We start from the raw sequence: 144179 nt of genomic DNA, 5'->3' as shown, positions 1-144179 counted from the left end.
AAAAAAAATGTCCATTGTTTTTTCATTTCTGCATCACATTTTTGAACGTGATGCAGAAGTTTACAATTGGTGAAATCATGCCATATTTAGACTAGATAATGTTAAACCAGGTTGGAATGTGAAGCAATGAGATGGGGTATCAGTCTACTCAGTGACATGTACAGAACACAACTCTGAAGAGTTTACGTAAATATTAACATTGTGACTGTGTGAAATCACCTCCCCAGTAAAGCCTATTGTGTGTATTGACATTCATATGGCACTGTACAGCTTTACCTAAGGATTGGGGATCAATGAAATGGGGTATCGGTCTACTCAATTAGTCTACTCAATTACCCAATATATTTATCAGTATAGTTTTTCCTCAGGAATAGTGTTCAATATACATAGGTTGACAATAAATGTGGCTCAATTCACAGTTGTTTCAGAGTCCAGCAATAAGAGCTACGACGCTGTTCTCTGGGTGTCACTAAGTAGACTGATACCCCATGTCATTGATCCACAATCCATAGGTAGGGCTGTACAGTTAAATAAGTATGTCCCCAATGCAATTCAAAAGTATAATCCATCCAGTGTGATTTCAACAGATTTTTGTCAAATTAACAAATTATTGTCTTTTGTTGATTTTATACAACAACATTCCAACCTCGTTCAGCATGATCTGTTAAATTATGGCATAATTCTACTATTTGTATTGATTTGCCTCACAGTCAATGACATACTTTTAATTTTGAAGGCTAACCGCAAAGTCCACTATTGTGGCTAATCCTTATTGTGGCTAGTCAAATAGTGTTATCTACTGGTCATTGTTTTCTTTTTTGACATGCAAAGACCCAAACGGTGTTCATAGAAATCCTAGAGCGAATGAAGCGACTGAACAACAAAACAGCACAGCAAGTAAATGAGAGAAATAGGTTTTGATTATGTTTTACTGGTAATGGGGACATACGTAAACGCCAACAAAATCATTTTTGATCAGTGTGGTGTGTGTAACCTTTATTTAACTAGGCAAGTTAAGAACAAATTCTTATTTACAATGATGGCCTACCCCGGCCAAACCCGGACGACGCTGGGCCACTTGTGCGCCGCCCTATGGGACTCCCAATCACTGCCGGATGTGATACAGCCTGGATTCGAAACAGGGACTGTAGTGACGCCTCTTGCATTGAGATGTCGTGCCTTAGGCCGCTGCGTCCATGTGTGTGTTAACTATTTAACTGTACTAGAATGCTTAAAAGGCCGCTAAAATGATAAATATCGGTATCGTTTTTTTGTTGTCAAGGAAAATAGCAGATATCGATATCGGCTAAAAATGTCACATCAGTGCATCACTCATTACCGTCCCTATATCTGGCACTCCCTTAGGTTCTTTCCCCAGTCAGTATTGTTTATGTGTTTCATGTCTATACGTTACTTGTGCTTGTTATATTGTTCGATGTTCCGTTTATTATTAAACTCACCACCTGCACTTGTTTGACTCCCAGCGTATATGTAACAATTTGATTAGAGTTATAGTCTTTTTAAAAATTTGCCATGGATGTAAAGCACTCCGCACATCATCATTGTTAACGGTTGGAAAAATGGCAGAGAGGGAGACAGGGAATTGAGCTAATGGCAGTACAGTTGCAATGCTTAGCCATCTGAAACAGAGGCACCGTGAGACTCAAACCGTTGCTGGCAGCAGCGCAGGTCCCTGAAAACAGACATCTGACAGGCTCTTCACACAAAAGAAGTGCAATAATGGACGGCGTGAGAAAATGACACAGTGCTGATTATAGAAATGATTGCAGTTGATATGCAGCGGATGGAGAAATTGTGCAATGACTGCTCTGCAAGTACAAAGCGCGTGCTCTCAAACAGCCCATATGCGACCTTAACAATAGGGCTGAGACAGTCATGGAATTTTGGATGGCGGTAATTGGCCAGCCAAATGACTGCAGTCACCATAATAACCATTTAAATGGCAACAGCAAAACTAACGGGGGAGTTACCGCACATTTTCTCCCCTCCTCTGCTCCTGACTGGATGCGCTGGTATAGAAATAGAATGAATAGAACAAACGCCCCATTTCAAGACAGGGATGGCATAATGGGTGGATTGGCGGCCATTGCAAGTGTACCCATAGGAGCAAAGCAAGAAATAAAATATGTGCTATGATTTGTTAATTCAACAAAAAATACATTCCATTGCATGAGCCACATCAGTTAACATGATTTGAATTACCATTCTACATTACCATGGAAATTATTGCACCACAATACCAGGCAGCCATTGCGAGTGTACCCATGAGTTTACCAGTCAAATTGCTATGATTAGAGGTTCCAAGCACGTTCTATTCATTGTATTCCTATGTGCGCTGCTGTTGCATTGTGGGGGGTGTTGCCTAAGCAACCGAATACTTATTTGCTTGTTTCAGCAAGGAGCAACAAAGTTTCATCACGTTGTTAAAGAGTCCATTTTACAGGAGAAATGGACTCAACTGCACAAATGCACAGCAGTCCCATCTTCAGTCAGCTGTTTGTTCCAAAAAATATTTAAAGGGTTATGACAATTATTTTATTTTCATGATGGTCTTCATCCATAACCGTGGGTTACGCGGTTATACAGTAATTGTGCCTGCCCAGGTTAACAACAGATTGTTAATGTCTATGGACACGCTGTCATACATCCACTGCAAAGAGCCATCACATTGATGAGAAGTGGGACATGAAGACCCATGTACTGACCAATGAGAACATGGAGAGGTGCAACACAGAGACAGCAGTAAGGTGAGCGCCGTCTGGTAGTCATGACAGCGGTTGAGTGAACTGCATTGCCCCTAGAGGTTATACGCAGGACCATATCTGCATTGTGAATTCACATGTAACTTTATGATTTTTTCTCTCTCATTGTTTAAAAAATATATAAAGAATCCCATAATGCACAATTTGAAGCAACCACATTTTTTGCCATGGAGCACGTTCTGATTAGCCAGTGAGGGGGTCAAGCCTCGACACAACTACAACTTGTTTAGTCATCAAAACCCAGCCCTTTCAGGCCACCGCCAGCTACTGAGCCCATAATTCCGGTTGTGAAAATAACAAAAACATTTCTGACACATCCCCTAACCTATAGCGCCATCGCCAGCGCTAAGATTTACCATTGCGTTAGGTTTGTTAAAATAGAGCCCTTAGTGAAAATGTGACTTATGTTTTGCCCCTCGGTGCATTAAACTCTGCAAAAAAGAAACAACCCCTTTTCAGGACCCTGTCTTTCAAAGATAATTAGTAAAAATCCAAATAACTTCACAGATCTTCATTGGAAAGGGTTGAAACACTGTTTCCCATGCTTGTTCAATGAAACATAATCAATTAATGAACATGCACCTGTGGAACGGTCGATAAGACACTAACAGCAGATGGTAGGCAATTAAGGTCACAGTTATGAAAACTTAGGACACCAAAGAAGCCTTTCTACTGGTTCTGAAAAACACCAAAAGAAAGATGCCCAGGGTCCCTGCTCATCTGCATGAACGTGCCTTAGACATGCTGCAAGGAGGCATAAGGACTGCAGATGTGGTCAGGGCAATAAATCGCAATGTCCGTACTGTGAGACGCCTAAGACAGCGCTGCAGGGAGACAGGACGGACAGCTGATCGTCCTCGCAATGGCAGACCATGTGTAACAACACCTGCACAGGATCGGTACATCCGAACATCACACCTGCGGGACAGGTACAGGATGGCAACAACAACTGCCCAAGTTACACCAGGAACGCACATCCCTCCATCAGTGCTCAGACTGTCCGCAATAGCCTGAGAGAGGCTGGACTGAGGGCTTGTATGCCTGTTGTAAGGCTGGTCCTCACCAGACATCACCGGCTACAACATCGCCTATGGGCAGAAACCCACCGTTGCTGGACTAGACAGGATTGGCAAAAAGTGCTCTTCACTGACACGTTGCGTTTTTGTCTCACCTGGGGTGAGGGTCGGATTTGCGTTTATCGTCGAAGGAATGAGCATTACACCGAGGCCTGTACTCTGGAGTGGGATTGATTTGGAGGTGGAGGATCCGTCATGGTCTGGGGCGGTGTGTCACAGCATTATCGGACTGAGCTTGTTGTCATTGCAGGCAATGTCAATGCTCTGCGTTACAGGGAAGACATCCTCCTTCCTCATGTGGTACCCTTCCTGCAGGCTCATCCTGAGATGACCCTGGGAACTTGCAGGTGTCTTGGTGGAAGAGTGGGGTAACATCTCACAGCAAGAACAGGCAAATCTGGTGCAGTCCATGAGGAGATGCACTGTAGCACTTAATGCAGCTGGTGGCCACACCAGATACTGACTGTTACTTTTTTTATTTTGACCCCCCTTTGTTCAGGGACACATTATTCCATTTCTGTTGGTCACATGTCTGTGGAACTTGTTCAGTTTATGCTTCAGTTGGTGAATCTTGTTATGTTCATACAAATATTTACACATGTTAAGTTTGCTGAAAATAAACGCAGTTGACAGTGAGAGGACGTTTCTTTTTTTGATGAGTTTATGTAATGTTGTATGAATAACCCACACATCAATACATGCATTCAAATCTATCTCACCTGAACTCGTGCTCGCTGACGACCTCTCCCAGGTACTCGATGATGAACTGGCCTGAGCGGAGGGGCTCCTTGGTGCGGATGCCCCAGCCCTTGCCCTCGGCACGGAAGCGCTCCAGGCACTGCACCCACTCATGCCTCTGGATGTGCTGGTTGTCACATTGCTCCCCGCACGGACAAGTGCCGGGTGAGCACTCGGCAAAGCTCATCCTGAGGGAGTGGGAGAAAATACTTATATTGCAGCCAAGTGGGAGACACCAAGATGATTTATTCATGTTATTAAATTCACATCTTGAGATGCTATTCCAAAGCAGATTTCTGAACATTTATGTAGAATTGAAGACCCAAGCAGGGTCGAAAGCGTTTTCCTTGTAGATAAACATAGCACGCCTGGGATTATATACCAGTGTGTCGGTCTATTTTAGTCTCCAACACCAGAGTTTATACCTGTTGAGGCATTCGTCAAGGCAGCCTCTGTCGATGGCTTCCCCGGAAGGCCTGCAGTTACAGGTGGTGGCTTCATAACCCGAGACAGGCTTCACATCCACATAGACGTCTACAGTTACACAAGGCAAGGACATATACACAATAGCTTGACCAGACCATGGCAGCGTCCCAAATGGCACCCTGTTCCCTATATAGTGTACAACTTTTGACCAGGGGCCAATAGGGCTCTGGTCTAAAGTCGTGCATTATATAGGGAACAGGGTGCCATTTGGGACACAGCATTAAATAGCGTTTGGTTACATTATAATTTAAGCGACTGGATCTTAAGACTGTGTACTCACTTGATCTGATCTTTTTATAAAGGGGGACATCGGGCTTCTCGTAGAGCTAAAACCACCAAGAAATGTAGGTTATTACATCATAAGTAAGTAGCCTAGTAGCTAGAACTGCTCATAGTCCAGATCGCTAGTCTATCGCAGGCCTTACATCATAAAAGAGACAAATCCTTATATAGATTGGACAAATCCCTATTAAAGCTATTATAGCTTGTCGACTATAGGGGGAAAACACTTAGCAGTGATCACCTGGTCATGTTTCCACAGCCACAAGATGTCGTAAGGCAACTGGAAATCAATGCGCTTCTGTCTTAGGTACTTTCCTGAAAGGGGGGAGAGAGAAATGAAGTAACAAGTCATGACAAAGTGTGTGTGTGTGTGTATGTGTGTGTGCTTTCAGGCAAGAACACTCACCGACATGGATAGGGGCAGGAAAAAGCCCATACTCGTGTTCCCCAGGTGTGTACTCCAGTTTCTCTTTCTTCATCTGCAGGAGCTGACTACGAGGACTGAAAGAAAAACAGGAACAAAACGAGAGTGAGATGTCCATATATGCCCTTAAATATTCCTGTTTTGACCTTTGGTAAGCAAACGGGTATATCCAGATTTGACATGTCTGTGTTTCTCTCTTATGGGACTCACTCTGCCGTCTTGTACACATCAGAGTAGAGCCCCGCCTTTTGGAACTTCTTCTTTGGAGGCCTGGCTGCTCTCTTTTCCCGTTGGCTGGTTATAGGCATGGGTGGAGCTTGTTCCATGGAGACGATGCCCGGACATTCCGGGGAGGAGGGGCCATCTGGTTTCCCCTCCAGAGCACTGAAATAGAACAAAGAGTCAGTTTATAGTGATGACTGGCTTGATAGTCTCTCGCTATATATATATATATATATACACACACAGCTGCTAAAATCTAAGATTAGCGCTGCCTATGGAAGTAAACTGCAACATAATCACGGTTCTCCACTCTCATCGTTGAGGCTACAATCACGTGTTGGCCTGTAGTGGTGGTGGTTTTACCTGCGAAAGCGGTGCAGCTCCTCTTGGGTGAGCCAACCACTTCCTCCCTCAGCACTGGCCCTGATCCCCAAGCCACCCAGGTTCTCCTCCCTGTCCAGAGCTCGTTCCTCCACCTCCCCCCCTTCCTCCTCCTCCTCCTCCCTTTCTCTCTCCCAGTGCTTCCTCTTCTGGCCTTTCCTGAACTGGCCCTGGACCACCGACTCGATCGCGTCCGTCACAGTGTCCCCCTTCCACGCTCCTCCTCCACGTTCCCGGTGCCTGGTCTGGGTCACTTCGGCCAGAGGGGGCGGCGACGGGGGCGGGGAAGGCAAGGGATGCTTCCTGGGGCGCCCGGGGCCTCTCTTCTTGACCATGTTGTTACCTGTCCTCGCCTGTCTCTGAAGCTTCTTTGCACGGAGGATCTTGTTGACGTGGTGCAGGCTGTGTTTAGAGGGCTGGGCCCGGTGGGAGTGGTGTGGCGGTGAGGCCTCATCGTCCAGGCAGCAGTCCTGGGACGGCGAGTTGTGGCCACAGTGAGAGAGGCAGGCGGAGGAGGAAGAGTGGAACAGAGGAGGGTGGTGGTGGTGCTGCCTGAGGTGGTCCTCAGGGGTAGAGTGGTCGGCTCGGGTCGGGACACTAGATGTACAGCCTGCAAAGAAACAGACAAATAGAGAGAAGAAAAGGGAATTAGATGATGAACATAGGAATAAGCTGCAGCGTGACACTTATGAACGTATATTTATTATCCATTCCAAGCCCTAGCTTAGTTCCACCGTTAGGCCAACATATTTCCTCTGTCGGTATTGTAATGCTATCTAATAATTATCAAGGCTTAACCTTAAATTGAAAGGAAATTACTACATTTGCCATTGATATCCACTGCCAATTCCCTCACCAAAATGCAGCTCATTATGGATAAACATATAGGCTAAGCCCACCTCAGCAAACTGAAATACTATGTCACGTAATGAACAATGACTTCATACTTTTTCAGCTTTTCCTTTCAAGCCATAAAGTGTTGCATTAAGTCCATCACATTAGTGAACGGTCCTACTATAAGTAAAGACACCAAGCCACTCCAGCATCCCCCCTGCTGCCTCTCGACTCTTCTGGTTCACACTCCTGTGTGTGGTTTATCCCACCCTCTGCCTCCCTGCCTACTAGGCTACCTCCATGGTGGTGGTGACCGCAGAACGACCCTGTGTCCTGAGCTCTAATCCTGGATTACCCTGGCTGGGTTCAAACTACACCATGCCACCTCACTAGGAGCCTTCCACCGAGCGAACCTGGCCTACTCACACATAGAATACATACACACTTATCTCAGTCAATGGCAGCCAGGCAGCTTGATGGAGCTGAATCATTACCCAAATCACCCAGTCTTCCCTGTTCAACTATATTAGCTGAGAGCAGGTGTAGTGTTTACACATTGATCTAAGACAGAGATGCACGCAGCCTTTCAGTTTGATAGCTTTTGATGTGGAAGCCTACCAAATATAGCCTGTAACAAAACGCCCAGCTCAACTATCACGGCGAGTCAACTATTCTTATGGAAATAAAACATCTCGCTGGACATCCTACAAGGATACAATGACAATCACACAAAAGCAGGGCCAGTTTGAGTAATTATGGGGGTTTTGCTGCCAAGCCCTTAATCACTGGTTAGGGCTATCTAATGTCAGGGCCGGTGGAGGGTAGATGTACATACAGGGGATGGCATTGTGTTCCTCCAAGGGATTTCTAAAGGATAAATTTAACCAATGAGGCACGAGGGGGGGTGTGGTATATGGTCAATATACGACGGCTAAGGACTGTTCTTGGGCACGCCGCAACACAGAGTGCCTGGGTACAGCCGTCAGCTGTGGTATATTGGCCATATACAACGAACCCCTGAGGTGCCTAATTGCTATTGTAAACTGGTTGCCAACGTAATTAAAACAGTAAAAAGTCATTTTTGGTCCTACCTGTGGTATACGGTCTAATATACCATGGCTTTCAGCCAAATCAGCATTCAGGGCTCAAACCACCCCATTTATAATGAGTCATTGAACACTGAGATTCAGCAGAGATATCTTGAAATTGACCTGGTATGCATAACCATGAGTGACAGTATTGGTTCCAGGGTTTTGTTTCCATGTAGTGACCACTTTACAAACCACCATATGGCATAGTGAGCACTGAACACGGTGTGCGTCCCAAATGGCACCCTATACCCTTTATAGTGCATTACTTCTGACCAGAGCCCTGGTTAAAAGTAGTGTGCTTTATGGGGAATAGGGTGCCATTTGGGACACACCCCGCGTTCAGTGCTCACTATGCCATATGGTGGTTTGTAAAGTGGTCACTGCATGGAAACAAAACCCTGGAATCAATACTGTCACTCGTGGTTATGCATACCAGGCCAATTTCACTACTTATTGCCAAGAAATGAAGCTAAGCGGACATCATCCAAACAAAATAGAAAGCTGAATTCTTGATCACGGCACTAGCAGCAGAACTTTTTTTTTTAAAGTAAATTTGGTACACAATTCAATAACCTTCACAATGTCAGATTCAATTTGGGTTCAATTCCAAAGAAGTATAAAGAAAGATTTTGGTGCAGAAATCACATTCAGAGCAATATCACAGGGATTTTAATTTGAGGGTATTTTGATCCATATCGGGCGAACCGTTAATAAACGACAGTAGTTTCTGTACATCATCCCCCCCATTTTGGCAAAAATTCACTTATATGTGTATTAAAGTAGTCAAGTGTAGTATTTGGTCCCATATTCCTAGCATGCAATTATTACATTGTGACTACAAACTTGTTGGATGTATTTGCTGTTTGTTTTGGTTGTGTTTCAGATTATTTTGTGCCCAACAGAAATTAATAATGTAGTGTCTTTTTTAATGTATACTGAACAAAAATAAAATGTAACATGCAACAATTTCAAAGTTTTTACTGAGTTCATATAAGGAAATAAGTCAATTGGAATAAATTCATTAGGCCCTAATCTATGGATTTCACATGACTGGGCAGGGGAACTTGGTAGCCAGGTCAACCTGGCTATCAATGTGCCCGCAGGTGAAGAAGATGGATGTGGAGGTCCTCGGCTGGCGTGGTTACACGTGGTCTTCGGTTGAGGCCAGTTGGACATACTGCCAAATTTTCTAAAACGACGTTGGAGGTGACTTAAGGTAGAGAAATTAACATTAAATTCTCTAGCACTAACTCTGGTAGACATTCCTGCAGTCAGCATGCCAATTGCACGCTCTTTCAAAACTTGAGAAATCTGTGGCACTGTGTTGTGTGACAAAAATGCACATTTTACAGTGGTCTTTAATTGTCCCCAGCACAAGCTGCACCTGTGTAATGATCATGCTGATTAATCAGCCTGTCAGGTGGATGGGTTATCTTGGCAATGGAAAAATCCTCACTAACAGGGATGTAAACAAATTTGTGCACAAAATTTAAGAGAAATAAGCTTTTGGTGCATATGGAAAATTACTGGGATTTTCCCATTCAGCTCATGAAACATGGGACCCAACACTTTACATGTTGCGTTTATATTTCTGTAAATATACAAAAATATGCAACACTTTACATGCTGCGTTTATATTTTTGTTCAGTGTAAATAAGAATAGAGTAGGTTTCTAAACACTTTTACATGAATGTGGATGCTACCATTATGATGGATAATCCTGAATGAATCGTGAATAATGATGAGTGAGGAAGTTATAAAAGTGACTCCAAAATGACACAATACATTATTTACCATTAATTTCTATTGGGCACAAAATAATCTAAAACACAACCAAAACAAACAGAAAATGCATCCAACAAGTTTGTAAATGAAAGCTGACAGTCTACACTAACCTTTAGTCATTGTATCATTTAAAATCCAAAGTGCTGGAGTACAGAGTCAAAACAAACTAAACATTTTCACTGTCCTAATACTTTTGGAGCTCACTGTATTTCAGCATCTCGCTCTCTAACAGAAAGCCCTGTCACAATGACTCACCCATCTCTCTCCTCTCTGCTAACGTGGAGTGCTCCTTTCTCAGCATCCGCTCCATCCGGGTGAAGTTAGAACTCTCTGCCGCCCCTCCCTTCCTGACTCGGCCTCCTCTCAGCAAGGTAGGGGTCAGGGCGGTGGTGAACAGGTTGGTGTGGTGCGGAGGGTCCTGGGACTTGGGATCCGCCTCGTCTGTGGGTGTGAGGGGCTCCTCGTCTTCCTCCTCGCTGTCTGAGCAGCCAGCTGGATCTTCTCCCTGACCGTCTGTGAATGGGCCCTGGCCGACAGCTGCGGGGTTCCGGGAGAGCTTAGCGTAGTCTGCCTCGGAGCTGCCCATCCTGAACCAGGACTCAACGTGTTGGTGGCCCCTGGGCCTGGCACTGCCCTGGGCCAGGCGAGAGGGCCCCAGGAAAGACAGGGATGTCTCCTTGCGCTTGTACCTCTCGGCTGAGGAAGAGGAAGACGAGGAAGGAGAGTTGGCCGAGGTGGCCGTGGCTTGTTTGTTGGCACTGGTGGTAGTAGGGGTGGAGTCTCTTCCAAAGCGACAGCGCTGCAGAGATTCGGCCATTCCGGCCCCGCGTTCTCCCCTTCCTGACCCCGGGCTCTCGGAAATTTCGGCTCCGCCTCGGCTCTCTCCTCCTCCCTCTTCCCCGTCGTCCTCTGCGCAGCGCTCTTGATGTTTGTGTCTGTGTTTGTGTTTGTGATGCCAGCCGAACGACAGCTCTGAGGACATTGCCGGGTAGAGCACGGAGACCGGCCCCCACCCAGGAACTCCTGTCTCAGCAGCTTGTGTTTCTTCTTGTGAAATTTGGAGGGGTTGAGCAGGAGGTGTGATGGGTGGTGGTGGTGCACGTAGGACGGGGGAGGTGGTGGGGGGAAGGAGGGGGAGTGATGGGAGTGGTGGGATGGAGCAGAGTGGGAGTTCTGGTGATGGGGGTACAGGGCACTGGCTGGGGGGTATCCTCTGTAGTAGCCCAGACCAAGGGGACCAGAGGAGTATGGAACACTGTAGGATGGGTGGTAGAACCCACCGCTAGATAGCGGGAACCCTAGCCCATGAACGAATGGTACGTCTGACATGGACTCCCGCAGCTTGGGAGGGCGTCCGCGTTTCTTCTTCAGGTCTGGCTTGCGGACGTAGTGCAGAGAGTCACAGGGGTACGAGGGGTGGGGGGAGTAGTAGCCGCTGAAGTTTATCCTGAAGATGGTTGGAAGCAGGTCTCTGTGCAGGTAGTGATGCGGAGGGGGGCCGCCAGCGCCTCCTATGGCCCCAGTGGCCCTGCCTATCGACCCTGGTACTCTGCCCGCCCCCGCAGCTCCCGGGGGCATCCCCAGCCCACTGCCCAGCCTGAGCGCAGGGGTGCGGTGCGCTATCCTGATCTCACTCAGCCCCACCACAATCTCATCCAGCTCTGCCAGGAAGTCGGGGTCCTGGCGCCGGGAGCGCAGCTGCAGGTACTTCTTCTTGCGTTTGCGCTTCTGCCTCTTTAGCTTGTCGTAACCCGGGCAGCCGTGGCTCCGGCGCTTGCATTTGTGCTTGTGTTTCTCTTTGTGGCCCACTAGTGCAGAGGGAGGGGTCGCCAGTAGGGGCCTGCGGGGGTCTGGTGAGGACCTCGCCCCCAGTGGTGATGGAGAGGGCGAGGGGTGCTCCAGCAGCACTGACGACGAGTGTCTTAGTCCACCGCGAGGGTTTATCCCAACCCCTACCCCCACGGCTGAGCCCATCACCCCTGGCATTAGCAGTCCACTGGCCATGCCAGGTGGTATCCCCACGCTACCTAGGCCACTTGCCCCACCGGCCTTCTCAGCCCGGTCAGAAGTGCTGTTGTTGTCTGTTCCTATGCCGCTGTCGCTGGGTACAGTCTCCTCACTGTGAGACTCACTGACAGGAGAGGGGGTGGCTTCCTTCAGCTCACTCAGAGGTGCAGGGGAGGTGGGGTGGAGGGGCCTAGGAGGGGATAGCTTACGGTAGTGGTAGTGCTGCCGGTAATGATGGTGGTGGTGATGGTAGCCACGGCACGACTTCTTCTGGGAGGCCACGGCAGCCGAGGAGCCCAGAGGGCCCAGAGTGCGAGGGGAGGGGGCTGAGAACGTTGGGGGAGGGAAGGGGAATGAGTGGTGGCCGTGGCTGTGGAAGTGCGGGTGCGTCAGGAAGTGCACTGCCCCTGGCGCCACAAAGCAGGAGTCACTGATGGGGCTCTGGCCTCCGCTGGACTGGGAGAGCGAGGGGGAGGGGAACACCTCGGCAGACGGGAGCTGGTGCTGCGGCTGAGACTGATGATGGTGGAGGGGCGACGTGGTGTTTGGGGACAGGAAAGGACCCTCAGTGGGTGATGTTGGAGCTGCCAACGAGGGATTTGTTGGCACTTTAGGTTTGCGCCCTCTCCTTTTCCCCATGTATATCGTCCCCTTTTTGCTAACGTTGATCTGGGGTCCCAGTTTGCCTCCGAAAGAAGCAGCCAAGGAGGATAGAGACTGGGTTGCAGCTGCTACCTGGCCCACCACCCCACTGGCAGTTCCTCTGGGGGGCTCCTGCTCTGGTCCGGACCCTGGTCCTAATAGGATCTGGCTAAGGAACCGTTTGCGTTTGACACTCTTCATCTTATTGATCTTGCCTATGATAGTCTTCATGATGAGCTGCCCGTTGCCCTTGGTCCGGAACTGTTTCCCATCCCCCGCTTCCGGTGCCAGAGTGGGGGGCTGACCCTCCTGCGGCAAGGTCGGGGGCAGGCGTTTGGGTCGCCCCCGCTTCCTGGGCATAGGTTTGGGAGGATTCAGATCTACCTCTGGGTGGAGAACAGGGGGGTCCTGCTCCTCTTTTGACCTGTGCAAAGAAAATACCTTAGAGGGGGCCAGCTTGTGAGGGGGACGTCCCCGAGTGGGGGCATCCAGCCTTGGCATCTTAGACTTGGGCCGTCCCCTTTTCCTGGCTGGCTGAGGAAAGAGTTGAGACATGGCAGGAGGCTTCACCTTATTGGGGTTAGGAGGCCGTCCTACAGGCCTGCGTATGGGCGGGGGAGTATCAAGGCCTGAGGAGGATAAAGGCATGATGGTTTCGCACTGGTCAACGGGGCTGTACTGGCCCGCCCTCTGTGTCCGGTTCACTACTCTGGTCCAGCGGGGCTTTCTGCCTCGCCGCTTCTTCAGGGGTTTGTTCTCATGCTCTGGGGGCGAGCCCGGTGACTCGTCTCCAGGGGACTCGTCTCTGAGAGGAGGGGGTGAATGGTTGCCGGCGGGCTCTGGTGGCGAGGCAGTCCGTCTCACAGACTCCGGGGGACTGGAGGTACCACTGGTGTGACCATCTCTTTCCCTGTTGGGACTGCGTTTATTGGGGTTGGGATTGCATTTAATTGGGTTGGGACTGCGTTTACTGGGGCTCAAGCTCTTGCCTCTCTCCCCTCTGAGTGACGGATTAGCCCCCTTGTCCTTGGCCTCCTGCTTGCCTAATGCTGAAGGAAGGGAGCATTTGGTTAAGTCTCTGGGGCCGACCCGGTCACGCTCCTGCTCCCTCTCACTGCTCTCCCTCTCCTCTGCCTGGGAGGGACTGTCTCGGTCTCGGGAGTGGTGTCCTTGAGAGGCAGGGGAGCCCTGGCGACTTGGCCCGCTCCCCGTCCTCTTCTCTGAAGAAGAGCAGGATGACAAACGAGGTGGTGATGAGGAAGAGGAGGAGACAGAGTGAAGTGGTGGGCAGTGAGTTAGACGTGACTGTAGTGGCTTCGCGCCATGACTGTTGCTGTCGTTGTTGTCCTTTGAAATTGTTGCCAGGCGGTTATTGCCGCCACCGTAAGTTAATGTAGGGCTGCTGCTGCGACTGCTGTTGCTGTTGTTGCTGCTGCCAGACTTGCTGGCCCCATCTGCCTCCTCTTTCCCAGGCGGGGTGGATGACTTCTCCAAAACATTGTCTTTATTGTTCCGGGAGCCATAGGGGCGGCCAGGAGGGCGCGAGACGGGAGGGGGTGGAGCTAGGTGAACCGCTCTAGAATAGGTCGCCCTGTTGGCCATAGCGCGGTCTCGCTGCTTTGGGGTGGGGGCCATAAAGTTAGAAGTGGTGTGGGTGGTGGGAGAGGAAGTCGTTTTGGGGGGTTTCACTTTGGTGGACTTTGAGGGAGGGCAGGTGGCGATGAGTTGCGCTAGTTTCTCAGTGACAGTAGGAGCCCCCCAACTAGAAACACCCCGGTCCTTCTCCCTCAGACCCTCACTGCTGTAAGTGTACCCAGGAGGTTTAGTAGCGGCTTCCACGCTGGGTTCCGGTGATGGGGGCGCAGGAGGGGAGGGTGAGGAGGTAGGAGACTTGGTTTGGGGCGTGGGCGTCTTCTTCCCCGAGGCATGGTGTGTTTTGCCGTCTGCCAAAGGACGATGAAGATTCAGCGGTCTCTCCGTAGAGGCGGCGGATTTCCCGTCCGACTTCGCCTCAGATTTGTCCGACTTGCAGGCCAGTTTTGGAAGACCCTGCGAAAAGAGAATACAAATATTAAAATCTAAAAGGCCATTGATTGCAGATAAGGCCTACCCATTTCACAGAAAGGTAGTTCCCTGAAAGGTATTGTGTTGTGTTTCACTAAAAAAGCTTTTATTTTTTTTAATGTCTGACTATTTTGACATTTGTAATCTTCTGATATGTATCCAAACCCAGGCAATGCTTTCTGGTAATGATCTAAAAGTGAAAACCTAATCGAAACAATTTTGCTCAGAAAGAAGCATTTGAAAACCACATAAAGCATGCTAAAAGCCAACCCTGTCAAAAAGGCAACCTAGACAGTCTATATGAAATCCAATCAGGTTTTGTTTCTCCCTATGTAAACTGTAGTTCACTGATTTGAATTTCCTGTCCTCTACTGCTTCTCAGTTCTGCCCAGAAGGGAAGATCCTCTAGACCAGGGCTCTCCAACCCTGTTTCTAGAGAGCTACCATCCTGTAGGTTTTTGCTCTAATCCTAATCTAGCCCACTTCATTCTAATAATTAGCTGGTTGAATAGTTAAAACAGGTTAGCTATAGCGGAGGTTGGATCAAAAACCTACAGGAGGGTAGCTCTCCAGGAACAGAGTTGGAGAGCACTGCTCTAAACTCAAAACGTATTCGGGACAGACAAGGACAGAGCAGAGCAGAGAAGAGAGAAGAGAAGCAGGGAATGATTGGAAGGGGAGACAAGCCAGAATGGGACACAAAGTGAATACATTCAAAGAAACTGAGATGATTGTGTAAAATATGAAGCAAATCGACTTTACAAGTAACAAATATAATTTGTGAATTCAAACCAGTGAAAAAGTGTTGGAAGAATTGGAAATGTTCTCATATGTGTGAACTGGCTGTTAGTATTGCTTTGCCTATTTTTGGCACAGTCCAAAGCCAGACACGTCTTGTGCAATTTCTAATAGTCTCTTTGGATAGGATTCCTTGTTTGACAGGGATATGTTTTTTTTAATCAACGTCCTAGCATAATTACATGCTTTCCTTGCTTACCCGTTTAGCTGGAGTACTCCCATTCACTGGACTGGGTGAAGTGGTGGAAGGAGCAGGAACAGGTAGAGGAGGAGTAGGGGCAGCAGCAGAGGGAGATGAAGACAATGGGATGGGTCGGTTCATGCCAGGACTCTGCTCTCTCTCCCTGCCGTGTGGAGGACTCTGGGTCTGGTTGCACCCGTCGCCTGTCCCGACTCCTCCGCGGCTCCCCCGGCCACCTCCGCGCCCGCTTGGTCTCACGGTAGCCCTGAAGGCCGGCCGACACACGTAGTTCTCCAGAATCTTGGGCGGCTTCTTCATGCGTTTTGCCTGCAGGCCAATCTTGAGTTTGACATTGCCCTCATGGAGGCTAGTCTCTTTGACAGAGAACTGTGGTGGCTGCTGCTCACCGGAGCCCCCTCCTCCACCTGCAGCAGAACAGGAGTCCCTCTGCGACCCCTCTCTCTCCTCCTTCTTCTCCTCCTCCTCATCTTTCTTCCCACCTCCTCCTTCCTTCTCTCGCTCTCCTGAGGGAGCAGTGGTGAGGAGGGGGGGTGGAGTAGCAGGCCCCCCCTGAGTCCTCTGATCCATCAGAGATTTAGGGGGTGAGGGGTGATTAGGTAGGGATGTTTGGGACGCCAGGTAGTTTCTAGGGAAAAGCCGTGGTGCAGAAGGAGACGGGATAGGGGTGAAGGGGGATATTGGGGAAGCTGAAAAGCAATCCTTGTTTGGTGGCTCCTTTCCTGGCTGCCCAGCCCTCTTTCTCCGTCCTTCAAGCTGTAGAGAGAAAGACGAGTAGAGATGGGAGGGGGTAGGACAGGGTGGGGAATAGTAAAGACAAGAGTTTGATATTAGTCAACAGATAACAGAAGAGATTTTATCAAAAACAAAATAAATTTCTAAGCACTGCAAGGCATCCTTCACCATAGTGAGGAAGACGAGACAAAGGTGAAATATTTGTATCATCTATTTGCTTAGTGGCTGTCCTTCATCTCTAGGTGACTTTTTATGGATGTGTTCGTCCTTACAGCTTCCCTCAATCTGTGACCTATTTAGACAAATGGGCATCTATTCGACAAGAGAGGTGTAGTTCTGGTGCTCAAGAACTAAATAACAGCCATCCTCCTGTGAACTACAACTCCCAACAGCCCTCCAGGTCTGTATGCCACTATCAAGCGTATCAGACTAGGAGTGCTGGTTTAGGATCAGTTTTTACATGGACAGTGGGGACCTGATCCTAGATCAGCACTGACTTCTGCATTCTGTCCCTCAGATATAGTTACAGAGTATTATGGATACTGTAGTAAATCATGCTACAGACCCCACCACCAGTACCCAGGTGATTTGTGATAAGCTGCTAAATGAACCATCCCCCACGGATCTCTTGTTTGATCGAAAATGTGTCTCATAACGCTCACAGTGTAGTGCTGCGGCAAAGTTCCCATTTGGAGGAGGGAAGTGTCCGTATGAAAGAAATGGTCTGCTCTGGCTCCCTACGTCCACTGAGTGATTTAATGCGGGCTCGCCCAAAGCAGGTGCTTTCTCCGAGTGAAGTCATTTGGAGGCGATTCATAACTGTGACCTCAGCACATTGGGCTCTCTGGGGGACAGAGGATGCGGCCGGTGTTCCCAACCACTCTGGAGCAGCCAATGAGAGAGAGCGGGAGAGAGCAGCATGCTGACAGTTTCTGTGTGCCTGCCCTACTGTGGCAGAAAGCACTAACAAATTCACTTAGTGGAGCCAGAGCGTGCGTCGGGTAAGTCATCCGATAAAGCAGTCAGAGAGCTAAAATCGACAATGTTCAGAAGCTTGCGAGACTCCTTGTTCTGGATTGTTTTACTAGTAGCTAGTAGGGCTTGGGGGAGGCAGACGTTTTCTGCAGAATCACAATAACTGTGGTCCAGAACTTGGAGTCTTGCCCCACATCCACTTCTCTATGTTTACTTCAATTACTCAGTCCATTTCGCCTCAAACTTCCACCACATACACTGCTGCTAATCGCTGTTTATTATCTATGCATAGTCACTTTACCCCTACCTACATGTACAAATTACCTCGACTAACCTGTATTTTGTCTTACTTTTTATTTTATTTTTTACTTTAGTTTTAGTAAACATTTTCTTAACTCTATTTCTTGAACTGCATTGTTGGTTAAGGGCTTGTAAGTAAGAATTTGTATCAGCACGTGACAAATACAATTTGATTTGACATACATTACTCAAATCACACCTCCCTCCTGAGGGCTCCCGAGTGGTGCAGCGGTCTAAGGCACTACATCTCAGTGCTAGAGGGAGGTGTATAATTGGCCCAGCATCGTCCGGGTTTGGCTGGTGTAGGCCGTCACTGTAAATAAGAATTTGTTCTTAACTGACTTGCCTAGTTAAATAAAGGCTAAATGTCAAAAATAAAACCTTGCTCCCTTTCACTCTAGGAACAGCAGACAAACTTGAGTTGCTGTTTTCCTACTAATCGAAAACACATATCTCCCCTTTCCCCATGTCCTCCACTCTGTGACAATCATTCCCCTCTTTCTTTGATAGTCGCTGCTTCAAGAAGTGTTAGTGTGTGTTCACATTCATTTTGCAGCTTCTGCTGAGCTGACTGCTGGTATGCCAAAAATAAGCTGCTGTAGTAGCAAGGGATGTAAATGGCTATAGACAAGACTAGAGTAAAGCCTGACAAGTTAGTCAAAACATCTCTCTCACTCTTATACAGTCATACAAGGTGTTTTGTTTGAACAGAACTACACTATGCCCATTACCTAGTTTAATATTTCCAAACAGACTGACCAAAGATCATACTTTTTTTCTCTTTCTGCATATTAGGCCTACATCGCAATATATCAAAATGCTGATGGAGGGCAGCTCTAATGTGTCCTTCTCTGCCCCTACACTAATGGTCATTCTCTGGTCAGTGGGACAGTTATTCTCAGGACAGTGAAATTATGTATTAGCCTCCTACTCTAGAGATACAATTAACATTCAGAAAGATTACGCCTACTGATGTTACAGAAGGAAATGTCACATTCTTTCTATTAGGGTACATTTCAACGTAGAGCTAATGACATATGCACAAAAAGAGATTTAGTAAAGTGATGTGGGGAATATTCCTTTTCCTACAAAAAAAAGTTGGAGACCAAAAAATCATTTCCAAACCAGGAAACAGCAGGTGACAAGAGAGCAAAGGGGAGGAATTACAGAATTCGCAGGAGAAACTCTTCATAGAATGACAACCACCGAGAAATTTGGTGAAATGGGAACATAGTAAACCGTTTGGAAAGCCCCCTCCTCTCTCTCTCTCTCCTTCCCTCCTTTAGCACACGTTAATAACTGCTGATTTCCCAATGGCGTAGTATTGAAAGCAGCCTCGATAGCATTCTCAGGACAGGTCCGATCTCTAAAGGTTTTCAATTTGAAATCATCATTGGCTGTTGACTCAGTCAATTATTATACATCTTTCCAAACTGTTATTAGTTATTGCAATAAATGAGACCAAAGCCTCAACAACAACAGCAGGTGATGTGATCTTTACTTATGTGTTGTTGATAATAGACAGAGTAGCTAGACTGCTTACTTCCTAAATTCACAACAAAACGACTACCGAAGGAAGTGACAAAACCAAAAAGGCCATGGTTTCTGATTTTTCAGAAGATTCATGATAAATCGGGGTCCCATACCACTGTATAATCATTAGCCCAAAACAAGTTCACTCAAATTATTTTGCCCGAGGTCCTTCGGCTTAGGCAGCGTGCCCCCTATGCCAATCATCCTGTTGGATGCATTTGTTGTAAGTAGCCTACAATAGAAGTGCAGTAAACCATGAATAAAATAAGGCTAACTGAGGATGATACTCTGACTGAATATGTCCAGGTTATGTGAAAAAGTGTGCTTGTATAACATTGTGGACAGGAGCAAATAATAAAGTTGGACAATAGTCTGTAAATCTTTCAGATGATGCATTCACTCACCTCCGTAGGAGTCCAAAAAGTGAGCAGCCTACATCCTTATCTCTTTACAGTATATCCACGTTTTGTACTATACTTCAGCACCCCTAATAACAGACTCTTATTTCCCTAACTTAAAGGGAAAGTTCACCACGTTTCAATCTCATTTTCTTTATCTCCAGCACAATACCAGTGTCAACATATGTGCACATTTCAATATTTTGTAGGAAAAAATAATCCACCCTGTGATGTAACTAACATAAGCATATTTTTTAGGGCCTTTTTTAATATTTTTTTTTACCACAGATCCGTGCTGTTTTGACATATGTAGACACTGACTTGATGCTGGAGATGATGAATTGGAGATTGAAAGGTGGCGGAATTACCCTTTAACCTACTAGTAAACTATAGCCTTGCTACACATACTGTAACGGAGTTAAAATTATTAAGATTGTCCATTTTCAACATCGCTTGGCCATATCAACACATCCACATCGCAAATGGTCCTTGCTATCCGGGATCATTGAGACTTCCCTACCCCGTTGAAGTTGAAAATGGTTAGGGTTAGATACGGGTTATGGTTCGGGTAGGAACGTCCCAAGGATTCTGGATAACATTAATTATTCGCAAATAGCCTAACACGGTTTCAAAACATATCCTTGTGACGATTTATGTCAATTTGATTTACAAATACGTGCAATGTAAAAGGGCCGAACACCTCTTTACAATATCAAATCACCTCGTGCAATAACGTTTGATCGTAATGCGCTGTAACGATATGGGTGTGGGGGAATTGTGAGCCCAAGAGCTATCCATCAAAACACATATTGCATAATAAAGATTGACCATATGGATTGACAATATCAACTTCTACAATAGTCGCTAAATCTTTCACATTATGCATCCACTCACCTCCGTAGGAGTACAACAGTGTTCACATTATGTGGATCAAAATCCTCCCTTCGTGCGTATCAACATGGTCGCCACAGTATTTATGTTCCCAACTGCTGATTTGTCAAAAACGCAGATGACAGAAATGTCAAAATTATACCTCCATTCCGATTTTGGGAGATCAATTATGAATTCAGACATGTACCCATTTCAAACTCTTTTGCATCAACTGCGAACGTTTCGACTTGATAATAGCACTGCTATTACTAAATAGCTAACAAGCTAATATTGTAGTTATAGTTTAGCAGTGACCCCAACCGACGTCCTAACGCATAAGAATGTTGCTTACAAGAGAAAAAATAACCAAAAACAGAAAGTTATTAGACAGACGCCAAAAGACGATACATTATTACCAATTCTAGAAAAAATAATAATAATTGGAACGAGGTAACAAAATATTGCCGTGCAGTAGTGACTTGATACAATGTATACATTCAAAGAGAACGATGTAAATGTTGTAACAAGCTATCCGTCGTCCAATAATAACCTATGTTACATTGTATCAATGGTGCTCACTAGCAAGCCATCATCTGGGCTGCCTTGCTAACTTGGATTTCTAGCAACGTGGCCGTACTTGTGGGAAATGTATCCATCTGACAGTGTTACATAATTTGATAGTCTCCGTTTTGTTTCATAAAGTTCACGAATAAGGAAAAACAAACTAAACCAAATAACTGAATAACCTGTCATTTTCGCTTAGCAACTCGTGCTAGCTTTGTAGCTGAAGCTAAACTATGACGGCTAACGATGCAATTACATTTAGCTAACAAGCTAGCAAGTCAGCTAGTTAAGACATGCCTTAGAATAGTCTTCTATCGAAGGAGTAAAGATAAATCCAATAGCAAAAAGGCTAGCAATATTTAAGGAAGCAGATCGATTTAAATAAAATAGATGCAGCGCTGTGTACGTTATAAAAAAAACACGAACTGTCAACAAAATGGCGGCTGCGTTGAATCAAGAGACCCGAAATGGATCTCCCTCTATTTCTTCCCCCTCGACGTTTTTTTTCCTCACACAGCAATTGGTATCTTTGATATCCCCAAACGCGACTGGACTCTTCTCCAACACAACGTTAGCTGAGCCGAGACGGGTCGGAATGGGCCTCGGTCATTAATCGGGCCTCCATGTCTGCTAAGCCCGTATAGTTTATGTCAGTACAACACGGGCATTCTCAGTCACACATGGAGGGAGGGAAGGAGACGGGCAGCGGGGTGAGGGTCGTCACTAGTTAAGACAGACATAAAGTCATGAACCCCGCCAAAAATATTAATTTCTACAATTTATCTTTTTAAAATCGGATTTTAAACCTAAGCCTAACCACACTGCTAGCCTTATGACTAACCCGAAATGAAGACCAAAAAGCACATTTTTGTTTTCAAAGATTTTTACAATATAGCCAATTTAACTTTGTGCCTGTGTTATCTAATGCGAACCTGGGAGGGAGGAGGCAGAGGTCGTATGGTAGGCTACTAGACACTTTCTCCAGGCGGTGTTACACAAAATGCCCCTATTATTATTTTATTTTTGTCTTTTGATTCTGAAAGTGAAATGAAGAACTGCTGCAACAACGGCGTATCAATGCACTACGTGAACTGGAAGAAGAGATTCAACTTTCATGTTGTCTCTGTGGAATATAGCCTAATTGACCTATTATTATGCATAATTGACAACCTTGCACGAGAAAACGAAAGGCAGTGTTTGTGTGCGCTCTTGGATATGTTTATCCAAAATTAAGCGTCTAGACTCCCGTGGGACTCAAATTTAGAGGCGGGATGTAAATCTGGCTATTTAGAATTATAATCCAGTTGCCTTTGTTAAAAATTCAGAAAGCGTTTAATCCAATTTTAATTGATCAATTCAGTTCGATCATGCAAACTCTTGCATATCATTGGTCCTTGTCTTAAAATAAGCGGGACTGGGAGATGGCCTTTATGGACCCTGAGCAAAAGTTGTGCACTGTGTAGAGAATAAGGTGCCATTTGGGACATTATCTGGGACTAGGTGCTCAATGGGTAGAGTGAAGGACATGTAGTATTCAATGACACTGCTTTTCACTCCTGCTTTATGAATTTGACCATTTTTATTATCTTCAATCTTATCACCTCATTGCCAGTCAGATGTATTCGTTAACAAACATATACAGTACCAGTCAAAAGTTTGGACACACCTACTCATTCAAGAGTTTTCTTTATTTTTTACTATTTTCTACATTGTAAAATAATAGTAAAGACATCCAAACTATGAAATAACACATGGAATCATGTAGTAACCAAAAACGTGTTAAACAAAAATATATTTTAGATTCTTCAAAGTTGCCACCCTTTGCCTTGATGACAGCTTTGTACACTCTTGGCATTAGCTCAACCAGCTTCACCTGGAATGATTTTCCAACAGTCTCGAAGGAGTTCCCACATATGCTGAGCACTTGTTGGCTGCTTTACCTTCACTCTGTGGTCCAACTCATCCCAAACCATCTCAATTGGGTTGAGGTCAGGTGATTGTGGAGGCCAGGTCATCTGATGCAGCACTCCATCACTCTTCTTCTTGGTCAAATAGCCCTTACACAACCTGGAGGTGTGTTGGGTCATTGTCCTGTTGAAAAACAAATGATAGTCCAACTAAGTGAAAACAAGATGGGATGGTGTATCGCTGCAGAATGCTGTGGAAGCCATGGTGGTTAAGTGTGCATTAAATTCAAAATAAATCACAGACAGTGTCACCAGCAAAGCAGCCCCACACCATCACACCTCCTCCATGCTTCACGGTGGGAACCACACATGCGGAGATCATCCATTCACCTACTCTGCGTTTCACAAAGACATGGCGGTTGGATCCAATCATTTCAAATTTGAACTCATCAGACCAAGGACAGATTTCCACCAGTTTAATGTCCATTGCTTGTGTTTCTTGGCCCAAGCAAGTCTCTTCTTATTATTGGTGTCCTTTCCATGAAAGGTGGTTTCTTTGCAGCAATTCAACCATGAAGGCCTGATTAACGCAGTTTCCTCTGAACAGTTGATGTTTAGATGTGTCTGTTACTTGAACTCTGTGAAACATTCATTTGAGCGGCAATTTCTGAGGCTGGTAACTCTAATGAACTTATCCTCTGCAGCAGAGGTAACTCTGGGTTTTCCTTTCCTGTGGCGGTCCTCATGAGAGCCAGTTTCATCATAGCGCTTGATGGTTTTTGTGACTACACTTGGAGCTTTTGAAACTTTCAAAGTTGGACTGATGGACTGTCGTTTCTCTTTGTTTATTTGAGCTGTTCTTGCCATAATATGGACTTGGTCTTTTACCAAATAGGGCTATCTTCTGTATACCACCCCTACCTTGTCACAACACAACTGATTGGCTTAAACACCAATTTAGAAGGAAAAAAGGTTCCACAAATTAACAAGGCACGCCTGTTAATTGAAATGCATTCCAGGTGACTACCTCATGAAGCTGGTTGAGAGAATGCCAAGAGTGTGCAAAGCTGTCATTAAGGCAAGGGTGGTTACTTTGAAGAATGTCAAATCTAAAATATATTTGGATTTGTTTAACACTTCTTGGTTACTACATAATTCCATATGTGTTATTTCATAGTTTTGATGTCTTCACTATTATCCTAAAATGTAGAAAATAGTAAAAATAAAGAAAAACCCTTAAATGAGTAGGTGTGTCCAAACTTTTGACTGGTACTCTACATGTATATACACATATATACATATATCATATATACATACCAATACATATATAGGCCCATCTTAATATGTCAAATACTAAAAACATATTTATTATTTTGCTGTGACTTGTACGTATTAAAAACAGAATGATTGAAAGAGGCAAAATACTAATGCATTAGAAAAGTGCATAAAGTTAGAACAAGAAGGATGTGGATAGTGTAAAGGACAAAGTATTAGGGTTTAAATAGGGGGCATAAAGAGAGGTGGACATTATTAACAAATACTGCTATGTGAGATTAAGAGGAAGCGGGAGACGGGAGAATTTGAATTGCGTACTCCTTGCGTCATCTCCTCGCCTCCTCAAAACCCATTGGATGAGAAAGCCAGATGTCCCGCCCCTCTGACCTCCTCCAATGGGTTTTGATAAGGAGGCGAGGAGAGAGGAAGTGAGGAGTATGCAATTATGATTCTCAGTGTTTTCATTCCAATAACCCAGGGTTTCCCAAACTCGGTGCTGGGGACCCCAAGGGGTGCACGTTTTGGTTTTTGCCCTCAAATAATCAACTAATCATCCAGCTTTGATTATTTGAATCTGCAATAACCTCTCCTTCCTACGGAAGTGTGCACTCGTTCACTAGTCCCCACAAATGTGAAAGCATTGGATTGGTGTAGCATGCATGGACTGGAAGGAGTTTCCATATACCAGTAATTTCCTTTCAAATCCATGAAGTGAACAAGTGTACCCTTCAGGAGAAAGGAGAGATTATTGGGATGCAACCAAAGATGTCGGCGAGAACAGTGGGCAAATGATCTAACCCAGAGCTTCAACGCTAGAGAGTGAGTTCAGCTCACCTTTTAGGATTTTCCCCAATTTATCTCATTTCATCACATTTGTCACTTCTCTGTGGCTCAAGGATGTCATTTCATGTGGTTTGAATACAAAATGAGAGCCAATCAGAACACTGGGGGAAATACCACTACGAAGGGACAAATGGAATCCATAACATTTTGTCAGAAAACAGTTGGAACCATTTGCAGGTGAGGTGATACTGCAGGCATATTGGAACTTTCTAAAGTCAAACAAAGTTTCCTAGTAAATGCATTGTGAAGTGAATTTTTGAGCAGAGTTGAATTTTGACAATGAGGCACAGTTGAATTGAAATATGTCTCTTCAATAAACGCATGGTCAAAGACGAGGCATGAGGATAGAGATGAGCCTCGTTCAGGAGTAAAGGGAAGAAGAGATGCCAGACAGGTCGAAGAGAGGGAGGCCTAATCCTCAAATAGCCTGTCTCTCCTCCTGAGGGTCTGTCCTGATGGAGAGGGTCTCTGGGGGTTCTGGTGGGGGCTGGATGCTCTGGTCGATGCCGTCAAGACTTTTACGACACACAGGACAAGTATCGTGCTGTGGGAGAGATACAAAAACGTGAGACGTGACAAAACATGCTTAACATTACAAGTCAAGTCTCAATACTTGTGGGACAGTTTCCCGGACACAGATTAAGCCTTATCCTGGACTAAAAAGTGCTTTCAATGGAGATTTTCCATTGATCTTGCATTTTAGTCCAGGATTAGGCTTAATCTGGGTCCAGGAAACCACCCCTTTGTGTGTGGCACACGGTTACCCCCAGAACAATATAACCAAATACCCTACCTCAAGACAGTATACAGTGCCTTGCGAAAGTATTCAGCCCCCTTGAACTTTGCGACCTTTTGCCACATTTCAGGCTTCAAACATAAAGATATAAAACTGTATTTTTTTGTGAAGAATCAACAACAAGTGGGACACAATCATGAAGTGGAACGACATTTATTGGATATTTCAAACTTTTTTAACAAATCAAAAACTGAAAAATTGGGCGTGCAAAATTATTCAGCCCCTTTACTTTCAGTGCAGCAAACTCTCTCCAGAGTTCAGTGAGGATCTCTGAATGATCCAATGTTGACCTAAATGACTAATGATGATAAATACAATTCTCCTGTGTGTAATCAAGTCTCTGTATAAATGCACCTGCACTGTGATAGTCTCAGAGGTCCGTTAAAAGCGCAGAGAGCATCATGAAGAACAAGGAACACACCAGGCAGGTCCGAGATACTGTTGTGAAGAAGTTTAAAGCCGGATTTGGATACAAAAAGATTTCCCAAGCTTTAAACATCCCAAGGAGCACTGTGCAAGCGATAATATTGAAATGGAAGGAGTATCAGACCACTGCAAATCTACCAAGACCTGGCCGTCCCTCTAAACTTTCAGCTCATACAAGGAGAAGACTGATCAGAGATGCAGCCAAGAGGCCCATGATCACTCTGGATGAACTGCAGAGATCTACAGCTGAGGTGGGAGACTCTGTCCATAGGACAACAATCAGTCGTATATTGCACAAATCTGGCCTTTATGGAAGAGTGGCAAGAAGAAAGCAATTTCTTAAAGATATCCATAAAAAGTGTTGTTTAATGTTTGCCACAAGCCACCTGGGAGACACACCAAACATGTGGAAGAAGGTGCTCTGGTCAGATGAAACCAAAATGGAACTTTTTGGCAACAATGCAAAACGTTATGTTTGGCGTAAAAGCAACACAGCCCATCACCCTGAACACACCATCCCCACTGTCAAACATGGTGGTGGCAGCATCATGGTTTGGGCCTGCTTTTCTTCAGCAGGGACAGGGAAGATGGTTAAAATTGATGGGAAGATGGATGGAGCCAAATACAGGACCATTCTGGAAGAAAACCTGATGGAGTCTGCAAAAGACCTGAGACTGGGACGGAGATTTGTCTTCCAACAAGACAATGATCCAAAACATAAAGCAAAATCTACAATGGAATGGTTCAAAAATAAACATATCCAGGTGTTAGAATGGCCAAGTCAAAGTCCAGACCTGAATCCAATCAAGAATCTGTGGAAAGAACTGAAAACTGCTGTTCACAAATGCTCTCCATCCAACCTCACTGAGCTCGAGCTGTTTTTCAAGGAGGAATGGGAAAAAATTTCAGTCTCTCGATGTGCAAAACTGATAGAGACATACCCCAAGCGACTTACAGCTGTAATCGCAGCAAAAGGTGGCGCTACAAAGTATTAACTTAAGGGGGCTGAATAATTTTGCATGCCCAATTTTTCAGTTTTTGATTTGTTAAAAAAGTTTGAAATATCCAATAAATGTCGTTCCACTTCATGATTGTGTCCCACTTGTTGTTGATTCTTCACAAAACAATAGTTTTATATCTTTATGTTTGAAGCCTGAAATGTGGCAAAAGGTCGCAAAGTTCAAGGGGGCCGAATACTTTCGCAAGGCACTGTATGTGACCCCAGTGACACACTCACTAACCTTCCATGACAAATGAAATACAGTGGTGTTGTAAACCCCACCAGTCAACCATTCCCTTGCTTACCAGTTCAAGCCATGGCACTATGCAGTCACTGTGGAAATAATGGAGGCAGGGCAGCTGTTTGACAGACTCTCCCATGGAGTACTCCTCCCTACATACTGGACACTCCAGTCTGCTATCTGAGAAAGAGGCATGAGGGGGGTTCATTCATTGTGTTCATTTTAGAATAAAGAGAGTGAACATTGACTACTAGTGCCGGCACTACTAAAAGGCTTCTGAATGGGGTGCTTATCTGGGTAAAGACCACCTCACCTTTTATTTTTCAGAATAAAACAAAATATTGTCACAATTTTGAGAATCTATTTTGCAGGTGGTATACTGTACACTACTACTGAGCAAGATCCACACCCTCCATTCCCATAAATGCTGTTAGAGGTAGCCTATGGGTTTGGTGTTGAAGCTTGGTTGGAACACACCTGTCTGTTCTTGAGAGACGTTGACTGTGGGGAGGGATGAGATCATCTCCTTCTCTGCAGGAGGTGGACCTGTGCCCTCAAACTGACCTAACAACTAGAGTGGAGGAAATTGAGAAATGAAGAAACAGACAGATTGTGACTCAGCGTGCTGCCATGATTAAAGCATGGATTTTGCGCCTGGTTAGAGCACTGACCTCTGTGATAACTGCGTCTAGACCTCCCTGACCCCAGGCATAGTCCCCTGGATTTGAATGGAGCATGCCAGACCTGAGAGTGAGTGAGTGAGAGATAGACAGAGAGAGAGAGAGAGATGCTTAACATGCCTTGAAAGAGTCAAAGTAATTAAAATAATAATTATGAGATTTAAAAAATACTTATTTACAGTGCAGCTGGTGCGATGCCAGGATTTCCATTGTTGGCAAACAGACCAGCCAAAAACTGCTGCACAATACTAAAGAAATAGGCAGAGAGATTCAATCTATTTTGCAAAGAAAGTATTAACACCCCAAGACATTTTCCACATTTTGTGTTACAGACTGAATTTAAAATGGATTCAATTGAGATTGTGTCACTGGCCTCCAGACAATACCCCATAATGTCAAAGTGGAATTATGTTTTTATTAAATTATTTAAAAATGAAAAGATGAAATGTCTTGATTCAATAAGTATTCAACCCCTTTGTTATGGCAAGCCTAAATAAGCTCAGGAGTAAAAATGTGCTTAACAAGTCACATAAGTTGCATGGACTCACTCTGTGTGCAATAATAGTTTGACATGATTTTTGAATGACTACCTCATCTCTGTACAAATCTAACACATCACTGAGTACCACTATTCATATTTTCAATATTGGAGGTGCCTGCGTCACGTTATCAAGGACTAGGGAGTTGTTTTTAAATAAAAATAGAGCTAAGCACAAGCAAATTCCTAGATGAAAACCTGGTTCAGACAATGGGAGACAAATTCACCTTTCAGCAGGGCAATAACCTAAAACACAAGGTCAAATATACACGGGAGTTGCTTACCAATACGATATTGAATGTTCCTGAGTGGCCTAGTTGTCGTTTTTATTCAAATCGGCTTGAAAATGTATGGTAAGACTTGAAAATGGCTGTCCAGCAATGATCCACAACCAACTTGACAGAGCTTGAAGAATTTTAAAAAGAATAATGTGCAAATATGTCTTAGAGACTTACACAGAAAGACTCACAGATGTAATCGCTGCCAAAGGTGATTCTAACATGTATTGGCAGGGGTGTGAATACCTATATAAATGAGATACAATATTTCTGTATTTCATTATAATTGCAAACATTTCTAAAAACACGTTTTCACTGATGGGTTTTGTGTTTAGATGGGTGAGAAAAAAATCTATATTTAATCCATTTTGAATTCAGGCTGTAACACAACAAAATGGGGAATAATTAAAGGGGTATGATATTCTTTCTGAAGGCCCTGTAGAAAGAGAATACCTACTTGATTGTAATAACAATGTAATATAATGTAATAGAATTATGTAGTTACAGTGAAATAACATAATAGCTTTTAGGACCAAATAGTTTAATAATGTTTGAAATATATTGTTGTTAATATGTGAAATGATATTCTGTGATAAACTGAAGGGAAATACTTAATTTTGGACCACTTTGATTATATAACACCATTAGTCTAATCATGTTATAGGATGTTATTATACAATAGTACAATGTCTCAATATCAATACAGGCTCTTGAGTCGAGTGAGAATAGCTTCCTAAAAACTGACATGGAGAGCGAGATAACATTGCAAAATCAGTGGTCGTTGCCACTAAGGTGGCTTGACGTCCAAGTGAAATAAAAGCCATCAGCTATACCTGCCTGGACCTTTTGGCATGGGGCAAAACCATGAAAGGTAGCTAATAGAGAGTGAGTGGATAAAGGTAATGACTTTACACTGTAGACAGATCAAGATCAGTGATAAGTAATTGGTCATCTCCACTAACCCCTCCACTGCTGGCGTGTGGGACTGTCGCCTCCCCTGGCTAGGCGGATGAGAGGGGCGTTCCGGTTCAGGCACTAAAGGATCTGTGCCTCCCACAGAGGCCACAGGCACTTCAGAAGGGCCCTCTACGTCTCCCTCCACTGCAGCAGCCTGTAGATGGCTCTGGTCAGACTCAGAGGTGGAGGGGTCCGAGAGAAGAGCAGAGTGTTCCATAAACAGCAGCTGCCACAGCTTGGAGGAAGGAGAGCAGACCAGTACATTCAGATTCAAGTTGAAGACAGGGGAAAAGGATAGAAAAAGACAAAGAGATTTTGGGATGACATTCAGGTACCTCTGAAAAGAGTGTGCCTGCATCATCATTGGCCTCTGCAGTGCTGCTGTTCTCCAAGAGACTGAAATACAAAGATATTTCAATTATTGGAAATTAATACATTAAGAGAAATGCAAATACAATATTTTTTTAAGTAAAACTATTTTCATTTAATAAGTCTAATGTACTGTATATTATTATATCAGATATATCAGAAACTGAAATTGCACATAATACTGTAACTAAAATAGTATGATATTGCAAGTCCAGTATAGGCTCCTATACTATAGGCCCCTATAAGCAGAACAGCACGCAAACAACAGCACAGATTTGAACACTTTACCTGGAGTCTTCTGTCACCTCCTCAATGAAATCGGACTGACACCTGGGGCATGTGAATTCCTTGAGAGAAAAAAATGCCATTTCTATTTGCCCTATATACATAGACTTGGAATCACTGGCCACTTTAATAATGGAACACTGGTCACTTTAATAATGTTCAAATAATGTGTACATACTGCTTTACTCATCTCATGTTTATTTTCTATTTTCTATTCTACTGTATCTTAGTCAATGCCACTTCGACATTGCTCAATCTAATATTTATTTATTAATTAATTACATTATTTGACTTTTAGATTTGTGTGTATTGTTGTGAAGCATTTTTAGATACTACTGCACTGTTAAGATACTACCGCATTGTTGGATCTAGGAACACAAGCATTTCGCTACACCTGCAATAACATCTGCTAAATATGTGTATGTGACCAATAACATTTGATTTGATATTTTATTTATTTCAAATCATGATGACATAACACAGGGGTGCAACTTTGGTTTTAGAAGTGGGGAGGGCATAATAATATTATATATAATAGGGTTAGTATTATACATAATAATAATAATATTAAACATTTTTATCCAGTTGCTCAGGGGCGTCTGCATGGTACTAAAGCACACCATTGTCACGTTTTGTATCACATTCCAATAATAAAACTGGGTGGGACAAAAATGCCATTTCAGAATTTGGGGGGGACATGTCCCCATCCCCAGTGAAAGTTGCGCCCCTTACATAACATGAGAATACAAAAGGAACACACTTGGCGGTATCAAGTGCACTACATCAAGATGCGCTACGTCAAGATGCGCGTTCATGTCAATGTAAAAAAAAACACTGTGTCAGCTGCTGGACAAACGCGCTGGTGCGCCTGGTGGTGTGCCGAAAAGAGACACCCTGCCTGCCACGGCACCATCCCCTTCCATGCAAATGTTGCGTTCACATGCTAGTCGGAACTAGAAAACTTAGAAATATCAGACTTGCTAACTGTTTGTAGTAGCCTACACGAGCTGAGTTCACCCAGTTGGCGACTTGGAAATTTCCGAGTTTCATATTTCCGACTATTACTTGAACGCGGCAATAATGTTTTTCACATGCAGTTGACACTTGCGACTACGAGCTGGTGACACAGTAGTGCTTCTAAATATGGCAACGAAGCAAACCCAAAACTTGGATCACCAGATTTCTTCGCAACAAACAATCTATCTAAAGGCGCGCACTCCATGCAACAACACTTAGAACGTTGTATTTTAGTAATGACAATATTCTATCAATCACATTCAGTTTCAGATACAAAATGTGTATTTTCTTAGAATATATATCGGGAGGCGTTGCTAGCTAATACTGATACAGAAACGTCGGTCCAGAACCGGACGGGAAAGGAAGGAAGAAAATCACTTCTGTCAACTCACCGGGAGTTTAGGGTCGATTTCACCTTTACAACAGTGACAGAAAAAACGGTTTTGTGGTGCCGCCGCAGCCTCCGCCATCTTCACGGTAGCATACAGTCACTGACGTCTGTATGGTAGCTCAAGCCGACGGAAGGCGTAGGGACATTTGTCAGAAGGGTCATGTCAGTCCAGTCCATAGGATAGATTATTTTTTACTATTAGGCTACCATTTTTACTATAGGCTACCATCTGAGGTGATACATATCAAATGTATACTGCTCAAATTTCAACCAAGTGTTGTTATTTGAGATTATTGCAGCTATCTTCTAACCAATGTTGCAATAACCTAGGTTATACATAGGGCTAAGGGTCCCGTCAACATTTACAACCCAAAAATTGTGCCAATAAACGACATGTAAACTGCTCTAATACAGAACCGATTTCACTTGTTGCACCAATGACCACAAGACTGATTCTCGAAAGAAATAGCTGAAGCAAAATCTGCAGTTGTATGCTACATGACAGGCCAACCAATGAGACTATCCAAAACAACAGAATATACTGGTAAAATAAAAACAGTTTTTAACGGTCACAGTTGAAGTTTAGTAGTCGTGGACTAAAAAAAAGATTTCAATGGAGATTGTCCATTGAGCATGCTTTTAGTCCAGGATTTGGTTTCAGGTAAACTGGCCCTTAAAGTACTCTGAACAAAAATAAACGCAACATGCAACCATTTTAAATATTTGACAGAGTTACAGTTAATAAGGAAATCAGTTAATTAAAAATAAATTAGGCCCTAATCTATGGAATTCACATGACCGGGAATACAGATATGTATACCTTTTAAAAAAGGTAGGGGCATGGATCAGAAAACCAGTCAGTATCTGGTGAACACCATTTGCCTCATGCAGCAAGACATCTCCTTCGAATAGAGTTCATCAGGCTGTTTGTGGCCTGTGGAATCTTGTTCCACTCCTCTTCAATGGCTGTTCGAAGTTGCTGGATATTGGCGGGAACTGGAATACATTGTAGTACACGTTGATTCAGAGCATCCCTAACATGCTCAATGGGTGACATGTCTGGGGATTTCTTCATGGAAGAAATGTTACATTTTCAGCTTCCAGGAATTGTGTACAGATTCTTGCTACATGAGGTGATGGTCGGCGGATGAATGGCAGGACAATGGGTCTCGGGATCTCATCACGGTATCTCTGTGCATTCAAATTGCCATTGCTAAAATGCAATTGTGTTCGTTGTCCGTAGCTTATGACTGCCGATACCATGACACCACAGGGCACTGTTCACAGCGTTGACATCAGTAAATCACTCGCCCAAATGATGCCATACACGCTGTCTGCCATCTGTCCGGTACAGTTGAAACCAAGATTAATCCGTGAAGAGCACACTTCTCCAGCATGCCAGTGGCTATCGAAGATCAGCATTTGCCCACTTAAGTTGGTTACTATGCGGAACTGCAGTTAAGTCAAAACCCTGATGAGGAAGACGAGCACACAGATGAGCTTCCATGAGACGGTTTCTGACAGTTTGTGCAGAAATTCTTTGGTTGTGCAAACCCAGTTTCATCAGCTGTCCGGGTGGCTGGTCACAGTCCAAGAAGAAGCCGGATGTGGAGGTCCAGGGCTGACGTGGTTACACGTGGTCTGCTGTTGTGTGGCCAGGTTGGACGTACTGCCAAAATCTCTAAAATGACATTGGAGGCAGTTTATGGTAGAGAAATTAACATTAGATTCTGTGGCAACAGCCCTGGTGGACATTCCTGCAGTCAACATGCCAATTGCACACTCCTTCAAAACTGGGAGACATCCGTGGCATTGTGTTACATGACCAAACTGCACATTTTAGAGTGGCCTTTTTTCCCCAGCACAATGAACACCTATGTAATGATCATGCTGTGTAATCAGCTTCTTGATATGCCACACCTGTCAGGTGGATGGATCGTCTTGGCAAAGGAGAAATGCTCACTAACAGGGATGTAAAACAAATGTGCACATTTTAGAGAAATAAGCCTTTTGTGCGAATGGAACATATCTGGAATCTTTTATTTCAGCTCAAGAAACATGGGACCAACACTTTACATGTTGCGTTTATATTTTTGCTCAGTATATTAAACACAAGTTACAGAAATAACAGAAGTGATGACTAAAAGCAAGAAATGCATCATTGATGTAGTTTCCCAGGAGTTTGTAGGGAAGACTAAAGTACATATTTATCAGTCCATTGAAGAGGTTTTCAGAAACTCTACATTATATATACACAACACTGAAAAACCTGCTCTGCCTTTATTAGTCTTAGACGTAATAGGCCTACACATACACTATTTTAGGTTAGGCTGCTGACATGACTAATGATACTGTAAGTGACCAAAGGGAAGTAGAAAATATTGAGCATATCAACTGATTTTTATTAAAACCAAGAAAGAACAATGGCGACCATGACAACCAAATACAGCATCAACATAACATAATAATAGCAATAATATTACAACCCAAAACATCGTGTTTTTCTCATTTACAGTTGTTGATTTTGGCAAAGATAGTGTGTGTAAATAGGTAGGCATTCTCATTTGGGATATCAAGACAATTGACTTTTTAGAGCTCACGTTAGCAACCATAATAGCATTGGCCACAGATAATTGAACCGTTCGGCTGTTATATATGGAGCATCACTTCTGTCATCCATCACAAACTCAAGTCCCACCCCTTTCACCTACTTTGACAAAACAATTTATCAAAACACCTGAGTCTTGCCTACTTATTTTGTACTATACACCCTCATACATACTGTACCTACCGCTCTCTCGCTCTCTACTAGCTCCCTTGCCCTACTTGCTTGCCTTCCCTCTCTCTACCGAGCCGCACCAGTAAAGGCCCCTTGAGCTGCAGAAGCAGTGGCGTTGGCAGCTGCCTGGCGTACAGCCTGATTGGACATCACTCCAGTGGCAAACTCAGCCTGAGCCTTCACGAAGCTAGCACCGGTCTGCCTGTACAGAGAGTGGACCTGGAGGGGAGAGGAAGACAGGCTTTAATACATGATACATATGGGCAATTCCACAGTAACAGAGTGACACTGAGACTCAGTTTTTCACTTTAATATGTATGTCAAACAAAAGACAATGATTGCAAAGTTAAACAAACCATACTATGAACAAGGACTAGGACTCTCTGTCAGCTCGTCAGAATAACTGGCCTCCCATGCCCACTTTCTGCCCTGTGGGACCCTGCTTCTCCCAAGACATCAACATGGAGATCAGCCAGAGCTTCCAACACACTGTCTCCATCATGTATTACTACTGAATGTGTAAGTTTCCCTGTCTGTGCCTGGCTGTCTGTCGGGTGAAGTCATCTGTAACACTTCCATGAAAGAATGATGATTAGATTAAATGTTTTATGCCAATGTTAAGCACTTTAAGAATGTTACCTAATACTTAATGACACTGTTAAAACGTAGAGATTTCTCAAATTAATTTACACCAATTTGGAAGTGATACATTAATCACAAGGTGTACCTGTGTGCGTTCTATGAACAAGGACTACTTTTAACAATTTCCACTAAACATTTTACAAGAACAGCGCAGATGCAAAGTTTGGTAACAGAATGACGGGACAAACAGCTATATTGTTACCAAACTTTGCATCTACACTGGAAACTGTGTTTTATTCAGTGGAAATTGTTAAAAGTAGTCCTAGTGCATATAGTTCCATGGTTTGTTTAACTTTGCAATCATTGTTTTTTGTTTGACATTCCTTTTTAGAGTGAAGAATCGTAGTCTCAGTATCACTGTTGCCGTGGAATTGCCCATACCTCAACACCCTACTCGCCATCAATCTTAAAACAATACTGTAAATAATACTCTTAAAATTCAAAACAATTACTCTAAGTTCTGTGGACAATTCTAAATGTTTATTGACATACTGGGTCAAGATGAAAAAGATGTGAGAAGCTAGATGTATATGTTGTAGCCTTTTTACCCTCATCCTTTTCCTTGCTCCCCCATGTTGTACCTAATTCCAAGCCATTGTCTACCTACTGTAATTACTCCACACTGTCCTGATTTGCCCTAGCATACAATACCCTTTAGTCTGGTTAAAACTGTCTAAATTCCCCTCCCTCGCCTTCATTTCAGGTTTACCCGCTTGAGCAAGACGACCCCCATGGCAGCCTGGGCAGTGAATAGGATGGCATTGAGCATCATGATCACACCAACAGGCACGCTAGTCTTCAGAGCAGCCAGACTCACAATCCAGCCACTGAGTGGAACAGAGACAGGGAGGGAAGGAGAGAGAGACAGTCACAAAGAAAGAAGACAAATAGAGACAGGGGGAGTGTGAAGGATAGGTGTATGAGGAATGTACTGTATAGGAGATGTAATACAGTAAAGATATAGTAATTGTAATATGGTTGGCTTGTTTGTGGCACATACCTGAAACCCCAACCAGGAATGCCAATGGTCATGATGACGTAGAAGATCACTTGGACGAAAAAAATGAAGAAGAAGGCGAAGAAGTTGAAGGAGCTGTCACTCCTGAAAGAAAAAAAATGCATTCATAGGTTCACTGTAACCTGATATCAAGAGGGAACCTAAATATATCATGTCTGTTTTGTAATGACAAGCCCCTAAATTGGAAATATGCAATAGTACGCACCTGAAGGCTTTGTACACAGGCCTGTACCAGCAGACAAAGGAGCAGGGGGTGAAAAGGATGACCCAGAGGATGGCCAGGCCCAGCCCAACACCACCAGAAGGCTCCACACAGAACAGACTCAGGCAGGAAATTAAGTTAAATGCCAGTGTGCAGGCTGTGACTAGGAGAGGGGGAGAGAAAGAAGACAAAAGGAAGAGGATGGGTGAAGTGAGGGAGTGAGAGAGAGGGGAGTGGATGAGAGCATGAAAAGTGATGGGGAGAAAGAAAGTGAAGGGGGAAAGGATGAGAAAAGGGGGTAAAGAGAAATGAGAGGGTAGGTGACAGAGATGCAGACCAGAGATGAAGGGATGGATAGGTATGGGGGCAAAATAAGAAGAGAAAGATAGGGAGGTCAGAACTGTAGTTTGGATACTAGAGCACTTTAGAGTTGCATTGGAAGGGAAAGGGATAAAGAGATAGTTACATTGGTACACTGAACGCACCCAGGTACACCTTGTGATTAATGTATCACTTCCAAATTGGTGTTAATTAATTTGAGAAATCTCTACGTTTTAACAGAGTCATTAAGTATTAGGTAACATTCTTAAAGTGCTTAACAGTGTCATAAAACATTTAATCTTAAGCATTATTCTAATCATCATTCTTTCATGGAAGTGTTACAGATGCCTTCACCAGATAGACAGCCAGGCACAGACAGGGAAACTTACACATCCAGTAGTAATACATGATGGAGACAGTGTGTTGGAAGCTCTGGCTGATCTCCATGTTGATGTCTTGGTAGAAGCAGGGTCCCACAGGGCAGAAAGTGGGCAGGGGAGGCCAGTTATTCTGACGAGCTGACAGAGAGATGGGGGAAGAGAGTGTTACTTCAAATGATTCAGCAATGGGAGCAATCTTTATTTCCCAATGAGACATGTGCAGTTAGGAACCAGTATACAGTAATCCAATCCTTCCTTTATTAACACCCTCCCCCCACCCATCAATCATTTCATATCAGACTCATGGATCCACTTTTTTTTCTCTCAAACCAATCTCTATCATCATCATCACGACCACCATCTCCCTCTCTTACTGGCTCCAGGGCCGAGGGCGTGTGAGTCCAGCTCCCTCTCCCTCCTCTCCAGCTCGCGGGCTTTCTTCTCAAGCTCTTCCTGCTTCCTCAGGAGCTCTGCTGTGGTGGCGTTGACCGCAGTCTGCTAAAGAGAGAGAGAGAGAAGGAAAACGTCAGGCTTTAATGCAGAGCTGAATATACCTTAGTAGAAATACAGAAGTTTAACTTGATTTCGTAGAAATGAGTCTGATAAGTTCAGGTGCTCCATGTCAAGCTAGTAAATAAACATCAGGAAATGTAATTATCATACAGAAATATGAGTTGCTTGTCTATGAGTATTATTTCTAGCTGTATGAAGTTAATTCTATAACCTGCACAGGTGACTCCTGATAATTGTCTAATACATATGGAACAAGTACCTGGGGGGTGAAGGAGGTGCCATAGTTGCGGGGCTCTGTGGGTGTAGTCCTGCTGGGTGGGGTTGTTGCAGGAACAACAGGTTGGGGGGCAGATGGTGCAGTTGCTGCATAGGCTGGTGGTGGGGGCTAGAGAGTGGATTACAACAAGAAATCAACCTATATCATTACCAATAACGTTTATAATGACCACAAGCAAAGAGTGGCTATAGAGCATATGTCCAAACAACTCTGTATGGGAGTGGAGCATCGTGGCATGTTACCATGTCCAATTGTTTGGAATGTAGTGGCATTCCTGCTACTCTGCCAAAGCACATCTATGCGGAAAGATGCCACACAGCTAGCCTATATACTCCTGTATGCATTATTACCATACTGCATTACTATTACTGCATATACTGAATCTCCAAAGCATTCATATTCTGACACAAACACAAAGCTAACTACACATCTCTTACCCCATTTTTATTGTCAAATGGGTTGTAAAGATCCAGTGTGGCATACTCAGTGTTGCTGCTGTGTTGAGTCACTGCAGGGTCCTGACATACAGACAAGATAAACATCACTAACAGAACATCATAAAATAAATGCCAGAGATCCTATTACTATTCATATATTAATATTTAATTATAATTTCTAATTATATAGGTGACGTCCTAAATGGCCCTATATGGTGCACTACATTGAACCGTATAATCAAAATAGTGCTCTACTAGGGAATAGGGGCCCATTTGGGACGTAGCCTTGACCACGTAAGTATCAATATGTTCTATTTCATTCAATGAGCCCTTTGTACACAAACACCTTTTCAGCTACTAGATGTATCACTAGAATAGCCTGTGTTAGAGCATGGAGAAAGCAGCAACATCACATGTAATGAGTAACAGCACGTCTGTTACAGTGCAACAGGCGAAACATCATGCATTTTTTTTCACCAACATTGTAACGTTAGCTAAAAAATGAATACAATAACAGTAGCTAAGTAAAGTATTTTACGATCCCATATATCATATCACCTGGAAAGGGTTGTGGTCGTCGCCTGGTTCCGGAAAACTTGTGTATTTTGACATTTTTCTTTACAGCAATTCTGTATGTCCTGCTTAGTTCAAATAGAAAACCTTTCTACTGACACAACAGTTTGCCAACAACCGGTTTCCCGTTATTTCGGAGGCTGTCTAGCTAACGTTAGCTATATTCTGCGGACTTGGTTCGCTACTAGTAGCAAGCTACAGTAGCTTCCTAGCAACAAAAAAACCCAAACTGTTATATATTATGTCTGTATCGGGGTTGTCATTGTCTAGCTAGCCAGTTGTTTATATATTTAAGTTATAGATTTATCGCCAAATATAACACACATGCAACCAGCTAGCAAGCAAATAACGACATAGATAACCGTAGCCAGGATATGTATCAGTTATCGACGGAAGACGTTGCCACAATCTGTCAAGATATTGGCGAAAATGTACATCTATTGATTTAATTGACTTGTCTAGCTATATCCTTGTATTTTATTTAACGCCGTTTCTCCTTCAGTCATATTTTGCTGGAAGATTCCGTTTGTTATTGCCTGCAATAACAATAAAACATGTTTTTGGCCGCTGCACAAACAAATGTGATCCAGGAAGTAATGTCATGTGACTGCGGCTACAGAAGAAGCACGTGCGTAGTTGGGCAGAACCCCTCGACCAGTGCAGGACAGGTCTATATTTTTTTATTGACCAATTCATTTGATGATATCCATGCCACTTTAATAATCACGAAACCGTTGATTTCCCCCGCTTTTAATTATGCCCAATGTGGTAGCCACACATGGGGGTAGCGTAGCAATGAACAGGTCCATGCGCTCCTCCTGATACTGCCCCACAGCCATCATTTTCTCCCCTCTGTATTCCACGCAACTACTCTATTTATTATATAGTTTGAATCATGATAGTGGAAAGGGGAAAATATGGCAGAGGTGAAAAAAGATAGGAGGTAGATTTCCATCCAGGAGAAATTAAGAAAAATGTCTACCACGGGGTGTTACTGTCGCTCCTTGAATTAATAAGTCAGTTCTTGCAGTTCTTTCTAGGGAGTTTTTCCTAGCCACCGTGCATTGCTTGCTGTTTGGGGTTTTAGGCTGTGTTTCTGTACAGCACTTGGAGATATCATCTGCTGTAAGAAGGGCTATATAAATAAATTTGATTTGATTTTGATGATTTGCCTTAGCCCTGGGGCAAATGAAAACCACTGTGGGTTCACTCAGAATTGAGCTGGAGCTACCTGGAGCCGGGCTCCTGCACCTTGGGTCAAAGAAAGAGGAGTAGGATAAAATTACTAACCCTAATCCTATAGTTGAAATTAGTGCTTGATTACAAAAAAAAGGTGAAATAGGTGCCTGTACTCATGTTGGGTACCGGTGTGGTGATATTACTTGCGTTCCTAGAACAAGATGTTAGAAGTGCAGATTGCAAAGACGCTCTGTAAAAAAATGAATTTAAAGACAATTTATGCGATCTTGAGGCTCCATATGGTGTTTGACGCTATTGTGGATCCTCTGGAGGCTTGCAGAGGCCAAATCGAGCTCCGCAACGCATCGCCTTGCGCCTCCCAAGTGTTGTAATAATGTGGAGGGCTCCGCATTGACATGATTGGTTGACTGTAGGTGGGTGCGGGAGGTCCTGTATAAACAAAGTCACTTCCCTGACAACAGCTGTGCTCCGCTAAGTGCAAGAAGTATGAATGATCAAACTTCTGTGAAGGCCGCATCACAGTAAATGCTGTATAGCCACTGCAGATGTTGGATTGACCATGCAGAGCCTTTTATGCTTGATCTAGCAATGCGATCCGGAGGGTGTGACTCAATTGCAGAGCCTTGTCTTGCAGATGCCAAATCAAGCTCTGTATGGTGATGCCTTGCGCCTCCCAAATGTTGTAAAAACGCGCTGCATGATCAACCTGAGGTCTGCATTGGCGGTGCAGCATTTATAGTGATACGGCCTCTGCAGAATTCAGGGCATTCATACTTCTCGCGCTTCGTGCAGTAGCACAGGGCTGTTGTCAAGGAAGAAACATTTGTGTTTAAATAGGCTATACAGAGCCCTCCACATTGTTACAACATTTGGGAGACGCACAGCAATGCAGTTGTGCCTCTGTAGGCTCTGCAATTGCGGCAATGCAGTAGTGCCTCAGGAGACTCTGCAATTGCATCACACCCTCCTCCAGATCAAGTATAAATTGGCTTTAACAATGCGGAGAGCTCCGCATAGCTCCGCATTGACATGATTGGTTGACGGTAGGTGTGGGGATGTACATCCTGTATAAACACAAATTCACTTAATTGACAACAAACATGGAGAACGTTGACAAAATCTAATTGTATTTGTCACATACACATGTTTAGCAGATGTTATTGCGGGTGTAGTGAAATGCTTGTGTTTCTAGCTCCAACAGTGCAGTAATATCTAATAATACACACAACCTAAAAGTAAAAGAATGGAATTAAGGAATATATAAATATTAGCATGAGCAATGTTGGAGTGGCATAGACTAAAATACCGTAGAATAGAATACAGTATATGCATATGAGATGAGTAAAGCAAAAATATGTAAACATTATTAAAGTGACTTGTGATTTCAAGTCTATGTATATGGGGCCACATCCTCTAAGGTGCAGGGTTACATAACCGTGTGGAAGCCGCCTAGTGATGGCTATTTAACAGTCTGATGGCCTTCAGATAGAAGCTGTTTTTCAGTCTCTCGGTCCCAGCTTTGATGCACCTGTACTGACCTCGCCTTCTGGATGATAGCGGGGTGAACAGGCAGTGGCTCGGGTGGTTGTTGTCCTTGATGATCTTTTTGGCCTTCCTAAGCTCTGGAGAGCCATGCGGTTGTGGGCGGTGCAGTTTCTGTACCAGGTGGTGATACAGCCCGACAGAGTGCTCTCAATATTGTGCATCTGAAAAAGTTTGTGAGGGTTTTAGGTGCCAAGCAAAATTTCTTCATCCTCCTGAGGTTGAAGAGGCGCTGTTGCACCTTATTCACCACACTGTCTGTGTGGGTGGACCATTTCAGATTGTCAGTGATGTGTACACCGAGGAACTTGAAGTTTTCCTCCTGCTCTACTGCGGCTATCAGAACAAGTATAAACACAAATACAAACATCTTTATGATACCTCGTGTAGGGATTTCGAAGACATGAAAATTAGTTTGAACTCCTGGAAAGAGATCGGGGAGGTAATGGGGATAAATGTGGTAAAGAGGTTAATGGAATGCAGACCGTGGGGGATAGAAGGACGCTGGATTGGCGCACATTCAACAAATCTGATCTAACAAAGTGGATATTTTCCAATATGTCATGGCTGATGTATTGTAACAGGCCCACAATGTGGTTACTAAAATCCCATTTTGATATATTTGGCTGTTTTCGCTGCATAACATTTAGAAGTTGTCCCTTTTCAGGTTTAGAAAAAGAGACAGCTAAATACTAACTCATGTTCGTATGAGATGGTAGCATAGCATAGCATAGCAAAAATCACCGAAGCTGGAGACTCATATCTATAGCCCATCCAACTACCTCATCCCCATACTGTTATTTATTGTATTTATTTTGCTCCTTTGCACCCCAGTATCTTTACTTGCACACTCATCTTCTGCACATCTATCACTCCAGTGTTTAATTGCTATATTGTAATTATTTCACCACTTTGGCCTATTTATTGCCTTACCTCCTTTATCCTACCTCATTTGCACACACTGTATATAGACTTTTTCTATTTTATTATTGACTGTATGTTTGTTTATTCCATGTGTAACTCTGTGTTGTTGTTTGTGTTGCACTGCTTTGCTTTATCTTGGCCAGGTCGCAGTTGTAAATGAGAACTTGTTCTCAACTAGCCTACCTGGTTAAATAAAGGTGAAATAAAATAAATATATATAAAAAATAGCTAGCATACAGAAACCGGTGGTGGTAGTCAAAGTAGTTTTTAACTGTAACTAATGCATTTGATTGATGACATGAACACATATTGGGGTTGACATCCATACAAGCATTATACTCAACATAGTGAGCATACTTTTACCTCAACATAGTGTGAAATACACATATAAACAATATTCTAAATGCAGGCTAATTTTGCTGGGGAGCAATGGGGAGACTCGTGATGGAGATGCAGGTGGGAAAATGGTGCAGGCTTTTTACTTTATTCCATCTTGGCTGAGCTCCTATGTCAAGCATTGGGTAATGGACTTGAGCATCTCAGAAGAGGTTGCTTGTGCAAGCGAGCTGGATGGCTATAGCGATTAGCCCTGAATCACTACGAGTGGTGCGGTGTAGACCAATTTATTGGATGCGTGTGACAGCTTCCTGAAGCGCAAGAAGTATGAATTTTTAATTTTACCTTTATTTTACTAGGCAAGTCAGTTAAGAACAAATTCTTATTTTCAATGACGGCCTAGGAACAGTGGGTTAACTGCCTGTTCAAGGGCAGAACGACAGATTTTGTACCTTGTCAGCTTGGGGATTTGAACTTGCAAACTTTCGGTTACTAATGCTCTAACCACTAGGCTACACTGCCGCCCCACTGAATGCTCTGACTTCTGTGGAGGCCGCATCACAGTAAATGCTGTATGGCCACCGCAGATATCGGATTGACCATGCAGAGCCTTTTAGCCAGGGTGGAGCGGAGGCATGTTGCTTGTGCAACGGGAAACATTTTAATAGGGAGATGGGCCTCTCATTTTCCACTGGTCTGTGGTTCTGTGTAGTTATGCACTGAGCATACAAAATGTTAACAACACCTGCGCTTTCCATGACAGACTGACCAGGTGAAAGCTATGATCTCTTAGCAAAGTCACTTGTTAAATTCACTTTAGTCTGTGTAGATGAAGGGGAGGAGACAGGTAAATACATTATTTTTAAGCCTTGAGACAATTGAGACATGGATTGTGTTTGTGTGCCATTCAGAGCGTGAAAGGGCAAGACAAAATATTTAAATGCCTTTGAATGGGGTATGGTAGTAGGTGACAGGCGCACTGGTTTGTGTCATGAACTGCAACACTGCTGTGTTTTTCACCCTCAACAGTTTCCAATGTGTATCAAAAATGATACACCACCCAAGGGACATCCAGCCAATTTGACACAACTTTGGGAAGCTTTGGAGTCAACATGGGACAGCATCCCCATGGAACGCTTTCGACACCTTGAGGAGTCCATGCAACTTAATATTAGTAAGGTGTTCCTAATGTTTGGTATACTCAGTGTATTTGTAAGTTTATTGCAGGGAATTTGATCTATGACCTAATGAGATATCTTTGAGTAGCAGCCAGCCAGGGACATGAGTCCCACTTGTTAATATAACACATTCTGCCCGATGGGGGCATTGTTTACCTGGTGGCATTCGATTATCTAGTAACCAGAGTCACAGATTATCCGTTATATTGACCAGACACTCAAGTGGCCACTGTAACAATGAAGATAAATGTAATCAAAAATGGAAGGCAGTCGGGAGGAGGCAAGATCAGGTTGGACCATTCTAGCCAATGGGAGGGCAGATACGGGTGTTAACAGGCACAACTCCGATATAATGTGTTTTTTCTCAAGGGAGTGTACGGTATTTATAATCAGGGTTATATGGACAAAATCGGACCTCTGAAATGAAAATGGATGGCCCTCCCTTCAGCAAAATATATTTGACCTGAACCCTCCCTGAAAACTTTTTTAAAAAGTGACTCTCCCCTATACCCAAAATAATAATTAAAACTAAGTGGATAGCAGAGAACATGTCTACATGTCTACATTTACTATCACTTCTTGGACAGACTAGAGCCTTAGATATGCAGGATTAGAAACTGTTCTTCATCTTGTGAGCATTACATGGCAACGCGGTATGGCAACGCCGTAATTTTACTAGCACACATGGCTGCGGGCCAGAAGCTTGTGAATGCACAGACCACCTGGACCAAAGTATGTGAGCGGAGTTTGGAGCAGAGTGAGGAGCTGAGCTTGGCCAATTTGACTGAAGCATGGAGTGAGATTCCCAAAGGCTGGAGCTTCGGCCTTCTCGCCCGCTCCAATAGGAGCTCAGGGCATGCCCTCCCCAGCATGCATTTGTAGTCTACTTGTGTGCTACTAATAGCTCCATGCTTTAGCTACTGTCATGGAGTTTGCTAAATATTTTCATACAGAAACTGATAAAACACACAGGTGCTAAATCAAGGTGACTTACAAAGATGAGGACCAACAGCAAGAGAGGGAGTGCAGTGATGTCGTGTCCACTGTTATGTGTAAGGTTTGGATGCCACCTGCTGGTATGGTACTAAACTGTTAGGTTATAGACCGGATGGCATTGTTCTTACATGCAGGATATGGCAGTTGTTACACACTGGCTACATAAAAAATCCACAACTAAAGAATCAATGTGAAATCTGAAAATACACTTAGCCCAAAAGTATGATGGTGTACTTACTACGTGCACATGCTAAAAGTAAGGAACAAGGTGGGTAGATGACTAAATGTGTCATCATAGCAAAGTGTTTATAAACAACAAATCAGATCTCTTAAACGTTTCGTTCATTTTTGTTCTATTATCTTTAAAATAGGCCATAATTGATTTTGGCCCAATAGGCCTGCCATATTCCCACGTTCAAGGAGCTTTCCGTTTTGATTGGGTTATTTTGCCAGAAAACCTTTAGGCCTACCTATAGAAAAATAAAAAACAACTCTGCATTACTGCCCAGCCTGGCAAGAGTGGCCAAATGCATGTTTAGCATCCCCAGTGGCTCTGCAAGTGTGGAGAGGATATTCTCCACTGCTGGCCTGCTCTTAAGGCCATCCCCAGCTAGCACAGTGCATCTGGCCCGATTCCGGGTAAGAGTCGGGGCACTCGGGTGAGAGTCAGACTCAGCTGACATCATGTGGCCCGAGTCAAGGGTCGCCTTCGGAGGTATTACTTATGGCTAGGATGCGGGGATTGAGCTTGGGGCGATTCTGGTGTGAGTTATCTGGCACAAATGTATTACTTGGGGCTTGGGCAGATTCCGGTGAGAGTTATCTGGCCCAAATGTATATATTACTTGGGGCCCAGGCCGATTTCCGGTGATAGTTATCTAACCCAAATGTATTACTTGGGGCTCGGGTGAATTGGGGCTACTCTCTGGCAGATGATTACCCGGGCTTAACATTTCATAATTAATTTTTACATATTTTCTCATTGTTTCTGTGATCAAAAAATACAATTAACATTTAAATGAAATTCTTTAAGAGTCCTGTGTAGTATTTTAGTATTTTGATACTTTGTGCAAGGCAATTGATAAGCATTAAAAACTTTGTGGATGGAGCCTCCCGAGTGGCACAGCGGTCTAAGACACTGCATCGTAGTGCAAACTGCGTTGCTACAGATGCTGGTTCGAACAGTGCTAGGACGCGACCGGGAGACCCATGAGTTGACGCACAATTGGCCCAGCGTAGTCCTAGTTATGGAAGGGTTTGGCTGTCCTTGTCCCATCGCGCTGTAACGTCTCCTGTGGCAGGCCAGGCACGCTGACACGGTCACCAGGTGTATTGTATTTCCTCCGACACAAAAAGTTTTTTTTGTGGATGGGTATAATTTGTATGTATAAAATGTATAATAGTAATATTTAAAAATACTAAACAGGGTCGTTTTGAATTGTGATTTTAATGAATGTAGCAAATTTGGAGCAGGAGTATTGTTCCTGTGAGCTTGGAGCTTTTTTTTATCAGAGTGGTAGTAAAAACATGGAGCACTGGAGCTAAGCACAGCTCCGTGAGTGATGAGAGGGATTTCCAACCGCTCAACTCTGCTCACATACTCTGCCGGGGACAAGAGCAGGGGAGGAAAGATCTCCTATATAATAAAGGCATTGCATGAAACTATCATCTTTTTAGCTTTTTATAAAAATGTCATGCAATTCTACGTAATTCTACATATTAGCCGAATCTCTTTTTAATACATTACCAAAATTAAAGGCTAACAATGGATGGATAAATAGATATGCCTATGTGTTCATCTTAACATATTTCTCCAATGCCAAATCAGTGTGTCTTGTTTGCATCTAAACTGTCCCTGTTTGCAAATAATTAAAGACGTCATTATGAATCTGAGCATGGTACTTTCATAAGTTAGGCCAACCTTTCCACCCCAGACAGAGTAGGCCTACCAACACAGAAAAAATGTAAGCTTTAACTGCTGGCTACTCTTCTTCAATGGCTTAACCCAATGAGGGTAGGTCACAAGTGTTTCGCTAAAAGCTGTGTCACACCCTGATCAGTTTCACCTGTCGTTGTTATTGTCTCCACCCCCTCCAGGTGTCACTTGTTATCCCTGGTGTATCGCTGTTTCCTGTCTCTCGGTGCCAGTTGGTCTTGTTTGTTCCAAGTCAACCAGCGTGTTTTTCCCCGTGCTCCTGCCTTCTTTCTATTCTCTTTTACTAGTCCTCCTGGTTTTGACCCTTGCCTGTTTTCTGGACTCTGTACCCGCCTGCCTGACCATTCTGCATCTAGGTCTCGCCTTGTGCCCTTATAAGCTGTCTGGGTTTAAACATCTTCTATTGTACAGAAATTGAATAGCTTAATCAATTGATTTCTGCCCAAGCAAAGTCAGCCTCGGAATATCAAAGAAATTAAACAATGATATCCCCATATCCATCCGAGTCACGTCTTTCCTGGGTATTTTACACCGTGTTTCTAGCATAAAGCATTGCTGACCAAAGCATTGTTATAGATCAATTTATATAATCAGATCCATTTTATTTTCTTCAAAATCTTCTAAGCTAACAAGGGGTAGGCATCTGCTTTTTGACATTTTCTTTAATAAAAGGAAGGCCTATGGTATACCCCCTCATTTCGAGTTATATTTAACAGCCCTTCACTGACACGGAGGTAGGCTATTTAAAGATTGCATGGTGGGTGGAGGAATTTACCAACAAATCTATGGATACAGCAACCTATAGCCTAATTTCGTCTGTCAAACAGGTAGGCCTACCTCTTATTTCTTAAATAGGAAGAAATAGGCTCCAACACAAAGCCCTCTTGTTGTTAGTAAAGTCTCATTAAAATGAAGACTGTTTAAATGAATTATGCCTACTCGAATTTGCCCACCTTCAGTAGCCTACCATGAGCTGTCCATTTCCGATTGATTGTGCGCGGCTGCTCCATCAAGTTTCAGCACCACAATGTAAGTTACTCGAATCAGGCTTATTGTTAAGTTAAACTCTGTTAAATACATCGTGGGCAAGAAACATTTTTTTAATCAATTCAATTATAGTAGTAGCAAGCTATCAAAGTTGACCTCTGGTCCTCCTTATCATCTTTACGTTCTCCTTCTCAAACGTAACCTTTTTTGAACCAGGCCTAATCAAAAATTGTTGCCAAGAAAGCTTTGACTCTCCTCCTGAACTGCCACCATACCCCTACACAGCACAGGCATTGATTAAGCAGCATACAAACACGTTTTTGATCAGGAAGAGCAGAGCAGGAAGGAGCCCAGGGTTGGAATATCCATTGAGCGTGTAATGCAGCCTAGTTTTATTTACATCACTCCAGCAGCTATCTTAGAAATATAACTTTGCTCTGTGCTTCTCCGAGCATGCACTTCATAGCTTATAGGCTATGGATCATTTGATTGAGACCACACTAAATAGCCTATAGGCGCCATTGATATTGGGCACCCAGTGGAGAATCAGATGGGCTGCATTGGGAACAAATCTGTATACAGTTGAAGTAGAAAGTTTACATACACCTTAACCAAATACATTTAAACTCAGTTTTTCACAATTCCTGACATTTAATCCTAGTAAAAATTCCCTGTCTTAGGTCAGTTAGGATCACCACTTTATTTTAAGAATGTGAAATGTCAGAATAATAGCAGAGAGAATGATTTATTTCAGATTTTTCTTTCTTTCATCACATTCCCAGTGGGTCAGAAGTTAACATACACTCAATTAGTATTTGGTAGCTGTCACGATCGTTTAGAGATGGATTAGACCAAGGTGCAGAGTGGTAAGCGTAGATGATTTTATTAGATGAACACGAAACAAAAATAACAAACTACAACTAGCCGTGAAGCTACATGCAGTGCAGAAAGTAACTACACACAAACAAGATCCCACAACTAAAGGTGGAAAAAAAGCTGCCTAAGTATGATCCCCAATCAGAGACAACGATAGACAGCTGGGAACCATACCCAGCAAACAAAGAAATAGAAAAACTAGAATGCCCACCCAAATCACACCCTGACCTAACCAAATAGAGAAATAAAAAGGGTCTCTAAGGTCAGGGCGTGACAGTAGCATTGCCTTTACATTGTTAAACTTGGGTCAAACTTTTCAGGTAGCCTTCCACAAGCTTCCCACAATAAGTTGGGTGAATTTTGGCCCATTCCTCCTGACAGAGCTGGTGTAACTGAGTCAGGTTTGTAGGCCTCCTTGCTCGCACACGCTTTTTCAGTTCTGCCCACATATTTTTTACAGGATTGAGGTCAGGGCTTTGTGAAGGCCACTCCAATACCTTTACTTTGTTGTCCTTAAGCCATTTTGTCACAACTTTGGAAGTATGTTTCAGTTCATTGTCCATTTGGAAGACCCATTTGCGATCAAGCTTTAACTTCCTTCTTGAGATGTTGCTTCAATATATCCACATAATTTTCCTTCCTCCATGATGCCATCTATTTTGTGAAGTGCACCAATCCCTCCTGCAGCAAAGCACCCCCACAACATGATGCTGCCACCCTCGTGCTTCACGGTTGGGATGGTGTTCTTCGGCTTGCAAGCCTCCCCCTTTTTCCTCTAAACATAACAATGGTAATTACGGCCAAACAGTTATATTTTTGTTTCATCAGACCAGAGGCAATTTCTCCAAAAAGTACCATCTTTGTCCCCATGTGCAGTTGTAAACCGTAGTCTGGCTTTTTTATGACATTTTTCGAGCAGTGGCTTCTTCCTTGGAATTTGCTCCCAAGGATGAACCAGACTTGTGGAGGTCTACAATTTTTTTCTGAGGTCTTGGCTGATTTCTTTTGATTTCCCCATGATGTCAAGCAAAGAGGCACTGAGTTTGAAGGCAGGCCTTGAAATACATCCACAGGTACACATCCAATTGACTCAAATTATGTCAATTAGCCTATCAGAAGCTTCTAAAGCCATGACATACTTTTCTGGAATTTTCCAAGCTGTTTAAAGGCCCAGTCAATGTATTTATTGTATGTAAACTTCTGAACCACTGGAATTGTGACACAGTGAGTTATAAGTGAAATAATCTGTCTGTTAACAATTGTTGGAAAAATGACTTGTGTCATGCACAAAGTAGATGTCCTAACCGACTTGCCAAAACTATAGTTTGTTAACGAGAAATGTGGAGTGGTTGAAAAACAAGTTTTAATGATTCCAACCTAGTGTATGTAAACGTCCGACTTCAACTGTACATGCAAGGCTTCCACCAAATTATGTAGGGTGGCAGCAGGTCAAGAAATGCTAGCAAAGACATCATAGGCAGTGTCCCAAAAATGTACCCCAAAAAATAGAAAAAAAATCATACATTACTTTATATCTTTCAACACTTTGTGTTTCATAAATTTCCTTCGATTCGCAAGAGGCTGAATGCATTCAGAAAGTATTCAGACCCCTTGACTTTTTCCACATTTTGATACGTTACAGTCTTATTCTAAAATGGATAAAAAAAAAAAAAAATCCTCATCCATCTACACACCATAACTGCAAATGTATAAAAAAAAATACCTTATTTACTTAACTATTCAGACACTTTGCTATGAGACTCGAAATTGAGCTCAGGTGCATCCTGTTTCCATTGATCATCCTTGAGATGTTTCTACAACTTGATTCTAGTCCACCTGTGGTAAATTCAATTGATTGGACATGATTTGGAAAGGCACACACCTGTCTATATAAGGTCCCACTATTGACAGTGCATGAGCAAAAACCAAGCCAGGAGGTCAAAATAAATGTCCGTAGAGCTCCGAGACAGGATTGTGTTGAGGAACAGATCTAGGGAAGAGTACCAAAAAAAATCTGCAGCATTGAAGGTCCCCAAGAGCACAGTGGCCTCCATCATTCTTAAATGGAAGAAGTTTGGAACCACCAAGACTCTTCCTAAACCTGGCCGCCCGGCTAAACTGAGCAATTGGGGAAGAAGGGTCTTGGTTGGGGAGGTGACCAAGAACCCGATGGTCACTCTGACAGAGCTACAGTGTAACTCTTTGGAGATGGGAGAACCTTACAGAAGGACAACCATCTCTGCAGCACTCCACTAATCAGTATTTTATGGTAGAGTGGCCAGACGGAAGCCACTCCTCAGTAAAAGGCACATGACTGTCCGCTTGGAGTTTGCCAAAAGGCACCTGAAGGACTCTCAGACCATGAGAAACAAGATTGAAATCTTTGGCCTGAATGCCAAGCATCAAGTCTGAAGGAAACCTGGCACCATCCTTATGGTCATGGCAGCATCATGCTGTGTGGATGTTTTTCAGCGGCAGGGACTGGGAGACTAGTCAGGATCGAGGGAAAGATAAACAGAGCATAGTCTGCTCCAGAGAGCTCAGGAACTCAGACTGAGGCAAAGGTTCACCTTCCAACAGGACAACGAGCCTAAGCACACAGCCAAGACAGCTCACATTGTAAAGGCTTCGGAACAAGTCTCTGAATGTCCTTGAGTGACCCAGCCATATCCAGGACTTGCACCCAATCGAGCATCTCTGGAGAGACCTGAAAATTAGTGTTGCAGCGATGCTCCCCATCCAGCCTGACAGAGCTTGAAAGGATCTGCAGAGAAGAATGGAAGAAACTCCCCAAAATCAGGTGTACTAAGCTTATCGCATCATACCCAAGAATACTCGAGGCTCTATTCACTGCCCAAGGTGCTTCAACAAAGTACTGAGTAAAGGGTCTGAATACTTATGTAAATGTAATTTTTTTATTTCAGAAAAAAAATACAAAAAAATTATGTTTTTGCTTTGCCGTTATGGGGTATTTTTGCCCTTATGGGGTATTGTGTGTAGATAGATTGATGATATATTTTTTTCTTTAATCCATTTTAGAATAAGGCTGTAAAGTAATAAAATGTGGAAAAAGTCAAGGGGTCTGAATACTTTTCCGAGTGCACTGTATCTCACCAGTGAAAGCATCCAAGCGATCAAAAAAGCTGTCTCTGTATGTGTAGCCCATCCTGCTGGTCAAAAAGAGTATGACATTGTTGCCGCCCGTAACATTGAATGCAAGGGAAGCCAGTGAGCATTTGGCCTCCCTTGATAAAACAAATATATAAAATAATAGCCCATCAGCGTTGAGCTAATCTGAGTGAATTCAGTTGTGAATTGTCCTGGCGCGCCAAATAAAAGTCAAGGGGAGGCAGTTTGGATTTGGCTTCAGACCAATCACATCACATTGTGCCAAACGTCATTGACAGAAAAAACTGAATTGTTGCATCCTATTGTGTCCTTGTCCTCCGGTGGCTAGCTAGCGAGCTAAAATTGTCCCTTTCCTAAATTAGCCATGGATGGAGATAGGGTTTTGGACTTGAAATTTTACTTAATTCTCCGCACTGGCCAATGATTATAACGATGATTTTGATCCAACCATAAATTCATACATTGTGCCCCTGGCTTTAGAGGATGGAAATTCAACATTAGGCTAATGTTAAATAGCTGGCCTGTTCACTAATTTACTAGGGAGCTATCATTTTAGCCAGGTAGCCGAAGACAACAAAAACTAAAAGCGTGTATTAGAGAATCCGAGACCATTTAGACAACATGAAAGAGGATGGCATTGGCATTTTGTGGGGTGAGTCAACATGTTTTTCCACTTGCACACACACACACATACATACATACATACATACATACATACATACATACATACATACATACATACATACATAAAGCATCACCATGGACAGCTACATCATGTTTAGCTTATGCTGATTGAACTAAATAGTTTTTGGTATATTTTAGTTGTCACTGTATTAGACTAAGCATAGGTGATTAGATAATGTTGAAATGGTGCTGGAATAGTTGAGGCACTGCCAGTTTTTTCTTTGTGACTTTCGTTAACTCTCCGTGGTTCTAAATCAATAGTAGTTTTGTAGTCCGAAAATGTCTGAAACATTAACTTGCTTGACCATACTGTAGGTCATGTAACTGTTTGTTACATGCAATATGTTTTGTGGACTTCACCGGACTGATGTTGCTCTCCGGTTTTGTGATGAAACAAAGTTGTGGCTGAATTTGTTCTGCCACTGTGTCTTCTTATGGTCTCGGCCTTAGGCCTATATATCACGGTGTCAAGGCATATGAACTAACAGGTTATAAAGCAAACAACGCAATTATCACAACACATAGGTTGTAATATGGCTTTTTTTTCCCTGGCTTGGCTTCCCCAGTGATTTTACCCACTACTGCCCTATTCCCTATTTAGTGCACTACTTTTGACCAGGGCCCATAAGGCTTCCCACTGGGCACACTGGTTGAATCAAAGTTGTTTCAACATCATTTCATTGAAATGATGTTGGATCAAAATGGAATAGACGTTGAATTTACGTCTGTGCCCAGTGGGTTTAGTTAAAAGTAATGCATTATGTAGGGAATAGGGTGCTACTTTGGACACAGATTTACAGCGTTAGATCTGTAATTGCTTGTTTGAGTCTGCTCCCATGTTAATATCCAGTACCTCTGTGTTTGTCCATAGTGATTCATTTGTAATAGTCTGTATGAGTGGTCCAGATGGCTTGTCTAGAGTTGGGACCTATCCCAAATGGCACCCTACTCCCTATATGGTGCACTACTATTGACCAGAGCCTATGGAGTTAGTCAAAAGTAGTGCGCTACTAGGGAATAGAGTGCTATTTGGGATGCAGCCTTGGAGTCGGGTGCCTCCAGCCTGGTCTTAAAACCACTGCATTCCATGGCGAATCAAGAGATTTGTGGCCCCATGACATCATAGCCTATGGAATGAGCTGACACAATCGTTGTGTGGAAAGTGACCTCGGTAATGAGGAGAGATTGAGTGAACTGGGCAATTTCTGGTTCCAAAATGGTACTCTATTCCCTACATAGTGCACTACTTTTGGGACCCTTAGCACACAGTCTGCTAATCTGGACAGCAAAATCACTTCCTATTGATCGAGTAAGTGCTCTCTCTCCTCGGGAAGTGCATGAACGACCCTGCACTGTATTTCACAGCAAGCTGGATTCTGGAGTCTGTTCAATCCATTCCTCAATCCATTATTTTCTAACAGCATCCGTCCTCCCAAGTATGAGTGCTAATTTAGGTGTGACTGTATTTTGTTTTGGCTGTCCAGTTCAGAGGTGTGTGGGAGAGCAAAGTGTCCTCACACAAATCAGAGGCAGTAATTTTACCCTTTGTAAATGGGTGCTGGCCGAGGACAGGGAAGAGGGGGTGGGGAACCTTTTATTGAGCTCATACTGTAATTAGGTACAGCTGGGGAGGAAAGCTGAGGAAATAGTACCGTTCTCAATATGAAATGGTTTTCTTATAGTCCCTCACTCACTCTTTCCCTACCACTCCCAGTTTTTCCCCTTGTTCTTGCCAAATGTCTTTCAGACACAGTGGTGTTCATAAAATATGGATTCTCTTTGGGAGTTTTAAAATTCTAAATGGACAAATGGTGAGGGATGAGGAAAGAGAGCACATAGAGGACAAGGAGGATTGAGAGGAAAGGGTGTGGAGGAGAGAAGGAGAGGTGGCAAGTTGCCGAGAGGGACGAAAAAAAGGGAGGGATGCATACAAAGATCATAGGCAGGGGGAAAGGAGAAGTAGGAGGTATGGAGAGAGAAAGCCAGAACAGCGGTGAGGGACAAGGTCTTGGTTTAAATCCGTTTCACAAAGCTAATAAAATCAGGTTTTGGAAATACATGGTCAATTTTAACAACACTGTTTGAGGATGGTTTACAGTTGCTTCGGTAAGACATTTTGAAGAAAAATACAGATAGGGTTTTCATGCGGTATACTGAGAATAAATACAGCTTTAGTTGTGGAAGAACAATGATAACGTTACAAAGCCATTACATGCTATTACGAGAACATTATACATGAAAATAAACTGGCACAAGGCTTTCACAACAATCTAACTCTGTCTGACAAAACACATACAACTGACGTCTTGTTAACCACAATCTGAATGACTGGAAGATTAAATAAGCAAAAGGAGCAGGTAGAAGTAAGAAAAATGGAAATGTTTGACAGTCTTAAGTCTTTCATTCTCGTTGATATACTCTGGTGCAAACAACATCCCCAGCGCTCATTGTCTGAAAGAAAATGACAACAAAATGAATACAAAACTCAGATATATCAAACACATACTTTCCCACCAAACACAGTTAAAGGATCACTGTTTGTAGGCAATAAAAATGTATGCTTTACCAAAATGAGTTCACCATCATTGGTCACTTCACGGGTCCAGGCAGTCTTAGGGCCCTCCCCTTTCTGCAAGGTCTGCTCACAGCTGATCTTGCTATCTGTCTCCCAGCGAGGGGTACTCTGGAGGACATAAGAAGAAGGCCATGCAAGGATTTAATAAGTGACACTGCATGTTGTAGTGAAGTGGTTAGATAAACACAGTAGATCTGTGTGTGACTCTGAGGCTTCTCATTTGGTACTAAGTACTGTTGCGGCATGTTACTGCTTCTTCAAGTCTGTTAGGCGTTATGTTTGCTGCCCTCCACAAACCATAAAGAAAATGAGAATACTAAACCATCACATAGAACAAATATCAAGTTACACATTGATTTTTTCCCCCACATGCTTATACAGACCCATGATTCCATACACTGAGTCCTGGCAAAATATGCACATACTGTAATAACCAAAATATTTCATGCAACACATGTAGAGATGAAGAATGTGGAAATGGAGTGTTACGGTGCAAGGGCGTCCGTCCACTGTGTCCTCATTGAAGGGCTGTCCCACGGTGAAGGAGACATGGGTGGTGCGTACGCTGGTGGAGGTCTGGATGGAGAGGCTCTCTCCCTGCTGGGTGATCTCTACTGCAGGTCTGGAGGCTGCAGCCACGGCTATCTTCCTGACAAACACGTTCACGCCTGGTCATAGGGATCAATAAGGTATCATGTAGATTGAGAATGGAGACCTTGGGTGTGTCCTAAATGGCACCCTATTCACTCCATAGTGCACTAATTTTGAACAGGGCCCTATGGGGCTTTTGAAAAGTAGTGCATTATATAGGGAATATGGTTCCATTTGGGATGCATCCATTGTGATGAAAAGCCATATCACACCCATCATTCATAACCATTGATTTATGGTTAGTGGGAACGACATCAGCGGAGAGGGAGGGTTTGATCTCAGACAGAGCTCTCATTCATTCAACTTCAAGGGATGATTAGGGTAGACCTGACATACAAATAACAGTATGTTACATCAGACTGACTTTCATTCCTCTCGCCTATTCAAAGTAAAATTCTTATCCTTAAATAAAAATCAGACAAACCTTCTCATTGGAGCGAAATGTATCTTTGAAGGGAAATATTTCTGTTGCCCACAGAGAAACCCCTGGAGCGAGTTAGTTGAGGAGTCCCAGGGTACTGAGGGAATGTTAGTCTCACTACTGGCTGACTGAGGGGGCCCATTTCAGGGTTTAGTTCCGTTTATACTGGCTTTAACTACAATCTCATGAGGTTTGGGTTTGAAATGAGGGAAAATATAACATTCCTCCACGGGCTATTTGTCTTTACATTTTAATAGATGGCACTGACTGGCCCTCCTCTGGCCTTTCTCTGTGTGTGTGTGTGTGTGTGTTTAGGTGACTGAATGTGTAGGTGGATGGGTGCCTCAAAAAGGGGAACAAAGGACTTTTAAAACAATACATCAAGCAAGAACATTTTTGGAAATAATAATGAATGAATTCCCCATTAAAACCAAACATGTGCACAGAGAAGTAGAAACACTTGAGTGGTGTCTGTGGCCACAGACCAAGTTGGTTTAACATTTCAACCCATAGCCCAGAGTAGGATGCTTCTCAGGACGCTTTGGTCTTTTCGTGCCTTTGCTCCTTTTTGCAACATTTTTGACACATTTTTGACATATCCTTGACAAAGGCTAGGACTCCATAGATTGAAAAAAGGTCAAATGCATTAATAAGTGTAACTGTGATTTGCAGAATGTATGATGATCTGAGTCTACATCAAAGAGTCGATATATTTACAGACATGTCTACTACAAACATATTTCTCGATCGGTTGCATTAATACATTCCAATGTTAGTTGTAATAACCAAAATGCTATGTCCAGGTTCAAATAGTATGAAAATATATAGCCGCGGGAAGTAGTTTGAGGGTGAGGATGCAGAATTTGTATTTTGCCCGCACTGATGACGTCAGGCTACAACATGAAACTCAAATTTTCCCGATACCCATCATGAGGTTGCTACAACCTAGCCTATGAATGAAAGTTTACAACGTAGGTGCACACAGGTCGAGAGACAAATTTGATGTGACAGACAGTGACATTCAATACCGCCTTGCACATTCTTGCCTGCATCTAGCTGATAGTGGGTGTAATCATTACTCCAACAGTTGCAAACAATAGTTTCTATCGGGTATGTTTATCCCTGTTTTGTTCTGTTTAGTTCTGTTTAAGAAACGTTTTTCAACAGAATCAACGGGCCCGTGGCAATAAATTTGTAAAACCAAAGGCTTACCTTGACTTGGAAGAGTTCCGGGGTTGTGTTGGATAGACATAGCCAGCTAGTGTTTCAGTACTAGATTAATTCTCTGATCTTTTGATTGGGTAGACAACATGTCAGTTCATGCTGCAAGAGCTCTGATAGGTTGGAGGACGTCCTCCGAAAGTTGCCACAATTACTGTGTAAGTCTATGGAGGACAGAAGGTAGTTGTCCTCCGGCTACACCATGTTGCTACCCTACAGAGAGCTGTTGAGGAGTGCTGTTGAGGCGTGCTGTAGGAGTGCTGTAGACCTTCTTTGCAACATAGTGTGTTTTAATCAATTATTTGGTGCCGTAATTATATTTAGGACAGTTAAAAAAAATGTAAATGTTTTATTTTTATGAAATTCACTGAGGAGGATGGTCCTCCCCTTCCTTCTCCGAGGAGACGCCACTGCTTGATATACACTACCGTTCAAAAGTTTGGAGTCACTTAGAAATGTCCTTGTTTTTGAAAGAAAAGCTATTTTCTCTGGGATGTGGAAAATTAAGACTTCAGACTAGGTGAATATCTGATGCTCCAGATACTCACCTAGTCTAAAGAAGGCCAGTTTTATTGCTTCTTTAATCAGTTTTCAGCTATGCTAACATAATTGAAAAAGGGTTTTCTAATGATCAATTAGCCTTTTAAATTATAAACTTGGAATAGCTAACACAACGTGTCATTGGAACACAGGAGTGATGGTTGCTGATAATGGGCTTCTGTACGCCCATGTAGATATTCCATACAAAATCTGCCGTTTCCAGCTACAATAGTCATTTACAACATTAACAATGTCTACACTGTATTTCTGATCAATTTGATGTTATTTTAATGGACAAAAAATGTGCTTTTCTCTCAAAAACAAGGGCATTTCTAAGTGACCCCAAACTTTTGAACGGTAGTGTATGTTTTCAATTTTCTTGAAATATGTTGCAAATGAAACTTATTTCTATGTGAAAACTGAAATGGTGGATTAATTCCTTTTCAGTAGACACTCTTATCCAGAGCAATTTACAGTAGTGAGTGCATACATTTTCATACTTTTTCATACTGGTCCCCCATTGGACCCACACTCCTAGCATTGCAAGCACCATGCTCTACCAACTGAGCCACATCATCACAAACCACTTCATGTCTCAATGTACTCAGTTACTGTTTTGTGCAGTGTTTTTCCTCATTGTGATGGAAAGTATACAGGTACAAGGCTAGATGACCTTTGTACAATACAGTAATGTACAGTACAATTCCATTAAGTGGTTTCTAAGGATGGTAAATTAATACTGCACAAAAAGTGGTTGTTTTCCATGTTATTTGGTCAAGAAAAATATTTAATCTGATGTGGATATTTTGTGTCTTTGCACCTTTTGATGTAAATGTTTGAGGACAGGGTTTTGTTCTTTCTGGATTCCATTAAATGATAATCGCAGAGAAAGGGACAGGGAAACAACTCTGACAATTCCAGCTATTGAATCCTGCAAGATACTGTCCTTAATTATACAACTACCTTTTTTGCCAAAGCCAGATGCTAAATGTTTTTTTTATATCGGTCTGCTAATACTACTAAAAGGCCCAGTGCACTACTTTTGTGATTTTTATTTTATTTTTTAATAACACATTTCATTTTTATTTATATTTTTAGGCCTAATTCCGAATTTTCAGGGGGTTCTGCAGCACTCTCAGCACCCCTACTTCCCGTGGCTGTGTGAAAATACTCACCCAGCGCTTTCAGGAGTTCTTCAAAGTTTTCAGAAGTCTTCATTTTCCACAACCCAGAGAAGTTTGCAACTTTACGGTCCATTTCCGGTGTAAATAGTTTGTTATAGTAGTCGATCATTGCAGAAAAAAGATAGTCAACATGATTATTTTGTTCTCTGCAGACCCATAAAATAAACTGTTTGCAGCTCTTCTGATTCTTCTGTGTTTTGTCTCTCAGATTGGGCACTGTTGCTGGGTGCTCTCTGTTTGCTCCCTCTGCCTCCTCTCTCTCTCATTCAGAGGTTGATTCAATCTGGTCGGCACACTCCCTTTTTTGGCTCATGTCTTGTTTGGCGTAAACGCGACGCCAAACAAGCAAGAATAGCAAGAATCCCACCATGGAACCAAAGACCATGGAACCAATGAGCACGCTCCACCCAGGTGCCTGTTCCTTCTTCTCAAGCATTGGTGGAAGAATCTCGAATTTTGACTGTATATTAACGTAAAATAGCCTACTGAAATATGTAGACGCTAGATCTATTACTATTACATTTTACAATATTGCTTTTTGTAAGCTAGGTTACATACATTTTTAGTAGTTGTAACCTTTTATATTGTGCAAGTTCAATAGAGTGGGCTTTTATTGCCAAACAAAATGCTGGTTGTGGACCTCAAATCAAGAATTTGGGCAATGTAATGAGATAAGAAAGGAATATAGTAGCTCCTATTGAAAATGACAAGTTAGTTAAAGAGGATCCCTGTAAAGGGGTGCGTAACTGGTGGCAGGGAGGTCAGATGCAGGAGAGCAGAACTAGGTAGTAGCTGGAGCAGTTTAATCCAAAACCCAACTGCATAAAAATACAACAGAATATGGGTACAAAAACCCGACGCGCACCAGTAAACATAGCGTACAAGCACTTACAACAAACAATTCCACACAAAGACATGGGGGGAACAGAGGGTTAAATACACAACAATTAATGAGGGAATTGGAAACCAGGTGTGTAGGAAAACAAGACAAACAAATGGAAAATGAAAAGTGGACCGACAATGCCTAGAAGACCGGTGACGCCGACTGCCACCCGAACAAGGAGAGGAAACGATTTCGGTGGAAGTCGTGACAATCCCATCCTAAAGAAGATTAAGATTTTGGAATGTGAAATCAGATGGATTGGGTTGGGTTAGCTCCTGGGTTGGGTTAGCTTCTGTAGAAAGAGGAGAGAAGTGTAGAGGGCAATGAGATGACACCAAGATAAGAAATCCGGAGTTGGGTGATGTCAATCAATGACCCATGGTAATCATCCATATGAGGATATTTCCTATCATGTACTGGCTCTTATCAATGAGCACATTAGAATTTTTTTATATTGACAATAGATCAATAAATCAATCAAAAAATAATATTCTCAAAAATGTTTATGCAATATAGAGCCAACGCGGTACAAGTCCTTCACTCCCTTTTACTGATTTAAATATAAATAATAATAAAAACATTTTTTATAAATATTTGTAAACATTACACTCACAAAAAATCCAAAAGAATAAAGACATTTCGAATGTCATTTTATGTCTATATACAGTGTTGTAATGATGTGTGCAAATAGTTAAAGTACAAAAGGGAAAATAAATAAAGATAAATATAGGTTGTATATACAATGGTGTTTTCTTCTCTCTCACCCCCCACCCCATCCCTATCCAAATGTCCAGAGGTAATTATGAGACACCCACTTCTCTCTCTAAATGTCAAGAGATAATTACCAACCAATTCTGTCCCACTGGTTCCTTCTCCTCCACAACCTCTTTACAACCCCTCTCCCTCTCCTCTTCTCTTCCTCTCCCTCCTGCCAAGAACATTTCAACAAGTCTGCATCAAAACTGATACCCCTGGAAACCTAACACTGTATATTCAACCAACCAAAACAATTAAACCCAAAACATGTGGCTATGTTGTTTGCAGAATATTCTAGTGGTAAATATTCTAGTAAACATCCCCCATGCCCATGTAATATACTTCTGATTACCCATTAGAGCAGCTCAATAACATATTATTAGAATTCAAATGAGATGTAAGCACCCCCCTTTTATCTCTACCTGAAGAATACTGTTGAGCCTGAAATCACATAGTGCACTACTTTTAACCACAGCCCTTTGGACACAGTCTATGAAGCTAAGAGGCCCAGCTGAGAAATTAGAGAAAGGAGAAGGTCCTCTGGTAAAAGGGAAATGTGAGGACGTCTAGTCATTGTTGTTATGACGACTGGTATCATTTCAAACTCTTGATTGTTCATGTTTCCCCTGAATGTTGTCTCATTTTACAGGAAATAATCACTGAGGAGCAATTGAGGGAAATAGGCATTCCCAATGTATGATTGTGTGTTTGTGTCCTCATAGGGAATATTCCATTTAATTTCAGATGACGTGATGATTGACATTCAATTCAAGAGTAAATAAATAAAAGGCAATAAAAAAAAATGTTTTTCATAAATTCTAAGGATTTTCATTCGTTCATTAATTTGATTTTAATTCAGATGGCCTTAACTGATGGAATTAAAACGGAGCTGAGTGTAATGAATATTGTTACATTAATGCACTCCATATTGCCATTTTGAGTTGTGTTGGAAACACAGGTAAGAAATGTAATGGAATAAAAACAACATGATCTAGTACCATCCACATTGATATGAGTTTTATAAAAACAGAGCTACCTATTTGTAGTAATTCAATATTTGTTGACATGATTATGAAATATGAATCTTGTTCTGTCCAATAAAATAAAGAACATGTAGGTTGAGTGCATGATAAATGGAAAACTTCACCACAGGATAGGATGTCAATAGCGCCATCTAGTGTTGCATGCGAATCCCACTTTGCCCTTTGAGACCGGGAGAAGCGGCCGAGGCCAGGGAAGGGTGTGTCAGGGGTCCTGCCAGGGCCCGCCTCTCTGGCGCACCAAGCGCAGGCACATCCCTATGGTGGTGACGGCTGACAGGTTGTTGCTCCACCCTCCCCACTGTTGTCCCTCAGCAAGAAGCGATGGGGCAAGAGAGGGACCTCACCGTCGTTCGGGTGCAGGTGGGTGGCGACGTCCGTCTGCTTTTTGCCCAGGGCCTGGGGAGGTGGCATGACCCGTCTCGGGGTCGCCCAGTCCCTACGAACCTTATCGGTCTAATCCAGAATGTCATCAATCCCTAGGCCAAACGTCAGCCCTGGGGTGATGGGGTAATGGCAAATGTGCTCTGGAGAGGAGCTGGCAGATGGGATTGGGCCAGCCAGAGATGGCACCGGGAGGAAACCACCTGCGCCATGGCCCGTCCGTTGTTGCGGGCCACATCCCTCTGGAGCAGGGAAAGCAGGCGAGACAATTCCATCGCTTTCTGAAGGAGTTCCTCTGTGCCCTCTTGCAGCCGGGGCAACAGAGTCTGCAGGTAGGCCTGCAGCAGCATGGTCACATTGGTAAGGCGGCCAAGAGAGCAGAGGGACCCATATGTGGCTTTCAAGTCAGCATCAAAGACTCGGGGGGGGGGGAGGATTCTGCCCTATAATCTCCCGGTCTGGGAGGACCATGGCAGCTGTCATGGTGTCCATGGTCGGGTACTCCCGGAGGCCGAGTGACTCCGCGCCCGCAAAATAACTCCATGGTCCAGTCTCTGCTGGAAGCGCCCACTGGCAGAGGCCCAGCTCTCCTGCAAGGTCTTGCGGAACTCAGTAGAGATGAGGACAGATGGAGAGTCATCACTGTCCACCAGTTTGATGTCCAGTGCAGTGGCTATCCGAGTGAGTAGGCTCCTCATAGCCTCTCGAGCCACTGGGGGGCGATGAAGCCCCGCTGCCAGCTTCTGATGGGCTTTCAGCCTGGTAGCCCCACTCACGGTGGTGAACAGTACCAGCATTGTCCCCCCGGAACAGCCTATCACTGGCCAACGGGGAACAGCTGTCGTCGCCATAGAAGCTATCAACCTCCTGACGCAGGGCATGTGCTCTCCGATCAAGGCGATTCCAGCGGTCCGACTCCTGCCCCCGTCCAGCACTGGCAGCAGATGGGCTCAGCCTGGGGTGGCTCCAGCCATGCTTCCTGGGAAGGGTACTAGGCCCAGTAGAGGGACTAACAGCTCACTGGCACACCCCTCCTAAGGGAGGGAGCTCGTCCCCAGCCTGAGCCCGAGCCTGGTCGACCCAGTTGGGCTTGGCCTCCAAATGCACCAGGTGGCAGGAGTTCTGAGAACACCACAAAAAAACAGGCATCGTGTAGGGTGCTCCAATGCCCTGGCAGGCTTTTCTGATGGTGGCTGACCACCTCCAACATAGAAGTGGCGTAAGTCAGAATCAATGATTTTTGAAAGTGGGCAACATATACACTGAGTGTACAAAACATTAAGGACACATTCATAATATTGAGTTGCATACCCCCATGCCCTCAGAATAGCCATAATTTTGCACTATTGGTGTTAGGTTAACTTGATTCAGATGCCCTGCCCCACCGGGTAGGCAAAGTGTTCCCATCTTAAACAATTTATCTTGTCTGAAAACGTCAAACTCCACATACCCAGCTGACCGGGAGATCTATGGCTAAATCGAGTGCGTCTACTGAGCTGGCCAATTGGAGAGCTCTAATCCCTGTGCCTACCTACAGTTTCCACAACCCCGGCCACAGCAAAGTTTGATACTAGCCTACTTGAGATTTCATAACGTTTAAAACCATGACCAGAGAAAGACTGTCAAAGAATACAGCAAAGAGCTGCTGTTTTTTTTTTGAGTGACTGCATGTCTAATTTTTTATTTAGCACTGTCAAGACTGTTTTTATTCAACACTATTACAAAACATAAAATACGCTTCTCTCTACTTCTACTCGCGCTGCAGCTGCAATGAATGAGTAGCCAAGTGTATCAATAGCCCTGCGTTTTTAAAATTATTAGCAGCTCGTCGTGTCTATTTTAATATCAAGGAGTATTTCACTTTCTCTAGTCATAGGTACAAATTCACGTAGTTCATGAGGCAGATGCGGTGCGACTCAAGTTTCGCCATCAGGTGGAAGACTATGACCCTCTCTCTGGTCAGTCTCACCAGAGGAAATGAACGAGAAAGTAGGGACGGTGAGTGGCGCATCCTCTGCTATTCCCTCTCTCCGCTGAGAATAATGCTGTGTTGAATATCACTGGGAACTCGCGATTCTCTAACTTCCGAGCGTTCAAGGCAACTGGGAACTCTGAAAAAAAAAAAACTAGATCCGACTGGGGGAAATCGTTTTGAGCAGTCATCCAACTCAGTAAACCTGACAACTTTCTAGAACTCCAACTTTTTGACTTCAAGTTCACTGACGTCATGATTTGACCTTATTTTTTTCACAGTACCCAGTTGTCTTGAAAGCACAATGACCATCAGATGCAGGTACACTATATATACAAAAGTATGTGGACACCCCTTAGTGGAATAGGCTATTTCAGCCGCCACCAGTTGCTGACAGGTGTATAAAATAGAGCACACAGCCATGCAATCTTCATAGACAAGCATTAGCAGTAGAATGACCCGTACTGAAGAGCTCAGTGACTTTCAATGTGCCACCTTTCCAAGTGCTGTTATTGTGAAGTGGAAGCGAAGTGGTAGGCCACACAAGCTCACAGAACGGGCCCGCCGAGTGCTGAAGCGCGTAGCGTGTAAAAATAGTCTGTCCTCAGTTGCAACACTAAATAAGAGTTCCAAACTGCCTCTGGAAGCAACGTCAGCCACACTGTATAACCCGTGTGCGATAGTCATCTTGTTCAGTTCCCTTCCCTTTCTTGGGTACAGGAACAATAATTTACATCTTGAAGCATGTGGGGACACCAGACTGGGGATATGGAGAGATTGAATATGTTCCTAAACACTTTGTAAGAACATTGGAGAAGGACCTCCCAATGAAAATGTAATTGCTTGATTAATTAGGCCTGCTAATTTATAGATCAAATTATACATGTTTTAGGAATGGTTGGATCATACAAAAAAATATAAATAAATGGAAATTATAGGGAATAATTTATCTACACTAATAAAAAAAGATGCACAAAATTATACATTTTGGGGAGCAATAAGTGCATGGCAGTTTTGGACAAATGCAGAATATGCATGCCTACCACACTAGAACAACATTGTATTTACTGTCAAGTAGTTGGTCGTCAGCCTAGAACTCTACCATAATCCAGTTATGAATTGTCCCAGTATACATATAGCTTTGGTGCATCAGGCTGGTCCAAGTTGATGACATCAGTTGTTGTCCGGTGTTCTCCACGTGGGGTCGAAACCATTAGCACCTAGACTAGTGACTAGCCAGTCCTACATTACGATAATCAGCCACACTGTATAACCGGTGTCGTTACTGCCTCGTGTTTTTCCTTGTTGACAACTGTAGTATACAGCCACAGCCCTCCGCACGTCTCACACGTGACAGTGAGAGAGGCATGACAAGTAACAGTTACTGGCCAATCAGTATTTATGTAGTCACTGTGTGGTTATATTCTCAAGCAATGAGAGCGCTTTGTACCATCTGCCAACCAACCACGGCCGAGCACACAGTTCAGCACGTGCAGCGCATGGCAGCGATTCACATGTTACCCCTCGCTGTACTGAGGACTTTGAAAGGTAAACGGAATCTAAAACGAGGGAGAGGAGGAAACAGTACTGAGACGTTGAGAACAGAGGACTCTACAACTATAGCGCGCCATCAACATCAGTGTTGGTCATTGGTTTTTGAATAAGATCTTCTTACAATTGCAATTGGAGAAGGAATACCGGTTGTTCAACTAGTTATCCATTTGACTGTTTTATTGAATTGTCTTCGCATCGACTTCATCCGAAAAGGTAATATATATATCATAGGCTATAGACAACTGTAACTTATGTTTTTCTATACATATCTGCTTCCACAGATCTATTTAAACTAGCTTTGAACTTTCAACCTGCACTCTTGGCTACAATATTTAAGCCAAAAGTCTAATCATTATTGGTTGTTCCGTAAGTATGCGCTGGTTCAGGATCAGCTTTCCCTGCTCTAGTCTGAACCTTCCATCATGGCTAACGCCTCAAACCTGGAATCAGTTAATGTCTTTACAGTTGTTTCTGTGTATGTATGTATGTAAAATTGAAAGTAAAAGCATAGCGAGTTTATGAGAAGCATTCAATGAACATACACAACTTTGTAATGCGTGAAACAATGTAGGTTAAGGCAGCCTCCGTCATTTTGTTTTAGGATAATCAGTCAGTTTGATGTTACAGTGGTCAGATCAGATGTTTGAAATGTAACTAATAGCTGACAAAATCCTAGAGCCATACAGTCAAACCCCACATGACCTTGTACGTCACACCCCCACACAGCACATGTTCACATGTATAGCAAAGCAACAGCTGGTGGAGTTTATCCCAAGATCAGTGACTAACAGCATTCCTTCTTGAATATTTATTAGGGGACACACCTACTAGTTTTCTGGAGCATGGTGTGAAAACCACAAATTTACATTGTTATTGTTTTGTATTCATAGTTTAAATTTAAATTGTGATAGATATGACTGTCACTTTGTTAAAGTTTTTTTTTCTACATACAGCACTTGTTATAATGCCTAGGTCAGCATTAACTCTACATCAGTTACTCTGAGGTATTTCTGATATTCCTTGTGACTGATCTCTCTCACTTTCTCTAGGGATGCATTTGTTGAGCATGTCCACCAAATGGCCGACCTATGATTCCCGCTCCTCCACACCCAGCTTCCTCCTCAGCGAGAGCGACGTGACTGAGGATGAGGCAGACATTGATGTCTTCACCTCTGAAAGTGAGGGAGATAGCTCAGGGGGTGGCAAGACCTGCTCAGTACCTAGGTTACACTGGTCCATGGCTGGGAGTGGACAAGCAAAATGCTTTCCTCACACCACCGCCTACCCATCCATGATGGCTTCCCCTGGCAGTGCTGCGTTAAGCACAAAGGGAAGCACAGAGGAGACCATGCAAGGAGACCTGGCCTTCGCTCAGAAAGTGAGTGTTGTTGTTTAAAGACTGCTTTGACTGATTTGAAAATACTGAGTTATTTATTTTTGCATCCAGAGACATTATCAGACAGTGGATATGTATGTTTTCTGTTTCCTTTCTCTCCTAGTGTTCAGAGCTGCAAAAGTTTATCAGACCCCTGTTGGAGCTTCTGAATGGACTCAAGACAGGGAGATTTGAGAGAGGTCTTAGCAGTTTCCAGTCGAGCGTTGCCATCGATAGACTCCAGAGGATCCTGGGTATTCTTCAGAAACCTGAAATGGGGTAAGCAAACCAAACCATCTTGTGTATGTCTAGCAAACAGTAATTTATGGCGTAGTTAAAATGTTATTAATGACAGTACTCTTTCCACAGAGAGAAATTCCTCCGCACCCTTCTGCAGGTAGAGATGATGCTGAAGATGTGGTTCCCCCATGTGACCCCTGTCACTGCCACCCAGAACCCCACACCCAGTCTTCCGCCACGATGGCACCAAAATCAGCTGTGCATGCCAGTCAAGGTGGGTCTCTTACTGCTCTAGTTATCGCTGTTTAATATATCATTGTTATAATGATTCTCACACAATCTATAATATGTAAGACTTGTATCTCATTTGTTTTTCTTCACTCTTGCTCCATCAGAAGCGCAAGCTTAGCTGGTTGGACTCTGACTTCCCCAATGCCGCCCCACCCAGCTGCAAGCGCCTGCAGCGCGAGGACAACTACCAGGAAATGACCTTACAAGACTCTTGCCCATTGAGCACAGACACCTATTACCCGTCATGTCTGACTGTCAGCAAGAGAAGAAAGGGAAATAAGAGGCTTGAAATTTCACCTTGCTCAGCATGTGGTAGCCCAGCCACACAAGACAGCTGTGTCTCCTCCACCCTCCTGGTCTTTCACTCACATCAGCTCTCCCTCCATGGACATCAGCCACAGAGGTACCACAGCAGGCCTGGAACAGTGAAGACAGATATTGCATCAGTGGAAACCCAAAGGAGGGGTCAGTCTATCCCCATATTACTGAGGTCTATGAAACAAGAGCCGGAGTAGAAGATATAAAACTGAACTCGGAAGTCATTGCACCGTTTGACCATCTTTTGTCAGTGTTAGAGAGTTATTTAAAAAAAAAAAAGAAATGTACCTGGGAATATTTTTTTATGTTTGATGTGATAAAGCAGTGGTTTAATTTTTCTATATTTTTTATACTGGTTTGAAACAAGATCATTTTGTATTTCAGAATTATCAACAAAAATACAATCACATGAAATACACTATGTAGAAATATAAAAGAAAGTAACATAGCTCAAGATTTATGGAATACCTTTTAACCTAACATAAACTCAGTTAGTTATGATAAAGTTATCAATAGTAGTGAAGCATAAAACATTGACAATACAATGAAAAACATTACAAGAACCTGTTAATCCTTTAGCGGATCCAGCACAGGGAACAATGAAATGGGCAGCTGATACAACTGGCACTAAACCTCTGCCAACCAGTGGCAACAAAACCATTGCTTTTATTACACACTGCTGAGTCTGTTAGCCACCGTTTAATGTAACTATTGACTAAATCCACCTCAGTGTGAATACTAACAACCCCAGTAGCATGCAACTGGAATGACAGCAACCACGAAGCACTACGAGAGGAGAAATACCAACCGTTAGATTTAAGGTATTACTCATCAAATAGGTCTGCTCGAAAATCCTGGGTGCAGACTAGAGCATATTAATTGGCTTAATGCTTTCTAACTTCATTGATTTATTAGATAGAATACATTTATCATCCTTTATTTTTTTGTCAGTTTTCTATGGTGTGCCAAAACTATTTTGCACATGAGTATTTTACATTTGATAACAAAGGAAATTGTATCTTATAAATGTTACTATTGTGATGATGCAAAACACAAATAATTTTTAATCTTCTAGGAGTGTTTCTATTGTAATGGGAGAAAATACATAAAAACCTTTTCATTGGGTCATTGGGTATTTGAACCACAATGTTTTTGCTTAGCAATTATCATTCATGTTGAATGACTCTATCTCTGGCCACTTTCAGAGAGTCTCTTGAGCTGTACTTACCTAGATGGGGTTAGGGGGAAACCAAGAATAGCTGGATACTGACAACAGTTAAGCCTAATACAAGACAACCGAAACATCATGATCAAAATCAAATCAACATTTTATGAATGTGTGTGGGTTTTGGATGGGAGTGTCAATGTTGTGTATGTGTGAGTCAGTGTTTGTATGTATAGTCTAGTGAGTGTGCGTAGGGTCAGTGCAGATAGTTTGAGTGTCATTAATTGACTATTTAGCAGTCTTATGGCTTGGGGGTGATTTACCATACTGGTAGTATATGTTATTGTTCTTTACCATGCCAAGGAAAGTTCCAGGTAGAGGACAACCGAGAGATCACTGCAGCAGTAAATACAGGTAACTGTTGAGGCAATGCACAACCCTTCCTAAAAACTGTTCAAACAGCCCGTTGGGGAGTTGTTTATTTTTATATTTCCTGTGAGGAAATATTGTAATTTCATGTCATGTTTTTGGTGTATGTAGGGCCTATGTTTTGCACATTTTCTCTGTTTATCAAAAGAGGACAAATGTTTGGGCTGAGAAGGATATTTTGCTGTTTAATGTTGTCTTCCTTGATTCAATCCATTTCCTTTGCCTCCTCAACACCCTCCATCACATTTTTGGGTTGGGCATAATATAATAGTGTTTTGGTTATACACCATGTACTTGTGCTTAATATTTTATATATAATTGTTTCAGAGCTAAATTGTTTTTGATAAATTGTACCCTTTTTTCTAAAATAAAGTAATGTTTTTGTTAATCAGAACTTGAAATCTGCCACATAAATTCAAATGATTGAATTGACTGTTGCCCTGCGACATGAGAATTCATGTAGGCCTCAAGGCTACAGCAAGAAAGAAGGGGTTCTCGACAACCATGACAAAAATCCGACAAAATGGCTTACCAAGAAAAACATTCAAAAGGACTACCGGTAATTCGAGGCAAAAATGAGGTGGCGCACTCAACAAAAAAGGCAGAGATTAATTTCTTATTTGCTCAAGATTTATTCCATTGTTAGGATGAGTACAGGTGACTGATGTCAAGCTGGCAGTCACCTGTACTTGTATTACTTTTTTCAGATGAAGACGTCAGCCACCTCTACTCATCCTAACAATGGATTAAAAGGGCAATATGCAGATGCTACAATTAATTTAGAATTTATAAGTTAATGATGTATTCGATTCTTGAACAATATAACTTTTCAATCACTCATGGACTTAGTTCAATTGTCACACTCCCATCGGAACCTAAAATATAAGCTTGTTTTACTCCAATGTTAGTAAACATTATAAATGTATACAAACACTGTATACGGTATATTGTTTCAACTGTGGATATGTCCGTTAAAGCCTGAGCAAATATATATTATAACCCACTTGGTTGGAGCCCTGAATGCTGATTGGCTGAAAGCTGTGGTATACCACGAATATGACAAAACATTTATTTTTACAGTTCTAATTATGTTGGTAACCAGTTGATAATCGTAATAAGTCACCTTGGGAGTTTGTGGTATATGGCCAATATACAATGGCTAAGGTACTGTATCCAGGCACGTTGCGTCTAGTCTAACCGTCCTTAGCCGTGGTATGGTATATTGGCCATATACCACACCCTCGGGCCTTATTGCTTAAGTATCCAGCTGCAGTCCTATAGCATGGTCTGTCACCAAAAGTGGCCTTTCACAAAAAATGTATACTATTACATATACCATCTCATTTCCTTTCCTCCTTTCCTCCTTTCCCTTCCTAGCTGAATTTCCTCCTTTCCTTTCCTAGCTCCTTTCTGATTTTCAATTCCTCCTTTCCTAACTCAATTTCCTTTCCTCTTTTCCTAGCTTCCTTTCCTAGTCAATTTTCTTCTTTCCTAACTCCCTTTTTTCATTTCCTAGATCCCTTTTCCTATATAAATGTTGTTGTTCCTTTCCTAACTCCCTTTCCTAGCTTCCTTTCCTCTTCTCCTAGCCTCCTTCCCATCTTTCCTTTCCATCTAGCTCATTTTCCTCCTTTCCTAGCTCCCTTTCCTTTCCTAACGTTTTGATTTGATTTTAAACACAATAAAACCACACGTGGATACAGTACAATGCCTTTAAAATCATCGAGGATGACTCTTGAAATGACAGTTGGTCCTCTTGAAAATAAATGAAAACAAAATATACACAAGATTATAGCATAAAAACAAAATACTAGGAAAAGAGGAAAAGAGCTAGGAAAAGAGGAAAGGAAGCTAGGAATGGAAGCTAGGAATGGAACATATGCAGTTAGGAAAGGATAGGTGGGAAGGGAGCTAGGAAAGCAAAGGAGGGGAGGAAAGGAAGAAAAGGGATCAAGCAAAGCATGCTAGAATTTTTTTTAAAGGAAGATAGGAAAGAAGGAAATGGAGCTAGGATAGGAGGAAAGGAAAGGGAGTTAGGAAAGTGATCTTGGAATGTAAAGGAGGGGAAGAAAGAAAGATGCATGATTTTAGTGACAGGCCATGCTGAGCTGCAGCTATTTAGCCACATAGTGGCGCTACATTCACATTAAATCGTCTGTTTTGAATGAGTTTTCTAGTAACGACCAACCAACTCTATAATAATTACATTCCTTTGTTGCACAAGTTGTTGAAATAAAACCAATGACATAATATACCTAATCGTTAGCAAATACATTAATAACTGAATGTACTGTTAAAACAATGGCAATTTACTAATGTGTACAGCCAGCGCGGCACCATACCGCACAAGTGCACTCTTGACTAGGTTGATCACAACGCGCGACAGGCAAGAACCAGCTAGCTTGTCAGTGCAAGGCCTGGAAAATGGCTGCAGGATCTGGCGCGTCAAGCGGTCACGGTCCGCCTGCGGCCCTTGAGTCAACTTTGGACCGACGGTTTCAAGGAGTGTCGAACACAATGGAATCAATTCAAGGACTATCAAATTGGTGTATCGAGAACAAGAAATACCACAGTCTTATCGTGCGTTACTGGATGAAATGGTTGAGGAAATGTGAGTTGCTAATCTTAGCTAGCTAACGTTAGCTGGTTTGCCTGGCTAGCTTAGCCTACTTTAGCTAGATAACTGTTAGCTATTTGTTAGTTAACCCGGGTGCGCGCAAACTAGTACCCTGGAGCTTCTTAGCAAGCTAGGTAAATGCTGCCTTGCTACTAGGACTTGGAGTCCCAGCAAGACAATGCTGTCACTACAAGCTGTTGACATCTAACTAGCAAATGTTTGTTACAACGTATCTGGTCAGTTGTTGACAAACAATGGCTTTAGTGAACGAGTATTTTCCGCATAGATGTAACGTCAGTGCAAAGCTGTTCGCTATAAATCCTACCCTGGAATAGGTTCTCCTGTTCAGACTATCACATTCCTTGAAGCCATTGCCATCCCTGGTTTTTGTCTGGATGGAAGGATAGCTACCTTTCTCTGTTCTTAGTGGTCTTGATGGGATGAAATTAGAATGACAATCATCAGTTTGATTTAGAAGATGTGTCCAAAACAGTAAAATAATCAAGATACATGTTAGCCATTTCTCGAGCTAGTTAACTAGTTAGCCTAGCTACATGTTTATAAAAGTTACTAAGTGGTAACGTAACAAGTCGAACACTAGTTAACGATATTGATGTTATTGTTATTGTAACTCACTGTTTACTACATAGTAGTTATTACACACTAAACATAGGAATGTGTGAGGAGCAGACATGAGTAGGCTAACCTCTCATTTTGGGAGCTTCAGTTGTTGTAGGCCTATGGGGAGTGTATAATGCTTGTGTATAGTACTAGCAATTATTATTGCCAATAATTGAAGATGCCTGGATGTATTGTGTTCTCCCAGAAACTGAAACAAGCTGTGCTGCTGCTATAAAGCCCAAGTGAAGGTATCATAAAACCTAGCGGTCAAACAGGGAAATGTTTCAAATCGTTTTTTCCACCATTCATTTTTCCCATAGGGGATTTTAGAAACACTTAAAATAAGGACTGTGTTTCGTGTAGGGTTATCCTGGCGTAACGTTTTGATAAGCATGTAAATCTCTTGGACAAGGTGACATTTGTCAATATATTCTTCTCTATTTACTCTCTGATTTGAATAGCTAACTAACATTAAAGTAGACATAATGCAAAACTACAAGTCCCTGCAAGCTCATATCTAGCTAAATACATTTACCCAACTTATTCATTAGTAACTACATTTAGCTAGCATAAGATAGTTAATCGAGAGATTCGTAGCTTTGCCTCGATTCGGCAGTCTTGTCCATATCATGGCGTTTGGAGTTCTTTATGATAGCCACATCAGCAGCTAATTAGCGTTGCATTTTAGTGGGGTAAATGCAGGCAAATATATTGATAAAAGTCACCTTGTCCTAGAGAGATTTACACGGTTATCAAAACATCACGCTAGTGTAAGCCTACACGAAACATAGCCTTTATTTGAAGTGATTCTAAAATCCCCTATGGGAAAAATAAATGGTGAAAAAATGATTTGAAACATTTTTCTGTTTAACCGCTAGGTTTTATTGGATATTATGACTCATACTGTGGTATTATATATGTTTTCCTCTGCATTTTTGTTAATGAGCTTTGGTAGTCCGTATTGATAATTTCAATATGTGCTGTGTTTTAGAAACCATATGTGATTATTGTTGTAGTACTGCTAAAGTATGCCTAACTGTAAATTACTGTTTGATGCTGCTCATGTTTTAGTCCTTAAAGTGGCCAACAGCAGTTGCAACAATAACAAAGCGATCTCCATGCCTATGTTTCTGTAAAAAGCTGAGAGATGGGGCTGGAGAAATGTAACCACTATCAAATGCATAGACAAAGCTAAGGATGCAAATACTCACTATCCATGATATCAAAATTGTAGTTTCAACTACAGTACCAGTCAAAAGTTTGTACACACATACTCATTCAAGGGTTTTTCTTTATTTTCTACATTGTAGAATAATAGGGAAGACATCAAAACTATGAAATAACACATATGGCATCATGTAGTAACCAAAAAAGTGTTTAATAAATCAAAATATATAATATATTTGAGATTCTTCAAAGTAGCCACTATGACAGCTTTAAACACTCTTGGCATTCTCTAAACCAGTTTCATGAATAATGCTTTTCCAACAGTCTTGAAGGAGTTCCCACATATGCTGAGCACTTGTTGGCTGCTTTTCCTTCACCCTGCGGTCCAACTCATCCCAAACCATCTCAATTGGGTTGAGGTCTGGTGATTGTGGAGGCCAGGTCATCTGATGCAGCACTCCATCACTCTTCTTCTTGGTCAAATAGCCCTTACATGCTGACCACACCGCTCGCATGTGGGAGCGTTGCAACATAAATGTACACATACATGTTATTCAATCATTGCAACCAAACTGCTCGTGCGCCTCAGCGAGCATCTGCGTGGCCATGAGCTAAAATAGAAATTGGTTCTATTTGTGACGCTCAACACGCTGCAAGTCTGCCTCTCCCATCTCCTCATTGGTTTTTCGAAGCATATACCCACTTGGGAGATTGAAAAATGAACTGACGTCCACACTCCAGTCGGTTGTGGGAAAATAAGTTGGTAACACCGTAAAGTTGGTTGCGAACCGCCATATAAAGTCCAAAGAAGTAAAAAATAAGCCTGAGGAAGGAGGAGAGATGACATAACGGTAAACCAAATTCCTTTCTCATCTGTGGATTAATTGTCAGAGTAAAGGACTTTGTGTATTTCAGGTAAAATAACAACCCAATGTTTATATCCCAGGATAAATTAGCTAGCATCAGCAAGGTAGATAGCTAAATTGCCATGAATGTTTAATGCTTTTCGACCTGGCCCCAAATGAATATAATTGGTTCAGAGTTTGTTTTGATATTTCAAGCTGCGTGTCCTGATCGTGTCTGGTGTGTGATGGCGCACGCGTGCGTCAGGTTTGGTCAGCATGTTCTGTGGCGGACTGCAATAGCATCGAATAGTCCCCTCGATATGCAACTGTTCAGGGAAGTCAGGAACCAATACACGCAGTCAGTCAGGAAAGCTAAGGCCAGCTTCTTCAGGCAGAAGTTTGCATCCTGTAGCTCCAACTCCAAAAAGTTCTGGGACACTGTGAAGTCCATGGAGAACAAGAGCACCTGCTCCCAGCTGCCCACTGCACTGAGGCTAGGTAACACGGTCACCACCGATAAATCCATGATTATCGACAACTTCAACAAGCATTTCTCAACAGCTGGCCATGCCTTCCGCCTGGCTACTCCAACCTCGGCCAACAGCTCCGCCCCCGCCGCAGCTACTCGCCCAAGCCTCTCCAGGTTCTCCTTTACCCAAATCCAGATAGCAGATGTTCTGAAAGAGCTGCAAAACCTGGACCCGTACAAATCAGCTGGGCTTGACAATCTGGACCCTCTATTTCTGAAACTATCCGCTGCCATTGTCGCAACCCCTATTACCAGCCTGTTAAACCTCTCTTTCATATCGTCTGAGATCCCCAAGGATTGGAAAGCTGCCGCAGTCATCCCCCTCTTCAAAGGGGAGACACCCTGGACCCAAACTGTTACAGACCTATATCCATCCTGCCCTGCCTATCTAAGGTCTTCGAAAGCCAAGTCAACAAACAGGTCACTGACCATCTCGAATCCCACCGTACCTTCTCCGCTGTGCAATCTGGTTTCCGAGCCGGTCACGGGTGCACCTCAGCCACGCTCAAGGTACTAAATGATATCATAACCGCCATCGATAAAAGACAGTACTGTGCAGCCGTCTTCATCGACCTTGCCAAGGCTTTAGACTCTGTCAATCACCATATTCTTATCGGCAGACTCAGTAGCCTCGGTTTTTCGGATGACTGCCTTGCCTGGTTCACCAATTACTTTGCAGACAGAGTTCAGTGTGTCAAATCGGAGGGCATGCTGTCCGGTCCTCTGGCAGTCTCTATGGGGGTGCCACAGGGTTCAGTCCTCGGGCTGACTCTTTTCTCTGTATATATCAATGATGTTGCTCTTGCTGCGGGCGATTCCCTGATCCACCTCTACGCAGACGACACCATTCTATATACTTCCGGCCCGTCCTTGGACACTGTGCTATCTAACCTCCAAACGAGCGTCAATGCCATACAGCACTCCTTCCGTGGCCTCCAACTGCTTTTAAACGCTAGTAAAACCAAATGCATGCTTTTCAACTGTTCGCTGCCTGCACCCGCACGCCTGACCAGCATCACCACCCTGGATGGTTCCGACCTTGAATATGTTGACATCTATAAGTACCTAGGTGTCTGGCTAGACTGTAAACTCTCCTTCCAGACTCATATCAAACATCTCCAATCGAAAATCAAATCAAGAGTCGGCTTTCTATTCCACAACAAAGCCTCCTTCACTCACGCCGCCAAACTTACCCTAGTAAAACTGACTATCCTTACCGATCCTCGACTTCGGCGATGTCATCTACAAAATTGCTTCCAACACTCTACTCAGCAAACTGGATGCAGTTTATCGCAGTGCCATCCGTTTTGTCACTAAAGCACCTTATACCACCCACCACTGCGACTTGAATGCTCTAGTCGGCTGGCCCTCACTACATATTCGTCGCCAGACCCACTGGCTCCAGGTCATCTACAAGTCCATGCTAGGTAAAGCTCCGCCTTATCTCAGTTCACTGGTCACGATGGCAACACCCATCCGTAGCATGCGCTCCAGCAGGTGTATCTCACTGATCATCCCTAAAGCCAACACCTCATTTGGCCGCCTTTCGTTCCAGTTCTCTGCTGCCTGTGACTGGAACGAATTGCAAAAATCGCTGAAGTTGGAGACTTTTATCTCCCTCACCAACTTCAAACATCTGCTACCTGAGCAGCTAACCGATCGCTGCAGCTGTACATAGTCTATCGGTAAATAGCCCACCCATTTTTACCTACCTCATCCCCATACTGTTTTTATTTATTTACTTTTCTGCTCTTTTGCATCGATATCTCTACCTGTACATGACCATCTGATCATTTATCACTCCAGTGTTAATCTGCAAAATTGTAATTATTCGCCTACCTCCTCATGCCTTTTGCACACAATGTATATAGACTCCCTTTTTTTTCCTACTGTGTTATTGACTTGTTAATTGTTTACTCCATGTGTAACTCTGTGTTGTCTGTTCACACTGCTATGCTTTATCTTGGCCAGGTCGCAGTTGCAAATGAGAACTTGTTCTCAACTAGCCTACCTGGTTAAATAAAGGTGAAATATATATATATTTTTTTAAATGTTACACAGCCTGGAGGTGTGTTGGGTCATTGTCCTGTTGAAAAACAAATTAAAGTCCCCCTAAGCGCAAACCAGGTGGGATGGCATTCATTGCAGAATGCTGTGGTATCCATGCTCGTTAATTGAAATGCATTCCAGGTGACTACCTCATGAAGCTGTTTGAGGGAATGCCAAGAGTGTGCAAAGCTGTCATCAAGGTAAAGGATGGCTACTTAGAATCTCAAATATAAAATATAATTCAGATTTGTTCAACACTTTTTTTTGATTAATACATGATTCCATATGTGTTATTTCATAGTTGTGCTATCTTCACTATTATTCGACAATGTAGAAAATAGTAAAAATTAAGAAAAACCCTTGAATGAGTAGGCGTGTCCAAACCTTTGACTGGTACTGTATGTTTTGAAGATGTATAGTGTTTGTTTACATATATAAACATTGGAGCTTATATAGGTTATATTCTTCCAGAGTCAATGGATAGGCCTACATATCATGAATTTGTAAGTCCCAAAATGGATGTAACAACTGCAGATTGCCCTTTTTAAGGTAATTTTCTGTGAGTGGAAAATTCAGTGATTGTGGTGAAAGAGAGCGGGGAGTGAGAGTGAAAGGCTGGGGGGGGGGAAACAATGACACCTGATAATATTGAAATATGTTGTTGGTTGTGAAGGATCCAATGGATGGGTTGGGTCATTATGCTTCATATTTGTCCACATTACTGCACCTCTGTCAATGCTTATATGACTTCTATTCATGCACCGAACTGTAATACACATGCACTATGTTCAAGTATCACTGAAATTCAATGATTGAATTTTCAGTCAGGTGGCAGGCCTCGTGTTTGCAGTGTCAGATGTGACTTTCATTGCTGTGTAATAGCCTAATTAGGCTTATTCTGTGTACGTTGTTGTAAAACAAATGCTGATGGAACCTCAATCGACAGTGATGGGCTTTTATTACGCTGAGTGATCATCCATAGGCTACACTGAAGGGCCAAGCAACAGCTGAGATGTACTAAAGGTGTATTGCCATGCAGCTTGGTGAACGGGTCCATTTACATGATGCCTTTACAGAGCTAGTTTAGGAACAAGTAGTTGCTTTGGAGGCAGAGCTCTCTTGGGTTTTTCAGAAAACCATGCCTGTTTGCTGGTGCTCTAGTGTGAGCCCCTGCCTTTCAGCACCAGAAGCTGATGTAGGATATGCTTAAAAATGGTATGATGTAGGCCTTAAGTAGAGGTCAAACTATTATGATTTTTCAACGTCGATACCGATTATTGGAGGACCAAAGAAAGCCGATGCAGATTTTATATATATTTGTAATAATGACAATTACTGAATGAACACTTATTTTAACTTAATACATCAATAAAATCAATTTCGTAACAAATAATAAAACATGTTCAATTTGGTTTAAATAATGCAAAAACAAAGTGTTGGAGAAGAAAGTATAATTGCAATATGTGCCATGTAAAAAAGCTAACGTTTATGTTCCTTGCTCAGAACATATGAAAGCTTGTGGTTCCTGTAAACATGAGTCTTCAATATTCCCAGGTGAGAAGTTTTAGGTTGTAGTTATAGGAATTATAGGACTATATCTCTCTCTACCATTTGTATTTCATATACATTTGGCTATTGGATGTTCTTATAGGCACTATAGTATTGCCAGTGTAACAGTATAGCTTCCGTCCCTCTCCTCGCCCCTACCTGGGCTCGAACCAGGGACACATCGACAACAGCTATCCTCGAAGCATCGTTACCCATCGCTCCACAAAAGCCGCGGCAAGGGGAACAACTACTTCAAGGTCTCAGAGCGAGTGGCGTCACCGATTGAAACGCTATTAGCGCGCACCCCGCTAACTAGCTAGCTATTTCACATTGGTTACACCAGCCTAATCTCGGGAGTTGATAGGCTTAAAAGTCATAAACAGCTCAATGCTTGAAGCACAGCGAAGAGTTGCTGGCAAATGCACGAAAGTGCTGTTTGAATTAATGCTTACGAGCCTGCTGCTGCTTACCACCGCTCAGTCCAACTTCTCTATCAAATATCAAATCATAGACTTAATTATAACATAATAACACAAAGAAATTCGAGCCTTATAGGTCATGAAGGGCAAGTTTGTTTTTCATGGCCCATTTCCCCGGGTGGGTGAAGATTTCACTTAAGGACTGATGATCTAAAATGTACAAATTTCACCCACCTGGGGCACTGGGCCATGCAAAACGAACTTGCCCAATGTAGGCCTGAAACCTTCTTCGAGTTAGTGTCTGCCTTTTATGGTGTGACATCAGAATAACCGTCTTTATTATGTAGGCTAATGGTGGTTAACTGCCTACCTCTTTAGCCTATATGACTTTCGAACAACTGTGTTGGTGATGTTATAGTGCAGGGGTGTCAAACTCATTCCATGCAGGGCCTAGTGTTGGCAGGTTTTTGTTTTTTCCTTTCAATTAAGCCCTAGGCAACCAGCTATGGGGAGTTCTTTATTAATTAGTGACCTTAATTCATCAATCAAGTACAAGGGATGAGTGAAAACCCGCAGACATTATCTAGTTAAGCAAAGGTGTCATTTAGCTTGCTTCATCAGAGATTAGGCTTTTGGAAAGGGCTTGACATCGGCAAGTTTTCGCCCTGGTAAAGTTGTCAGTATGACTACTGTCATCACCACTAAACACTGAGTGTACAAAACATTAAGAACACCTGACAGATTGACCAGGCGAATTGAGTTGAAAGCTATGATCCCTTATTGATGTCACTTGTTAAATCCACTTCAATCAGTGGAGACAAAGGGGAGGAGACAACTTTTACAAAGGATTTTTTAAGCCTTGAGACAATTGAGACATGGATTGCGTATGTGTGCCATTCAATGGGTGAATCAATACTAGGAGGGTGTTTAATGTTTTGTATACTGTTTATCCCCTGAAAGTTAGCTAGTTAACTAGCTAGCCATATTGATGTGATCAGTTATTAGCTAGTTAGCCAATTTGACGTGGTCCATGAATCATATCTGTCAGCAGCAATCGTGATTAAACACTGTTGAAAAGGGGATAATGTTAGCTTACTTTGCTAGGTAGGCCGGCCTATGTTGGTTGGAGAAAAAAGTATGTTAGGTCTACTTACCACTATGTTTAGCCAACTGTACAAAGTTTCTACCGGTAGCTTGCAAATGCACTGTTAGCTGATAATGTTTCATCGGCAAATGCTTCTGCTGCTTGACAGGCAGAGCCCACAAAGGATGGGGAAATGAACCTAAACCACTCATACTTGTCTGGTATAGTTCACTTTTATATCACTCAAATATCCAATTAATTGTGGCCAATATTGAGAGATATTGTAAGGCTACTCTAACGTATCTGAAAGTACATGATCAATTGATGTTTACTGATCATGAAAAGCATGCAGTTACCTGCTGTTTAACTCTGATAGAGATAAATGTGCGCAATTGTTTTGCATGGAATAATCAGAAATGTGTAGTTCTGACTAAGCTCTTCAAGAGGTGATATTACAATAAATAAACAAATGTATTTATAAAGCCCATTTTACATCAGCCGATGTCACAAAGTGCTGTACAGAAACCCAGCCTAAAACCCCAAACATCAAGCAATGCAGGTGTAGAAGCACGGAGGCTCGGAAAAACTCCCTAGAAAGGCCAAAACCTAGGAAGAAACCTAGAGAGGAACCAGGCTATGAGGGGTGGCCAGTCCTCTTCTGGCTCTGCCGAGTGAAGATTATAACATTACATGGCCAAGATGTTCACAGATGACCAGCAGGGTCAGATAATAATAATCACAGTGGTTGTAGAGGGTGCAACAGGTCAGCACCTCAGGAGTAAATGTCAGTTGGCTTTTCATAGTTAACATCTATTTAACAATCCCTTAAATGGCATGCAGTTGTCAATGGTTTTAGCAAAGCTGGGGGTGTCCTTGCCCCCCAGCAGGCAAATCGAACTCTGCACCTTACTGTGACTTTTATTGATAATGACCTAGATGTTTTTTATTTTTATTCTTAAATGATTATTTAATAATTTTTTTAATATATATTTTTTTACCCCCTTTCCCCCCCAATTTGGTGGTATCCAATTGTTAGTAATTACTATCTTGTCTCATCGCTACAACTCCCGTACGGGCTCGGGAGAGACGAAGGTCGAAAGCCATGCATCCAAAACACAACCCAACCAAGCCACACTGCTTCTTAACACAGCGCGCCTCCAACCCGGAAGCCAGCCGCACCAATGTGTCGGAAGAAACACCGTGCACCTGGCTACCTTGGTTAGCGCGCACTGCACCCGGCCCGCCACAGGAGTCGCTGGTGCGTGATGAGACAAGGATATCCCTACCGGCCAAACCCTCCCTAACTCAATTGTGCATCGCACCACGGACCTCCCGGTTGCGGCCGGCTGCGACAGAGCCTGGGCGCGAACCCAGAGTCTCCCAGAGTCTCTGGTGGCACCCAGAGCGCCACCCGGGAGGCCGAGAATAACAATGTTGATGTCATAGTGGCTAATAGGGCTAGGAATTGCCAAGGACCTCATGATATGATATTATCACGATACTTAGGTGCCCATACGATATGTATTACAATTCTATATTTATTGCGATTCAAAACTGTGATTACATTGCGATTTCCATGGTCCAAACATATTGCTCACCATATGCTTGCTGCAGAGGGACAAGAGAGAGCATAAGTAAGCTAGTTTTGATCAGTCAATGGAAATGTGTCCTGAAAACAATTTGGCACCCTATTTCAAAATAAAATGGGGAACAAACTAAACTCAGCAAAAAAAGAAACATCCTCTCACTGTCAACTGCGTTTATTTTCCGCAAACTTAACATGTGTAAGTATTTGTATGAACATAACAAGATTCAACAACTGAGACCTAAACTGAACAAGTTCCACAGACATGTGACTAACAGAAATGGAATAATGTGTCCCTGAACAAAGGAGGGGTCAAAATCAAAAGTAACAGTCAGTATCTGGTGTGGCCACCAGCTGCATTAAGTACTGCAGTGCATCTCCTCCTCATGAACTGCACCAGATTTGCCAGTTCTTGCTGTGAGATGTTACCCCACTCTTTCACCAAGGCGCCTGCAAGTTCCCGGACATTTCTGGGGGGAATGGCCCTAGCCCTCACCCTCCGATACATCAGGTCCCAGACGTGCTCAATGGAATTGAGATCTGGGCTCTTTGCTGGCCATGGCAGAACACTGACATTCCTGTCTTGCAGGAAATCACACACAGAACGAGCAGTATGGCTGGTGGTATTGTCATGTTGGAGAGTCATGTCAGGATGAGCCTGCAGGAAGGGTACCACATGAGGGAGGAGGATGTCTTCCCTGTAACACACGACATTGAGATTGCCTGCAATGACAACAAGCTCAGTCCGATGATGCTGTGACACACCACTCCAGACCATGACGGACCCTCCGCCTCCAAATCGCTCCAGAGTACAGGCCTCGGTGTAATGCTCATTCCTTCTACGATAAATGCAAATCCGGTGAAGAGCACTTTTTGCCGCTTCTGTCTGGTCTGGCGACGGTGGGTTTGTGCCCATAGGCGACATTGTTGCCGTTGATGTCTGGTGAGGACCTGCCTTACAACAGGCCTACAAGCCCTCAGACCAGCATCTCTCAGCCTATTGTGGATAGTCTGAGCACTGATGGAGGGATTGTGCGTTCCTGGTGTAACTCAGGCAGTTGTTGTTGCCATCCTGTACCTGTCCCGCAGGTGTGATGTTCGGGTGTACCGATCCTGTGCAGGTGTTGTTACACATGGTCTGCCACTGCGAGGACGATCAGCTGTCCGTCTTGTCTCCCTGTAGTGCTGTCTTAGGCATCTCACAGTACGGACATTGCAATTTATTGCCCTGGCCACATCTGCAGTTAGGTGCAGGTACAGCTAACTAGTGCAAAATAACATTGTGAAATTGTCAAATATCATCAAAAATGTTTGATATATAACTATCAACCCCCCCCTCCTCCCCCTAAAGCCGGGCTGTATAATGTTACTGGACGGGCTCAAGCATCGTTGATCACCGGCTATTTTGTAAATGACATCGCCGAAGTCGAGGATTGGTAGGATGGTCAGTTTTACAAGGGTATGTTTGGCAGCATGAGTGAAGGATGCTTTGTTGCGAAATAAGAAGCCAATTCTAGATTTAACTTTGGATTGGAGATGTTTGATGTGGGTCTGGAAGGAGAGTTTACAGTCTAGCCAGACACCTAGGTATTTGTAGTTGTCCACGTATTCTAAGTCAGAGCCGTCCAGAGTAGTGATGTTGGACAGGCGGGCAGGTGCAGGCAGCAATCGGTTGAAGAGCATGCATTTAGTTTTACTTGTATTTAAGAGCAATTGGAGGCCATGGAAGGAGAGTTGTATGGCATTGAAGCTTGCCTGGAGGGTTGTTAACACAGTGTCCAAAGGCCAGAAGTATATAGAATGGTGTCGTCTGCGTAGAGGTGGATCAGAGACTCACCAGCAGCAAGAGCGACATCATTGATGTATACAGAGAAGAGAGTCGGTCCAAGAATTGAACCCTGTGTTACCCCCATAGAGACTGCCAGAGGTCCGGACAGCAGACCCTCCGATTTGGCAAACTGAACTCAATCAGAGAAGTAGTTAGTGAACCAGGCGAGGCAATCATTTGAGAAACCAAGGCTGTCGAGTCTGCCGATGAGGATGTGGTGATTGACAGAGTCGAAAGCCTTGGCCAGATCAATGAATACGGCTGCACAGTAATGTTTCTTATCGATGGCGGTTAAGATATCGTTTAGGGCCTTGAGCGTGGCTGAGGTGCACCCATGACCAGCTCTGAAACCAGATTGCATAGCAGAGAAGGTATGGTGAGATTCGAAATGGTCGGTAATCTGTTTGTTGACTTGGCTTTCGAAGACCTTAGAAAGGCAGGGTAGGATAGATATAGGTCTGTAGCAGTTTGGGTCAAGAGTGTCCCCCCCTTTGAAGAGGGGGATGACCGCAGCTGCTTTTCAATCTTTGGGAATCTCAGACGATACGGAAGAGAGGTTGAACAGGCTAGTAATAGGGGTGGTAACAATTTCGGCAGATAATTTTAGAAAGAAAGGGTCCAGATTGTCTAGCCCGGCTGATTTGTAGGGGTCCAGATTTTGCAGCTCTTTCAGAACATCAGCTGACTGGATTTGGGAGAAGGAGAAATGAGGAAGGCTTGGGCGAGTTGCTGTGGGGGGTGCAGTGCTGTTGACCGGGGTAGGGGTAGCCAGGTGGAAAGCATGGCCAGCCGTAGAAAAATGCTTGTTGAAATTCTCAATTATAGTGGATTTATCAGTGGTGACAGTGTTTCCTATCTTCAGTGCAGTGGGCAGCTGGGAGGAGGTGTTCTTATTCTCCATGGACTTTACAGTGTCCCAGAACTTTTTTGAGTTTGTGTTGCAGGAAGCAAATTTCTGCTTGAAAAGCTAGCCTTGGCTTTTCTAACTGCCTGTGTATAATGGTTTCTAGCTTCCCTGAACAGCTGCATATCACCGGGGCTGTTCGATGCTAATGCAGAACGCCATAGGATGTTTTTGTGTTGGTTAAGGGCAGTCAGGTCTGGGGAGAACCAAGGGCTATATCTGTTCCTGGTTCTAAATTTCTTGAATGGGGCATGCTTATTTAAGATGGTTAGGAAGGCATTTAAAAAAAATAACCAGGCATCCTCTACTGACGGGATGAGATCAATATCCTTCCAGGATACCCCGGCCAGGTCGATTAGAAAGGCCTGCTCGCTGAAGTGTTTCAGGGAGCGTTTGACAGTGATGAATGGAGGTCGTTTGACGGCTGACACATTACGGATGCAGGCAATGAGGCAGTGATCGCTGAGATCTTGGTTGAAGACAGCAGAGGTGTATTTAGAGGGCAAGTTGGTTAGGATGATATCTATGAGGGTGCCCGTGTTTAAGGCTTTGGGGAGGTACCTGGTAGGTTCATTGATAATTTGTGTGAGATTGAGTGCATCAATCTTAGGTTGTAGGATGGCTGGGGTGTTAAGCATGTTCCAGTTTAGGTCGCCTAGCAGCACGAGCTCTGAAGATAGATGGGGGGCAATCAGTTCACATATGGTGTCCAGAGCACAGCTGGGGGCAGAGGGTGGTCTATAGCAGGTGGCAACGGTGAGAGACTTGTTTTTAGAGAGGTGGATTTTTAAAAGTAGAAGTTCAAATTGTTTGGGTACAGACCTGGATAGTAGGACAGAACTCTGCAGTCTATCTTTGCAGTAGATTGCAACACCGCCCCCTTTGGCAGTTCTATCTTGTCTGAAAATGTTGTAGTTTGGGATGAAAATTTCAGAATTTTTGGTGGTCTTCCTAAGCCAGGATTCAGACACTGCTAGAACATCCGGGTTGGCAGAGTGTGCTAAAGCAGTGAATAAAACAAACTTAGGGGTGAGGCTTCTAATGTTAACATGCATGAAACCAAGGCTATTACGGTTACAGAAGTCATCAAAAGAGAGCGCCTGGTGAATAGGAGTGGAGCTAAGCACTGCAGGGCCTGGATTCACCTCTACATCGCCAGAGGAACAGAGGAGGAGTAGGATAAGGGTACGGCTAAAAGCAATAAGAATTGGTCGTCTAGAACATCTGGAACAGAGAGTAAATGGAGGTTTCTGGGGGTGATAAAATAGCTTCAAGGTATAATGTACAGACAAAGGTATGGTAGGATGTGAATACAGCGGAGGTAAACCTAGGTATTAAGTGATGATGAGAGAGATATTGTCTGTAGAAACATAATTGAAACCAGGAGATGTCATCGCATGTGTCGGTGGTGGAACTAATAGGTTGGATAAGGTATAGTGAGCAGGACTAGAGGCTCTAGAGTGAAATAAGCCAATAAACACTAACCAGAACAGCAATGGACAAGGCATATTAACATTAAGGAGAGGCATGCTTAGTCGAGTGATCAAAAGTGTCCAGTGAGTAGTGAGGTTGTTTGGGGTCACGTCGATTCAGACAGCTAGCCGGGCCATCGGTAGCAAGCTAGCATAGGATGGAGGTCTGTTTTTAGCCACCTCGTGCGTTTCCGTCGGTAGGATTAGTGGGGTTCCGCGTGGTAGAGGGGATCAATCCAATTCGCAAAAAAAAAAACAATAGATGTAGTTATAGAGGCCCAAGAAAGAAAAAAAAATATGTTTTTTTTCTTCGATAGGTCTATCCTGATAGCAGCCGATAAGACAGCTAACGATTAGCGGACCGTAGATGGGCGTTCGGGTAACGTCACGACGGAGGAGCCAGCCGGATAACTCCCTCGGGCAGATAACGTCGGTAGTCCAGTTGTGAAGGCCCGGTGGGGCTCCGCGTTGGCAGTTAAACGGGTCCGGATAGGTGATTGTAGCCCAGGAGTGACTGATGGAACTCTTCAGCTGTTCTGTTACCTAAATTTGTATGGCAATATGCAATGATTTTATGCAATGAAAATATTATTTCTAAATATTTAACTTTCACACATTAACAAGTCCAATACAGCAAATGAAAGATAAACATCTTGTTAATCTACGCACCATGTCCTATTTTTAAAATGTTTTACAGCGAAAACACAACATATTTATGTTAGACCACCACCAAATCCCCCCAAAAACACAGCCATTTTTCCCAGCCACAGATAGTCACAAAAGCAGAATTAAAGATAAAATGAATCACTGACCTTTGATAATCTTCATCAGATGACCCTCATATGACATCATGTTACACAATACATTTATGTTTAGTTCGATTATATGCATATTTATATCCACAAATCTCGGTTTACATTGACGCCATGTTCAGAAATGCCTCCAAAATATCCGGAGTAATTACAGAGAGCTACACCAGATAACAGAAATACTCATCATAAACTTTGACGAAAGATACATGTTTTACATATAATTAAAGATACACTGGTTCTTAATGCAACTGCTGTGTCAGATTGTTTTTAAACGTTACGAAAAAAGCCTACCATGCAATAATCTGAGATGGCGCTAAGACGTAAATATATTTCTCCGCCATGTTGGAGTCAACAGAAATACGAAATTACATCATAAATATTCCCTTACCTTTGATGATCTTTCATCAGAATGCAGTGCAAGAAGTCCTAGTTCCACAATAAATCGTTGTTTTGTTCCATAATGTCCATTACTAGTGTCCAATTAGCTGCATTTGCTACCACTTTCAGCTCACGTGCCCAAAAGTTGACGCTGGTCGGACAAAAACTTCAAAAAGATATATTCCAGGTCGAATAAACTGGTCAAACTAAGTAGAGAATCAATCTTCAGGATGTTATTTTCATATATATCCAATAACGTTCCAACCGGAGCATACGTTTTCATCTGCAGCCAAATGGAACGATGGTGATATCAACAGACAATTGCGCAACAGGGAAATTGCATTCTGCCAGAACAGTGACTCATTCCCCTCCCACTCGGTCAAAGTTCACACCAGAGGCTCCATTCCACGTTCTACTGAATGAGGACATCTAGTGGAAGGCGTAGGAAGTGCTAACAGATCCATATCTTGTTTGGAAGTGAAGAGGCGATGACTTAAAATTATTCAGAATTTCACTTCCTGTTTGGAAGATTGCCTGCCATATGAGTTCTGTTATACTCGCAGAAATAATTCAAACAGTTTTAGAAACTTCAGAGTGTTTTCTATCCAATAATACTAATAATCCAATAATACTAATCCGTCAAATCGGAGGGCCTGTTGTCCGGACCTCTGGCAGTCTATGGGGGTGCCACAGGGTTCAATTGTCGAGCCGACTCATTTCTCTGTATACATCAATGATGTCGCTTGCTGTTGCTGCTGGTGAGTCTCTGATCCACCTCTACGCAGACGACACCATTCTGTATACATCTGGCCCTTCTTTGGACATTGTGCTAACAAACCTCCAAACGAGCTTCGACGCCATACAACACTCCTTCCGTGGCCTCCAACTGCTTTTAAAGTCTAGTAAAACTAAGTGCATCCTCTTCAACCGATTGCTGCCCGCACCCTCCTGCCGACTAGCATCACTACTCTGGACGGTTCTGACCTAGAATATGTGGACAACTGCAAATACATAGGTGTCTGGGTAGACTGTAAACTCCTTCCAGACTCACAGTAAGCATCTCCAATCCAAAATAAAATCTAGAATCGGCTTCCTATTTCGCAAACAAAGCCTCCTTTACTCATGCTGCCAAACATACCCTCGTAAAACTGACTCTCCTGCCGATCCTGGACTTCCGCGATGTCATTTACAAAATAGCACCCAACACTCTACTCAGCAAACTGGATGTAGTCTATCACATTGCCATCCGTTTTGTCACCAAAGCCCCATATACTACCCACCACTGCGACCTGTATGCTCTCGTTGGCTGGCCATCACTACATATCCGTCGCGAAACTAACTGGCTCCACGTCATCTATAAATCTTTGCAATGTAAATCCCTGCCTTATCTCAGCTCACTGGTCACCATAGCAACACCAACCTGTAGCACACGCTGCAGCAGGTATATTTCACTGGTCATCCCCAAAGCCAACACTTCCTTTTCCCTGCTTTCCTTCCAGTACTCTGCTGCTAATGACTGGAACTAATTGCAAAAATCACTGAAGTTGGAGACTTATCTCCATCTCTAACTTTAAGCATCAGCTGTCAGAGCAGCTTACTGATCACTGTATCTTTAACTTGTCTAGGACTGGTACCCCCCGCAACAGCCAGTGAAAGTGCAGGGCGCCAAATTCAAAACAACAAAAATCTCATAATTAAAATTCCTCAAGCATACAAGTATTTTACACCATTTTAAAGATAAAAGTCTCGTTAATCCAGCCACGGTGTCTGACATCAAAAAGGATTTACAGCAACAGCACCACAAACGATCGTTAGGTCACCACCAAGCCACAGAAAAACACAGCCATTTTTTCCAGCCAAAGAGATCACTAACCTTTGATGATCTTCATCAGATGACACTCATCGGACTTCATGTTACAGAACACATGTATGTTTTAAAGTTCATATTTATATAAAAAAAATCGGAGTTTACATTGGTGCGTTACATTCAGTAGTTCTAAAAAATGTGGTGATATTGCAGAGAGCCACATCAATTTACAGAAATACTCATAATAAACATTGATAAAGATATGACTATTATACATGGAACTTTAGATAAACCTCTCCTTAATGCAACTGATGTGTCAGATTTCCAAAAAACTTTACGGAGAAAGCAAACCATGCAATAATCTGAGTACAGCCTTTAGACAACAAAGCAGCAAAAAAGATACCCGCCATATTGGGTAGTCAACATTACTCAGAAATAGCATTTTAAATATTCACTTACCTTTGAGGATCTTCATCAGAATGCACTCCCAGGAATCCCAGTTCCACCATAAATGTTTTGATTTGTTTGGACATAACTGATGGACATTATCAAATATCTTCTTTTGTTAGGGCGTTTGGTCAACAAATCCAAAAGCACGTTCAGGTCGCGCCGAACGTCGGTCGAAAAGTTCAAAAAGTTCCGTTACAGCCCGTAGAAACATGTCGACCTAAGTATGGAATCAATCTTTAGGATGTTTTTAACATAAAACTTCATTAATGTTCCAACCGGATGATTCCTTTGTCTGTACAAATGAAGTGGAACGTAGCTACCTTTCATGTGAGCGCGCCAGACCACTCACTCAAAGCGCCCTTTTGAGCCCCTCCTTTAGAGTTGAATCCTCAAAACAGGTTCTAAATACTGTTGACGTCTAGTGGAAGCCTTGGGAAGTGAAACATAACTAATATCACCCTGTATCTTCAATGGGGGCTGAGTTGAAAAACTACAAACCTCAGATTTCCCACTTCCTGGTTGGATTTGTCTCAGGTTTTCGCCTGCCATATGAGTTCTGTTATACTCACAGACATCATTCAAACAGTTTTAGAAACTTCCGAGTGTTTTCTATCCAATACTAATAATATGCATATATTAGCATCTGGGACAGAGTAGGAGGCCTTTCACTCTGGGCATGCTATTCATCCAAAAGTGAAAATGCTGCCCCCTATCCCAGAAGGTTAAACAGCACTTTTGTGCGTTTTGCCACCAGCTCTTTGCTGTGCTTCAAGCATTGCGCTGTTTATGACTTCAAGCCCATCAACTCCCAAGATTAGGCTGGTGTAACCAATGTGAAATGGCTAGCTAGTTAGCGGGGTGTGCGCTAATAGCGTTTCAAACGTCACTCGCTCTGAGACTTGGGGTAGTTATTCACTTGCTCTGCATGGGTAACGCTGCTTCGAGGGTGGCTGTTGTTGATGTGTTCCTGGTTCGAGCCCAGTTAGGGGCGAGGAGAGGGACGTAAGCTATACTGTTTCACTGGCAATACTATAGTGCCTATAAGAACATCCAATAGTCAAAGGTATATGAAATACAAATGGTATAGAGAGAAATAGTCCTATAATTCCTCTAATAACTACAACCTAAAACTTCTTACCTGGGAATACTGAAGACTCATGTTAAAAGGATCCACCAGCTTGCATATGTTCTGAGCAAGGAACTAAAAACGTTAGCTTTCTTACATGGCACATATTGCACATTTACTTTCTTTTCCAACACTTTGTTTTTGCATTATTTAAACCAAATTGAACATGTTTCGTTATTTATTTGAGGCTAAATTGATATTATTGATGTATTATATTAAGTTAAAATAAGTGTTCATTTAATCATATAATCACATAATCATCTGCACATCTATCACTCCAGTATTAATGCCAAATTGTAATTACTTTGCACGTATGGCCTATTTATTGCATACCTCCCTACTCTTCTACATTTGCACACACTGTACATAGATTTTTCTATTTTTATTTTCTATGGTGTTATTGACTGTACGTTTGTACCTCTGTGTTGTTGTTTTTGTCGCACTGCTTTGCTTTATCTTGGCCAGGTTATAAATGAGAACTTGTTCTCAACTGGCCTACCTGGTTAAATAAAGGTGAAATAAAAAAACACTTATGGATATTGGATGGCTAATTGCTGTTCCAATTGTGGAAGCAACATTATAGATCTAAATTATGTTCGTGGAGTTTTAGGTTATAGCTAGCTTATGTAGTTAACTAGTTAGCTTGTTTGACTAACATTAGTTAGCCAACGTACCTTACTTGCAGTTTCTCAGGCAGAAGCACTCCGGTGATTCATGTGAATTGTGTTATGCTCTGCAGGGCTTCTGTATTGCCTGCTGGTCCCTGGCGTGCCGTTTCTCATGTAGGTGCATTCTGAAGCGATTCAAATTAATTGTGTTTCACGCCGCAGAGCGTCTGTATCGAGCACTGGTCACTGGCACACTGTGTTTCTTGAGTTGCAGGCTGCCTGCCACAGCTCACAGAGCTAAATAACCTTCAGAACTGTGTTGAACCCAGACAGATTATATATTTACCAATAAAAGCGAATGTGCTAGTTACAGAACTTTATTAAAACTATGTTTGGAAGAAATAGGATGCTTTTTTTTGTGTGGCAGCAATGATTGTCTGCCGTTGCGCATCGCCACACTTAAATGAATGCAGAGGAAACATCGCCTTGACTCATTCCACATTTTGTTGTTACAGCCTGAATTAAACATGTATTAAATATATGTTTTCCTCTCACCCATCTACACACATTACCCCATAATGACAAAGTGAAAACATGTTTTTTTTTCGGGTCTTGCCATAGATTTACATGTAGATTTAAGTCAAAGCTGTAACTAGGCCACTCAAGAACATTAACTGTCTTTTTCATAAGCAACTCCAGTGTAGATTTGGCCTTTTGTTTTAGATTATTGTCCTGCTGAAAGGTGAATTAATCTACCAGTGTCTGGTGGAAAGCAGACTGAACCAGGTTTTGATCTTGCATGTGCTTAGCACCATTGTGTTTCTTTTTTGTCCAGGAAAACTCAACATACCCATAACATGATGCAGCCACCACTATGCTTGAAATTATGGAGCGTGGTACTCAGTAATGTGTTGGATTGGATTTGCCCCAAACATAACACTTTGTATTCAGGAGTTAATTGCTTTACCACATTTTTTGCAATTAGAACTTTAGCGCTTGTTGCAAACAGGATGCATGCTCTGGAATATTTGTATCCTGTACAGTCTTCCTTCTTTTTACTCTGTCGATTAGGCTAGTATTGTGGATTAACTAGAATGTTGTTGATCCATTCTCAGTTTTCTCCTATCACAGCCATTGAACTCTGTTTTAAAGTCACCATTGGCCTCATGGTGAAATCTCTGAGCGGTTTCCTTCTTCTCCGGCAACTCCGTTAGGAAGGACGCCTGTCTCCTTGTGACTGGGTTCATTGATACACCATTCAAATTGTAATTAATAACTTCACTGTGCTCAAAGGGATATTCAATGTCTTTTTTTTACCCATCTGCCAATAGGTGCCCTTCTTTGTGAGGCATTGGAAAACCTCCCTGGTTGGTCTTTGTGGTTGAATCTGTGTTTGAAATGTACTCATCGACTCAGGGAACTTACAGCTAATTGTATGTTTGGGGTACAGAGATAAGGTAGTAATTAAAAAATTATGTTAAACCCTATTGTTGCACACAGAGTGAGGTCATGCAACTTATTATATGACTTGTTAAGCACATTGTTACCCCTGAATTTATTTAGGCTTGCCATAACAAAGGGCGTTGAATACTTATTGACCCAAGACATTTCAACTTTTAATTTTGTATTAATTTGAAAAAAATGTAGAACAATATCATTGCACTTTGACATTAATGGGGTATTGTGTGTAGGCCAGTGACGACAAAATCTAAATGTAATCCATTTCAAATTCAGGCTGTGATGGAACAAAATTTGGAGAAAGTCCAGGGATATGAATACTGTCTGAAGGCACTGTAGGTCCATTATATTTTTTTTACCAAATACTTTATATTTGGTTGTAGTCATTTATGTTTAACTGAAAGCATTTTTTCATCCCAATTTTTTTTAAATATTGTTTTTAGTTTGGACTTTGGTGTCCCGAAAAAATGCTTAGGCGGCCCGTCCAAGGGTTTCTATGGCAGAAATCATCATGTCACCCCCCCCCAAATGTTAACCTCACTTGTTATTGTAACTTTCTCACTCATCAATATTCAGGATTCATTCAGGATTATCTGTAATCACGGTAGCATCCCCATTAATGTAAAAGTGTTTGGAAACATATTCTATTCATATTTACATTGTATAATTTCATATCCAAAGTGCTGGAGTACAGAGCCAATACATAAAAAAATGGGTCACTGTCCCAATACTTTTTAAGCTAACTGTAGTTGTTCAACCGCTTTGGGGTCGGATTTGAATAATAGCGTGGCTAAATGTCATGGTAGCCTATTAAATGCTGCTTTGTTTAGAACGCAGGTGAAATCTTTGAAAACTATTTTTTGGGGAGATGGCTTGCAGATATTTGAAAGCTAATGGGACCCTTGAATAAATGTAATCTTGGTTCTTTTGTAAATCAAATTTGGTTTGGATTTGTCTGGTATTTGCAGTGCTTTGTCTTGGTATTATATAGAACCATAACAGTATCGGTGACAATGATGCCGTCATCACCTGCTAAAGGTATTGAGACATTGGGGTTAGTTTGACAACGAGGGGAAAGCAGGGAAAATAAGGGAAAATATATCATTTTTAAATGTAGAGCCTACTTGGCCTTGGGTAAAGCTTTGTGTCACAGCCTTTGAAAGTGGAACAGCCCAGGCTCTAGGCCAGGGTATTTTGGACCCGGTGCAAGGCTTTCGGCCTGCATCTGTTAAACCACCCAAAACATGGTTTCAATCAGTGCAGGACAGGATGAAGAGTAGCCTAGTTTGTATGAAATGCAGGCAAGTTAGCCTTAGGTTACGAGAAGGCAATGTACAGGTAACTACCAAAATAAAGCAAACACTTGAGTAAATGAGGGATACAAAGTATATTGAAAGCAGGTGGGGTCCATGGTTTAGGTCCAGTCAACGCCTTAGAGGGCAAGGTAAACACCAATAAATACGCAGCCATTCTGAGTGACCGCCTTCAACCTATGGTGAAGCATTTCTATCCTGATGGGAGTGGTCTCTTCCAGGATGACAATGCCCTCATCCACAGGGCACGAGTGGTCACTGAATGATTTGATGCGCATGAAAACGATGTAAACCATATGCCATGGCTGTCTGTCACTGGAGCTCAACACAATTGAACACTTACGGAAGATTCAGGAGTGGTGGCTGAGACAGTGTTTTCCATCACTATCAACAAGACACCAAATTATAAAATTGATTGTGAAGGAATGGTGTCGCATCCCTCCAATAGAGTTCCAGACACTTGTTGAATCTAAGACAAGACTCATTAAAGCTGTTATGGTGGCTCGTGGTGGCCCAACGCCCTATTAAGACACTGGTGTTACCTTTTATTTTGGCAGTTACCTATATAAACCTAATGCTGTAGTAGTGTCAGTGTCGGGTACTGAAAGGCTAGACAAATAGGATGTTGTATGGTATTTGTGTGTGTAACACTTGGCATGGTCAATTTTTGTACAGTTCCGCCACTTAAGTTTTCAATTCAACTATTCTCTCTCTCCCTCCTTTTTCCTGCTCCTTTCTCCTGGCAGCTGAGGCTTCTCACCGTCTCAATTTGTTCTACCTCGCCAACGATGTCATTCAGAACTGTAAGAGGAAAAATGCCATTGTCTACCGTACTGCCTTCGCCGACGTGCTCCCTGAGGCCTTCCAGCTGGTCAAGTGAGTAAATCACACACTGTTTGTGGCCTCTAGATGCTGATCATGGGTCGGTTTAACATTTCCCCCCACTAATGGTTAAGTTTAGGATTGGGGGAGGGTGAACAGATCATAGATCTGTACCTATGGGGAAACTTCACCCTGGAGTAAACCACACGGCCAGGGTCAGAGCTAACGTCTACAATACTTTTGTTTATTCACCATACGAGTCAATGACTGTCCCAAATGGCATCCTATTCCTGTTCCCTTTATAGTTCACTACTTTTGACCTGCGCCAATGGAGCTCTGGTCAAAAGTAGTGCACGATACACTCAGTGGCCAGTTTATTAGGTACAACCCGCTCATGAAATGTATCGTTCCTACAGACAGTGAGTCACGTGGCCATGACTTGCTATATAAATCAGGCATCGAGGCATTCAGTTACAGTTAGATTGAATGTTAGATTGGGCAAAATGAGGGGGAAAAGGAGATCTCAACTTCAAATTCCTGGCAGTGCTGTGGGTATGGTAGGGAAGACAGAGCATGGAGTTCACAAGCAACAATGAAGCCCTGAACAGGTTACAGGAGACCTTTCCAGTTGAAAAGGCTACATACACTAGGCTACATGCAGTGATACCCAAGACCAGCATATCGTAAATTGAGACTTTTCCCCCCTCCCCCAAATACAATCTAGACTCTACGGTCAAAAGTAACTGTTTACCTCTAAGAAGTAATGCTACAATTAGCCGATGCCAATGAGATACATGGACACAGGACCTCCCGGGTGGCGCAGTGGTCTAAGACAGTGCTAGCTGTACCACCACATATTCTGGGTTCAAGCCCAGGCTCTGTCGCAGCCAGCCGCGCCCGGGAGGTCCATGGGGCGACGCACAATTGGCCCAGTGTCGTCCGGGTTTGGCCGGCAGGGATATCCTTGTCTCATCGCACTAGCGACTCCTGTGGCGGGCCGGGCGCAGTGCACGCTGACCAGGTCGCCAGGTGTACGGTGTTTCCTCCGACACATTGGTGCGGCTGGCTTCCGGATTGAATGTGTCAAGAAGCAGTGCGGCTAGGTTGGGTTGGGTTGGGTTGTGTTTCGGGCTCTCGACATGGCTCTCGACCTTCGCCTCTCCCGAGTCTGTACGGGAGTTAGTCTTGTCTCATCGCTGCAACTACTACCAATTGGGGAGAAATTGGGGAGAAAATAGGGGTAAAAAAAAGAAGAGATACATGGACACTGAAAATGCAATATAAAAGAGGAATGTTTGTCAATAATTATTCTATGGATGTGTTTGAGTGTGTGGGTGCATGTGTCTGTGCATATCAAATCAAATCAAAATCAAATCAAATCAAATTTTATTTGTCACATACACATGGTTAGCAGATGTTAATGCGAGTGTAGCGAAATGCTTGTGCTTCTAGTTCCGACAATGCAGTAATAACGAGCAAGTAATCTAACTAACAATTCCAAAAAAAACTACTGTCATACACAGTGTAAGGGGATAAAGAATATGTACATAAGGATATATGAATGAATGATGGTACAGAGCAGCATAGGCAAGATACAGTAGATGATATCGAGTACAGTATATACATATGAGATAAGTATGTAAACCAAGTGGCATAGTTAAAGTGGCTAGTGATACATGTATTACATAAGGATGCAGTCGATGATATAGAGTACAGTATCAACGTATGCATATGAGATGAACAATGTAGGGTAAGTAACATTATATAAGGTAGCATTGTTTAAAGTGGCTAGTGATATATTTACATCATTTCCCATCGATTCCCATGATTAAAGTGGCTGGAGTAGAGTCAGTGTCATTGACAGTGTGTTGGCAGTAGCCACTCAATGTTAGTGGTGGCTGTTTAACAGTCTGATGGCCTTGAGATAGAAGCTGTTTTTCAGTCTCTCGGTCCCAGCTTTGATGCACCTGTACTGACCTCGCCTTCTGGATGGCAGCGGGGTGAACAGGCAGTGGCTCGGGTGGTTGATGTCCTTGATGATCTTTATGGCCTTCCTGTAGCATCGGGTGGTGTAGGTGTCCTGGAGGGCAGGTAGTTTGCCCCCGGTGATGCGTTGTGCAGACCTCACTACCCTCTGGAGAGCCTTACGGTTGAGGGCGGTGCAGTTGCCATACCAGGCGGTGATACAGCCCGCCAGGATGCTCTCGACTGTGCATCTGTAGAAGTTTGTGAGTGCTTTTGGTGACAAGCCGAATTTCTTCAGCCTCCTGAGGTTGAAGAGGCGCTGCTGCGCCTTCCTCACGATGTTGTCTGTGTGAGTGGACCAATTCAGTTTGTCTGTGATGTGTATGCCGAGGAACTTAAAACTTGCTACCCTCTCCACTACTGTTCCATCGATGTGGATGGGGGTGTTCCCTCTGCTGTTTCCTGAAGTCCACAATCATCTCCTTAGTTTTGTTGACGTTGAGTGTGAGGTTATTTTCCTGACACCACACTCCGAGGGCCCTCACCTCCTCCCTGTAGGCCGTCTCGTCGTTGTTGGTAATCAAGCCTACCACTGTTGTGTCGTCCGCAAACTTGATGATTGAGTTGGAGGCGTGCATGGCCACGCAGTCGTGGGTGAACAGGGAGTACAGGAGAGGGCTCAGAACACACCCTTGTGGGGCCCCAGTGTTGAGGATCAGTGGGGAGGAGATGTTGTTGCCTACCCTCACCACCTGGGGGCGGCCCGTCAGGAAGTCCAGTACCCAGTTGCACAGGGCGGGGTCGAGACCCAGGGTCTCGAGCTTGATGACGAGCTTGGAGGGTACTATGGTGTTGAATGCCGAGCTGTAGTCGATGAACAGCATTCTCACATAGGTATTCCTCTTGTCCAGATGGGTTAGGGCAGTGTGCAGTGTGGTTGAGATTGCATCGTCTGTGGACCTATTTGGGCGGTAAGCAAATTGGAGTGGGTCAAGGGTGTCAGGTAGGGTGGAGGTGATATGGTCCTTGACTAGTCTCTCAAAGCACTTCATGATGACGGATGTGAGTGCTACGGGCGGTAGTCGTTTAGCTCAGTTACCTTAGCTTTCTTGGGAACAGGAACAATGGTGGCCCTCTTGAAGCATGTGGGAACAGCAGACTGGTATAGGGATTGATTGAATATGTCCGTAAACACACCGGCCAGCTGGTCTGCGCATGCTCTGAGGGCGCGGCTGGGATGCCGTCTGGGCCTGCAGCCTTGCGAGGGTTAACACGTTTAAATGTCTTACTCACTTCGGCTGCAGTGAAGGAGAGACCGCATGTTTCCGTTGCAGGCCGTGTCAGTGGCACTGTATTGTCCTCAAAGCGGGCAAAAAAGTTATTTAGTCTGCCTGGGAGCAAGACATCCTGGTCCGTGACTGGGCTGGGTTTCTTCCTGTAGTCCGTGATTGACTGTAGACCCTGCCACATACCTCTTGTGTCTGAGCCGTTGAATTGAGATTCTACTTTGTCTCTGTACTGGCGCTTAGCTTGTTTGATAGCCTTGCGGAGGGAATAGCTGCACTGTTTGTAATTCAGCCATGTTACCAGACACCTTGCCCTGATTAAAAGCAGTGGTTCGTGCCTTCAGTTTCACACGAATGCTGCCATCAATCCACGGTTTCTGGTTAGGGAATGTTTTAATCGTTGCTATGGGAACGACATCTTCAACGCACGTTCTAATGAACTCGCACACCGAATCAGCGTATTCGTCAATGTTGTTGTCTGACGCAATACGAAACATCTCCCAGTCCACGTGATGGAAGCAGTCTTGGAGTGTGGAGTCAGCTTGGTCGGACCAGCGTTGGACAGACCTCAGCGTGGGAGCTTCTTGTTTTAGTTTCTGTCTGTAGGCAGGGATCAACAAAATGGAGTCGTGGTCAGCTTTTCCGAAAGGGGGCGGGGCAGGGCCTTATATGCGTCGCGGAAGTTAGAGTAACAATGATCCAGGGTCTTTCCACCCCTGGTTGCGCAATCGATATGCTGATAAAATTTAGGGAGTCTTGTTTTCAGATTAGCCTTGTTAAAATCCCCAGCTACAATGAATGCAGCCTCCGGATAAATCGTTTCCAGTTTGCAGAGAGTTAAATAAAGTTCGTTCAGAGCCATCGATGTGTCTGCTTGGGGGGATATATACGGCTGTGATTATAATCGAAGAGAATTCTCTTGGTAGATAATGCGGTCTACATTTGATTGTGAGGAATTCTAAATCAGGTGAACAGAAGGATTTGAGTTCCTGTATGTTTCTTTCATCACACCATGTCACGTTGGCCATAAGACATACGCCCCCGCCCCTCTTCTTACCAGAAAGATGTTTGTTTCTGTCGGCGCGATGCGTGGAGAAACCCGCTGGCTGCACCGCTTCGGATTGCGTCTCTCCAGTTAGCCATGTTTCCGTGAAGCAGAGAACGTTACAGTCTCTGATGTCCCTCTGGAATGCTACCCTTGCTCGGATTTCATCAACCTTGTTGTCAAGAGACTGGACATTGGCAAGAAGAATGCTAGGGAGTGGTGCACGATGTGCCCGTCTCCGGAGTCTGACCAGAAGACCGCTTCGTTTCCCTCTTTTTCTGAGTCGTTTTTTTTTTTTTGGTCGCTGCATGTGATCCACTCGGTTACACTGGTTGTAAGGCAGAACACAGGATCCGCGTCGCGAAAAACATATTCTTGGTCGTACTGATGGTGAGTTGACGCTGATCTTATATTCAGTAGTTCTTGTCGGCTGTATGTAATGAAACCTAAGATGACCTGGGGTACTAGTGTAAGAAATAACACGTAAAAAAACAAAAAACTGCATAGTTTCCTAGGAACGCGAAGCGAGGCGGCCATCTCTGTCGGCGCCGGAAGATATGAATATGAATGGGTGTGCAGAGGGTGTGCGGAGGTGTGTGAATGAAGAAAAATGGATGAGTAAGTAAAGTGGTGTAAATGAAATTGTACCTTACATGGTGGAAAATTATTTGATAAAATTGATAGACAATGAAATAGCAATAAAAAAGACACATTTAGGGAGCCTTCAAGAGGATGAAAAATGTAATCTCAGCAAATAATTTACAGGACACCTGGAGATTACTATTCACAACTGCAAAAGACAATTCTTTTTTTTCTCAAAGTAAGAAAATCTATTCAAGAATTGACTACATTTTAATAACAATTTACTGAATTATAAAAATGTATGATAGTATAATTCTCCGGTATTGTGCTTAATTACATAGAAAATACACTTAGCAACAGAATTTGGAGAATGAACTTCTGGACCCAAGATGTATTAAATATTTAAATGAAAAAATAACCTTTAACATTACAAATGTGGACATAAAAGAAGAAAATACCATTTCTACAATTACTTTTGAAGAGAGCCAACAACTACAGGTTAAACTCAGATAAAGCATACTACTTAATGGCAAATAAAACTGGTAAATATCTTACAGCTGTCACAAAATGAATACATGCTAAACCAGTTATAAGAAACAGATACAAATGCAGTAATTAGAAACAACAACGCTAATAAAGACTATTTTAAAAGCTTCTGTGAAGATGTATATAAATCAGAATTAAACAACAGTTGGATGGATCCTATAGCAATTATCAGCAGACAAAAAAGAATCACTAAAAACAGAGATCACCCAAAAATAAATATTAGATACTGTTAAAACATTCACATGGAGAAAAGCACCAGGAACGAATGGCTTTCCCATAGAATTCTATTCAACATTTTGGGACAAAGTAGCGCCCCTATTTACACATGGCAAAACACGTCACTCAATTCAGTACTTCCTAGTTACATGTATCAAACAGTTATTTCAATTATATTAAAACAAGGAAAATCTGGAGTCCCCTGCTGATTATAGACTTCATACGCTTATAAGCAATAGAATGGAAAAAGTCTCACCAAACTTGATACATGTCAGTCAAACAGGGTTTATTAAAAATACACTTACAAAACAAATACAAGGACATGTTTCAGTTTAATACAATATGTAAAAAAACTAGATTTATCAACAATGGATGTTGATGCCAAAGGTTTTTGGCCGTCTTGAGTGGCCTTTTCTATTAAAAACTTTGGAAGCTTTCAACTTTCCGGCTGAAAAAAATACATGTAATTAAGATAATTATATAAATGTCCTAAAACAAAAATATACACAAATGATACATTATCTGATATAATTGCTTTAGAAATGGGCACAAGACAGAGATGTCCCATCTCCCTCTCCTGTTTGTACTGGTAATTGAACCGATAGCAGAAAGAATTAGACAGGACCCAAAGGTAACAGGTATCAGTATTGGTAAACATGAATATAAACTAAACTAATTTGCAGATGATCTCCTGATATACCTCACCAATATTGAAAACTCAATACCCCCTTTGCTAAACATATTTTCAGAATACACAAAAATACCAGGATTTAAAATTAATGTGGTCTAATTATATGGAACAATCTTTCCATAAATCTTACAAGTAGAATAAACCTTTTCAGAATGGCATGGCTCCCAACGTTTTATGGGCAACTAAAATTCATAGAATAAAAAGGTTTTACATCTTACTAAGTCTGAGGGTGGTTTTAACCTTCCAGACTTGGAATTCTAAGGCTTTTACTTGCAAACCCAAGGCTTTTACTTGCAACGAATAGTTAAATGCACTAAAGAGGAACAATGGGTACATATTGAAGATGTGCATGCTCATCCCCAGAATTTTTTCACGTGTCTATTTCCAAAGGATAAAGGTAAGAACATTAAAAACTTCATAGTTAAGAACACTATAACAATATGTAAGAAAATAAAATGTATTCTACAAGAACCAATATCACAAGAACACAACCCTAACGGAACAATCCTTGGATAGCTTTTCAAAATACACCTAGAAATTTAGCCACATGGAAAACTGAAGTCTGTAAATGAACTGTAAATGACTTGGTAACAGGAAATACATTTCCATGTGACAGAATTAAAAAGCAATTTTGAACAACCTTGAGGTTGAGTCAGAAAAGGATGTTCATATGATAGATAAGATATGCAAAACCTTGCAGAGAGCATATCCTACTGACAATCTCTTAGATTATATATTTTTCTATTGGAACCAAGACTTAAAAAGAACTGATGTTGTCACAAGATTGATGGGATGTTGGAGCATAACTAATGCAATTACAGTTGTACTCTTAATCCAGTATAAGATAATGTATAGAATTTACTGTATTATACAAGAGACACCATTCACAAATTTTACAGCACCATGGAAGAGTCATGTGTACAAAATATGATTTTCCTTCTTGTTGCACATGTGACATACTGGTAAAAATGAGGTAAAATGGATGTAAGTTTTCCTGCATTAAAGGCCCCGGCCACGAGGAGAGACGCTTCTGGGTGTGCGTTCTCTTGTTTGCTTAGGAGCCGTAAAACTTTAGGCTCCGATTCATTAAAGAAAAATCTTCGTCCAATTCAAGTTGAGTAATCGCTGTTCTGATGTCCAGAAGCGCTTTTCGGTCATAATGTTTTTGCCACCGTATGTTAATGTAAAACAAAAGGTACAAAAAAACGCACATTAATTATAAACAAATACCACAATTGGTTAGGAGCCTGTAAAACGGCATCAATCGCCATTCTCTCAATCTGCAGCAACTGCGTGATGTCATCGTGTCAGCATGGACCAACATCCCTGTGGAATGTTTCTGACACCTTGTAGAATCCACACCCAAAGAAATCGGGGTGTTCTGGAGGCAAAGGGCGTTCCGACCCGGTACCTCATTGTGGTTGAAATAAGGAGAGTTTGATCTTCTCATCAGGGCTACTATATCACTTTACACATCATTGCCATGTCAGTGATGAACTTTTCTGTCTCCTGTCCTGCAGTAATGTGGGAGACTCTAAGGTGATGAAGTCAGTGGACAGGATATTATCCATCTGGGAGGAGAGGAGTGTGTACAAAGAGGAGCTCATAGCTGAGCTGAGGGCCAGTCTGGTCAAAGAGGAGTCACCTGCTGCTTTAGAAACACCTAAAGGTGAGTGAATCAGTTCTAACCATGTACCACCAGCAGAGTGTCTTTCGAAATTGTACAAATGTCAAGATAATGAGGCATCATGTTTATTGTTGTACTTCACTTTTAATTGTGTGGCATTTTAGCTGTTCTGTTCAAATGCTTGTGTGTTGTGTTAAGAAATGTCCATGACAAAGTTATGTAATTTCAGCTCCAGTCAACCCTAAAGCTGCTCTTCAATCTAAGATTGTAGCTGAATTTGTTGTAAGTGTCCACTACCCACTATAGGATATATTCTATGTTCTGCTCTGTTTGGCTTCTTTTTTTAAATCTCAATTGTATATTCTGAATTTTTTTTACTGCATATCCTCTCAAGAAATGACCAAATCATACCAAATGAACTGTAACTACTATACTATGAGAACTGTAAATACTTCAAGTAAATGCTTGTACTACAAAGCTAGTATGTTGAGTTGAACTTGACCTTAACTATTGCCATGTCCTGTGGTTTGGCTCTCTGACGGTGTCCTGTCATGCAGCCCCAGGCATTCATCGATCATCTCTCTAAGTACCACAGCTCTGTGGAGGAAGTGGCGCTAAAGGAGAAACAGCTGGCAGCCATGAGGGTGGACGTCTGCAGCACCAAGGACCTCAAGAGACTGAAAGGTAACAAGGTTTAGGCTGACACAGAACCTCCTGCAAAGTCGTCCATGAGCATTGGCCCTGTCTGTGTCCCAAATTGCACCTTATTCCCTAAACAGTGCAACTTTTGACCAGGGCCCACATCCTCCTGTAATGTTGTCAATGAGCATTGGCACAGGAACTGGAAAAGACACGAGGCATCTCTTACTACTCAGAAAGAAAAGACCTTGACCCCTGTCTGGCCCCTCTGACCTAGGAGGAGATGAGGCTTGTTTTTAGCCTGACCAAGTCTTTATTATTTCTCTCTCCAAACCAACCACCCCTTCAGATAAGGCAGGGGGAAAGAGGCACTCCAAGGACTTTGAGGATGGCAGTGCGAAGCTAAAGGAGTTTGTGGCCTTCCTTGACCGGCAGATCAAAGGAGGGTCCCCTCTGTTGAATGCTCTTGGCAACGCAGACATTTTCTACGAGATGCAGTATAAGGAGGTCAAGATAGTCGCCAATGTGAGTAGCTGAACTAGATGGTGTCCGTAATGCCTTTGCATCTGTTGTGAAAGGTTGAAAGCGGTTCTCTTTGGTTTTAGTGGTGGGCTTTAGTAGTAAGACTTGAGTTGCATAGATTTGTAAAAAATAATTGGCCATGTGTTTGAGTCTGAGTGTTTTTAAAAAACCTTCCATTTAAGGCCTACAAGACGTTTGCCAACCGGGTGTCCCACCTCAAGCGTAAGCTGGACAGCCTCAAGGCCACCTTACCAGACCTGGATGAGTCGCCCCTCCCCTCGCCCTCGATGGACGCCCCGTCCCCCAATGGCTCAGAGTCCCCCTTCCGTGGTCTGGCCGACCCAGAATTTGACTTGGATGGCCTGGCCATGGATGATGAGGCGGAAATCACTCTGGGGGAAGCACCCAGCCCCCTGTCCTCCCCCGGTGGCTCCCCAAAGCAGGGCTTCACCGTTGGGGAGTCAGACAACCGCGATGTGGAGGACATGGAGCTTTCGGATGAGGAAGAGGCAGAGAGCGTCGGTATCATAGGTGAGGGGGAATGGCAGGTGATGCAGAGCAGGGATTGGGCGCAGGGTGTTAAGGGACAGGATGTATTACTTTTATGTGCCTCATTATAGCTATAAGACTAGATTGTATTGCAACTTGTTTCCTCTGTTTTCACAGTTGAGGAGCGAGTTGAAAGTCCCGTCCCATCTCCAGACCCCATTCCTGTGCCTGTTGTCACACCGCTGGCCACAGAGGCAAAGCCTGTCCCACAGGCCACACCTTTCCCAGCTCTCATGATCCCAGTGACCCCTATAACCAACCTATCAGGCAACCTCGCCAATGTAGACCTGGGTAAAATTAGCTCTATCCTCAGCAGCATCACATCTGTCATGAAGAAACCAGGTGAGAAACTTCAGTTATTGTAACATCATAAAGGCACTACATGCAGGCAGCCACTATTGCATCAACGGCACAGTTATTCTGATGGCACATCATACGCACCATTACATCATCAACACTGTTATTCTGATTTTGCAGTCCAAGGTTGGGGTCAATTCAACCTTTGAATTAACATTTCAGAAGCAGAATTTTGTTTAATTTGAATTAAAAATATAATTTTATTAAAGTTTAATTTACTTTGAAGTGAAAGTCTCATTCCTTTGACAAATATTTTACCAAAAGCATCTGTCAGTTAATTCTTTAAAAAATAGATACCATTTCAAATATTAGCTTGATTATAACTCATAGATGTCGAACAGTATTTTTGTGTGCTTTTGTCATGATATGTTAGGTTGTTCTGGTGTGTTTGATTTGATATAATGCCAACTGGGGAAATAATTTAATAACATGTAAATGAAATATAAATTATTGAAGACAACCTACAAAATTATCTTAGAATATTTCTTGTTTTAGGGGAATGAGTTAAAAATGAAATGGTTCAACCATGTGTTAAACATAGTATTGGCTACCATACATTATGTATAGTGATGTATGTACAGATAAATAATAGCCATTTTACATTGCCTTGCGAAAGTATTCGGCCCCCTTGAACTTTGCGACCTTTTGCCACATTTCAGGCTTCAAACATAAAGATATAAAACTGTATTTTTTTGTGAAGAATCAACAAGTGGGACACAGTCATGAAGTGGAACGACATTTATTGGATATTTCAAACTTTTTTAACAAATCAAAAACTGAAAAATTGGGCGTGCAAAATTATTCAGCCCCTTTACTTTCAGTGCAGCAAACTCTCTCCAGAAGTTCAGTGAGGATCTCTGAATGATCCAATGTTGACCTAATTGACTAATGATGATAAATACAATCCACCTGTGTGTAATCAAGTCTCCGTATAAATGCTCCTGCACTGTGATAGTCTCAGAGGTCCGTTAAAAGCGCAGAGAGCATCATGAAGAACAAGGAACACACCAGGCAGGTCCGAGATACTGTTGTGAAGAAGTTTAAAGCCGGATTTGGATACAAAAAGATTGAACAAAAGATTGAACAAAAATGAGCTGAAATAAAAGATCCCAGACTCATACTCATTGGCTGGGCCTAGCTCCCCAGTGGGTGGGCCCATGCCCTCCCATGTCTGCACTCCCTGCCCAGTCATGTGAAATCCATAGATTAGGGCCTAAAGAATTTAAATTGAATGATTTGCTTATATGAACTGTAACTCAAGCAAAATCTTTGAAATTGTTGCATGTTGCGTTTTATATTTGTGTTCAGTATAAATAGCCGTTACCTATTTGAATTTCATTTAATTACATTCAATTTCCTTTAATTCAAATAGTGTTTTCTGTGGGGTGTGGTCAATTAAAATGTAATACAATAATTGAATTATAATTAAATTCACAGTTCAATTCAGAATCGACGCTGTTATTCTTATGTCACTTGTAGCCTAGTATTGTTCCTTTAGCTACTGTTACATCCTCAAAACATCCTGTTGATTGTGACAACCATAACATTCTATTACATTACTATTACATTGTTAAACAGCATTTGACATCACAACATCTTGTGAAGTCAGTGTAACTGAGAAGCCAGTTTTTAGAGCATTTACCAACTATTCAGTCTGCTGGTCATTAACAAGGTTCCGTCACGGTGATCATCGACAATACATATTCCACTACCCCGTGAGAGGATAATAAATGGCCAATTGCAAAATTAAAATCTGTATTTTCCTCCCTCTCCAGGAATGAGTCCAGGTGCTTCTTTGGTCTGCCCCTCCTCTCCAGCCAAGACCACCCCTCCTGCCCCAGTAGCCCCCCAGGTAGCCAGCCCTCTGGCCAGCGTTCTATCCAAAGTGGACATGACTCCCGAGGCGCTCCTCAGTGCACTGTCCAAAACCCAGGAGCAGGCCAGCGGGCGACATGGTGAGAAACTGGGGTAGAGCAAATGTCAAAGAGCGACTGAACTCATCGATCCCCCATGTTTTTCTGTTGCTCATGAAGAAAAACATGATTTCAGTCTTGAGGGTGTGGTTTGATGTGAGTGTGTTATCATACCCTGGCAGTTACTGATGTTTGTAGCTCTTGAGACACCGTAGCAACAAACTAGCCTACCACTTCCTCAAAACAGTCAGAAGAAATAAATCAGTAAAACATTTGGACTTTTACATCTAGCTAAGGTGTTTGGTGCAGTATTTCTTAAGTAACTAAAAATGTGCCTGGAAACTAGTAGTGCTCTGCAGACTATAGAGTCTGCTGCTACTGTCTATTACCAGAGTATGCATCTGTCTGGCACATCTGTCATGTTTCATAGTGAATCACGTTACAAAAAAGTTCGCTGTGGGACACAAGATGCTTGCAAATGGGTTTTGAATGGTATTTTTTTTTAAATAATAAGTGGCAGATGGGATACAAGTAAGTGTGCATCACCTCAATTCTAATTTAGCCTAAAACAGTGGCAGACTCGGTGCTTAACTTGGGCAGGTCATAGAACTAAGTATCAGCACCTCACATTGTCTACTGCTTGAGTTCCTGCACCTCTACAGTGCCTTCAGAAAGTATTCAGACCACTTGACTTTTTCCACATTTTGTTAAGTCACCGCCTGAATTTAAAATGGATTCAATTGAGATTTTGTGTCACTGGCCTACACACACTAACACATGAAGTCAAAGTGGAATTATGTTTTTAGAGATGTTTACAAATGAATTCAAAATGAAAAGCTGAAATATCTTGTGTTAATAGGTATTCAACCCCTTTGTTTTGGAAAGCCCAAATAAATTAAGGAGTAAAATTGTGCTTAACAAGTCACAATGAGTTGCATGAACTCACTCTGTGTGCAGTAATAGTGTTTAACATGATTTTTTATGACTACCTCATCTCTCTACCCCACACATACAATTATCTGTAAGGTCCCTCCGTCGAGCAGTGAATTAAAAAGTGTATTCAACCACAGGGAAGTTTCCCAATGCCTTGCAAAGAAGGGCACCTATTGGTAGATGGGTACAACAAAAGTAGACATTGAATATTCCTTTGAGCATGGTGAAGTTATTAATTACACTTTGATGGTGTATCAATACACCCAGTCACTACAAAGATTCAGGCGTCCTTCCTAACTCAGTCCCTGGAGAAGAAGGAAACCGCTCAGGGATTTCACCATGGGGCCAATGGTGACTTTGTCACACCCTGACCTTAGTTTGCTTTGTTTTCTTTATTATTTTGGTTAGGTTAGGGTGTGGCAAGGGTGATATATGTGTTTTTGTATTGTCTTTTTGTAAGTCTATGGGTTTTCACTAGTCTAGGTATTTATATGTCTATGGTTGCCTAGATTGGTTCTCAATTTAGAGGCAGCTGTTTATCGTTGTCTCTGATTGGGAACCATATTTAGGCAGCCATATTCCTTGGGTTATTTCGTGGGTCATTGTCTATGTGTTAGTTGCCTGTGTCAGCACTATATTTAGCTTCACGGTCGTTTTGTAGTTTAAGTGTTTCTTCGTCTTCATTAAAATAATATGTATTCATATCACGCTGCGCCTTGGTCTCCTCCATACATCGAACGTGACAGACTTTAAAACAGTTACAGAATTTAATGGCTGTGATAGAACACTGAGGATGGATCAACAACATTGTAGTTACTCCACAATACTAACCTAAATGACAGAGTGATAATAGAATACAAATATTCCAAAACATGCATCCTGTTTGCAATAAAGCACTAAAGTAAAACTGCAAAGAAATTGACATTTGGTCCTGAATACAAAGCGTTATGTTTGGAGCAAATCCAACACATCACTGAGAACCACTCTTCATATTTTCTTTATTTTTTATATATATTTTGAATCCCTTTTTCTCTCCAATTTCGTGGTATCCAATTGGTAGTTAGTCTTGTCCATTGCTGTGACTCCCGAGAGCTGTGCGTTCCCTGAAACGCAACTCAGCCAAGCACTGCTTCTTGACACAAGCCCGCTTAACCCGGAAGCCAGCCGCACCAATGTGTCGGAGGAAACACTGTACACCTGGTGATCGTGTCAGCGTGCACTGCACCTGGCCCTCCACAGGAGTCGCCAGTTGCGCGATGGGACAAGAACATCCCTGCCGGCCAAACCTTCCCCTAACCCGGACGACGTTGGGCCAATTGTGTGCCGCCCCATGGGTCTCCCGGTCGCGGCTGGCTGCGACAGAGCCTGGACTCGAACCAGCATCGCTAGTGGCACAGCTGGCACTGCGATGCAGTGCCTTAGACCACTGCACCACTCGGGAGGCCCCCTTCATATTTTCAAGCATGGTGGTGGCTGCATCATGTTATGGGGGTATGCTTGTAATTGGCAAGGGAGTTTTTTTGGGTGATAAAAATAAACGGAATAGAGCTAAGCACAAGAAAAGAAGGATACCTGGTTGTCTGCTTTCCAACACACTGCAAAACAAATTCACATTTCAGCGGAAATATACACTGGAGTTGAAGAATTGTAAAGATTATGTGCAAATATTGTACAATCCTGGTGTGCAAAGCCCTTTGGGACTTACCCAGAAAGACTCTCGGCTGTAATTGCTGCCAAAGGTGATTCTAACATGTATTGTCTCAGGGGTGTGAATACTTGAAATAAATTGTTATATTTCTGTATTTCATTTTATATACATTTGCAAAAATGTCTAAACGTGTTTACACTTTGTCATTATGGGGTATTTTGTGTGTGTGTGTAGATGGGTGAGAGAAAAAACATATATTTAATCCATTTGAATTCAGGCTATAACATAACAAAATGTGGAATAAGTCAAGTGTAATGAATACTTTCATAAGGCACTGTAAAGTGGCCACTCCATAAAGGGCTCATGGACCAAGTGTTCTTTCAACAAATCCAACAAAACTCAGTTTTTCAATATACAGTGCATTTGGAAAGTATTCAGACCGCTTGACTTTTTCCACATGTTGGTATGTTACAGCCTAATTCTAAAATTGATTAAATATATATTTTTTCTCTCACCCATCTTCAAACACACACACACACACACACAGTACCCCATAATGACATCAATCTACACACGATACCCCATAATGACAAAGCAAAAACAGTTTTTTTTTGTGTGCAAAAGTATTTATTTTTTATAATGAAAAACCGATACCTTATTTACATAAGTATTCAGATCCTTTGCTATGAGACTCGAAATTGAGTTCAGGTGCATCCTGTTTCCATTGATCATCTTTGAGATGTTTCTACAACTTGATGGGAGTCCACCTGTCTATATAAGGTCTCACTGTTGAGGTCGAAGGAATGAGGTCGAAGGAATTGTCCGTACAGCTCCGAGGCACAGATCTGGGTACCAAAACATTTCTGCAGCATTGAAGGTCTCCAAGAACACAGTGGCCTCCATCATTCTTAAATGGAAGAAGTTTGGAACCACCAAGACTCTTCCTAGAGCTGGCCGCCCAAGCCAAACTGAGCAATCGGGGGAGAAGGGCCTTGGTCAGGGAGGTGACCAAGAACCTGATGTTTACTCTGAAAGAGCTCCAGAGTTCCTCTGTGGAGATGGGAGAATCTTCCAGAAGGACAACAATCTCTGCAGCACTCCACCAATCAGGCCTTTATGGTAGTGGCCAGATGCAACCCACTCCTCAGTAAAAGGCACATGACAACCCACTTGGAGTTTGCCAACAGGCACCTAAAGGACTCTCAGACCAGGAGAAAATATTCTCTGGTCTGATGAAACTAAGATTAAACTCTTTGGTCTGAATGCCAAGCGCCACATCTGGAGGAAACCTGGCACCAACTGTATGGTGAAGCATGGCGATGGCAGCATCATACTGTGGGGATTGTTTTCAGTGGCAGGGACTGGGAGACTAGTCAGGATCAAGGGAAAGATTAACAGAGCAAAGTAAAGAGAGATCCTTGATGAAAACCTGCTCCACAGCCCTCAGGACCTCAGACTGGGGCGAAGCCAGAGCCCGGACTTGAACTCGATCGAACATCTCTGGAGAGACCTGAAAATATCTGTGCAGCGACGCTCCCCATCCCAACCAACAGAGCTTGAGAGGAACTACAGAGAAGAAAGGGAGAGACTCTCCAAATACAGGTGTGCCAAGCTTGTAGCGTCATACCCAAGAAGACTCGAGGCTGTAATCGCAGCCAAAGGTGCTTCAACAAAGTACTGAGTAAAGTCTGAATACTTATGTAAATGTGATATTTAAGTACATTTTTTATGGATTTACTAAAATGTCTAAACCTGTTTTTGCTTAGTCATAAATTCAGAGAACCAGATTGTAATTTTGGTGCGCAAAGAAAGGAGTTATGAGTTCATTCAGGTGCGGGTGCCAGGCTCATTCTCTTCAGGACAACCCAGAGTATGATGCCATGTCATCTTGAAACAACATAAAATATAGTGATTATAAACATTGACACTGTATGACATTAGTTTTATGATATGGAAACGTGAAGTGCACATTTGGACTCAGGTGTTTGGCTTGTTGTATGACATCAAAGCGATATTTATTGTAATACTCAACATCTCATCTTTCAAAATACATTGAGTCGTCTTATTTCACAGCATTTCCCTCATTCGCAAAAGTTGCCCAATTCCCAGGTGGACTGGGGGCAACTTCTTGTCGCGCGGTGCTCAAGTTCAGAACGGCTGTCCCTCATAGTGGTCCCATGTGGCTCTGTTGGTAGAGCATGAGGGTTGCGGGTTTGATTCCCACAGGGGACCGGTATGAAATAGTATGATAAATGTAGGCACTCCTACTGTAAGTCCCTCTGGATAAGAGCATCTGCTTAATTACTAAAATGTAAATGTAAAACTGATACAGCACTGTGAAGCGCTGAGCCAGAGCTCTGACGTAATGTATGGCATGTTACTGTACAGCCACTACATTCCAAATTTAGGTGCTTATTATTTTCAACCCGCATACGGGTACGAGACAAACACTGATTTCGAGGGTGAAAAAAACATTGTTTCTAATTGACAGAATATTGCTAATTGAGTAGCAAAAATGGTGACAGACGGAGAGTATAGATCTCTACTCTGTTATCACTTATTGTACTGAATCGTTCAGATTCGTACAATTGAGGTTGCCATTCATAGTTGTCATGTATTTTAACACATTTCCTTTTCTCTCCTTTTTTCCCACTCCCTCGTAGGCCTCTCCACTCTTCTGAACAGCCCAACGGGAAACCTCTCCTCATACTCCCCCAGTACAGGCAAGCTCCCTCCCTCCGCCTCCACCCCTACAGTACCCTCTCGATGCCTTCCTCTCACCTCCTCTACGCTCGAACCAACCCCATCAGCCCCTACAGTGGGGAATACCACCACCGTCCTTCAGGCAGCATCCCTTACCCAGCCCTCACAGCCTCAAGACATCGGCCCTCACAGAGGGCTGGTCCTTGAGCAAGAGAAGGAAGAAAAGCCCTCTGCTTCCAGCCTGGAGTCCAAGATCCACAGCTTCCTGCAGGGTAACCCTGGCTTTAATGCCTTTAACCTGGGCTTGACTAGCGAGACCATGCAAGCGGGAGGCAGCGACATCAGCCCCTTAGCGGGTACAGAGACCCTAGAGGGCACCCCGGTCCGGGACGAGGCCGGAGGAGGCACCCCCACCCTGGATGAGTTCTTGGACACACCAGGAGGAGCAGAGCCCTTCCTAGCCAAGCAAGGTCAGGTCTCTTCTGGGGGAGTTCCTAAACAACCAGATGGCAGCCTGTCTCAGTCTCCAACTGCCTACCACAACCAAGCCTGGCAGGATCCCAACAACCCTCATGTCCACATAGGACCACAACCAGGTGCTCCGAATGGGCAGGGGTACCACCAGTTGCCTTATGGAGGGAATGAAGAGATGCATGGAATAGGTCCTTCCCTCAGAGAGTCTGGGTTGGCCCATTACCAGCCCATCACGACACAGGTGTCAGCCCCAACCCTCGGGGAGGGGTTACCCAGTAACACACCAGGAGGGCCTCCGGCAGGACCAAAACCCAGTGTGAGTGAAGGAGGATGGTATGGTAATCCCTACCCAGAGGGACGGGCCCTGCATCCTAACAACCACAACATGGCTGCATCAGGGGCAGGAGATGGCAAAAACCCCATGTCAGGACGGTATGCATACCAGGGGGAGGGGCAGACGCAGCCCTACCAAACAAAGGATCCTCAAACTCTGCTTTCCCAACAGGGGGCCAACCCCTCAAGCTTCCTCACCAGCCCTCTGCCCCCCATTCCCCAGCTGCCTCCACCGCCCTTCCCTGGAATACCAGCCCCACCACAGGACTACCAGAGCTCGCCCGCGTCTGTCATTGTGCGAGGGGTGATGGTGCCTGTGGAGCAACCCTCACCAAACCCTGAGATGGAGGATGACAGGGCGGGCGTCAGTGCATTGGGCGGTCCAGTGATTATCAGTGATCACCAGCACAAATCTGCTTTCCACCCTGAGGGCCAACCCTATCACCCAGATGACCTTCATCGCCATGCCGATGACCCCCGTCATCACCCTGACAATTTCCCTTGTCACACTGACGACCTCCGCCGCCACCCCAACGATCTACGCCGTCAGCCTGACGACCTGCATCACCTTGACAACTTCCGTCAGCACCCCCACGACCTCCATCGTCACCCAGATAATCACTATTATCACCCAGACGATTTCCACCATCTACCTGTAGACGATCCCCATTATCCTTATAGAGTCAGAGAGCGCCTCACTCCCCCCCTCTCTCCCTCAGAAGACCCTTACTACTATAACTACCCTCCACGCAGCCCTTCCCCTCCATATGGTCACAGACCCCCCCTTCACCCTCACATGGACCTGCACCACCCTGACCACATGCCCCTGCCTCCCCATCCTCCACACCGTCCTCTCCACCCAGTTCACCAGCCACACCTGAGAGGCCTCCCGTGGGGTCCCCCACGCCCAACCCTCTGTGGGCCCATGCTCAGGGGGAAACGGCCAGGGCCTCCTTTCGGGGGACACCCCAGAGGGGGACCAGGTGGTCCGTTCTTTCCTCCCAAAAGACCACACCTACCTCCGCGCTTCTGACTTGTCAACTGACTGGGGTGACATCAAATTACAGTGCTTAGGCTACCGGAATGTCATTGTGGCAGGGGGCGCGACACATCGAGGCTAGAAGAGGAGGAGAGATGAGTTGGGAAGAAGCAGAAGAATTGAGGTGTACTTTTCTCTGCTCCCCTTCTTGGTTTAAGAGGCCTGAGAGGAAGAGGGGAATATATGAGTACAATTGGAGGAGGAGTAAATTGGGAGGATCTAAAGGAATCGAGGAGAGGATGAGTGAAGACGTGGATCTGGAGGAAGAGGGAATGGAGAGTTCGGCCTGAACAACGGAGACACAGCGGAATAGAAGAAAATAAGAGGTGGATATATAATTCAGTTTGATTTTTGTTCTCATATTTGTTCAAATATAAAACGTTAAGTCTGTTATTCATCTTCCCCCCCTGAATTAGTGCTAAGCGTGCAATATGCTTGTGTGCATGCGTTAGCGTGAGTGAGCTAAATCCAAGACTACTACTGTTCATTATTTAAACTGCATTTTAAGACGTTATTCTTTTGCAAAGTAGGCCTAAGCGTCGTTTCTCTTGTCATTTTTCAATGAAAAGTAGAGCCCCGTTTTCCCATTGAAAAGACCTAGCCATGATCCCGTCAATCAGGATAATCTCTACTACGTGGTCTCTTTTTGTTTACGCTACATTTTATGTACGTGGACGCAAAGAGAATCTGAACTTAATATTACGTTATTTCCTTCTACAGTATCCGTTTGTGTAGCTGGGGGGAAACTGATGATAAATTCCATAAATGTTATGATTTTGAATGTTATATTGGTTAAGCAACACTTTGTTCAGTGCGAAAGATTGAACCTTTTACTGGCTGTGTCATCACTTCTCTCATTTCTCAGAGAAAGATGACGCCAGCACAGAGGTAATATTAGAATAAAACAAGGCTTAGGGGTGGGAGGGGGATGGTATTTTTCTTTGCCCCTAAACAACGAAGAAGAAAAGAAGTTCATTTTGGAATTGGATCAAGAAACGTTCTGCCTTCAGCTACCTTTTACTTGTACCGACTTTAATAAAAACCTGATTTTGAAAACCGCAATGGAAGGTTTCTTTCTTTCTCAGCCTGCGGAAATGCCTCTCACAGCTGCCTGAGTCATGTTTGCCTATTCTTCTTCCACCACGATTCTTTCCCATCGTCACCTCTTCCACAATAACGTTAAATGCCCATCAGGCTTTGGTCAATTTGAATTTAAGGCAGTCAATTCAAAGATGTAAACTGAAGTTCCAATTCAATAATACAATTTTTTTTTAAATGGCATTATTGAGAAGCTATTTTCAATGACTTCTCAATAAGTTCAAAGGGAGATGGTATTTATCTATTTAGGGATTTAATATTCAAGTAATTTCCTGGATTCACTGACTAAAATTCTAATTGACCCCAACCCTGATGCCCATGCACTAAACAGAAGTCGAACAGAGAAATGTAAGTGCTTTCTCGTCTGTTGTACTGCAGGAAGCAATAGCCTAAGTGAATCGCATCTGTTGCCATGCAACGTGCTACATAATTAATTTACTTAGAGTTAATTAGCTCGTGACCATATATTAGTTCAGCCAACAAGGTCATACCTTGTAGGTCAGCTTAGAAACACTCTGGGCCTACATCTTACGACACAAGACTTAGCAAGTGTATTAGAGGCATATCATTGCATTTCAACAGTAAACACCAAAGAATTAAACTTGATTAGGAAACTTTTGTCAGACCTGGCATGTTTTTGAAAGTAATTTATTCTGCATGCAGGACCTTGTTATTTCAGACTAGGGCCTCTATTCATAGAGCGTTTGAGTAGGAGTGCTGATCGAGGATCAGTTTTCAGCACTCATACTCTGAGAAGCTTTATGAATATCGGCACAGATTCATACGATGTTGCCAACCGTTTTCGTTAGATGGTTAGATGACTGATATTCTCAACTGCTAGTTTTCATGGGGGGGGGGTCATAGCCCGCTGGTGCCTGATATAAAATGGTTTTGAAACACAAAGTATTCCGGGACGACAGTGCAAACCTCCACTGACCTGTAACTAAGATATAAAACAACAAGCAATAAAGTACATTATTTACATGATTGGTTAGATTGACAGGTTGATGGGCTTTTAGATCAGGGGCCTTATTCCTAAAGCGTCTCAGAATAGGAATGCGGATTTAGGATCAGTTTTGCAATTTCGATTACAATAAATACGATTTCATGGACAGTTGACCTGATCCTTTGAGATTCTTGATACATATTGCCCCAGGTTAAATTGAATTGAATGGTCTGTCGATCAATTTAGACAGCAAAAGCTCATGCAAAAACATCTGGATCTGCTGTTGATAGGGTATGTTAAATAATGAGTGGTTAGTGAAGGACCTCCATTTAAGGTTACCTAAACATTAGGACTAGACTGTCTCCGGCCTTAGGTCAATGTTTTTGCTGCCAGTGCACACAATTAGAGATGTCTATCACCGTAGCCTGCATCACTATGCTTCCATGAAAATACTTTCGACATTCAGTTGTAGAAAACCTGTACCTTTCGGCATGGGGTCATACACTACATGACCAAAAGTATGTGGACGTCAAACATCTAATTTCAAAGTCACAGGCATTAATATGGAGTTTGTCCCCCCCCTTGCTGCTATAACAGCCTCCACTCTTCTGGGAAGGCTTTCCTCTAGATGTTGGAACATTGCTGCGGGACTTCCATTCAGCCACGAGCATTAGTGAGGTCGGACACTGACCTCACTAATCGTTGGCGATTAGGCCTGGCTCGTAGTCTGCGTTCCAATTCATCCCTAAGCTGTTAGATGGGGTTGAGGTCAGGGCTCTGTGCAGGCCAGTCACGTTCTTCCACACCGATCTTGACAAACCATTTCTGTATGGACCTTGCTTTGTGCATGGGGACATTGTCATGCTGAAACAGGAAAGGGGATGCCCCAAACTGTTAACACAAAGTTGGAAGCACAGAATTGTCTAGAATGTTATTGTATGCTGTAGCCTTAAGATTTCCCTTCACTGAAACTAAGGGGCCTAGCCCGAACCATGAAAAACAGCCACAGACCATTATGCCTTATCTACCAACCTTTACATTTGCCACTATGCATTCGGGCAGGTAGTGTTCTTCTGGTATCTGCCAAACCCAGATTTGTCCGCCGGACTGCCAGATGAAGCGTGTTTCATCACTACAGAGAACGTGTTTCCACTTCTCCAGAGTCAAATTGCGGCAAGGTTTACACCACTCCAGCCGACGCTTGCATTGTGCATGGTGATATTAGGCTTGTGTGTGTCTGCTCGGCCATGGAAACCCATTTCATGAAGCTCCCGACGAACAGTTATTGTGCTGATGTTGCTTCCAGAGGCAATTTGGAACTCGGTAGTGAGTGTTGAAACCGAGGACAGACTATTTTTACGTGCTTCAGCATTCGGCAGTCCCGTTCTGTGAGCTTGTGTGTCCTACCACTTCACAACTGGGCCGGTGTTGCTCCTAGACGTTTCCACTTCACAATAACAGCACTTACAGTTGACCGGGGCAGCTCCAGAAGGACAGAAATCTGACAAACTCACTTGCTGGAAAGGTTGTGATCCTATGACGCTGTCACTTTGAAAGTCACCGAGCTCTTCAGTACGGGCCATTTTACTACCAATGTTTGTTTATGGAGATTGCATAGCTGTGTGCTCGATGTTATACACCTGTCAGCAACCGGTATGGTTGAAATAGCCTAATCCACTAATTTGAAGGGGTGTCCACAAACTTGTGGACATGTAGTGTATATTATTCTTTACTAAAAAGATGAGCTTTGATAAATGTTGTAGTTTAAATTAAATGCAGTGCTGTTTTGATCAAATTCTGGCCTTGACCTTGACTTTAATATAAAACATTCTCTATGTGATTCTTTACAATATTAACAATACTAGAATAAGAAAAATTTACCAAACACTTAAATGCTGCCAGGGCAAATATGTCTCAAGTAGGCTTTGAATAAGTACTGAGGGAATAACCTTTTAAGGAAGATTGAAATGTCAGTTAAGTGTTGATTGAGCTTAATTTGAAAATAGACAAGATCATTGTAGCATTTTGTGGCTTTTTCAGTAATGGGAAAAGTGCTTGTGAGCTACCCATTAAAAAAAATACCAAAAGATAGGTGATTATTTTACATATTGCATCCCAGTGTGACTGCTATGGTTACAAACAGTTTCTCTGTAATTAACAATGGAGATTTACTTTTTATTTATCCTGTATTTAACTAGGCAAGTCAGTTAAGAACAAATGGCTGCCTACCCCTGTCGACACTGTCCCTATGGGACTCCCAATCATCACCAGATGTGATAAAGTAGTTACGCCTCTTATGCTGAGATGCAGTGCCTTAGATCGCTGCGCCACTCGGGAGCCCAAGATCACATAGGGCTATATATAAAATAAAAAAAGTGAATCAAAACGTTCGTGTAGGGTAATATTTGACATAGTGTAGGATGTGTGTGCATGTTGAACACATACAAACGTGGGCAATGTTTAGTATTCGGGCGCTAGATGTCAGTAAAGACTCTCAGACATTTGTATCGCAGTAGGACCATACGATAGCATCTGACTGAACAATGTTTTGAGACATAAGTAAAGTATCACACGGTCATGGTTTACATGCAGCGTAGTATTGCCTATTCATAAGGACCGTGCCGCCTCGCCTCGCCTCGCCTCGCCTGGCGAGAGCGTTGGACGTTTCCCCGCCCATTTTAAGAGCCCCGCATTTAAAGGTCTTGACGAATGTTTTAAATTGTGGCCAATCAGTGCCCGGAACCGTACATAAAAAATAGCTCCGTGGCCCCATGTTTTGTCCAGGCTCTTTCCCAAGTGCGCGTTTTCGAACTGTGCAGTGTGTAGGCCAGGGGCGTGTTAAGCAGGGCGCAACATTTGGATAGAAATACGGTATGTAAGAACAAACATGCCTATAATCCGATATGTAGAATAAAGACTCACGTCGGGCCGATTCATTGAATTTCTATCTGCAACGTTCGAGAACGTTTTGCAACTGAACGTGGCCTAGGTGCAGCAACAGACGCACAAACAGATAAGAATTACAGGTCAGAGGCTAATATCCTACAAATTGTAACGTTTTTACGAATGTTGAATGGAAAATTCTAGAGTAAAAAAAATGAAAACATGATGTAAAGAGACTGTTATTTGAATATTAGAGCCACACTCTACAAGTGTGCATACCATCAATGAACATGCACATTAAGAAAGGAGCTAATGCATCCCCTGTAATTTTCATGTACAAATATCTGTGCAGTGCTCAAGGAAGGATATTCCATGAATGCAAAATTACTTTCAAATTAAAACATGACTTGCAGCTATAGCCTACCATTTATTTTACAAGGTCTCATGTGAACAAACAAAAAACTCAACAATAGAGTAGCGGCCTTACAGATTGTTTTTAAATGTGTAAACCTTGTGGGATTTTGTTTTCATAAAACAACTGTGAAGTGAAGTCTAACTCTGGTCTCTGTGCATTGCCCCTACAAGGATAATTGTTAGCCTAATTTATGATGAAAGTTGTTTTATTTGCTTTATTAATTGATTTCCCTTACCTTATCTTACTCTGTTCTAATACCTATTTTCTTTCCATCCTTCCTTTCTCCTTCTGTTAACAGTAAGCTGGATGACTCTGTGATATGGTGACCTGTGCGAGGAGTGGGAAACCGCTGGCGAGAGTGACATACAATACAACAAGGACTGATGTCATCTCAATGTCCACTAAACCACAGTAATAACACATTTAACACCGCCAAAGAAGTACTAAATACAGGGCAAATTCAAGATCGAGCAAGAATTTCTATTGAAAATGCTTTTGAGTCCAGGATTAGGCATAATCCGTGTCTGGGACAACTCCCCTACATGATAGGCCTTGTGTTGGCCATAATTTAGTTCAGCAAAGTAATTATATTGATCAATTCCACAGGTTTGTGATACAATTTTAGTCAAGGTACATTGTTACTTAAGCACCCTCTAGTGGTGCAATGTGACTTATTTGAGAAGGGCCACAGTGTTATTATCAGGGTGATGGTATGATTCACTAAGGCTTCGTCGCAAATGGCTCTCTGGTAAAAGTAGTGCACTATATAAATCTCGTTCCCTGACACTTCCTGCAAAATAAGAAAGCCAATAAGATTGACGTGAAATTTACAGCGTGATAGGCATTGGCTTAATCTACCAACCAATCATCTCCCTCTACACCTTCCCCCACTTTTCTTGCGCACCTCTGTCATATCAGAGAGGAAGAGGTGAAGCAAGAGGTTTTACTTTGCCCAAAATCTGTCCTTGAAAAATAAGCCCACAATTGAGTAATTTTTGTGTCAAATTTGCTACTTGAGGCTTATTTGATCTAATCTAACTTTAGTGATGCTTAGGTTGTTACGAATGCACTGATATAAGTGGGTGGTACTACGTCAACTTTGGGGAAAAAACAAATTTACATCAGAGTATTGTGCCGGAGGGGATGGCAGCCATTTTACGGGCTCCTGACCAATTGTGCTATTTTGTGTTTTCTTGCTCTGTTTGCTACTTTTTTTGTACACAATGTTTCCACCATCACTTCTTATGACAGAAAAGAGCTTCTGGACATCAGAACAGAGATTACTCACCTCGAACTGGACGAGGATTTTTTCTTTATGAGTCTGACACAAATGATATACTGCTCCTCCTGGACCAGGCCCAAATCCCCGTCATTTTGTGTGAAGAGGAGACGGCATTACAGAGGTCAAAGAGCCGGATGCATCGCGAGTCCGTGTTGATGAGTGGATAATCTGCCTTTACCCTCCGTTCTACTGGCGAACTGGAGAATAAACTGGATGAGCTCCATTTGAGACTATCCTATCAACAGGACATAAAAAAAACTTAATATCCTGTGTTTCACCGAGTCAAGGACATGTATAATATACAGTTGCTGGGTTTTCCGTGCATCGGTAAGACAGAACAGCAGCCTCCGGTAAGATTGGGGGTGGGGTTGTGTCTCTTTTTCAACAACAGCTGGTGTGTGATCTTTAGTATTATGGAAGTATCAAGGTTTTGCTCACTTGAGTTGGAGTACCTCCTGATAAATTGTAGACCACAAATTGTAGACCACAGTTCCATCTGTATTCTTCATAGATGTCTATTTACCACCACAAATCGATCCTGGCACTAAGACCGCACTCAACGAGCTGTATAAAGCCATAAGCAAACAACACTATTTTTACCCAGAGGCGGCGCTCCTAGTGGCCGGGGACTTAAATCCAGGACAGCTGACATCCTTTTTACCTCATTTCTACCAGCAATGTCACATGTGCAACTAGAGGAAAAATAGTCTAGATCAATTTTACTCCACACACAGAGATGTGTACAAAGCTCGCCCTCCATTCATCCGATGGCATTGAGGAGTATACCACATCAGTAACCCGCTTCATTAATAAGTGCATCGACGACATTGTCCCCACAGTAACTGTACGTACATATCCCAACCAGAAGCCATGGATTACAGGCAACATCCGCACTGATCTAAAGGCTAGAGCTGCTGCTTTCAATGAACTGGACACTAATCCGGACACTTATAAGAAATCCCGCTACGCCCTCCAACAAACCATAAAACAGGCAAAGCATCAATACAGAACTATGATCGAATCCTACTACACCTGCTCTGACGCTCGTCAAATGTGACAGGGCTTGCAAACTACAAAGGGAGACCCAGCCACGAGCTGCCCAGTGACGCGAGCCTACCAGATGAGCTAAATGCCTTCTATGCGTGTTTCAGGTCAAGCAACACTGAACCATGCATGAGAGCACCAGCTGTTCTGGACAACTGTGTGATCACGCTCTCTGTAGCCGATGGGAGTAAGACCTTAACTTTTTTTAACATTCACAAGGCCGCAGGGCCAGACGGATTACCAGGATGCGTACTCAGAGCATGCACTGACCAGCTGGCAAGTGTATTCACTGACATTTTCAACCTCTCCCTGACCCAGTCTCTGTAATACCTACAGTACCGTTCAAAAGTTTGGGATCACTTAGGAATGTCCTTGTTTTTGAAAGAAAAGCACATTTTTTTGTTTGTTCATTAAAATAACATCAGATTTGATCAGCAGTACAGTGTAGACATTGTTAATGTTGTAAATGACTACTATAGCTGGAAACGGCAGATTTTTAAAATGGAATATCTACATAGGCGTACAGAGACCCATTATCAGCGACCATCACTCCTGTGTTCCAATGGCACGTTGTGTTAGCTAATCCAAGTTTATAATTTTAAAAGGCTCATTAGAAAACCCTTTTGCAATTATGTTAGCACAGCTGAAAACTAGTTCTGATTAAAGAAGCAATAAAACTGGCCTTCTTTAGACTAGTTGAGTATCTGGAGCATCAGCATTTGTGGGTTCGATTACAGGCTCAAATTTGCCAGAAACTAAGAACTTTCTTCTGAAACTCGGCAAGTCTATTCTTGTTCTGAGAAATTAAGGCTATTCCATGTGAGAAATTGCCAAGAAACTGAAGATCTCGTACAACACTGTGTACCACTCCCTCCACAGAACAGCACAAACTGGCCCTAACCAGAATAGAAAGAGGAGTGGGAGGCCCCGGTGCACAACTGAGCAAGAGGACAAGTACATTAGAGTGTCTAGTTTGAGAAACAAATGCCTCACAAGTCCTCAACTGGCAGCTTCATTAAATAGTATCCACAAAACACCAGTCTCAACATCAACAGTGAAGAGGCTACTCCGGGATGCTGGCCTTCTAATCAGAGTTCCTCTGTCTCCGTGTCTGTGTTCTTTCCCCCATCTTAATATTTTATTTTTATTGGCCAGTCAGAGATATGGCTTTTTCTTTGCAACTCTGCCTAGAAGGCCAGCATCCCGGAGTCACCTCTTCACTGCAGACGTTGAGACTGGTATTTTACTATTTATTGTGTGCGTCACACATGCACACACACACATCCACACACACACATTCACATTCCTTCACACTCTTCACATATGCTGCTGTTACTCTCTTTTTATTATCTATGCATAGTCACTTTACCCCACCTACATGTACATATTACCTCAACTAACCAGTACCTCTTGTATATAGCCTTGTTATTATTTTATTGTATTCTATTTTTCCTTTTAGTTTATTTAGCACTTTTTTCTTACTCTTTTAAAACTCTGCAAAACTCTGCTAAGGGCTTGTGAGTAAGCATTTCACGCTGTTGTATTCGGCGCATGTGATAAATACAATTTGATTTGAGTAGTGCCTGTTGTCATAGAGGACTCATCATTAACCCATTTTAACATGGACATTGCCATTGAAGGCGTCCACCATTTGAAAGTAGTCAACTGGGTGGGGATTTCTATGTTGGGAGCATTCAGCCAATGAAAAACAAGAACATTTACTACTTTAAAATTGTGATGGCCTCAATGGTGCTGCCCATTCTGTAACAGATCAAAAGATGAGTCCTCTATCTAGCTCTATGGCCTGCGCATCTCCCCTTTCATTGGCTAGAATGGTCCCACCTGATCTCGCCACCCCTTACCTGCCTGCCTTCCGTCTTTGAGGACATGTATTCCCCCCGACAAAAAAAACAAAACACTTTGTATGTCGTAGACGGACAAGCCAAGCTTGAGCTCAGATGTTCACAGTGATAGGGAAAGACGTTTTGAAAAAATATGTGCATTTTCTCTAACTCTAAACATACAAATATGTATTTTACATGAGGAAGGTGAAATCTTATAGTTAGTCGTTTTTTATAATTTCATGATGCTATATTTGGAAAGCATATGTAATTTCTAGCCTTATTCATACAGTTTTGTTGAATAGAAAATACATTGTATAAAATATTCCATATTTGTACTGTGTACTTGAGCATTCGTCCTCAAAAGCTACTACAATTCAGCAATTTATGACTATTTTTACCAGAAAGGTGAGATTCTAACCTGTCTTGGAGTATTCTGCATTACTAGTTATTGTTTATGGCCCTCGCATGATAAATAATTACTTTTGGGGATGACGTAGATTACATTTCCGATTACATTTAGTTACATTTAACTGGTTTTAAGGGTGTAGGCTTTCTTCTCAGTTAAGCCATTCGCTAGCTATGTTTTTTTGCTAATTAGCTAGATGGAAGTTGTGTTTTTGCAATCCCACTGGCAGAAGTTCATGCCTGAGTCCATGCCTCCATTTGTAATTCGCTACATTTAAATGATGACAAACACTTTACTCTGTAGGTCACTCCCATAGAATTCTATGACCACTCCCACTAGGCCCACTTTGATTTGTTTACGTCCCAGACTCATAATGTGCGCAATAGCCTGGGGACGCAGAGCAGCCTAATACATACAGTGCCTTGCGAAAGTATTCGGCCCCCTTGAACTTTGCGACCTTTTGCCACATTTCAGGCTTCAAACATAAAGATATAAAACTATATTTTTTTCTGAAGAATCAACAACAAGTGGGACACAATCATGAAGTGGAACGACATTTATTGGATATTTCAAACTTTTTTAACAAATCAAAAACTGAAAAATTGGGCGTGCAAAATTATTCAGCCCCCTTAAGTTAATACTTTGTAGCGCCACCTTTTGCTGTGATTACAGCTGTAAGTCGCTTGGGGTATGTCTCTATCAGTTTTGCACATCGAGAGACTGAATTTTTTTCCCATTCCTCCTTGCAAAACAGCTCGAGGTCAGTAAGGTTGGATGGAGAGCATTTGTGAACAGCAGTTTTCAGTTCTTTCCACAGATTCTCGATTGGATTCAGGTCTGGACTTTGACTTGGCCATTCTAACACCTGGATATGTTTATTTTTGAACCATTCCATTGTAGATTTTGCTTTATGTTTTGGATCATTGTCTTGTTGGAAGACAAATCTCTGTCCCAGTCTCAGGTCTTTTGCAGACTCCATCAGGTTTTCTTCCAGAATGGTCCTGTATTTGGCTCCATCCATCTTCCCATCAATTTTAACCATCTTCCCTGTCCCTGCTGAAGAAAAGCAGGCCCAAACTGTGATCCTGCCACCACCATGTTTGACAGTGGGGATGGTGCGTTCAGGGTGATGAGCTGTGTTGCTTTTACGCCAAACATAACGTTTTGCATTGTTGCCAAAAAGTTCAATTTTGGTTTCATCTGACCAGAGCACCTTCTTCCACATGTTTGGTGTGTCTCCCTGGTGGCTTGTCGCAAACTTTAAACAACACTTTTTATGGATATCTTTAAGAAATGGCTTTCTTCTTGCCACTCTTCCATAAAGGCCAGATTTGTGCAATATACGACTGATTGTTGTCCTATGGACAGAGTCTCCCACCTCAGCTGTAGATCTCTGCAGTTCATCCAGAGTGATCATGGGCCTCTTGGCTGCATCTCTGATCAGTCTTCTCCTTGTATGAGCTGAAAGTTTAGAGGGACGGCCAGGTCTTGGTAGATTTGCAGTGGTCTGATACTCCTTCCATTTCAATATTATCGCTTGCACAGTGCTCCTTGGGATGTTTAAAGCTTGGGAAATCTTTTTGTATCCAAATCCGGCTTTAAACTTCTTCACAACAGTATCCCGGACCTGCCTGGTGTGTTCCTTGTTCTTCATGATGCTCTCTGAGCTTTTAACGGACCTCTGAGACTATCACAGTGCAGGTGCATTTATACGGAGACTTGATTACACACAGGTGGATTGTATTTATCATCATTAGTCATTTAGGTCAACATTGGATCATTCAGAGATCCTCACTGAACTTCTGGAGAGAGTTTGCTGCACTGAAAGTAAAGGGGCTGAATAATTTTGCACGCCCAATTTTTCAGTTTTTGATTTGTTAAAAAAGTTTGAAATATCCAATAAATGTCGTTCCACTTCATGATTGTGTCCCACTTGTTGTTGATTCTTCACAAAAAAATACAGTTTTATATCTTTATGTTTGAAGCCTGAAATGTGGCAAAAGGTCGCAAAGTTCAAGGGGGCCGAATACTTTCGCAAGGCACTGTACCTACCGAGCTCAACTGGCCAACTGGCTGTATTGTTATGATTTGATTTGCTGTGTGTAACTGTCCCTTCTCTCTTTGAATGTGTCTCTTTGAAAAGAGAGGTAAGGGCTGTGAGCATGAGGACGACAACCAGAGGGGAGCAGAGTGGTTGAGAGACAGCTGAAGGACATGCCACTGCCACTTAGTCAGGGAAAGTAAGTTCAGCCAGAATGAGTGAGCATGGTGCCCCAAACACAAGGCCAGATAGGCTAATCTCTCTGTTACACACACACATACACACACACACACACACACACACACACACACACACACACACACACACACACACACACACACACACACACACACAGTATTCTACTTTGGAAGATTCTGTACATTTAAACCATGTATTTTACTTCCCAGATTTGATTGAAATAAAAGCAATAATAACATGTTTACTTCTCTTTAAACAACAATAACATATTTATATTATCATAGCAAACTGTTTTTATTGCTCAATTACTTGTATCTTTTGCATAAACTATAGGCTGACGTCATGGCCATTGTTGATGCATTATGAGGCACAGTGAGTGACAGTCTAGATACTCCCAGCTGTGTTGATAGGATCATCATATTAATATCTGTGGGATAGATCACACTTTAGAATGTTTATAGAAAGTGCTCTATCTTGAAAATGTCACCGCTGACATGCATCTTTTTTTAAATATTTCTAAATCAACACCAGACAAATGAGCAATTAGTAAAATATCCCTTTTAATGTGATTTTAATGTAATGATAACTACAATCTGTAGTTCTCTCAGGCTTCTATTTTGTCAACAGTGAAATTACTACAATATGACAAAAGAGATGATAATTATGTACATAACAAACCCTGGCATTGTAGTGGCTTTCTGGAAATGGTCAACTGATGTCCTTGGTCAGCTACCCCAAATATTTGTATTTTTTTTCTTCTTTTTTCATTGAAATGCACCATCTGAAATAATCTCCTGCCAATTTAAAAAAAAAACATCTAAACGTCAGTCATTGTATTTTATCATTAAGATGAAGTCAAAAGGTAGTTTAAAGTTCTTGGTCCTTTATCCATGCATGTGCACAGGGATGGAAGATAGGATTTAAGGACGGATGACAGATGATAATCTCACCATTCGAGGGGAAATTAAGTGGTTTGGGTTGGGTACAAGATTGGCAAAACGAGAAACACCACTGGCTATTTAAAACTGGGATAAACACTGTGGTTTTGGCGAGAGCTCATAAATGTTAGTTATTGTGAGAAAATATTGTACAGTATGTGATTCTTTGAAGTGCCATGATTATTTAAATGGACAAATTTTACTTTTTTTTTTTCCACGCATGTCCCGCCCTCCATTTTGCAAATCTGACCATAATTCTGTCCTCCTGATTCCTGCTTACAAGCAAAAACTCGCTCAATACGGAAGTGGTCAGATGACACGGATGCTACACTACAGGACTGTTTTGCTAGCACAAACTGGAATATGTTCCGGGATTCATCCAATGGCATTGAGGAGTACACCACCTCAGTCATCGGCTTCATCAATAAGTGCGTTGACGACGTCGTCCCCACAGTGACTGTACGTACATATCCCAACCAGAAGCCATGGATTACAGGCAACATCCGCGTCAAGCTAAAGGCAAGAGCTGCCGCTTTCAAGGAGCGGGAGACTGCTCCGGACGCTTATGAGAAATCCTGCTATGCCCTCAGATGAACCATCAAACAAGCAAAGCGTCAAAACAGGATTAAGATTGAATCCTACTACACCGGCTCTGATGCTCGTCGGATGTGACAGGGCTTGAAAACTATTACGGACTACAAAGGGATACCCAGACGCGAGCTACCCAGTGACGCGAGCCGCTCAGACGAGGTAAATGCCTTTTATGCTCGGTTCGAGGCAAGTAACACTGAAGCATGAACGATAGCACCAGCTGTTCTGGATGACTGTGTGATCTTGCTCTCGGTAGCCGATGTGAACAAAACCTTTAAACAGGTCAACAGTCACAAAGCCACTGGGCCAGACGGATTACCAGGACGTGTACTCAAAGCATGCGTGGACCAATTGTCAAGTGTCTTCACTGACATTTTCAAACTCTCCCAGAAAGAGTCTAATACCTACAGTTGAAATCGAAAGTTTACATACACTTAGGTTGGAGTCATTAAAACTTGTTTTTCAACCACTCTACAAATTCTACTTTGTGCATGACACAAGTAATTTTTCCAACAATTGTTTACAGACAGATTATTTAACTTATAATCCACTGTATCACAATTCCAGTGGGTCAGAAGTTTACATGCACTAACTTGACTGTGCATTTAAACAGATTGGAAAGTTCCAGGAAAGGATGTCATGACTTTAAAAGCTTCTGATAGGCTAATTGACATAATTTGAGTCAATTGGAGGTGTACCTGTGGATATATTTCAAGGCCTACATTCAGACTCAGTGCCTCTTTGCTTGACATTATGGGAAAATTAAAAGAAATCAGCCAAGACCTCAGAAATAAAATTGTAGAGCTCCACAAGTCTGGTTCATCCTTGGGAGCAATTTCCAAATGCCTGAATGTACCACGTTCATCTGTACAAACAATAGCACACAAGTATAAACACCATAGGACCACGCAGCTATCATACCGCTCAGGAAGGAGACGCGTTCTGTCTCCTAGAGATGAACATACTTTAGTGCGAAAAGTACAAATCAATCCCAGAACAGCAGCAAAGGACCTTGTGAAGATGCTGGAGGAAACGGGTACAAAAGTATCTACAGTGGGGCAAAAAAGTATTTATTCAGCCACCAATTGTGCAAGTTCTCCCACTTAAAAAGATGAGAGAGGCCTGTAATTTTCATCATAGTTACACTTCAACTATGACAGACAAAATGATTTTAAAAATCCAGAAAATCACATTGTAGGATTTTTTATGAATTTATTTGCAAATTATGGTGGAAAATAAGTATTTGGTCACCTACAAACAAGCAAGATTTCTGGCTCTCACAGACCTGTAACTTCTTTAAGAGGCTCCTCTGTCCTCCACTCGTTACCTGTATTAATGGCACCTGTTTGAACTTGTTATCAGTTTAAAAGACACCTGTCCACAACCTCAAACAGTCACACTCCAAATTCCACTATGGCCAAGACCAAAGAGCTGTCAAAGGACACCAGAAACAAAATTGTAGACCTGCACCAGGCTGGGAAGACTGAATCTGCAATAGGTAAGCAGCTTGGTTTGAAGAAATTAACTGTGGGAGCAATTATTAGGAAATGGAAGACATACAAGACCACTGATAATCTCCCTTGATCTGGGGCTCCACGCAAGATCTCACCCCGTGGGGTCAAAATGATCACAAGAACGGTGAGCAAAAATCCCAGAACCACACGGGGGGACCTAGTGAATGACCTGCAGAGAGCTGGGAACAAAGTAACAAAGCCTACCATCAGTAACACACTACGCCGCCAGGGACTCAAATCCTGCAGTGCCAGACGTGTCCCCCTGCTTAAGCCAGTACATGTCCAGGCCCGTCTGAAGTTTGCTAGAGAGCATTTGGATGATCCAGAAGAAGATTGGGAGAATGTCATATGGTCAGATGAAACCAAAATATACATTTTTGGTAAAAACTCAACTCGTCGTGTTTGGAGGACAAAGAACACCATACCTACTGTGAAGCATGGTTGGAGAAACATCATGCTTTGGGGCTGTTTTTCTGCAAAGGGACCAGGACGACTGATCAGTGTAAAGGAAAGAATGAATGGGGCCATGTATCGTGAGATTTTGAGTGAAAACCTCCTTCCATCAGCAAGGGCATTGAAGGTGAAACGTGGCTTGGTCTTTCAGCATGACAATGATCCCAAACACACCGCCCAGGCAACGAAGGAGTGGCTTCGTCAGAAGCATTTCAAGGTCCTGGAGTGGCCTAGCCAGTCTCCAGATCTCAACCCCATAGAAAATCTTTGGGGCAACAGCCCCAAAACATCACTGCTCTAGAGGAGATCTGCATGGAAGGAATGGGGGGAATGGGCCAAAATGGGCCAGAATGGGCCAAAATACCAGCAACAATGTGTGAAAACCTTGTGAAGACTTACAGAAAACATTTGACCTCTGTCATTGCCAACAAAGGGTATATAACAAAGTATTGAGAAACTTTTGTTATTGACCAAATACTTATTTTCCACCATAATTTGCAAATAAATTCATAAAAAATCCTACAATGTGATTTTCTGGAATTATTTTTCTCATTTTGTTTGTCATAGTTGAAGTGTACCTATGATGAAAATTACAGGCCTCTCTCATCTTTTTAAATGGGAGAACTTGCACAATTGGTGGCTGACTAAATACTTTTTTGCCCAACTGTATATAATAGGCGGTGTCAGAGATAAGTCCATACAATTGTCAGAGACTTCAGTCACCCAAGTTATATACTGTATTCTCTGCTACCGCACGGCAAGCGGTACCAGAGCACCAAGTCTAGGACCAAAAGGCTCCTCAACACCTTCTACCCCCATAAGATTGCTGAACAATTCATTAAACCACCACTGGACAATTTACATTGGATTGGAAGTGGATTTAACCGGTGGCATTAATAAGGGATCATAGCTTTCACCTGGTCAGTCTGTCATGGTTGTTTTGTATACTTGGTGCATATGCTGCATTTGTAACAAAGTGGGGAAAGGGAATTTACCACTATATACAGTGCATACGGAAAGTTTTCAGACCCCTTGACTTCTTCCACATTTTGTTACATTACAGCCTTATTTTAAAATAGATTTTAAAACATTAAATCCTATACACACAATCTACACACAATACCCCATAATCACAAATCAAAAACATGTTTTTAGAAATGTTTTCAAATGTATAAAAAATAAACTGAATTATCACATTTTATATAAGTATTCAGACCCTTTACTCAGTACTTTATTGAAGCATCTTTGGCAGCGATTACAGCTTTGTCTTCTTGGGTATGACACTACAAGATTGGCACACATGTATTTGTGGCGTTTCTCCCATTTGTCTCTGCAGATCCTCTGTCAAGTTGGATGAGGAGCGTCACTGCACAGCTTTTTTCAGGTCTCTCCAGAGATTTTCGATCGGGTTCAAGTCCGGGCTCTGGCTGGGCCGTTCAAGGACATTCAGAGACTTGTCCCGAAGCCACTTGTTGTTGTCTTGGCTGTGTGCTTAGGATCGTTGTCCTGTTGGAAGGTGAACCTTCGCCCCAGTCTGAGGTCCTGCGTGCTCTGGTGCAGATTTTCATCAAGGATCTCTCTGTACTTTGCGCAGTTCATCTTTCCCTTGATCCTGACTAGTCTCCCAGTCCCTGCCGCTGAAAAACATCCCCACAGCATGATGCTGCCACCACCATGCTTAACCGTAGGGATGGTGCCAGGTTTCCTCCAGACGTGACTCTTGGCATTCAGGCCAAAGAGTTCAATCTTGCTTTCATCAGACCAGAGAATAATGTTTCTCATGGTCTGAGAGTCTTTAGGTGCCTTTTGGCAAACTCCAAGTGGGCTGTCATGTGCCTTTTACTGGGGAGTGGCTTCCGTCTGACCACTACCATATAGGCCTGATTGGTGGGGTAATGCAGAGATGGTTGTCCTTCTGGAAGGTTCTCCCAACTCTGGAGCACTGTCAGAGTGACCAATGCCCTTCTCCCCCGATTGCTCAGTTTGGCCGGGCGGCCATCTCTAGGAAGAGTCTTGGTGGTTCCAAACTTCTTCCATTTAAGAATGATGGAGGCCACTGTGTTCTTGGCGACCTTCAATGCTGCAGACATTTTTTGGTACCCTTCCCCAGAACTGTGCCTCTTCTTTTTTTTCTACTCTTTTTTTTTTAGCTTTGTCATTATGGTGTATTGTGTGTAGATAGCTGAGGAATATGTTTTATTTAATCAATTTTAGAATAAGGCTGTAACGTAATTTAATGTGGGAAAAGTCAAGGGGTCTCAATACTCTCCGAAGGCACTGTATACGTATGCTACATTGTAATACACTACCCCTACATGTCGTTGTGTGCTGGAGCAATGAGTTTATTTTTCCACTGTCATGTAGGCCTACACATTCATACCCTATGCATAACTACTTTTCCCTGATGGAGGGAAACGAGGGAAAACATACAACTTGAAGACTTTAAATCATGCCTGACAAGACCAATGAAATTATAAGTGTATCCTATTATAGTGTGGATACAGGAGTAGCCTATTCTATAATAATGGTGCTGTATGTGGTGCTAGTATTATTTATCTAATTGATAAATGAAAGTGTAAATGTGGATGGTACACTGCTTACAGTACTGATTACAGTATTGTATAAGCAGTGGTGTAAAGTACTTAGGTAAAAAAAATACTTTAAAGTACTACTTAAGTATTTTTGGGGGGTATCTGTACTCTACTATTTATATATTTTTTAAACTTTTACTTTTACTCCACTACATTCCTAAAGAAAATAATGTAGTTATTACTCCATACACTTTCCCTGACACTCAAATGTACTCGTTATTTGAATGCTTATCAAGACAGGGAAATGGTCCAATTCACACACTAATCAAGAGAACATCCTTGGTCATCCCTACTGATGATCTGGTGGACACACTAAACACACATGCTTCGTTTGTAAATTATGTCTGAGTCTTGGAGTGTGCCCCTATCTATCAGTAAAAAAAAAATTAAAAATGGTGCCTTCTGGTTAGCTTAATATAAGGAATTTGAAATGATTTATACTTTTACATTTGATGCTTATTTGAGGAATTACATTTACATTTGATGTTTTTGATAAAATCAAATACTTTTAGACTTACTCAAATATTATTTTACTGGGTGACTTTCACTTTTACATGTCATTTTCTATTAAGATATCTTTACTTTTACTCAAGTATGACAATTGGGTACTTTTTCCTCCACTGTGTATAAGGTACATACAGGAGTAGCCTATAGTCTTCAATAATAACTTAATTGAATGTGCTGTAGTATAATTGATTTAATGAATGAATTCAATTGTATATGGGCATGGGTAGGTTACTTCATTCAGTGAATACTGAATGTCTTGCTATCTCTGGGAGCATGTTACTGAAGGCTTTTCAGCTGTTAAAATATGGCAATGTCAAACTAATTTCTAAATCGATCTTTCTTTCAGTCAAAAAGATGTGGGTGAGCCAGGGCAACCAATCATCCACCACCCCCACTGCTCTCCCTCCACAAGCAAACACATCCTCTCCTCCTGTTCAACTACATACATACCCTTGTACAGGACTGTACATGTGCTCATCTCAGTGCAACATGATCTATCCAAGCCCTCCGCTGAACACCTAAAATGTGAGAAATGTAAGCAAGATACTACGTGTGTGTGTGTGGATGGATGGAGCTTGAAGAAAAGACGTGTGCTGTGCCCCTCTGTCAATGTTGAAATGCCACAAATGGAAGATGGCAAAGGAGATAGTAATGTGTGAGAGAGCATATGTAAATAAAGACCCCATGGGATCTCAAATGAATGTGGGGTGCCCTCTTGTCTCCTTTTTTTTTTTTTTTGAGGATGCTCCAGTAACCCTGGAACACTGCTATTTAGATCTGATCAGAGGTTGATGAAAACCTTCAAAGGTGATGGTGCTATGTTGCGTGTTATCTTGAATACCAGGCAGGTGTTTGAGTACAGAATGAAATGGTGTAAACTGAAAAGGTTGAACTTGAGTACACTCTTTGAAAAAGGGGTTTCAACAGGGTTCTTTGGCTGTCACCAAATAATAGCCATTTTTGGTTCCAGGTAGAAGTCTTTTTTGGTTCCAGTAAGAACCCAGTTCTACCTAGGCACCGAAGGGGTTCTACCTGGAACCAAAAAGGGTTCTCCTAAAGGGACAGCGGAAGAATCATTTTAGATTTTAGAAAACACATTTTTTTCTGAGTGTAGGCCTATAATGCAGTGGTGGTTCCATGGCTGTCTGGGAAAAAAATGTTTGGTGGTGGTGGTGAGTTAAGATCATCAGAAATACTATGAAACATCCCCCCTTTTAGCACACATTTGCAAGCAGGCAAAGTAGCCTTCTATGTGTGCGGAAGCATGTGTGATCACTCAACATTAATAAGACAAAAAAAAACATGAAGAAAATGTTATGAAATAACACAAAACTTGTTGATCAGTTTGAATTGCATTAACATAAATTACAGTAAATCCAACATTGTAGAGTATAAAAATGTGAATTAATGGTCAACATTTACTGGTCGTGATGTAACGGGGAATTGATCAACATTAATAAGCGGTAGCCTAAACAATTCACATAATGACAATAAATGTGCACGATTTGTCGGGAGACAGAAAATGCCTTTTAGTGTCTTCGCGACACACACATTCCCTCCTTTCTAGACATTTTTTTAAATTAATGGTGAGGTATAAAGCCCCCATCGACTGATTGCGGGTCACCATTATGTAGTTTGAAGGAAATGATGCAACAACCATTATGTAGAAGTTATGTTCAATATAATAAAACTAAAGTTCTCCATCTGACTCCATAATTATGTGAATAAATGCAACAGGCACTGTGCGTCTCTGGAAGATCTATCTAGTCAAGGTAGCGAACCTTGCATCAACCACTAAGTGACTATAATGAACAATTATTAAGAGACTAGATATAAATAGCTAATCCTGGCGACCAATGTTCTAGCATTTATTGATCAGATCAGAGATGTCAAGGTGGGTACCCAAGAATATGTTATGTGTATAGTGTAAATAACTACCAATAGAGCTAAATTATAAGCGTTTAGTCAAATAATTACACTTTAAAATGAGGAATGCAGCAACTCTATTCAACTAATAGGATGGATTAGTCAATGAAAGAATTAAACCAAACAATTACATGACACATTATAGAATCCAGGCTATAATCCAGGCTGAATCACATCCGGCCATGATTGGGAGTCCCATAGGGCACCGCACAATTGGCCCAGCGTCGTCAGGGTTTGGCCGGGGTAGGCCGTCATAGTAAATGAGAATTTGTTCTTAACTGATTTGCCTAGTTAGGCAAAATGTAGTAATATTAATAAGCTTAGAATGTTTTCCTATTAATTTGCATAGGCTAACCATTGTGATTATTATGATTTACTATCTTCTGCTTTTTATGAATAAACAGGCATGGGTTTAAAAAAATATATATATATACACTGCTCAAAATAATTAAGGGAACACTAAAATAACACATCCTAGATCTGAATGAATGAAATATTCTTATTAAATACTTTTTTCTTTACATAGTTGAATGTGCTGACAACAAAATCACACAAAAATTATCAATGGAAATCAAATTTATCAACCCATGGAGGTCTGGATTTGGAGTCACACTCAAAATTAAAGTGGAAAACCACACTACAGGCTGATCCAACTTTGATGTAATGTCCTTAAAACAAGTCAAAATGAGGCTCAGTAGTGTGTGTGGCCTCCACGTGCCTGTATGATCTCCCTACAATGCCTGGGCATGCTCCTGATGAGGTGGCGGATGGTCTCCTGAGGGATCTCCTCCCAGACCTGGACTAAAGCATCCGCCAACTCCTGGACAGTCTGTGGTGCATGGAGGATGGAGCGAGACATGATGTCCCAGATGTGCTCAATTGGATTCAGGTCTGGGGAACGGGCGGGCCAGTCCATAGCACCAATGCCTTCCTCTTGCAGGAACTGCTGACACACTTCAGCCACAGGAGGTCTAGCATTGTCTTGCATTAGGAGGAACCCAGGGCCAACCGCACCAGCATATGGTCTCACAAGGGGTCTGAGGATCTCATCTCGGTACCTAATGGCAGTCAGGCTACCTCTGGCGAGCACATGGACCCCCCCCCAAAGAAATTCCACCCCACACCATGACTGACCCACCGCCAAACCGGTCATGCTGGAGGATGTTGCAGGCAGCAGAACGTTCTCCACGGCGTCTCCAGACTGTCACGTCTGTCACATGTGCTCAGTGTGAACCTGCTTTCATCTGTGAAGAGCACAGGGCGCCAGTGGCGAATTTGCCAATCTTGGTGTTCTCTGGCAAATGCCAAATGTCCTGCACGGTGTTGGGCTGTAAGCACAATCCCCACCTGTGGACGTCGGGCCCTCATACCACCCTCATGGAGTCTGTTTCTGACCGTTTGAGCAGACACATGCACATTTGTGGCCTGCTGGAGGTCATTTTGCAGGGCTCTGGCAGTGCTCCTCCTTGCACAAAGGCGGAGGTAGCAGTCCTGCTGCTGGGTTGTTGCCCTCCTACGGCCTCATCCACGTCTCCTGATGTACTGGCCTGTCTCCTGGTAGCGCCTCCATGCTCTGGACACTACGCTGACAGACACAGCAAACCTTCTTGCCACAGCTCGCATTGATGTGCCATCCTGGATGAGCTGCACTACCTGAGCCACTTGTGTGGGTTGTAGACTCCGTCTCATGCTACCACTAGAGTGAAAGCACCGCCAGCATTCAAAAGTGACCAAAACATCAGCCAGGAAGCATAGGAACTGACAAGTGGTCTGTGGTTATCACCTGCAGAACCACTCCTTTATTGGGGGTGTCTTGCTAATTGCCTATAATTTCCACCTGTTATCTATTCCATTTGTACAACAGCATGTGAAATGTATTGTCAATCATTGTTGCTTCCTAAGTGGACAGTTTGATTTCACAGAAGTGTGATTGACTTGGAGTTACATTGTGTTGTTTAAGTGTTCCCTTTATTTTTTTGAGCAGTGTATATGTTTCGATGATCCACATGGGAATTTGATTTTTAATTTGTTTTCCCTAAATGACTGCTGTAGTGGAAGAATGAGAGACCGATACACATACTCGCGACTGATGACTGGCTGGCGTGCGAGGCCCAGCATGATGACTCAATCGTGATTTATGACATTGTCTGGATGACATGCCATCTGTGGGCTATCGCAACGTTCAAACATACCTTATCTGTGGTCATCTCTGAGAAGATACATTCCCATCGAAGTCCTGGATTCACTGACGCCAGGAAAGGTGTGAAGACAAGATGAAAATGTGAATCAATTAAATTAATGTTACTGTGTGATTTAAATTGTCATGTTTGGATTGTTCAAGAGTTCATTAAGAGTTATGTATTTTGTCATATTTTATTGTACTCCAAGTGCTATGGATTTATTGTTACAGGACAGCGGATAGTTCAGAGTTGATTAGATTAGAATCTGCCTGTGTTTCCCAGTCTTTTGTTTTAACTAGCTCTAAATGCAAAGAAATGTTAATTCAGGTTTGGCATGAGTTTCTGCTTGAATTTGGTTCAAATGGAAGTGACTTTGAGAACTAGCTACCAAGCTCCTGTGTGTATCAGACACACATTTTTTTCTCTTAGAGATTATTCTGAATTGAAGACACGTGTAACCACGCTGTTTTAGCCTATTGGTGACAGTCATACTTATTATGTTTTATTTAATTAACCTTTATTTAAATTAGGAACACATATGGCGTGGGGAGAAGTCAAAGGATCCTAGTCAGGCTGTTTGTCAAATCCAGATTAATTATAGACCTAAGTGTGTATCAAATCTGTAGGCAATAGTGGGGTAAATCAATGAAAAATGTAGTTGAAATGTTCAGGCATTGTCATGATCTGTGATCAAAATATGCTGGGATGTTTTCGGTTCTGTGTGATGCGATTCTGCTGAATAAAATATAAAAAATGTTTACCTGTTAAGATGTTGGGTCTATGAATAGACCCATACCAATCTATATTTTTGGTATTTTGCTATAGGCATAGTCTACCACTAATATTCTAAATTGTGGAGCATTTAATAAAACAACCATATTTTATGTGTGATAATGACAGTTGCTTTTTATTTAAAAGTGCATGTTTTCATAAGCCTATAGGCCTACCATGTTGAGGCTGAGCAAGGCCTTCAATAGGATAGTAGACTGCAGAAATAATCGCGGAGTTAATCATTGTTATAGCCAAGATGGCTATATATCATCTGGACTATTGGGGGGATTTTGAGGTTTATAAAGTCAGAGAAAGATGCACGAATTCCGTTAAAAACTGTTTTTCATGAACGCAATTGAAGTCGGAGATTGCTGAGTTCCCAGGTGTTTTGAACGCACCACTAGAGACCTAGGCTACCTCTTATTTCTGAATAGGGCTCCCTCCAACAAAGAAGCCTTTGTGTCCATATTGATTTGACAAATAGGCATATCTACACAGTGGAGAGGTCTTTCATAATAAATTTACACGCAAACTGACACGTGACGTCTCAGTGTCACGTGTACACAACGTGAACACTACGTCTACATGACGTGTACTGTCACGTGACATGAATGTGACGTGTTGGCAGTTTGAGGCCTTAGAAAAACACTTGTCTGCTTTGACAGTCCATGTTAATTCATGGAAGAAGAGATGGCGAGAGATATCACTAGCTTCAAATGGCTGAATTCTGGCCTGAATCACTCCCCAAATGTATGTGTGTTGAGTCAGCGCTGCGGCAGACATCTGAGTCACGTGAGTGAGAGGAGACGGAGCAGTACGAGCGCAAGTCATGATAACTTTTTACCAGTTGTATGTTAGCTATTTAGATTGGCATTATGGAGACACCTATTTCCAACCTTTTTCCATAGAACGTATTAACGCGCTCGAACTGATGCACATCAAGAAATAAGGCGAAAATGCACAGAAAAACGACTTTATGAGCTACATTTGCTCGGAGGTTGTTTAAACTGCATTCTAATGTCGACTTTGCTTATAGAAAACCATATCAAGCAAAGGGGTTTTACGCACACTCAGTTCTTAGGTCTCGAGCACTGCGCAGGTGGACATTTTAAATGGAAGTTATGGAACTCCCTTGCGTGCTTCTGATATGGGGAAAAGTCCACAATGAAGCTGACATTGAATATGGAGAGTGTATTGATTTATACGCATATGTAGGATACTGTAGCCCACCATTTCATACAATAAAAAATATTATGACATTATGATACCACTGGAGTCATTGCAAATCAATTTCTGCCACTTGTGTAGCCTCCCTTTTTTTCTATTGACTGTATGTTTGTTTATTCCATGTGGAACTCTGTGTTGTTGTTTGTGTCGCACTGCTTTGCTTTATCTTGGCCAGGTAGCAGTTGTAAATGAGAACTTGTTCTCGACTGGCCTACCTGGTTAAATAAAGGTGAAATTAAAAAATAAAATTAAAAAACCTGGAGCTGGCAGGCAGATTTAATAAATAGCCTATAACTTCAGTTTTTTGTTGTTGTAGCCTTGTGTTATTATGCAATTATTAATGGCCATGTTTAGTTAATGAAATTGGAAGTTAGAACTGTGACCATGTTCACAATTGATATCTCAATTGCCGATCAGCTGTTAGAATGCTTTAGATTGAAGGTAATGGTCAATCAGATTAGGCTATGGGTAAAATAAAAATGGCTGTTGTTGACAAGCATAGGCCTATTCAGTTCATATCCATATTATGAATATATGATTGAGTGATTGAAATTACGACCCCATCCTCAGTAGCCTATTCCAGCAGAGTATTGGGCAGCAGAAGCGCTTACCTCGAAATCACCTCTCTCTTCGTGTTAAATAAGCAAGCTGCTAAATCGTTAATTTGACTTCTTACCTAGGCTATGAAGATCTATAGGCTACCTGCATCTCGCTAACCAAACCATGACAAAGTTGAATTACAATCCTAAACCCAGATTCTAGTCTGTAAGCCTAGCCCAGGTATTCCAAAACTGGGGTACACCAAATATATATGTTTTCACAGTTTCAAACAGTACATTTATATTTTCCAACGGCGCTATACATTTGGGTGAGTTTTTTTTTCTCGCCTGAGTAGCCTCGTTTCACTGCCAAAAATAAAATTAAACCATTTCATGTTCAGCGAAATAACAACACAATGTTAAATACAGGTAGCCGAGTCAAATAATTCACAGGAACCGTTACTCTCTCGTGGGAAACCTTCACTCTTGAGCAGACATTGAGAAACGAAACATGACAATTTGAAAAATAAGCCACCAGAGTTTGAGGGAGAATAAAGACTACTTTCGAGTAGTATAAAAGCAACAGATACCATTAATTAGAAGGGGCTAAAAGGGTCTTATATGGTGAGCTACCGAGTGGCCAGGACAGGCAAGCCCCATACTATTGTGGAGGACTTAATTCTTCCTACTGCAGCAGATATGGCTGGGACAATGCTGGGGGAAAATGCCCCAAAAAACTATACAGACAGTGCCTTCATTAACACTGTTTCACGAGGCATCAGTGACATGGCAGGAGATGTTTTGAAACAATTACTGCTTCGCATACAAGCCAGTGAATTATATGCGTTACAGCTGGATGAGTCAACGGACGAGGTGGACCTGGCACAGCTCCTGGTATATGTCCGTTACGTTTATGGGGGGTCAATTGAGGAAGACATCCTCTTCTGCAAACCACTGGAAACCAGGACAACATGAAAGGATATTTTTAAAGTACTGGATGGCTTTATGGCATCAAGATGTTGGTATCTGTACTGATGGCGCAAAAGCCATGACGGAGACATAGTGGAGTGGTAATACGCGTGCAAGCAGTTGTTCCCAACACCACTTGGGTGAACTGCAGCATCCACCTAGAGACTCTTGCTTCCAAGGGAATAACTGACAAATTGAAAGACATTTTGGACACTACAGTGAAAATGGTTCACTTTGTTAAAGCAAAGCCCCTGAACTCCCGTGTATTTTCTGCATTATGCAATGATATGGGCAGCGACCATGTAACGCTTTTACAACATACAGAAGAAGCACATGACCAAATGAATTTCCCCCTGGTGGGATAATAAAGTTGATCTGAATCTGAATCGCATCAAGAGAAATGCGTCATTGACAGAAATAACTTGAATTGTTGCATCTCATTGTGTTGTTGTCCTCAGGTGGCTAGCTAGCTCGCAAAAAATTGGCCCTTTTCCTAAATTAGCCATGGATAGGGATTTGGACACGCCACTTTACTTAATTCTCCATACTGGCCAATGATTACAATGGTAATTCTGATCCAACCATAAATTCATACTTTGTGCCCCTGGACTGAGATGTTGGAAGTTCAGTATGTAGCTAGAAGGCTAATGTTAAGTAGCTAAGAAGGCTAATGTTAAGTAGCTAACATTGCAATCTAGAAGAAAAAGAAACGCACACCTATTTAGGCGAGGTGCTGGCTAGCGGAGTAGAAAAGGAGGAGAGCCGCACACTCTAGGAGCTCAGATGCAAAAATGTAATATCCAATGTTTCGACAGCCAAGCTGTTGATCTGAAGCCATTCTTGTGATTATTGTGACTTTTGCCATTGTAATTGTTTGTAAGCTTGTGCAGTCTAAAATAAATGTATGATCGTATGCTATCCATTTGTTTTTTGTATGCTGTTCTTTGTATGCCATTTTAATATGAGAATTAACCAATGATATTAGGCCACATTTGGCCATGATTACAGACACCTGTGTGTCTTTTGACACTATATAAACGAGTCACCCTGCATTGTTTGTGATTATACCCTGATGAAGACAGCTTGGCTGTCGAAACGTTGGTACTAAAATGTTTGCATCTGAGCTCCTAGAGTGTGCCGCTCTCCTTTATTTTCAAGTAGCTAACATTGCCCATGAAAGGAAGTTAGGCTAGCGAGCAAGCATTTTAGCCAGGTAGCCTAGGACAGCAAAAAATAAGTGTGTACTGTATGACAGTCATAGACCGATGACATTGGTGTTTCTCTAGATGTACTGTAGGGTGAGTCAACATGTTTTTTCTTTTTGCACAAACGCATGCATGCATGCATGCACACACACACACATACACAAATCAGAACCATGGACAGCTACATCCTATTTAGCTTACATTGGACTTAATTGTTTTTGGTATATTTTAGTTGTCATTGTATTAGACTAAACAGGTGATTTGAATATGTTGAAATGATGATGTTGAAATGGTGCTGGAATTGCAGCTCCTGTTTTCTTTGTGACTTCCGTTAACTCTCCGTGGTTCTAAATCAATAGCTGTTTAGTAGTCTGAAAATGTCTGAAACATTAACTTGCTTGACCATGCTGTAGGTCATGTAACTGTTTGTTACCTGCAATATGCTTTATGGACGCCACTGAAAAGAGGTTGCTCTCCGGGTTTTGTGATGAAACAAAGGTGTGGTTGAATTTATCCTGCCACTGTGTCTCCTTATTGTCTCAGCCTTATGCCTATATAGCACGGTCGGAAGGCATATGAACTAACAGGTTATAGATCAAATAACGCAATTATCACAACACATACAGTGCCTTCGGAAAGTATTCAGACCACTTCCCTTTCCCCTTTTCCACATTTTGTTACATTACAGCCTTATTCTAAAATGTATTAAGTATTTTTTTCCTCATAAATCGACACACAATTCCCCATAATGACAAAGCGAAAATAGGTTTCTAGACATTTTTGTAAATTTTTATTTTTATGAAATACATTATTTAAGTATTCAGACCCTTTGCTATGAGACTCAAAATTGAGCTCAGGTGCATCCTGTTTCCAATGATCATCTTTGAGATGTTTCTACAACTTCATTTGAGTCCACCTGTTGTAAATTCAATTGATTGGATATGATTTGAAAAGGCACACACCTGTCTATATAAGGTCCCACAGTTGACAGTGCACGTGAGAGCAAAAACCAAGCCATGAGGTTGAAGAAATTGCCAGTAGAGCTCCGAGACAGGATTGTGTCGAGGCACAGATCTGGGGAAGGGAACCATAACATTTCTGCAGAATTGAAGGTCCCCAGTGTCCTCCATCATTCTTAAGTAGAAGAAGTTTGGAACCAGCAAGACTCTTCCTAGACTCTTCCAAGACTCTTCCTAGAGCTGGCCGAGCAATCGGGGGAGTAGGGTCTTGGTCAGGGAGGTGACCAAAAACCCAATGGTCACTCTGACAGAGCTCCAGAGTTCCTATGTGGAGATGGGAGAACCTTCCAGAAGGACAAGCATCTCTGCAGCACTCCACCAATCAGGCCTATATGGTAGAGTGGCCAGACGGAAGCCACTCCTCAGTAAAAGGCACATGAAATCCCACTTGGAGTTTGCCAAAAGTCACCAAAAGGACACTCAGACCATGAGAAACAAGATTCTCTGGTCTGATAAAACCAAGATTGAACTCTGGCCTCCACGTCTGGAGGAAACCTCTCACCATACCCTACGGTGAAGCATGGTGGATGGCAGCATCATGTTTTTCAGCGGCAGGGACTGGGAGACTTGTCAGGATTGAGGGAAAGATAAATGGAGCAGAGTACAGAGAGATCCTTGATGACAACCAGCTCCAGAGCACTCAGGATCTCAGACTGGGGCAGAGGTTCACCTTCCAACAGGACAACGACCCTAAGCATACAGCCAAGACATTGCAGGAGTGGCTTCAAGTCTCTGAATGTCCTTGAGTGACCCAGCCTGAGCCCAGACTTGAACCCATTGAACATCTCTGGCGAGAACTGAAAATAGCTGTGCAGCGACGCTCCCCATACAACCTGACCGAGCTTGAGAGGATCTGCAGAGAAGAATGGGAGAAACTCCCCAAATACAGGTGTGCCAATCTTGTAGCGTCATACCCAAGAAGACTCGAGGCTGTAATCACTGCCAAAGGTGCTTCAACAAAGT

General features: G+C 42.7%; 6 protein-coding genes across 9 annotated transcripts in view; 2 read left to right on the top strand and 4 right to left on the bottom strand.

Annotated features, from left to right (window-relative positions):
- Positions 1-21875, bottom strand: part of LOC112266640 (histone-lysine N-methyltransferase ASH1L-like) — a 45912-nt gene extending 24037 nt beyond the window's left edge. Inside the window, 11 exon segments of the mRNA XM_042295752.1 lie at positions 4579-4785; positions 5023-5131; positions 5364-5409; positions 5607-5680; positions 5772-5866; positions 6000-6173; positions 6375-7002; positions 10358-11104; positions 11107-14800; positions 15813-16568; positions 20648-21875. Coding sequence (XP_042151686.1) covers positions 4579-4785; positions 5023-5131; positions 5364-5409; positions 5607-5680; positions 5772-5866; positions 6000-6173; positions 6375-7002; positions 10358-11104; positions 11107-14800; positions 15813-16382 — 6344 coding nt within the window. The 5' untranslated portion in view covers positions 16383-16568; positions 20648-21875.
- A 2471-nt stretch (positions 21876-24346) lies between these two features.
- On the bottom strand, positions 24347-32398 carry rnf115b (ring finger protein 115b). Its single transcript, XM_024444305.2, has 9 exons — positions 32192-32398; positions 30786-30844; positions 30464-30524; positions 30134-30363; positions 28535-28603; positions 28347-28419; positions 28153-28246; positions 27740-27855; positions 24347-25756 (listed from the first exon to the last, which is right to left on the bottom strand). Exons 1-9 carry the CDS (start codon positions 32267-32269, stop codon positions 25631-25633), a joined length of 906 nt encoding a protein of 301 aa, XP_024300073.1. The 5' UTR covers positions 32270-32398; the 3' UTR covers positions 24347-25630.
- A 2173-nt stretch (positions 32399-34571) lies between these two features.
- Positions 34572-39948, bottom strand: LOC112266642 (secretory carrier-associated membrane protein 3). Of its 2 annotated transcripts, none has more exons than XM_024444307.2 (9): positions 39318-39948; positions 38760-38840; positions 38305-38430; positions 37907-38027; positions 37542-37670; positions 36835-36994; positions 36612-36713; positions 36321-36438; positions 34572-35188 (listed from the first exon to the last, which is right to left on the bottom strand). In XM_024444307.2, exons 1-9 carry the CDS (start codon positions 39369-39371, stop codon positions 35036-35038), a joined length of 1044 nt encoding a protein of 347 aa, XP_024300075.1. In that variant the 5' UTR covers positions 39372-39948; the 3' UTR covers positions 34572-35035. The 2 variants fall into 2 exon arrangements, with proteins under 2 accessions (XP_024300075.1, XP_024300074.1); XM_024444306.2 differs by having other exon boundaries at positions 37907-38030; positions 39318-39947.
- Positions 39949-55166: 15218 nt separating this feature from the next.
- On the bottom strand, positions 55167-60103 carry LOC112266643 (cellular retinoic acid-binding protein 2). The gene is made up of 4 exons (XM_024444308.2): positions 59704-60103; positions 56185-56363; positions 55687-55803; positions 55167-55571 (listed from the first exon to the last, which is right to left on the bottom strand). Exons 1-4 carry the CDS (start codon positions 59819-59821, stop codon positions 55521-55523), a joined length of 465 nt encoding a protein of 154 aa, XP_024300076.1. The 5' UTR covers positions 59822-60103; the 3' UTR covers positions 55167-55520.
- Positions 60104-66256: 6153 nt separating this feature from the next.
- On the top strand, positions 66257-70513 carry LOC112266644. The gene is made up of 5 exons (XM_024444309.2): positions 66257-66514; positions 67351-67679; positions 67801-67955; positions 68046-68190; positions 68312-70513. The coding sequence occupies exons 2-5, from the start codon at positions 67353-67355 to the stop codon at positions 68720-68722; spliced, it is 1038 nt and encodes a 345-aa protein (XP_024300077.1). The 5' UTR covers positions 66257-66514; positions 67351-67352; the 3' UTR covers positions 68723-70513.
- Positions 70514-72340: 1827 nt separating this feature from the next.
- Positions 72341-134081, top strand: LOC112266645 (regulation of nuclear pre-mRNA domain-containing protein 2). 3 transcript variants are annotated; one of them, XR_002955973.2, is made up of 13 exons: positions 72341-72730; positions 95486-95615; positions 103413-103561; positions 103749-103801; positions 104077-104203; positions 104508-104683; positions 104863-105211; positions 105347-105571; positions 107362-107541; positions 112744-114955; positions 120270-120382; positions 126691-126787; positions 133727-134081. XR_002955973.2 is itself a non-coding variant. In XM_024444310.2 (10 exons), exons 1-10 carry the CDS (start codon positions 72544-72546, stop codon positions 114621-114623), a joined length of 3456 nt encoding a protein of 1151 aa, XP_024300078.1. In that variant the 5' UTR covers positions 72341-72543; the 3' UTR covers positions 114624-115691. The 3 variants fall into 3 exon arrangements, 1 of the variants encoding a protein (XP_024300078.1); XR_002955974.2 differs by lacking the exon at positions 126691-126787; XM_024444310.2 differs by lacking the exons at positions 120270-120382; positions 126691-126787; positions 133727-134081 and having other exon boundaries at positions 112744-115691.
- The last annotated feature ends 10098 nt before the right edge of the window (positions 134082-144179 follow it).

The sequence above is a fragment of the Oncorhynchus tshawytscha genome, linkage group LG13 (assembly GCF_018296145.1).
Source record: "Oncorhynchus tshawytscha isolate Ot180627B linkage group LG13, Otsh_v2.0, whole genome shotgun sequence".
Classification (NCBI taxonomy): Eukaryota; Metazoa; Chordata; class Actinopteri; order Salmoniformes; family Salmonidae; genus Oncorhynchus; species Oncorhynchus tshawytscha.
Note: the sequence above shows the minus strand (reverse complement) of the source record. Positions and strands in the feature narration are given on the sequence as shown.

What these genes read in the sequence shown, in the direction of transcription:
- LOC112266644 (XM_024444309.2), top strand. Translation starts at nt 67,353, where the DNA reads ATGCATTTGTTGAGCATGTCCACCAAATGGCCGACCTATGATTCCCGC. An exon ending in ACCTGGCCTTCGCTCAGAAA is followed by an intron (nt 67,680 to 67,800) that starts GTGAGTGTTGTT and finishes TTTCTCTCCTAG; the next exon opens with TGTTCAGAGCTGCAAAAGTT. An exon ending in CTTCAGAAACCTGAAATGGG is followed by an intron (nt 67,956 to 68,045) that starts GTAAGCAAACCA and finishes CTCTTTCCACAG; the next exon opens with AGAGAAATTCCTCCGCACCC.
- LOC112266643 (XM_024444308.2), bottom strand. Translation starts at nt 59,821, where the DNA reads ATGATCGACTACTATAACAAACTATTTACACCGGAAATGGACCGTAAA. An exon ending in TGGACGGACGCCCTTGCACC is followed by an intron (nt 55,804 to 56,184) that starts GTAACACTCCAT and finishes TATGTCCTCCAG; the next exon opens with AGTACCCCTCGCTGGGAGAC. An exon ending in ATGATGGTGAACTCATTTTG is followed by an intron (nt 55,572 to 55,686) that starts GTAAAGCATACA and finishes ATTTTCTTTCAG; the next exon opens with ACAATGAGCGCTGGGGATGT.
- rnf115b (XM_024444305.2), bottom strand. Translation starts at nt 32,269, where the DNA reads ATGGCGGAGGCTGCGGCGGCACCACAAAACCGTTTTTTCTGTCACTGT. An exon ending in AAATCGACCCTAAACTCCCG is followed by an intron (nt 30,845 to 32,191) that starts GTGAGTTGACAG and finishes TTTTCTCTCAAG; the next exon opens with GAATTCACATGCCCCAGGTG. An exon ending in GAGGTGACAGAAGACTCCAG is followed by an intron (nt 30,525 to 30,785) that starts GTAAAGTGTTCA and finishes TTTGTATTTCAG; the next exon opens with TCTCTTGGAGAACAGCAGCA.
- LOC112266642 (XM_024444306.2), bottom strand. Translation starts at nt 39,371, where the DNA reads ATGTCAAAATACACAAGTTTTCCGGAACCAGGCGACGACCACAACCCT. An exon ending in GCACCTCCTTCACCCCCCAG is followed by an intron (nt 38,031 to 38,304) that starts GTACTTGTTCCA and finishes CTCTCTCTTTAG; the next exon opens with CAGACTGCGGTCAACGCCAC. An exon ending in CGCCCTCGGCCCTGGAGCCA is followed by an intron (nt 37,671 to 37,906) that starts GTAAGAGAGGGA and finishes TCTCTCTGTCAG; the next exon opens with CTCGTCAGAATAACTGGCCT.
- LOC112266645 (XM_024444310.2), top strand. Translation starts at nt 72,544, where the DNA reads ATGGCTGCAGGATCTGGCGCGTCAAGCGGTCACGGTCCGCCTGCGGCC. An exon ending in AGGTCAAGATAGTCGCCAAT is followed by an intron (nt 104,684 to 104,862) that starts GTGAGTAGCTGA and finishes CTTCCATTTAAG; the next exon opens with GCCTACAAGACGTTTGCCAA. An exon ending in ATCTGTCATGAAGAAACCAG is followed by an intron (nt 105,572 to 107,361) that starts GTGAGAAACTTC and finishes CTCCCTCTCCAG; the next exon opens with GAATGAGTCCAGGTGCTTCT.